This window comes from Lissotriton helveticus, chromosome 7 (genome assembly GCF_964261635.1).
Source record: "Lissotriton helveticus chromosome 7, aLisHel1.1, whole genome shotgun sequence".
NCBI lineage: Eukaryota > Metazoa > Chordata > Amphibia > Caudata > Salamandridae > Lissotriton > Lissotriton helveticus.
In genome coordinates, this window is record NC_136068.1 from 1849033866 (window position 1) to 1849178044 (window position 144179).

Here is a 144179-nt window from a genome sequence, read left to right on the forward strand (position 1 = left end):
TACAAGATCCGTTGACTTATTTTAAGAGACATTTGACAAGAGTGCGGAATATAACCTTTGCGACCAGCTGGGAGTATATGCGTAAATCAAGTGTTGCAAATTAATGAGTGACCCTAGATCTCGGACTGTAGCTGGAGTTCTCCAGATATTCATTGCTTGAAAATTTACTTGTAATGATTTAAATTGTGCAGAATTTGAATTATTAGGTTGATTAATGGAATATTTCCTCATTGTATTTTCCAGCTGATGCACAAGATCCCCGATTCCAGAGACCTGCACTGTGGATAATTGTCTCACTCAGTGTCCTGTTAGTCCTGGCTGTGACGGGATCTGGTATTTGGAGTAAGTGAATAATTGCACAGAAATATATCATTGCATATATTTGTGTTGCTGAATAAACAAATAATAGCAGAAATATCCACCAAGAATATCGAATAATATTATTTCACTTCTCAGGAAACAGGAGGTATATTTAATGTAAACTCAGCTTCACAACCAGCTAGCTTTCTCTTAGTCACCACCAATGCATTATTAATCCATCCCAGAGACTTAAAACACACATACACATACACAACACACACATGCACACACACCCATATGCATGAGCACACACACATACCTCTTGAACCAGTCAATGTTGATCTACATTCTCTATAACTGCCTCTGAGCATAGTTGTACAGAGAAGCATCACAACAATTGTCCCTTCTGGATCAACTATGTACAAGGCTTGGCATCATCTTTTCCAGCAATGGCTATTGAGTCGGCAAAGAGGAAGGCTGACTCTAATCCAAAGGCCTGGTGCAAAATGACGTCCACACCCCTGCGGAATGTGGTCTGGGACCCCTGAGACTCCCACATATCACAGAAATCCATAGACCTAAGGCTGATGGGGCCCTCCTGAAGGATCATTCATTTGCATGGATGTATGTGACAACAAATACCATCCTCCTGATAGTGTAAAAAAAGATCAACACTCAATCAGCCACCATTTTATCCAGTCAAGTGTCCAGTGCTGCAGTTGTGAAATGTGCCACAACTCTGGAGAAAGCTGGTATTGTTGCACCAGCATCATGTTATAAAGAACAATTGATTGGAAGGCTAGCCCAAGCGATTCCAGTGGTTTGGTTGTTTGTAATCATTAACTCCCTTCACCTTTTGTGTCTTTCATATAATAAGTAAGCATTGCAAAAAAGCCAATAGGTTTGGCTTTGGCAGGGTGGAAAGATGGCTATATGTTTTTTTTTTATTGTAAGAATGTGCCACTAAAAGACATAAATAAAATCTAAACGTGGACACAATATGCTTCCCTTAAAAATACTCAATTAAAAAAACATTCCTTTATGTGGCTGTTTTACAAGTAATTTATTTTATATATAAACCTTTCAGGTATGCCATGCATTTTATTATTGTTATTATTATTTTGAAGAGGACACGACTATATCAACAGCTCGCCAAGCAGCTAAAATGTTGCAATGTTATCATCACACTTTATAACCGTGAAATGGAGACAGTAAATACATTTCCATCTAAGTGGGTACCCAAAGAACAGGCAAAATAAACAGCCGCTATTTAAAGATAACATGAAAAAATAAGTAAACCGAAAAAGCACACATGTAACTAGGTTTTTCACTGAAAAGAAAGGGACTATTTTTGAGGCGGATGTGAATAAGATGCAAACAGTTTGGATACAGTAGGTAAAGTTGGCTTTACCCACAGTGGCTGCCCTTGCAGGTAAGCAGGGTGGTGCGCGGGTGAGAGGGTGGAAGTGATAAATGACGGAATTAGTGAAAATAAAATAAACAAATTAAAAAACAACCTTACCTTGCGCTCGCCACATCGTGCTTACCTGCACGGGCCACCACTGTTCACCCATTGCTCCATGCTGAATTCTGTTGTGGGTGGAAGCAAAGTACTGAATGACAATTTAACAGACCAATGGATGAAGCCTGTGGCCCAAAAATTCTGTTTATTTATGTATATGATGTATGGGTTGTTTGGAAAAACAATAGTTTAGTGTGAAAGCTTAAGCTGCCTGAAAGGCTAAACATACAACAAGCAGGCATTGTCAAAGTCAATAAATCTGGGATGAGATGCTTGGGACGAGCTGCCAGCCCTTTGGACATGGTGAAAGGCTGGTCCCCACAGAGCATTACTTGCCAGGAGAGGTTTGCAGGATAAGGAATGCCCATGGGCGATAATTTTGGGTGCATCGCTGATGGTTTTCGATTTTCTGCAGCTCCTGCTACGTTCTTCCCCGGGCCTACATCAAAAACATTCAACTATTTCAAACCCTTCGCTGGCTCAAGTTTGCACCCTTGGGTTACCCTCAGTGGCACAGGCCTGCATGCTGGAGCTGCTGAAGGCTTTGAAGTTATCAGATGCGACTTTGATGTCAGCCCTGGTGAAAAACATAGAAGGAGCTGCAGGAAGGCAATCCCACTGCATTATACTGTAAGGTGTTTTACCAGCCCTGCTCTGCCAGTGCCTGTGCTCTGTCTCAGTGGAATGTTGGAGTCTGATGATGCCTCGGAATGTTGGGACTGAGTGAGGCAGTGAGACAGTTGGTCATGGGCTGAGCAGCTGACAGGCAGCTCCTGGTAGGGCTCTGATCTACCACATATCTACATGATGTCCTGTACCTTGCAACCTGTTATCTTCATAAAATAAATCATTTTGAAATACTACCTTCCTGAGTGGACCTTCTTCACTACATATTTTGGCGACGAGGTGACGAAGAACCTACAGCTACAACCAAATCTTAGGTATCTGATTTAAAAGTGGACCTGGAGATGGCGCAAAAAAAAATGAAACTACAGTGGCAACAACCACAATTTACAGAAGAGGTAACCACAAGAAGGAATTAACTATGAAGAAGAAAAAAGCGTTTTGTACACAGTACAATGAAGACAACTGCAAGGAAGAAACAAGAACTTCAAAGAAAAGAAAAAGAAGACAACAAGAAACAAGTAAGCACAAAACACTACGCCTTTTAGCCCCACCAGTGGTCTCACCACCGGCCAGCCCTAGCCCAGGCGTGCTGTGCTCGTCTGCCTTATGCTTATTGGACTAAGGTGTTACAACTTCATTTTGTGCCTTTTTTCCACACTTTAATGGCAGAACATTCTTCAACATCACGCTGGTGCACTCTGTGGCACACACTCCATGACCCTGATTTTTTCCCACTACAAGTGGTATGTACTGGAGTCATTCTCCCAGCAACGTTGTGTGCTCTTGTGCACATTTTGCTGACCTGTTTTGATAATGTCAACCATTAATAGACTGTACCAGAGTCGCATGGGAGCTTTCGTATACTCCACCCTCCCACTATATAAGAAAAGAAAATGCTCTAGACTTCACTCACCGAGCCACTGTGGGTCGTGTTCTCTTTCCAGGAAGTTAACATGAAGAAATATCTCCTGCGTAGCTTTATTCAGGATGTTCTCGATTCAATTGTGTCTCTCTGGAAATTTTCCTTTTATTTATTTTTCTTTGCCTTGTTGCAGTGAATTTCTTTCACAGGTGAGGTCTACTTGCTTGTCACAGGCAGCTAGCTGGAGGAAACTGGCATTCGCTACCTTATCTCCCTCTTCACGCATGCCTGACCTTCAGTCATCTTTGTTTTGTGTTTATTTTTCACTGCCGTGAAGTTAGTCAGGGAATGTATTTCCCAGCAGTAATTATGAAACCTTCACTTTGTGGTGCCTGTGTGCCATTTCAACATCGCTAAGGGCGAAGTTGCAGTCGTTTTCTGCTCTACATTGCGCTATGCTCCACTTGAGGTTAGCTTTATTTCAACTTTATCTTCAATTAGAATTTATCTCCCAGTCAGCACAGAAACCGTTTTTTCAGTTATATCCGTTGCTCTTCTGTGGATTTCTTCTTTGACAAGTATCCTTTGTGACGAGGCGCTCTTCGTCATGATTGGACTGTGCAAATAACAGGGTCAAATTTTGACGCACCTGCGTGCCGGCAGTCAACCGGCACTGCGCCTCTTACGTGACACCATGCAGTGGCGTCACTAGGGGGGTGCGGACCGCACCATGGGGAGACACCAATCTGGTTAGTTACGCTGGGGCTTAGTGCGTGCAAGCCACAAGCGCACGCCACCCAAAAACATAAAATACTGCTACTGCACTACTGCAGTCAGTGCAGTGAGTGTGTTTACTCACTGCAGCAGCACCTCGCCACGCACGCACGCACCAGATGCTTGTGATGATGGTGGTCTCTGGTGCGATGCGGATGCGCCGCGCGGCCAGTTCCTGCACCCTTTAACGAGGGTCACATGCCAATGAATATTAGTGAGATATGGGAGTCTCGGGGGCCTCCTCTCCCCATTCTGCTGAGGGGACCCATCATTTTGCCTTCTACCACCACCACTGCATGCATAAGGGAAGATGCCAGTGAAGGGGTTTCTCGCAAGGAGGAATGAAAAAATACTTTGAAATAAAAAAAAATGGCTGCTTCTGCAAAGCCTGAGAAAAGTAACTCGCTATTTTGTTGGAGGTGTTTGTCAACGTTACGTCTGTGGAAAACATGACGGTGCTATGTAGTGTGCGCTCTAGTCTACCAGCGTAAACGCGGTGACGCGTTACGCTGTAGACAGGAGCGCGGGGACTCGCGCATGCGCAGGAGAGCGGGAGGAGAAGGCGCGAAAGGGAAGAAACGGCAGTTGGCGACCGGAGCGATTCCTGTGTAGACGCTCGGCGCCCTTATGCTCTGATCACTTGTATTGGACAGAAATAAATGATTTACATGCACTCCTGAGTCTCAGTGTTCAGTGTGGGAGCTAGGACACAACATTGGCGACGAGGCTGGGACCACGAACTCCAGGAAGACAGTGGTCAGGAGTAGGGACTCCACAAAAGCCCCACACCAACCAGCAGAAGGAGAAATACAGCAACAAGGACGAGCAAAGGGCGTGGCAGTAGTGGAACAGTACGAAAATACTACTACACAGCTCCAGTATCCAGGTCAGTGCCGGGCTAGGGAAAGAGAGCACAGCCAGCACCCTGGCAACCAAAGGCAGCACCCCCGAGACAGAGGAAGGGGCACAGACCGATAACCCCACGCAGTCTATAAGGGACAGCACCCCAGGTAGTCCCAGAAGGCAAGGTAACACGGCAGGGAGTGCAGGAGCATCCGGTGTACCCATTCTACACGGTGCCCAGGTGGTAGACCCCAGAGGTGAAGGCAGGATGGCGAATCAAGCGTCGGCTCTGATGGCCCCCATCCCATTCTTGCCTAGACCGGGAGAACCACAGCTAAAGTGGGAGGATTGGAAGGAATACTTTCAAAACTATATCGAGGCACTTGAAGATGAAAACGAAGGGGCATTCACCCCAGAAAGGAAAAAGAGACTGTTGCTCCACAATCTGGGCCCGGAGGGAGTGAGAGTGTTCAAGAACCTGGTGCCCAAGGAGAGGGGAGCGACTGAAACAGATGTCTTTAAGAATGCACTGGATGATTTGGACAGCCATTACCGCCCAGCAGTTTGTGTCTCCATAGACAGGTACAATTTCCAACAGAGGAAGCAGGAGGTTGGTGAATCGATTGATGATTATGTGGCGGCGCTCCGACGCCTGGCCATCACGTGCCAGTACGGGGGTCTTCAGGAGGAGTATATCAAAGACCAGATTGTCATGCACACCACATGTAGGTCTGTCCAGGACAAACTGTGGGCACAGAGTGAGACGTCGCTTAAAGAAGTTGTCGCTATGGTCAAAAAGGCTGAGATGTCAAAGCGTGGTGCAGAAGCGGCCAAACGCGAGAGTGCACCGAGACAGTTAGTCAACAAGATAGACGAGGCACCCCAGCCCAGCAAAACGAGAGGGGTGTTTGGAGATCAGAGGAAGGATTCGAGATGGACGGGGAAGCAGACAGCCCGCCCTAGTCCAGACAGCAAGTTTGCGTGTTATAGATGTGGCAGCACGGCACATTCGGCGCAGGATAAACGCTGTCCCGCGTTCCGCGCCAGATGCTCGTTTTGTGGCCTGGTCGGCCATTTTGAAAAAGTATGCCGCATGAAGGGGAAGAAATCCACGGTCAAGTGCGTCGATGCGGCCATAGCGGACGTCAGCGGGGAGGACGACCTGGAAGACGACGATTTGGTGTTATGCATCGAGGACCAAGTGTTAGAAGTGACGGGAAAGCGGAGAGATAAGCCTCGCACGGACATGCTGATAGGGGGAGTGAAGGTACATGTAGCCGTCGATTCAGGATCTCCTTGGACCATCGTGCAAAGATCCATATGGGAAGAAGACTTTGTGCCCGTGGTGGGGCCAGAACTATGGCCGCCGGACATCAGACCCATCTCGTACACTGAGAACGCCATTCCTCTAGTGGGGTGTCGAGACTTCATATTCGAATTCAGAGGGAGGACGGCCACGTGCACCCTGTATATAGCAGAGAGAGGTCCTTTGGTGCTGGGGTGGAGAGACGCAGGAGATCTGGGAATCATACTCAACCCGGGAGGCAAAGAGCAGATTCTTTTGACGGATGAGTGGCCCCTCACGAGAGATGAAGATTGGAAGTCAGCATACCCCAAGGTCTTTGATGGATCAGTTGGGAAACTGGACAAGTTCGTCCACAGAATAGTCCTCAAGGAGGGAGCGGTACCAGTGGTGCATAAAGTCAGGAACATACCCATGTCTACCAGTGGTGCGGTACAACAGGAACTCCTGAGGCTGGAGGAGCAAGGCGTCATAGAGCCGGTGGACAGTGCGGAGTGGCTCTCCCCCTTGGTAGTGGTCAAGAAGCCAAATGGACAGGTTCGTCTCTGCGTTGACCTTCGTGAGCTCAACAAAAATCTCATCGTGGAGAAGTTTCCCCTGCCTAGAATCGAGGAGATGCTTGCCAAGACAAAAGGTGTGACTCACTTCTCCACCATAGATCTCACGTCTGCATACTATCAGATCGAGCTGCATCCATCGAGCAGGAAGTACACCGCCTTCATTACACCTTTTGGGTGCTACCAGTTCCGGAGGATGCCCTTCGGCCTGGCATCCGCAGCGGCTGTCTTTCAGAAGCTGATGCATCGACTGTTCAAGGACATTCCGGGGGTACAGTACTTTCAGGATGACATCCTGGTGATGGGCTCTTCCAAAAGTTATCACGACAGGAAACTGCAAAGAGTTCTGGAAGTGCTGCAAACCAAGGGGCTAACGGCGGAATGGAGCAAATGCAAGATAGGAACTCACTCGGTGACATACTTGGGTCATGAAATCAGCACGAAGGGAATTTCACCCAAGGAACGTAACGTGAAAGCCATAAAGGATGCAAAGGCCCCCAGTTCCAAGGAAGAAGTGCGGTCGTTCCTTGGAATGGCCGAGTATTATAGTAAGTTTGTAAGACACTTTGCCACCAGGACATACAGAATGAGGCAACTCATCAGAGACAAGACCAAGTTTGAGTGGGATTCAGAAGCGCAATTGGAATTTGACACGATCAAAGACTGCATCAGCCAAGCTATTCCATTGCAAGGGTTTGTACCTTCGGGCAAGACCGTGGTGACAACAGATGCCAGTGATAAGGGCTTAGGGGCTGTTCTGGCACAAGTGAGGGATGATGGAGCTACTGAAACAATCAGCTTCGCTTCACGGGCGTTGTCTCCGACGGAGCAAAGGTACAGCGTCATTGAGAAAGAGATGCTGGCAGTCACCTGGGCTTTGGGCAGGTTCCGGCAGTTCGTATGGGGCACAAGATTCAAGCTTCAGACGGATCATAAACCTTTGATCAAGGTCCTGACTTCCTCGGGTCATGAAACGGCGACCCCGAGAATAGCTAAAATGACTTTGAAGCTGCTCGATTACACCTATGATGTCGAATACCTGCCAGGAACACAGAACAGGGTCGCGGACTATCTCAGTAGGGCTGCGGCGATGGAAGTGGCGCCGGAGGATGCCCTGGATCAAGAGGAGATGGTGGCAAACATGGAGGACTATGAGAAGTCAATAAGTATCCAGGAATGGGCGGCTGCCTATGATCTGGATGTGGAAAAGGTTGAGATAAGGAGTTATTTGACGTCGGGCTGGCCTGACAAAAGGAGGCTCACCGAGGGAGTACGGAGGTTCTATGAAATAAGAGAAGAACTGTCCCTGAGTGACTCGGGAGTGTTCATCTACAGAGGTGAGAAGGTCGTGCCTCCAGTCTCACTAATTCCAAGATTACTGACTCTACTTCACGAGGGACACCTCGGTATTGTGAAAACCAAAGCACGTGTCAAGCAAATGTATTGGTGGCCAGGTATGGATGGACACATTGAAAGGCAAGTAAGGGAGTGCGACCAATGCCAAGGCGCTGACAAAGTGCTGAGACCACTCCGACCAGCCTTGGGGAAGTTCGACACGCCAAAGGGCCCCTGGGAGAACGTGGCCATCGACATACTAGGGCCAGTCTTGGACAGACAAGGAGTGAACAAGTATTTGTGTGTGGTCATAGACAAATATTCCAAATGGCCTGAGGTGGACATTCAAGAATCCATGGATACAGACACGATTCTGAAATTCCTGACGACGTTGTTCTTAAGAGAAGGCATTCCCAAAACTATCCTCAGTGACAATGGCCCGCAGTTTGTATCGGACAAATGGATTAAGTTTATGAGGAGGAATGGGATTGAGTCTAAACACACGGCAGTGTATCATCCTGCATGCAATGGCCAAGTGGAGCGGTTCAACCGCGTGCTAATGGGCTCCATACAGGCGGCCATCACGCAGGGTAAAGACTGGGAGATTGAAGTGATGAGTATGCTATGGGCCTACAGGATCACTCCCACGGCTGTGGGGTACAGTCCATTCCAAGTGCTGAGAGGTCGGCATCCGTTCACCCGGGACAATGTAGTATGGAGGGAGAAGACCATCACTAGCAAATGGTCCCCGGCGGTGGTTCAGCACAACTTAGAAAAGGCCCAGAAGATCTATTCCGCATACTACGACAAACGTCGAAATGCAAAAGGGACAAGGCTGGAGGAAGGAGAGTGGGTCAGGGTTAAACTCCCTACCCTACAAAAGAAAGGTGACAGCAAATATAGCCAGCCGTTACAGGTCAAGGAGGTGCGAGGCAGAGCAGCCCTCCTCAGTGACGGCAGAGTGTGGTCCCAAGACCGCATGGCCAGAGTAAACAAGATAGTTGTATGGCCCAAGCTGGAGGTGATAGAGACACAAGTAGACTCCCATGAAAACAGGCCTCAACCTGAGCAAGGTGATGCAATTCTGCCCAACGGAATAGGAGAGGACTGTGAGGTGGGAAATCCCCACTCTGGGTCCGCAGCCGGAGATGATACACCGACCGGCGTAACACAGAGTGGAAATCAGAGAGATGGAGCGAGATCAGGCGGAGAAAGAGAGGTGGAAGAGAACATGCCGGTAAGACACACCCGTAGTGGCAGGGCAGTCACGATGCCCTCTCGCTATAGAGACTTTGAAATGGGTGGACATTGACCATAGCTGTGTTAGTCATGGGCGCCAGCCAGTGAACATTGGGAGCCTTGGACACACTGTACAGTTGGAATAAAGTTAAATTGTTAATTGTAAAAAAGGGGAGATATGTAGTGTGCGCTCTAGTCTACCAGCGTAAACGCGGTGACGCGTTACGCTGTAGACAGGAGCGCGGGGACTCGCGCATGCGCAGGAGAGCGGGAGGAGAAGGCGCGAAAGGGAAGAAACGGCAGTTGGCGACCGGAGCGATTCCTGTGTAGACGCTCGGCGCCCTTATGCTCTGATCACTTGTATTGGACAGAAATAAATGATTTACATGCACTCCTGAGTCTCAGTGTTCAGTGTGGGAGCTAGGACACAACATGCTAGTATAAGGCTTTTGAGAAACTGTGTAGTATTTCATTCATCAACTTAGCAGACTTTCTTTTTGTTTTGCCTCATGGGAACGGGAGCCTGTGTGAAATCTTTACTGCGGTACAAAGTTTGTGTCCCGTTTATTGGCAGATTTAATGTGCCATTCTTGTACAAATGTTTCCAGATTGATGTCTTCGTGCTTTTCATTAGGGATCCTATGTGCCATTAAAACATTTGTAAATCAATTTGGTTGGATCAAAAATGAGAATCAGCCTGCTGCGTGCTTAAAATGGACCCTGCATGGGGTGGTGGTGACCTGTTGGCATGCTACCTAGCCAAAAAGCATTATAACTGTTTTTTTCTTGGACAAAATGCAACACCCTTACTTAAAGAGAGTAGTATGGTCCTTACATTTCCAGCTTCTTTGTGCCTTTGGTTATCTACCACTTTGGATATGTCTCAGGACTGACGTGTGTGGCAGTGGGACCGTTTCATGCCAACTCATGGCGAAGCAAACTTCCTACTGTTCCAGGATACACACACGTCTGTTTGTGTTCTCTCAATGAAAAAAATAGTTAGGAACCTTAATTATGGTTCTTGCCCAATAGAGCAAAATCAGTGAAATATGCCATAACTCAAGTCGTTCTCCGGGTTTTGCGCTTGTTAGTCACCTTTTCTTTATTGTCGTATTTTAAATGCTTGTTTTGCATGGGGTGGTGTGAATTATGGGACAAGGTTTAGTGGTTTTGCGTCTTTGAGACCGAAGTATAAGTCAGTTTATAACTGTGCTTTAATCAGTGAATATCCTACTTTTTTAATGACATACTGAATTGCGCACAGCCAGGACTAGGCCCTGCATACAACCCTATGCATGCAGGTAAACCTAGTTGTGCATTGATGCTGGGCCCTGTCCCAGCATGGCTCATGAGTTCAGTGAACCCTCCTTGAGTATCGCAAACACACAGCAATTTTCTGTGACCCATACCTCACCATGTGAGGTTCTGTGGTCCTAACCTATGATGGCAAACCCCCAATGGTGAGGTATGGGATGAAGTTCACCATGGGTTTGCGGTACTCTGGCGTAAAGCTTGCCTGGTTGATGGATCTTTTTCAGGATTCGCATTACATTGAAACCAGAAATAGTGTCTGCAGTAAATGGTACTAAGTCAAAGACTGAGGACACCAGACGCCATTTTAGAGGTCAAGATTCCATGATCCACAAGGATCCTCTGAAACGGCAACTCATTTTATTAATTTATTTTTTATTTAAACCAGCCGATTTCCTTTGAGAGTCTCCCAATTAAGGTCTATAGGCCAGGTTGTACTCGCCCTACCCACTTAAGTGGCCTTTAAAACTTGAAATTGTTTCTCAGGACACCGGGGTTGTGCCCTGTATCCTGAAATATCAGCTGCAACAGAAATGTATCTTGCAGCCATTAACTCATTGCACTCTTATCCATTGTTCCAGCCAGGTTGCAATTACTTTACACTGCTATCCTGATAGTGAGTTGGCCTCTTCAGATGGATTTGACTTTACTACACAAATTTAACACTTGCCTACTGACTTTGGTTAAATGGTTTATTTTAAAACAAATACATATGGAAAAAATGACCTGGCCTTAAACCATAAATGCAGATATGCAAAGTGTAATAAGCTTTTTCCCAGTACTGTTAGACATCCTGGCACAGAGAGGCAAACCCTCTCCTGAGTTATGGCCTCTGCACAAACTCCTGAACTAAAGACCTAGACATTGCTGCTACATCCTCGAGCCTCATTACCAAAGCTTCCAGACATATGAGGATGTTATTCGACTTCAATTTAAGGCAGACCTTTCTTTTGTTTACACTAAAAGTTGTACTGTTTTAGAATTAGCATATTTACATGTGTGCAAGCAGCAGTGGTTCGCCGGCGTACCCAGCAATTTGTGGGTCCCAGGGCTGTCAATCTTTAGCGCTACCAATGACGGCCCTGGGACAGCCCCCGCGCGCTGTGCGCTCCTGCTCTGACGCGTTGCGACGGTCACGCGCCAGGGAGTAGACGAAACTGACGGCAGCGCAGGGGAGTGCTTGCTACTAGAATAAAGAATTAATACCGAGATCACAACACCACCATACCACCATCTTCTTTGATATCGCTAGCGCCGTCGTGTCTCCCCCCTTCAAATTTGGGACTGACTTCTTGGGTCCGGACTCGGAGGCAGTCGGTGAGAGGGAAATAATATCATTTATTTATAAATTAATATGAATCATGAACTAAGTTAGAAATGTGGCAGTGCAGTGGCACACAAATGCATCAGATTCAGTACAAACAATGCTTTTTTCTTTGGCGCACATTCGCACAAACAAAAACACGGCCCTCTTCGGGCGGGTCTAACGCACCAGGCTAAAGCTTTCTTCATTGGGCAGTCACGATAGGCCTGGGGACTGCGGTAATGGCATTTTGTTTGCTTTTTGATACTTGCACAAGTGCCACCATTGCCTCAGTAACGTTTGTTCTTGTGCTTGGGTGTCTACCATATATTGCAGTATTATACCTCTAATTGTACTTTGTTTTCTCTTGTAACCTAAACCTGCGCACAGGTTACTTTTTCCTCCTGTAATGCACCGTTTGCAACCTCATGTATTTTGTTTGCTCACAATTGTCACTTTTGCCTCTTGTAACTTAACGTTTGCTTTTGTAATTTGTTCACTTGTAATTTTCTCATCATGTTTCATTACTGTTCCTATTGTGAAGCGCTCTGATGCCTTTGGGTAAAGTCTGCGCTATATAAAAATGCATAAATATATAGAAGACCCTGTCTGGCCGCGCCCTTCCAGCCTCCTAGGCTAGTCCTGACCCGGGCGGTGCATTGTGCTTGCAGTTGCACACGGCCGGCCTGCATGATTCATTGCTCAAGGCAGGGAGTAGGCCTTTCCTTGAACTCATCACTTCACTTGCAGGTGGTTCACTTCACAGTTCACTTCATAGGTATTCTATGAAGTGAACTGCTTTGGCTGAAATATGCCTGCTTTGCTGTCCGGTCTTCATCCTGCTGCCTTATTGTCCATCCTGGTAGCTTTTATGTCCCTGTGCTTTTGGCTGTGGATTTGTGTTTCTGCTGACTTGTGATTTGTTATTTTGGTCATTCCCTCGGTTGGGGGCCTGCTTCTCTGGGTACACACTGGCTGTGCCATTTCTCTTTTGGGTTTCTGGTCTGTTGTAGGTAAAATTGGGGTTATGGGGTTACCATTTAGAAAATAGCGCATTCATGCTGCGCCTTTTAAGTGCCCACAAAGAGAAGAGAGGAACCAGATTTTAAAGTGAAAGAGACAGTCAATCAAGAGATGAAAATATGGTTCTGTGATTTAATTACATGCTGCAGTAAAGAGAAACTGTATGAACATATATATATAATAGTGGGTGGTCTATAGACTACAATGTCCATGTGACAAGTTTTAAATCGGGAGCACAATAAATAAGTTGAAATTAAGAATACTTCAGCACTTAAGGGCAATTAAGAACAAGGACCCATGCTACCCGATGGCCAAACACTTTGCCAAACACCATCAGAGTAATCCCACTTTACTAAAGTATTCAGGAATCAAGTTAAGCAAAACCTCAGAAAGAGGTGGTGATCAAACTGTACAACTGAGAAGACTTGAATCAAGAATGATATTGAGTATGGGAACTGAGGTGCCTTTTGGGCACAATCTGGATGCCGAACTACATGTACATCTGTAGATAGAAGCTGAGGTGGTGTAATTATGAGACTGACGCTTTGCTGAGACTGCTTTGAGAGGACGCTGGGCTGCGAGGCTTTGTGTTTCAAACCGCTACTTCTTGCGGAACCCGCTGTGTGGGCCCCGCTTTGCTGAATTGCCACCACAATTACCTGGACTCCTGTGTGACTGCTCCTGGGGTTTGCTGAGGGTAAGGCTGGGCTGGGAGCAGAGTGCTAGCGCCGGCCAGGGACTACCTGTCCCAGAAGCACCGGCGGCCGGATCAACTGCACCTGGGCTGTTCTACCCGCCTGCCCCTCCCCATCTGACTTAAAAACCTGTGCAGTTCATGCTTTGTTGGGACGCTTTGCTGAGACTGCTTTGAGAGGACGCTGGGCTGCGAGGCTTTGTGTTTCAAACCGCTACTTCTTGCGGAACCCGCTGCGCGGGTCCCGCTTCGCTGAATTGCCACCACAATTACCTGGACTCCTGTGTGACTGCTCCTGGGGTTTGCTGAGGGTAAGGCTGGGCTGGGAGCAGAGTGCTAGCGCCGGCCAGGGACTACCTGTCCCAGAAGCACCGGCGGCCGGATCAACTGCACCTGGGCTGCTCTACCCGCCTGCCCCTCCCCATCTGACTTAAAAACCTGTGCAGTTCATGCTTTGTTGGGACGCTTTGCTGAGACTGCTTTGAGAGGACGCTGGGCTGCGAGGATTTGTGTTTCAAACCGCTACTTCTTGCGGAACCCGCTGCGCGGGTCCCGCTTCGCTGAATTGCCACCACAATTACCTGGACTCCTGTGTGACTGCTCCTGGGGTTTGCTGAGGGTAAGGCTGGGCTGGGAGCAGCTAGCGCCGGCCAGGGACTACCTGTCCCAGAAGCACCGGCGGCCGGATCAACTGCACCTGGGCTGCTCTACCCGCCTGCCCCTCCTCTTTACCCATAAGCCCTATAAATTTCTTAGAGTAACTCCGCTCCGCGGGAGCGAGCGGGAGAAGCCCGGGACAAGGGCGGGACAGTCTGCGACTGGCAGCGTCTGGTCTGGGCAAGAAACTCTGCAAAAATACTTGTTGTGTGACTTAAGTCTCAAAGCCCACTTTGGTTATCTGTGATACATAGGTATTATCATTTTCTTCCATAGTTTCATTATAGTGTACTTAAAGGAAATAATAACTACGCTGAACTGTGCCACCTAAAAAAACATTTACCTGTCAAAAACACTATGGAGAACTATCTCATCCAAGCAGTGGCAAAAATAAACAGCGAAAGAAGATCTTCGCTGGGTTTAGATAGATCTACAGAATCCCCTTCTCGGGACTTACAGTTGGAGGTTCCCTTTGTTCAGGAAAATAGTGATAGCTTAGGGTTAACTCCTGATTCTCCCACAGATGTTGATATCATACAGCCTAGTGGTATAGTAGTTGCTATAGAAGGTAGCAGCGACAGTGAGGGAGAGGTTGTGAACGAGCCCACGCCCCCTGATCCAGTGCCAGTGCCTGCCCCTCGTGTTACCAGGGGTGGAAAAAAGAATCTGCCTAAACGTGGGGGGCTTCGTTCCGGCAGGAATAAAGTTGCTACTCCCCCTAGAAAAACAGCTGAGGAGGAGGATGATGAGTCAAGCGACGAAGCTTGTGAGACTTTAACTAATACACAATTTAACAAGTTGTGTGGTATGCTGGATGCAAAAATTAGGGGCATTGTAAAGCCGTTGGTTGGCCGAATCGAAAAGCTAACTGCCGAGGTTAATAGATTGGGGGGTTTGCTGAATAAAACTCTAGTGGAAGTAGAAAAACTACCTGAGGAAGTTGTGACTAGAGTTGAGTCCCTAAAGAGTAGTTCTAACCCCGAGGGAGGCATTGATCCCATTCCCCGATTAAATCAGCCAATGGCCCCGCTGATAAATTTAGCTGGAAATGTCCAAGAACTGGCAGCTCCATTACCAACACCTAATGCCACGAACTTGGGGAAAGGTTCATGCGAGCTTATTGTCGAGGCCTCTCCCCTTGTCCTTGTCTTAGCGAATGTTCCCCCACTAGTCTCTGGACAAGAAGAATCTACTTCCTCCTTATTGAGCAAATCTCTATCCTGGCTAACTAACAACATGGCGATAACTCCTTGGGGGAAACAACAACTATCAGAAGAGTTAATGACGGCCAGAAGGGTTGAGTGGATTGGAAATAGGGCTAAAAGATTTAAGGGGGATTGTGTTGTTCTTAGCTTCTCGAACCCTGAGGTACTGACAAATATTCTACCTAATTTACTACCTCCACAGAGAAGATCGACCACCATTGTCCCATTGACTCTGGATTTTTTCTACCCACGTAAAGGAAAAGGCATTAATCCCTGGACTCTAAGGACAAAGTGGAATGTGGTGCATAACCGGGGGAGTAATGCACCTGCATTTAATGACTGGGGAATAAGTCTTGATAACAGATACTCTGCCCTTTCCAACTTGAACGAATGTGATGGACTTCTGGCATGTTCAAAGTTTGTAGTTCAACCTATATCTAACCCATGTGCTAGCAGGGATATTGAGAACGTCCGACAAGTGGTTGATGGTACAGTAAGGAAAGGTTGTGATCTAGTCTCCGATCCACAGGGAGTGGGAAACTTTGGTATTTTGGGTAATGCTTGCCAAGATAATGTCATCATTCAAGGTGATGTTGCACTAAGTAATATTGTCACTACTCCAAACTTAACATGTGAGTCACTGCCTGATACGGGTAGTTTATTATCCTGGAACGTGGCTGGGTTAAGCTCAAAGTTAGTGTGTGGAAACTGGCTAGGCTTTGTCAGTACATACGACGTCTGCATGTTTCAGGAGACTTGGGCTTGTGAACCTGTTTATGCCTTGGGATATATAAATTTTTATGTACCAGCTACTAAGGGACCAAAGGGATGACCTATGGGAGGTCTTACTATTTGGGTTCGTCAGTCCCTTAAATTGACAGTAAAGAGCCTGGTGACTGGTCAAAAAGATATCCAGCTAATTAGGATTACTAGTGGCACTTCGGATGTACTAGATATTTATAACATATATGCTAGAGGCAGTAAGACAGGTAGATCTGAGGTCCTCCTTGCTCTTTATAACCTTCTTGACACATATTCTTCTGGTCATAGGATTATAATAGCTGGTGACCTGAATCGAACTTTTGAACCCCTGGTCGCTGGTGAAGGCCCTCTTGGTAATGAGGAGGATCTACAATGGGGCATTCCTACCCTAGAGACCAACCCAGTACTACGCTGGACAGAAGATATCCTAGGTCTAAATGCTATGTGTCTGGAATTAGGGCTAAGAGCATTAAACGGTAGGACTAAGTCAGATAAGACAGCCTCCGCGACATTTGACAATGGGAGACACAAAAGTCGTATTGATTATGTGATTTGTAGCTTGATTTTATGGTCGACTGTTTGTGACATGGAAGTTATGTTAAGACCTGAAAGTGACCACAATCCTTTATGTGTGGTGCATAAATGGTGGCTCAATGTTGGTGATTCTAACTGCTCTGATGCTCTTGTTTCACCGCTGATTATCCCTGAAAATGATATGCGTAGGCTAAGGTGGGTTAGTGTTATGACTGACCAGCAGGCTATTGGAAATATCAAAGAGGAAGCAGATAAAGCTATCTTGGCCCTGGAATCAATCGCAGGTGTGTCCCCTGGCCTGGGTGACGTGACCAAAATCCATGATAACCTATTTGGCAAAATTAAATGCCATTTTTTGAAACCAGCAAAAAACTATGGATCCCGTGTATGCAAACCAGCTAAATGGTATAACAATGATTGTAGGTTGGCTCGAAAATCATTGGGATAGGCAGTTAGGAACAAGGGGGTAGTGGACATCCGCCTTGCTAGAAAGAACTATAAAGCCTATATTGCGAAAGCCAAAAGAACCTGGGACGAGGCACATTGGAAAAAATTGAAATGTGCTAGTGATAGGAAAAATTCCCGGATGTTTTGGAATATCGTTAAATGGGGTAGTGAAAGACCTGAGGAGCCACCCAATAATAATGTTGCACAGGATGATTGGGTGAAATTTTTTAGCTCCCAGTATGCGGCTAGTGCCAAGGTGGAAGTTGGGAATTCCCCGAGCCAGTCCCTAGCAGAGGATAATACATTTACACTTAATGAAATCCTGTCTGCCCTTAAATCTGTGCATAGTGGACGTGCACCAGGCTTAGATGGCGTCCCTGCGGACGTTTTCTTAAATGATAAAGAGAGATGGTGCAAATACATTCATCTGCTTATTAACCACATTGCTATGGGTGCTGATATTCCGGCATCATGGCGGGGGGCTGTGATTATTCCTGTGCATAAAAAGGGAGATCGTGCTCAGCCAAGTAATTATCGCCCAATAAGCTTGATCGACACCATACAAAAAATAGTCGGCCGAGTGATTGTTAATAGATTGCTTGAATGGGCAGATGATAATAACATCCTATCACCTTTCCAGGCTGGCTTCCGAAGGGCAACCAGCACAGTGGATCCAGTTTTTCGCTTTCAATTGATCCAGTGGAGGACCGTGGTATTAGGAGGAGGCAGTCTCTATGCAGCTTTTGTCGATCTACGGGCTGCCTTCGACCTGGTGCCGCGGGCAAAATTATGGCAGGTTCTGGAGGTTCTGGGGGTTCCGGAGGTTCTTCCGACTATGATCATGAGACTTCATGAGTTAACCTATGCAAAAATCCAGTGGGGGGGTTATGGAAAGGACACTGCTGAATTCCCCGTTGAGCGCGGGGTTCCGCAGGGGTGTTCAATGGCCCCAACCCTGTTCACCCTATTTATTAACGGTATTATCCCACGTATGTTATCTCAGTCAGTGGATGCTCCCTCTCTTGCAGGTGTAAAAGTTCCTATTTTAATGTTTGCGGATGACACGTTAATTTTATCCAAAACCCCAAGTGGTTTACAACATGCATTGACCATCTTTGATACCTTCTGTGAGGATCACGGTTTGGAGGTGAATGTGTCTAAAACGAAGCTCATGATATTCAATCCACATCGTAGTTTCAAGTCCAAAATTGTCATGAGTGGTCGTCCTCTTGATGTGGTAAACTCATTCACCTACCTGGGGATCCACATAGCGGATAACAATAGGTGGTGTCATCATATTGATATAGCAACTCTACGCCATAAACAATTAGCTGGTGTTATCAATCTGGAACATAAGAAGTCTTTGACTAAACCAGTTAAACCAGCTTTGATGATTTATGAAGCCAAGGCAATCGGGTCTGCGCTCTATGGGGCAGAGATGTGGGGTTATGAAAATTTGAGTGCGCTCCAAATATCTGAGAATACATTTCTGAGGTTAATTACTGGTACCCCGAATAGCACTCCATTACTGCCCTTGAGACATGATCTTGGCAGGAAGCAAATTGTGGACTTAGCTAGACTACGGCCAATCTTATACTGGCGTAGGCTCTGGACTACCCCTGAGCTCGCCCATTATGCGGAAGGATTTACTGACGTTATCCAAGCAGACTGTTTCCATAAGATCACTTGGTTTCAAAAGCTAAAACTGATGTTGTTTGAGCTCGGGTTAAGTGAGTTGTGGTTTGACCCATTAGGAGCTCTATTTCCGTCTAAGTCAACCTTAAAGAACATGTATTGGGAATATGTTGCTAACGCCAGTTTGAGTAATTCTAATAATGGGTCCATGGCTGTTAGTTTTCTGGAGGTCAAATTGTTTCCTGTATTTGAAATGTACTGGGATTTTATATCTAAACCCTTAGACAGGAAACTTTTGTTCCAAATGAGAGCTGGTTCACTCCCCTTAAGATCACGAACAGCAAAATGGGGCTCAGTGATGTCATCAGTGATGTCACTGACCATGTCATGAATGATGTAATATGTGACATCATCAGCAGTGGATTGCGGGTGCGCGATATATAGTTAGTGCAACTAACTATATATGGAATTTCAATGGTTTTGTGTGAGTAAAATAAGGTTTTCTAAATGCTAATTCCTAACTATATATGGTCTATAACCTATGGTTTTTTCAGTGAATTTTCAAGGTTTTGTAAATGCTAATTCCTAACTATATATGGTCTATAACCTATGGTTTTTTCAGTGAATTTCATTGGTCTTTTAACAGCTAATATCTGTAGCTGTAAAATGTATTCTTCTTTAAATCCAAAAATATATTTTATATGTTTATTAATAATTTTTTTTTTTAAATATTTTTTTTTTCTTCGCTCCCGCTTCGCGAATCGGGAAGCTTCCCGTTAGCTGACCTTGATGCCGCGAAATAGACCGCGAGCCGGTAAACGTTCCTTTACCGCAACTGCCGCGTTAGAAAACAACATCGTGACGCCTCCCGTCCGCATGACGTTTCGCGTTGTCGCGTGATACGTCATATGACGTGCTACGTTAGCGAACTGGTACGCGAACCGAGGCGCAAAGCGCAGGTTCCTGGAAGCAAACCGGGAGGCGGCGCAAAGCGCGTAACGTAAACACAGCAGGTCATGTGACTTGGTAATAACACTTTTCATTGGTTCATTTCACTTTTGGTTTCCTAATGATGTAAGACTAGGTCATATAATCTAAAATGAACACTTTTCATTGGTTGAGAACTATTGTTTTTCCCAAATGATGTAAATCCCTCCTTCTTTCCTCACTCTGACTTTCATCATTGTGAGAGAAAGACCCTTTGTTACCAGTGAGCAATGGCTTCTTTAGTAGCTTCAGCTGGTGCTTCCCCACCACCTCCACCACATCCAAGGAAGAGAGGACCACCTGCTGAAGTTATAATTCAGCAAGAAGAGGAAGAAGAGGAAGAGGAAGAAGAGCAAGAAGAGAGGCAGTTTTTGCCTGAGGAGCCCAGGACGTCTCACCGGAAAGAAAACTTCAATTGGCAATTTTTTAAATTTCCCAAAGGTCAGAAAAAAGTAAATGCAAGATACGTAACTTGCCTTATATGTCAAGATAGACTGTCCAGAGGGACCGAGAAAAAATACAGTTACGGAAACTACACAATGCATCGCCATATGACTAGGTGGCATCCTAACAACTACAGTGCTGCACAGTTTCGTAACGACCTAGATAATCTCCCTATTATGGTCAGAAGATCTGTTGTACCGGAAGTAACGGGACCAGAGGGCAGGGAGATGGTGCCAAATATACAAATGAGATTTGGTGAAGTAAAACAAGTCTGCGTACATTGCAGTGGATTCATTTGCTACAGAGAAAGTAGCATCACTCTGATCAACAGAGCTATTGACAATCATATGCAAGTTTGTACGAAACGCCCCAAATAATAAATTCTTTTTTTTTTTTTTGCTCCTGTTGAGCCCTTTACAATGAATCAATTTCGTTCCCCCCCCGAAAAAAAACAAAAAAAATATATAACCGTTCAGAAAAATTCAAAAAAAGTAAAAAAATGTTCAGAAAAAAAAAATATATAAAACAACAAAAACAATAAAAAAAAAGTTCTTTTCAGAACTACCTCCCCGTTATTAAAAAATTGGTACAATATTTGGAACTGTGCCAACCTCTATTTCTCTTAGTTCGCTTCCCAGTTCGCTCGCCGGTACGCGAACCGGGAGCGAACCAAAAAAATGTTTTTTAAAAAAAGAACAGTAAGTATAAGGGAAGGAAACAGACAGTTATGTTAAAAGAAAGACAGCTATAGGGGAGTAAACTAGAGATACTATTACCCGTAATCCACTGCTGATGATGTCACATATTACATCATTCATGACATGGTCAGTGACATCATCAGCAGAGGATTGCGGGTAACAGTATCCCTAGTTTACTCCCTATAGCTGTCTTTCTTTTAACATAACTGTCTGTTTCCTTCCCTTATACTTACTGTTCTTTTAAAAAAAATTTTTTAGATCAGTCAGAAACAGTGAAAGTAATGAAATATAAAAGACTACGTAGAATATGAGCACTGTATGCAACAACTTTGACACTTACAGAAGCCTCACCTTCTCCATGCCTCCTACACAGTTCTACATGTACATCATAAATGCAAACAGAACAGAATTAATTATACATGTTAAATGGTTTATTTTTGCTGTTCTCAGAATGTATCAAATTTCAATAAAACAGTGACTTGAAGGTATTCATCATATAACAGCGGGGAAAAAAAAACACAATCAAAATGATTGTGTTTAAAAAACCCATACAACATAACAAATCAGAATTCAGAACTCCTTAAAGTTAACTTACTTTCCATGACGGCGAAGGATGTCCTATGAACAGCTTACACTCTGTTGTGCTGTTATTACTTTCAACCCGCCACTTTCTGAAAGAAAACCTCCATCGTTTTCAAAAACATGTTACATACAATAAATGACTTCTCGCTCTCTACCACACGTTTCCACAAGGCCAAATCGTGTCTGAGCCATTTATAACTCTTAGAATTCTTTTAAGCCAATCCCGTCATGTTGTATTTCCGCAACTTTCACAATTAAAATGTTGAAGATCATTTTCACAATCCTGGACTAGTAATATCTTCCCCTTCTTGCTCAATCATGTTCTAGATTTCCTATCACACTGATACTGCTTACTATGAAGCAGACTTACACTACCTTTATGACTAGTACAATTATTTAATTCTCTATATCACTTTTAATCACAAAGCAATGTAAAACAGTAGACAGCATTGCAGACTTACATTCCCTCTACTCCATGTTTTGATTGGCTGCTTCAATTAGCTTATAAAAAGAAACAGTTTTTCTGAACTCATTCAAAGTGCACGTATTTCTCCATGACATCCAGTGTTATGGTAAGAAGTTATGTCTCTGTACTACACTTATCCTAAAAGGCCAAATCGTGTAGGAGCCATTAGAACTTCTTGAAATTCCTCAGAGCACATCCCGAGATTCTTTCCCTAAAATTTTGGTTTTAAAAACACCAGGTAAGAGTTTTTAAGGTCATACGGCAATTTTTTTTTGAAAATTAAAACAGAATCATTGCAGAATGACCAGCCATTTCTACACTTTAAATAAGCTGTGTAATGTCCTGATGTTATTGAAGGACCATCATGATATATAATTGCTACAGTTACAAAAGTCCTTCCTGATATTGACAACTGTGAAGCCACAAAATGTTTAATTAAAGTTGTCAATTTTGTTCCATCAGGCCTACATCGTTGGAACATTAAAATGACATACTGGCCATATGTTCGTATAAATAATGTGGACATCATTTCAGATTTACATTGGCTACACTCCATGTTGTGATCAGCTGCTTTTACTAGCTTATTAAAAGAGACTGATTTACTGTCTGGCAAAGTTAAATATATAAATCTTTCTGAGTCTACACTAGTAGTACTTGATACCCTACAGTTCTCGCAGTCATGCTGCCATTGATAAGAAAGCCCAAACAGGTGATCTACATCTACACCTTCATCATGCAATACATCAAGCATATACATTAAAAACTCCTGACAATCTTGCTGACTATTTTGAGAGAATTGTGTTTGGCCTGAACATCTGTCTAACAGATTTCGAATTTCAGACACACTTTCTATGTTTGTTCTATCAGTGCTACATTTCTCTAACACAGAATTTAACAAACTGCAAAATCTTTGATCAGAATTGACCACAATCTCTTCTTTTACATTTTCTAGAGAAAACAAAACATTAACCACTACATTAGCATAGCAGTTGACACCAGAACTGTTTTCAAATTGAAAACCAACAACATCTTCAACAGAATCCTTTTTGTTTCTGCTTATAATTTCAGGTTCATCGACTTTTCGTCTTTTTGCTACAACCTCCCTAGTATTGGTCACATTTCTTCGTTTCCGGCCTACCACACGTTTCTCAAACAAAGGATACTGAGGCAAATGTGGCGCATACTCTCTTCTTAACCTATTGTATTCCTTAACACAATCTAGATCCGCACAAATGTTTGTGACATCACACTCAATCAAGTACAATCCCGATAAAGTTCTAACTCGTGACAATGCCACATATGCCATACCCTCCTTGAACACAGAACTGCCAATATTCACCAATGCACAGTCTACACTTAAACCTTGCGATTTATGGATTGTCACCGCATATGCCAAGCAAACAGGAAACTGCTTACGACGAACATATAAGTCTTTTACAAGCAAAAATCTAGCAGAACAACGACCAGTTAGCTGTACTTCCTCAATGCCATCAAATGTAATTTTTAAAAATTCAATTCCATCTCTATTTCTGTATTTCACAAAATCAACAACATTACCCATTGATCCATTTACCAGACCTCTTTCAACATGTAAATTCCTTCTTAAAATTATACGGCAGTTCAAGCACACATTCAGAGTCTTTTCAAAACCTGCAGTTTTAGATATACTCTTCTCTAATGAATCCAATTTTGTTTTCAGATTCTCAGACAAAATAATTGTTGATCCCATATGCTCTACTCTGTCAATAGCTTCCAGTTTCACAATCTCTTGCTTTTCTAAATGCAACATTTTGTTGTTGAATTTGGCACATCCTGCAAGAGTTGGCATCAAACATATTCCAGATTTTTTCTCAGTAATTTTCTGAAAAATATTCTCAGGCACAACATCTTGGTCTGGATATAAATTTGTCAGTAATCGTGCATGTAAAGCTTCTTTCCCATGCTCGGTCACTTTTCCAATTCTAACATCTTGTAGAATAGTCTTGTAAACTTCATCCTTTGCCTGACGCATATTTTCATGCAGTTCAGCATAATTGAAGTTTAACCATATATTGACGTTGCCAATGCTCCCTAAGCACTTCCTGGTATCTTCATGCGTGAGCATTTTGAACACAGGTTGCCCTTTCACTGGTGTCAGCTGCAGAAGATCTCCGAAAACAATGATGTGTTTGCCACCAAATAACACATCATACTCTGTTTTGAGAACTTCTTGCATTCTCAAATGCACAAAGGCAAGCATGACATTGGAAACCATGCTTACTTTGTCAATGATAAGAAGTTTCATTTTCCTCAAGACTCTTGAAACTTCAAAACAAGCATCTCCAGATAGCTTGTGATATTCTAATTTGTTGTCATGCTCCACTGGCAGCATCAGTAAACGATGTAAAGTAATCCCTTTAATGTTATGTGCTGCCAGTCCAGTTGGAGCGGTGACAACACAAGACAGCGATGACTCTGTCCTTTCCTGCAAATAACATGAAATTGCTTTAATAAGGAAACTTTTTCCAGTTCCCGCTTCTCCACTCACGTACAGTCGGACAGGCTTCAACGATGTACATGAGCACTCTTTCTTGTCATGACTTAATCCATGATCAATTTGCATGGTAACTTCGTCATATATTTTCCTCTGCTCAACGTTGAGTTGTCTTTCCAACTCTTCTAAGTTAACCGCATCCTCCTGAGCATGTGCCATGGCTCTTTCTACTTCATTCATAGCAGTGGCAGCTTCATTTTCGATAACAGGTCCTCCTAGTGGATCCTGACTCAATGAAGCAGAACTCTGACTGTCCTGAGAACTGTCTCTGGCAATCTCGGCTGCAATCGTTGCTTCCTGCTCAATTTCCACATTCAACATTTCTACATATTTGGGAAAAGCAGGACATTCTATGGTCTCCTTGGCAGCATTGAAAGAGTCTTCGTAACAAAGGAAATCTCCAAGCAGTTCCTCTTCTGCACGCCAAGGCTTAAAAAGTTGCAAAAGTGCTAAATAGAAAAACTCCTTTTTTTCAGGAGATTCGCCACTCAATTTTCGATGGTTTATCAAGTGGCATTTTCTTTGCTTGACCAGACATCCCTCACTTCCTATTACAGCATACACTCCTTTCTCAGTATCTTCTTTGATGTTCCTCTTGAATATGTAATTTTGCAGAACCTCATACAGACAAACATTCTCGAGGTGACTGCTTCGATTTGGATAATATGTATCCAACATGTTGGTCTTCAAAATGTCGGTACTGTTTGGCTCCTTTTCCGCCAAATACTCAATTTCCCGCACAGGTTTGAGAACTCGATTACGCGTTGCAGCAAGACCAACACTCGCCCAAACGATACTCCTGGACTTGGCATAGAGACTTGCTGAAGACAACCGGTCAGAACATTCGTAAGCTCCGATTTCTCGATACGACAACATCTTCAGACTAAAACTGTACAACTTCTTGCTGAGGCTCTTTTCATGGGAAATGTCCTCCCACATATCCTTCAATTCTGTCTTCTCTTTTTTGGTGATGTAAGATGTCACATACCGAGCCACAGCCATACACTTATCAGCCACAAACTGTATATCCATGTTAGCATTCCACATGGACAAAATCACCGGGTTGTAGTCGTTGATGTACTTAGACTCTTCGTTCCTCTTCAAATTGTATGTGTTTTTAGGTGATTTCTTCATCACATTATGTCGCAGCGAAGACATCAAACTGTTCACTCTTCCTTTAGAAATCACCGGTCGTGGAAAGCCGAAACGACATTTGGTGTAGAACTTGTCTTTGTTCCGGAATTTACGACGACTGTACTTTCCACATCGATGGCTTTGGAAACGTAGAACTTTTTCTCTTAGGCTTTTTTTCTCCTTTGCGTTTGGAACAGCACACGTAGAATACTGTTCTATGAAACTCATCACTGAGTCTTCTGCATCCGTTCCAAATTTAGGTGCATCCTTGATCCACAGCAACATATGTATATGAGGAGCACCTCTTGCTTGGTACTCCTTCCTCCAGAAGAAATCCAACACCTCTCCAAGAGGTGGATTCTTCTTATTCATGATGAAAGACATCATACCTTCAAATCTATGATTGAAGTACCTACATACATTGACTGGATCCAAAGAGCACAGTTCTCCGGGTGTCTTGAATTCGATGTTTTCTACGTTAGCATTTGCCTCTCGTAGAAATTCAAGTGAGTCTTCCCAGCCATACTCAGCACAGCTCAGAGTGAGGAACCATGTGGGAGTTCCTAAGTTCCTCAGCATACATTTTAAATCACCATGACGACGGTAACAGTACTCATTAGTACCACGCTGACACGCCATGAGATTAATCAGGTGAGAATCCAAAATACTGTCTTGGACATTGACTTTATCCATAAAGTCACTTGCCGAGATGTTTTGCATGTGTATACCACTTTTCAAGATGTGGTTCACTGCATATGACAGTCCAGACAGATCGATTTCAAACAGGAGATGAAACAAATAAGGAATGCATTGTCGAAACCTAGGATCTCCTGCATACAATCGCAAAGTCCGGTATTCAGAAGCAGGAATTTGATGAGGTCGCTCATCATATCTTCCTCCCTGACCTGTTGGAAAAAGCTGTGGGAAACACTGAGCTTCCAAACTTTCCTCCCAAACACTAATGGGACTCCCTTTCGCTTGTTTCATTTGAAACAACTCAATAGCATTCCCCATGACTTCCTTGGAATGCAAAGGATGAACACTATAATGTTCATATATTTCTTCACTAGTACAGGGTTCTACTTTCTCAATTTGACCAGCACACAAATCGCTATCCTCTTCCTCACTTACTTCCTCTTCTGCAACATATACATTTTTATAGTATTTATTTATTTTTTTCAAATACAATGTTGCCCTTTTGACTTTCCTAACATCTACTAAATCTTGCCATATTTTCTTATTCTTTGTAGGAACCCCATTAACTAAGATAACAAGAGGTTCCTCTTCCACTTTTTCTACTCCAATTGTGTTAATGTTTTTCTTCAAATCTAGAGGCAAATAAACAACTCTTCCCTTTAATCCTCTCTGTAAATCTGATGGAGGCAATTTCCCTGTCTTTGGCTCCATTCTTACAATAGCCTGAAAGGGATGGATACTTTGAATCAAAATAGATTCATAAGTATTTAAATCCTTCAATTCAGAAGGAATCTCAACCAATTCCAGATTATTATGAACTGCTCTAGCAGGCATCTGGTTTTGATTTAATTTGTTACAACAATAAGTACACACACGTTGATCCAATCCCAAATCAAAACAATTTTCTACCATCAAGTATGTTGTAAAATCCTTCCATTCACTATTATTTTCCCTTTCACTTTTTCCATATAAATCCACTAACTTAGTCTGATTCTTATAATAAGTGCGTCGACAACACACACAAGTGAAATTTGGCCTCTCACTTGATTTCACCTCAAACGTCGCAATTTCACTCTGGAAATTATCTGTACTGGAAACCTGTACACTATCTTCCACATTACTCTCTTCTTCTTGGTCAATTTCAACATTCTCCTCTTTACTTCCAAAGTAACAAAACTCAATTTCTTCACATATATTCTTCACATCTATTTCAGAACCATGCAAAAGAGCAGCGCATAATTGTTTAAGCATAATTGCTGGACTCTTAGCATAATACAACATTCTAACTAATTTCCTCACTTTATTATGATGCACTGCTAGCATCCTGAAATGATGAAAAACACTCTGGCATACTCTCCTGGAAAGACAAGCCAGTGAATGACCATGCAAACCTATCACTTCTCTCACTCTGCAAGGATCTAATTCTTGCAACAACTTCATTTTCTGCTTCAAACTTTTCTTATTAAATGACCGTATAAAATCACAAAGCAAATTGATAGAATCCTGTCGTACACTGCAAATACTACTACACTTCCAGGTGTACACAGGACCCTTAGGACATCTCCCTAAAACCTCATTACCTAACACCTCTTCTATCTCTGTTGTCACAAGTTTTTCTTTTTCAACTGGACAACCATCTTTCACTTCATAAGCTCGACCACTGGTGTCAACTGCATGCACCAAATCATTATCCTGGAAATAACTCTCCTCATTAAAAAATGCCTCAGAGCTTGAACTATGCATCCATTCTCCAGAAAAAACTTCACAAAAATTACTACGATTAACTATTCTCTTCCATCTACTATTTCTTTTGAAATCATAAATTGCCTTGTTTAGCTTCCTAATTCTATTGATTGTCAAAATAAATAACTTACGTTTAATTTCAAATGCCTGATCAATAACTTTCTCAACTATTTTTTTTCTCTTATAAAAAACCACTTTCTGTTGACCTTTCTTAATATTTTTTAACAAATTGCCAATTATCCTGTTGCGGAACATTCGTTTACGAATGTCCCTAAACTGTTGTTTCCTTCTACTTTCATGCATAGAGTTATCTCTTACTCTAGCAGTAACATTTTTCATTGGCCTTTCCTTACCGTTTGAATTGCTTCTCCTTTTCTGGACTGAAACATTTTCTGTAGTAATATTTTTTTTACTACAGATATTTCTTATGAATGTTTTTGTACTCTTACCCGGTGCTTTCTTGGTGACTTGACAAATCTTTTTGTTAGAGGACTGCTGCTTTTTTTCATTCACCTGCTGTCTTTGACGTTTTGCAGCCTTTCTCACTCTTTCTTTGGTTGGCATGCTGAAATCTTGAAATGATCTGCAGTTGAATCTGTGGTAAAACATAATAAAAAATGTTATTAACCACTATTACCCAACAGTAAATTAATAACAGTCATCAAAAACTTAACACACTACTTAACATTTTTACATAGAAGATTTTTTTGTACATGGCAAATTTAGAATACAGAAATAGCAGAAAAGAAATGGAATTTATATTCATTTTACCTGTGCTGTTTTATATATGAATCTGATCTAATTTTATGACAATATTTTAATATTTTATTGAAGACACTACACATAACCTGTTTTTGAAGGTGTCTTTATTTTTAAATTAAACGGTTTACATTTTTACTTTTTATTTATTATAAATGTATAAAATAAATGTTTATAGTTCCATAGGCTCAAGCATGTCAGCTTCCCATCCTATGTCATACAATTCTGACAAATCTGCATCCTCATCACGTTCTTCTTCATCCTCAGGATTTAAATCATCCAAGGGATCAACATTCACTGATGTTTCAATTACGAGTTCAATGATGAGGTCGAAATCAACTGATTGCTGATTGTCGCTCATGTTGATGTTGTCTTTATCTTTAAAGAAAGATAACAACAATGAGATGTTGCAGAGTAAGAGACAAATCTCAGAGATTATAATAGTAAAATTGTTTAACAAGAGTAACATTTTGCAGCTATTATTTAACCATGTCCAGCGATGCTGAGGAGGCAGCCGCGGGCCGTGGAGGGAGTTACGGTGGAGCAGGGAGGCGGGAGGGGGAAGGGGCAGGGTGGAGGGACCTAAAAACTGGCATATGAATAATTGCAGGTAAGTACACAATTTAATTATTCAAACGAATTTCGTAGCGCGCACTGCATCGCAAAATGCGATGCTGTGCGCGCTACGAATTTCGTTTGAATAATTAAATTGTGTACTTACCTGCAATTATCCATATGCCAGTTTTTAGGTCCCTCCACCCAGCCCCTCCCCCTCCCCGCCTCCCTGCCCCACCGTAACTCCCTCCACGGCCCGCGGCTGTGAGGAGGTGAAGCCTATGTCCAATTTTTCACTGAACAGGACTCATCTCTTCTTAACCTTGGATAAACCTCACCGACTCTGTGTCCCCTGCACATAATTAAATGTAAAGGGGCAGATTTATATTAACTAGCACATCCCCAGGGATGCACCAGTTAACGTGCACCGCTGCTCTGCCACCCACGGTGTGCCGCATTTACAATCAGATAGGACAAAGCTGCATCAAAACCCTGCGCCTGCTTGAAGCAGGCATAGATCTTGACGCAGGTAGGCTGAAAGCTAAAGCAACAACTAAGTGTCGTGTGCAGAAGTTGCAAAAAAGGAAAAATGGCGTTTAAACCAGTAATGAGCCCATGCTAACTTAACACAGTGTAAAGATATCCAGGATCTACATCAGTTTGGGGTTCACGAACCTGGCAGGTACAAGGCACTGAGGCTTTGCACCATGCATGTCTCATCCCAAATCATATGTTGTTTGTGAATGAAACAATTTCCCAGACCAAATGCTTTGGATTGGCTACTTCTAAAAAATTAAACACCCCTACTATCCCGGAGTTAGAGGAATATGATGGTTGGAGTAATTTTACTCGGTTGTCCATTAGTGATTTACAGGCCCTACTCCGTAATTCTTCCTTTAACATTTCCAGTATAAATCCAAAAGGTTGGCTGCTTTGGCAACGTGCCTTATCCACGGTTTAATAACGCTGCCTTTTGCTTTATATAAGTTTTCAAATTGTATGAAATATATACCAATAGGTCGTTATGAACCTTTAGGTAGTGGTTTTCTTCATGAGGTCTGGTCGCTTCCATACACATACAGATGTTTCAAAGATGATCAAGAAGTTTATCTGAATGGAGAGGAATGCACTGAGACGCCAGATCATTCACTAATGTGTAGGCACATACAGTTACACGGTTCATGCAACAAAGACCGACCAAATATGGCTTGCGTGTTGCAAGGCACGCCAGTTCCTGCTATCATCCCCACGTTCAGTTGTTGGAAAATGGTAGTTATTTGATGCTCAATAATGAAGATTGTTCTGGGTTAATTAAAAGTATTCCTTTTATCGTAACAGTAAGTGAACGGGTTATTTGCTGCAGAAATGTTCTATTTCCTCCCACACATGAACATAGGGAGTTTTCAATCTGGCCACAAATACCAACCTTGGGAGCAGATTTCAACGGCATGGCAAGAATAAGGGCTCTTTTGTCTCAGAGAGAGGTGGCCTTGAGTTCGGCCCGTGAAACTTTCGTGCTTCACATAGCGAACACCCGTACAGAGGTGCAGACCCTTTTAAATACTGATTCGCCTTTCCATTTCAGCAAGATGGTTCGGACTATCTTTAACGCGTCCTCCACAAAGGGCCTGGCGCATTTTTTTAAAGTTGTTACCAGTGGTCTCGTGACTTCATTTGAGAAAATCTTTGGAGTCATCCCTGCTTTCTTTCATTCTATTTTTTCCACTGTGCTTGGTGGATTCCCATTTTTACTTGCATTAGCAGCGGACGCTCTTGTGCTTTTTTACATTTTTAAATATGGATGTCCCTCCTGTGCAAGCTCCCGCCCTGCAGCTGCTGACGCTGTTCCGCAATTGCATGCGTGAATATTATGGCACAATGCCGTTGGCGATATTAAGCACGGCATATGGATTATCTTTTCGATTCTCCTACTTCACCTGTGTCCAGCCTGTATTTCACTGCCTGACCTGTGATTTCGATTGGGCCATTGATTTGTGTCTCTGCGGACCGGTTTCTCCTGACGTCGACTTTAATCAGCTGATGAGTCCTATCATTACTCACGAGTTGGTTTGTCCTGGCGAAAGGATTATGGCTGTGGCATTGATGCATGGACTAATTGGTCCCTGGAATTTACTGGCGGCAACACAGTCTTTCTTGGAACAGAGCTTTCTTGAAAACCCACCGAGCTGTCCTCTGATGGTGATAGAGGATCCGGTGCTGGGAGAGCACGTATGTTCTTTTCCGCTTTTAAATTGGATGGCTGAACTCTTTTCGGATGAAGACGGTGACTTCCTATTGGAGGCTGTTGCAGCTTATTTTGCATACACAGTTATGTCATAGACCTTTTTCATGTTTGATATGCTGAGTACTAGCATTTCATTGACAATTCATTGACTTATTTGTCAAGTTTTTATTATTTAGCTTGCCTATTGGCTTAAGCCTTGATAAAGTAGTTGGCTGTTTTATTTTTCTTTAGCATTAAATTTTCCTAGTTTTTAATGTTTTACCTTGCGGACCGTCCACATATAAAGTTGCAATCTGCTCTCATGAGATGGCACTTCTATTATCTTATTCAGTTCGTTTCCGGATCATGGGGAGGTGTCATCTAGATCCTGGATATCTTTACACCGTGTTAAGTTAGCATGGGCTCATTACCGGTTTAAACGCCATTTTTCCTTTTTTGCAACTTCTGCACACGACACTTAGTTGTTGCTTTAGCTTTCAACCTAGTAGTTCATCGTGGTTTACATGAGAATAATATGTTATTGCTCTACTATCTGCTTTGCTTGTTAAACTATATCTGTACAGCGAGTGCTGAAGTTTCAAGAACAACACGATACAGAATTGTTATGAGGTCTGATCTCCACGACTTCATACTCATAACATTAGTGCAGCTTCTGCCAATTCTGGGCATGAGGCGGGTTTTATATTGCTTTGCCGAACACACATACACAACACTTGATGCGGTTCACATGAAGAGAGAGCTGGTGTATGCTGATGTGATTCCTTCAAATCTAAGACACTAAAGTATGGGCACGCCCTAAACCAACACAAAGAGACCTTCTTAGCAAATAATATAATATGTGTATTAGGGAGGGTGAGATATAAGCAGCCGCGGGCCGTGGAGGGAGTTACGGTGGGGCAGGGAGGCGGGGAGGGGGAGGGGCAGGGTGGAGCCCTCTACACCCTGCCCCTCCCCCTCCCCGCCTCCCTGCCCCACCGTAACTCCCTCCACGGCCCGCGGCTGCTTATAAGTGTTGCTAACTCTTATTCATTTACAGCATGTTAACATACTATCACCATTCGCTTTTTATGTACTAGTAACTATGCTGGTAATTTTGCTACTGATAATATGTGTACTTGTATTATCTAAGATACTACGCCTGAGAAGACGGCATTAGTAAATAAACATTTCAAATACACATGTGTTCTTCTTAACTCCATGTTCTGGTTTCTAATAAATATATAACGACCAAGTGTTCATGAGTTCCACGTATCCTGAGGTACTATAAGTTCATATTCTGGATTGTCTAAACATTGAGAGTTTCTTATATCCAATGTGACACTGTACCTAGCTTGCTAAGGGGTTTTTGAGTACTAAGGTGAGTTTTGGGGCACCCTAATTCGCCGAGGTTCCAATCCTCTGTGCACAGTTCTGTGTGAGAACAGAAACCCTGCGACAGGGGCACCCCTGGGCCTTGCTGGAGCTTCATCACACTTGCGATACAACTCCAACAATGCGCCACCTTTACGGCACAGATACGTCACGCATCTGTGCTGTTTTTGCCCCATGATGCGCCGCATTGTAAATGCAGCACACCATAGGTGGCGGAACAGCGGCACAGGATGACTAACACATCCCTGGTGATGCGCCAGTCATCATAAATCTATCCCTATGCTTCTTATCTTGTTAGAGATGAACCGCCATATGTATCAAAGTTTTTTGCATTTCCTAAATAGCGAACTTTAAGGAATAAATAGCGATTCTTTACCATTCCTAGTTTGCGATGAGCTATTTGCTAATTAAAAATTACCCATTCATTTCCATGGAGCAGGAGGCCCATAGGAATGAAGGTGCAATTTGCGATTAGCAATTACCTCATCGCAAATTACGAATTTTTCCGAGGGTGCAGGGGTGTCTCAAGAACACCCTGCTGCACCCCTGAAAAAGAAATTTGGGGGCATATGGCGCACATAAATTTTGAAAACATTCCTTTACCTCAAAAACGATTTTCAACTCATAATTTGAAAACACTGCCCACGGGGAAATGACTTAAAATGTCCTCAAGACACATGAAAGTGTTTTTTTAAACCCTTTGCAACTTTTTTGGGTCACTTTTAACATGGCTATGTAACTCAAACAGTCAAAATCTAAATTTACCATGCACAGGTGGGAGCATATTTACAAGGAATTTGCTCCACGGGGAAAGGTCTTTTAATTTAATATTGGAAAAATAACATCAGAGACACTGAAATGCCTTATAAAGAAGCATACACCATTATGTCCTTGTCATAAATTTTAAAAGCATTCATTTTCCCCAAAAACGATTTTCAAGTCATAATTTAAAAACACTCCACATGGGGAAATGACTTAAAATGTCCTTAAGACACATGAATGCGTTTTTTGATTGCCTTTGCAGCATGTTTCGGTCACCTTTAACATGCCTATGTAACGCAAACATTCAAAATCTAAATTTGCCATGCACAGGTGGGAGCATATTTACAAGCAATTTGCTCCACAGAGAAAGGTCTTACATTAAAATGGGAAAAATAACATCAGAGACACTCAATTGCCTTATAAAGAAGCATACACCATTATGTCCTTGTCATAAATATTAAAACCATTGCTTTTCCTCAAAAACGATTTACAAGTCATAATTTGAAAACACTTCACAGCTCCTATGCACATAAAAACCCTGTCAGTACTAATACTTCACATTTTCTCCAATTACAATTTCTCAAAGAAACAAAATCTATTTGTAAAACACTTGAGACAAACCAACATTTGAAAAACACAACTTTCTTCATAATTTTCCCCTTAAAGCACACTATTTTCTATCTAAATTAAAGAAATCTTTTCTCACCTTAGCAAATACTTTGAGTTTCAAAACAGTCTCAGAAACACACCAATTTGTCTTCAGCAGAGCAAAAGGTATGCACTCCAGAGTCTGCAGCTATCAAAAGCACAGAAATGCTGTAATTCTTCACACATATCTCTCATGTCACCCAATCAAAACTCTTCCCTCACTTTTTTTCAAATCAAAACCCTTCCCCCCTCTGCCCTCTTTGTTTTTTGTGCATAGCAACCACCTCTTGCAAGACCTCTGGTGTTTCCAAGTTCACACAACAATGTTGCAATTGAACTCTGAACTCTCAGTGCACCTGCATATCCAGTGCATACTTTCATTTAATGATTTTTTCTTCGCCACTCAAAATACATCTTTCAACGAACTCATCCATGCACCCTAACTTTCTGTTTTCAGCAATCAAAATCCACCAATCACTCTTACTGCTTCATTAACACAGAAACTCCTCCGTTTTTTTCATTTTACACTCTCATTTTTTCAACTGCCATTTCATTGCCACACTTCATCTGACTGCAGGAGAACCTTCTCTCGCTATGTTTTCTGTCTGGATTGTTGGACATAGTTACATCTATTGGGCTCAGAGGTACGCTGAAAACATGAATTTACCTAACCTCAATTTACAAGATGTGGAAATTAAGTGGGTTGGCCACAGAGGATTAAAATGTCACCAATTGATACCATTGGTGAAAACCTTTATGCATTTGCCAAAACCTGACCTGTTAATTGTGCACTGTGGAGGTAATGATTTGGGCACTTTGACTGGGGTAGGTCTGGAAATGCTTTTAAAGGACACCTTTGAGCAATTGATGGCACTTTTTCCTCAGACTGCCTTGGTATATTCAAATATATGCCAAAGACAGAAATGGAGGTGGTCGAACCAATTTTGTCCACAAATTGAGAAATCGAGGAAGCATGTAAACAAATCTGTTTCAGCTTACATGAGAGACCATGGAATGGGCTCCATGTACAACAATAACTTGCGTTACTACATGCAAGATATCTACAGAGGAGATGGAGTTCACTTCTCAGATGAGGGCAACAGAATTTTCATTCTGAATTTAAGACTGTGCATTGGTACCTACTTATAAGTACCTAAATGTACCATAAACCCAAAAGCTCTTCTCAGAGCTACCCTACATCTGATCACTCACAATTATTATTTTACTCTAACTTTTTTCACTAATTTTTAAGAAAGTACGCTCCCCAGAACGCTTCCCGGTTCGCGAACCGGGCGCCCTCCACGCCAAAAAACTAAAAAAACAATATTTTTTTTTTTGCCCTGCGAGGCCCTTTTAAAGCCTCCACATCAAACCTAGGGGGTCAGGGAGGATCTACTATGCCCCCTTATGGTCATTTGCCCCTTCGCTTTGGCCTCCTCTTGTCTCACGATCCTACCGAGAGACAAGATGGCGGCCGCTACGGACTGTTTGGAATGTTTACAGACGCCGAAGAACCAATCAGCTTCGCAAAGCTCCGTAACGCGAAAAGTACGCGAAGCGGAGCGCTGTTACAGATATATATCTTTTTTTGAACATTAATTTCTCAAAATCCACTGGAGCACATATATTGAGACCTAGCAAAGGCCCATCGGGCTACCAGTCCCTACAATTTTGCCAAGTTTCTTGCAAATCCATTCAGCCGTTCGATTATTATTATTTTTTTTTTTTTGCCCCGCGGGGCCCTTTTAAAACCTCCACATCAAACCTAGAGGGTCAGGGAGGATCTACTATGCCCCCTTATGGTCATTTGCCCCTTCGCTTTGGCCTCCTCTTGTCTCTCGATCCTACCGAGAGACAAGATGGCGGCCGCTACGGACTGTTTGGAATGTTTACAGACGCCGGAGAACCAATCAGCTTTGCTTCACAAAGCTCCGTAACGCGTAAAGTCCGCGAACCGGAGCGCTGCCCGGTCCGCTGTTACAGATATATATCTTTTTTTGAACGTTAATTTCTCAAAATCCACTGAAGCACATATATTGAGACCTAGCAAAGGCACATCGGGCTACCAGTCCCTACAATTTTGCCAAGTTTCGTGCAAATCCATTCAGCCGTTCGGGCTAAAAGTGAGGCCAACCGCCCTATGGAAAACTCAATGTTAAAAACACGTTTTGGGACCCCCCTTTTTTCTCGGCCCCCCCTTGACGAACCCCCCCCAAATTTCCAGGGGCTGCTCAGAAACAAAATGTGCCATTTTCCTGAAAATTTCAGCCAATTCCGTCCACAAACGCCAAAGTTATTAGACATAGAATTTTCAAAAAACCCATAGAGAAAAAATCCTAAGTATATATACCTACTGGCGACCGCCAGTAGGTAATATATATATATATATATGTGTGTTTTAAAGATGTTACGGTTTCAGGGACTGGGAGGATGGGATAAATAACTAATTATGTGCAGTCTTTGAAACTGTGACAATCTTCCCAGTAGACAAACTGCAACCCCGTCATATATGGTGGTGTTTTCTCACTGCTGGGACCTTATATCAGCAGTAATATTGTTTTGGACATGTTGCAAAAATCTATTCTATTGTGAATGACCATTAGTTTGTTCAGTCAGTTAAATGCTTGCTGCCACTACACGACTAAGGCATGCTGGGAACAAGTGTGAATTCTAATAGAGCTGAACTAATGCCTTCATTCTCAAAAGGTGAAAAAATAAAGCGAGTTTTACATTAGTGGAAATTATTAATTACATTGCTACAAAATGGCAAGAATATGAAGCAAACAGAATAGAAAAATCATTTTATTATTCAGTCTGTGGGCGCATTTTCTTTTCAGTAATTCCACAAATGTTTCTTCTTTAAGCTCACATTTAATTTCACTTCCAGCCTCCTAGTCCTGGCCTGGGGCTTTGTACTTGCACGCGTTGCCCGGCACAGGAAACATGATGGCTCAGGGCAGGCCTTAGACTCCTCACTCAGTGATTGACTTCACAGTTCACTTCATATGTATGAAGTGAACTGTGAAGTGAACCACTGAGTGACGAGTCTGAGGCCAGGCCTGCCCTGGGCAACCACTCCTCCGGCGCCGGGTACATTGTGCAAGTACAATGCCCTTAATGGCATTGATCTGTTTTTTTGTTTATGTTGAGGATTCATTTATGATGTAGCAATGCACTACATGGATGAAATTCTGAATATAAAAATGCAGGAAATATAGGAACTAAATTTACAAACGTTACTAAGGATTCTGTATGGTCCCGTATTTGCCATCTGTGTCCACTGGCAGACTTGGAGCGGAGGAGGTCCATGCGGTAGGTCGTGAGGGGGTGACACCATGAGTTACCCGCACCGGGTGACACCAACCCTAGTGACGCCACTGACACCATGTTTTGCTCTCTTATGTCATGGCTCATAATGAACGGTGCCGACTTTAGGCACAATCTTATTTCAGCTGCTTGCAGTGTGGTGAAAAGGAATGATGCACACACTGAGGAGAATTTATGCTGCCAATTTGTGCTGCAATATTTAATCCCTTTCTTGAGACCGGTAGAATTATAGACTATTCACTTTCTATGGCTTGTGATCTTACAACTAACAGCGCTCATGGATACATAGCTTCATTTTCCACGCAAGATAATGTCAGTGTGTTAATCAGGACCACAGTGTCATGCACATCTTGAACTTTATTTGTGACACTGGTCAATGAAGATGCTTGCACCTTTATTTTCAAAGGTTATTAAATGTCTTTTCACAAGTGTTCTCTTCACACATTACGGTTCAAAACATTGTAATTGTGATGGGTTCCTTCCCCATTAGCGTCCACAAATATTTGAACACTTTCTATGCATTGATTTTAGCTTCCTTTGACACGTTGACCCTATACTATAACTTTCAGCAAATGTTTTTTCAATCCGATACTGTTTTGTAAACCTAATATGTACTTTGCTGTGATTACGCTGTCACTTCAGTACTACGATGGTGACAGACACACACATCTATTTACAAAAAAAAAAAGTTTAAAAATTGTTTAGTGAAACATGATGGCACATTATCTTTCATTGCTGACATAATGTGTTTAGGAATTTTGAGCACACATTTTTAGAGGTTCAATTATCATTTAACTTGTGTATACCACACGCTTTTCACTTCCCTACATAGGGAGCACTTATTGCTTATTTTCAGGTATTAAAACACTATATTTTACACCCTACATAGGGATGGGAATGGGTACAAGCCCCATTAGCCCACATATATGTGCCTGTTCACATTATTATACCCTACACAGGGATGGGAATGGGTTCCAGCCCCATTTGCCCATATACGTGCCTACACAGGCCATTCACGGTTTTCACCCTCACAAAGGGCACAGTTACATACTGTCTTTACCCTCACACAGGGATAGGAATGGGTATTAGCCCACATATATGTGCCTGTTCACAATATATTACCCTACACAGGGGTGGGAATGGGTTCTAGCCCCATTTGCCCATATAAATTTGCCTACATAGGTAACACACGACTTTTAGCCTTACAAGGGCACCGTAGATAGGGTCATAGTCCCATCTACTTTTTCACAAGTGTCCTCACATAGGGAACCGTGTTATGGGTTACAGTCCCATTTACATTTACATTTTTACCCTCACACAGGGTGTATTATGGGTCACAGTCCCATTTACATTTTTCACCCTCACAGGATGTCTTATGGGTTACAGTCCCATTTACATTTTTACCCTCACACAGGGCTTATTATGGGTTACAGTCCCATTTACATTTACATTTTTACCCTTACACAGGGCGTATGATGGGTCACAGTCCCATATAAATTTTCACCCTCACACAGAGTGTGTTATGGGTTACATTCCCATTTACATGGTCACCCTACATAGGGCTTCACATGGGTTTCAGTCCCATTTACAATGCTCCTCACACTCTTGCACAGGAGTAGAGGACGGTCATGGTTGTAGTCCCTCTGACTGTTATTGTCTATTTACATTTTGTAATTTTGCGGTTTTAAATAATGCAATACTACATTTACATCGTATTTATTATGTTTATTGGAAACAGAGGGAAGTTGTAGTCATACTGTATGTATCTACTTTGCCTTTTCTCTGTTTTTCTATTCGTCCAGCTTTCCTTGTGGTGTCATTCTCTTTGTCATCCCTGGTTTCTGGATCTACACTTCTTGTTGTCGCCTTTTATCTCCAGCCTTCTTTTGTTCCTCTTTTGATTCTTTTCTTTCCTGTTCTGGAGGAAACCTGTTACCCTATTTTCCTGTGTCTGTGTGTAGGCTGGTGTTCATTCTCCGTTGTGCCTTGTACTTTCTTCCCTTCCTGCCTGCCTGGCCAGTTGGTGCATTTGGGGATTGGTCCTTGGTGCGTGTGAGTCCTTCTGCCCCATGTTGTTTCCTTTTTCTGATTACTCGTTTTTCCCTCATCTTTTCTACGTCTGTGAGTCGGTTTTATCTCTATCGGTTTCCGCTTTACTCTTCTCTTCCTCCTCCTCATTTTCTTCCACCCGTCTCTTCACGCTGCTTTGCTTACACCTCGAAAGTGGCGACGAGGACGACTCCCACAAAGAACCCACAGAAGACGAAAGCGAGTTGTACCTGGGAAGTTAAGGAATCCGATGTGAAGCGCATTCCTTTTGTGACGATCGGTTTAATCTGCTGCTACAGTGCCATACGGTGAGGCGAATGTCTGCTTCTCGGTGTCGGAGCCTGCTTCCTGTTTAAGGCGCCGGCGACCCCGAGGTGAGGAGACGAGGGACGCTCTGCGGTGGGCGTGTAGGCTTCACTGTTGGTCCCGCCTTTTCCGCCGATTGACACTTGAACTGGCATTCACTTCCCGCCCTGTTCTTAAAGGGGTAACTACGTTTTTCTGTCACGAACAGTGCCGATTTTGGGCTGCGCAAGGCATAACACGGAGACACTTCTGGGGCTTGAATAAAATTACAAGTTTCAGGATAAAATGTAATCTGTATTGTCTGTGGCAGTGCCGATTATAGGAGGGATTAACCCATTAAGACACTTTTAGGTACAAACCTCGAATTTGGCACATATGGACATGACTTGGGCAAGTTTTCTTTTTTAAAGGAAAATTATACAATTCTCTTTGGGTCCTTCATGATTGTTTTTAAGGAAGCTGCTTTGAACATTTATGGCACATATGGAATACAGTGTACTTGGAATGTAATCTAGAACTTACACTGAGGTTTGCCATTATTAGCCATTGAAAAGTAAGGCTAAAGAAACACATTCTCTCACTCTCACTTTAAAGAAAAATAAAAAAATTATGCAGTCCATTCTTCCTCCACCTCCATTCCTGGATACACCAGGTGAACCTCCTGTGCCTTGGAGAAAGTGGTTCGATGCTTTTGAAAATTACTTGGGCGCAATAGGAGCACAGGTTCAGGGCAGAAAGGAAAAAGTTTTTACTACTTCATTCCCTGGGGTTTGAGGGTAGAGAAACCCTTAAACATTTACCTGATGTGGTGGGTGTGGAAGAAGAAGATACTGATGAATACAAAGACACTGTGAAGAAATTGAAAGCCAGATATGACAAGCAACCCAGTGTGGTGGTGTCTAGACATAAGTTCTTCAAAAGAGCGCAGAAAGCTGAAGAGGACGTAGACATATATATTACTGCTTTGAGGAAGATGGTGGCAGAATGTGAGTTTGAAAACTTCAGTGAACAATTGATTCGTGACCAGTTCATAGGAAAATGTCTGGACAAAACCATAAGACAAAAGCACTTATCTTTGGAAAATCCTTCCCTAGATGAATATATTTGCATAGCGAAGAGCATTGAAACTTCACAGTCTTCTATCAAGGAACTAGAAAGTAAAAATGTTGAGGTGGTTACCCCTGTCCGTTTTAAAAGGAATGAGAAAAAAAAAAAAAAAGAATATCAGCCAAGTAATTTTTTCAATAGAACTGACATCTGTTTCAGATGTGGTTATCCCTCCCATGTAAGAAGTGGAAGACCGTGTCCAGCGAGAAATGCATCCTGCCACAAATGTGGAAAATTGGGGCATTTCGACAAGGTATGCCAAAGTAAAAAAAGTAAAAAAGAACAAGTGGCATGTGCAATGGATGCAAGTGGAAGTGACAGTGATGACACTCTTTGCGAGCTTAAAGACATGGTTGTAGTTGTCAGTGAAGGGAACATAAAAAGTGGTAATCCAGATGACTGTATTAATCCCTATGCCATCATCGGTGTAGGCGAAGAAAGTTTGAGGCTTCTAGTAGACTCTGGCGCAAGGATCACAATGATAAGTGAGTCATTGTTCAGGAAAAAATGGGGTAACAGACCTCTGCAACCGCCTGACCGTGAGCCTGTATCCTATGAAGGGAGAAGCATAGAACTGATGGGGTACTTTGAAAACATCCTGATTTTCGAGAACAGGCACATTTATGGGAAAATATATGTGGCCGTCAATGGCTTAGACATATTGGGATGGTTCCACCAAGGTTTGTTCAGCATGATGCTGTGTCCTGGAGCAAAAGAACAGATTTTGGTTGTTCGGGACCAATCACATGTCGAGGAATTACTCAATAAATACCCAAGAGTATTTTCGGGTGAATTGGGAAAAATCAAAGGATTCAAACACAAAATCAAGATAAAGAGCGATGCTGAGCCTGTAAAACACAAAATAAGAAGTATTCCCTTCAGCATTAGAGAAGACTTGGAAAAAGAACTTTTGTCCATGCAAAAAAGAGGGGTTATCGAACCCATCGAATCGTCTGATTGGTCTTCGGCTTTGGTCGTGGCAAGGAAGAAAAACAATGATCTCAGAATCTGCATTGATTTGCGCAATCTAAACAAAGTGATTTGGGTAGATTTGCATCCTCTACCGAATATATCGGAAATGTTGGGTGTAGTTGAAGGTGCCAAGGTCTTCACCAAACTAGATTTGGCCTCGGCATATCACCAAATCGAACTTGACAAGGAATCACGTCATTTCACTGCGTTCAACTCTCCAGCAGGCTTGTTCCAATTTTGTCGCATGCCTTTCGGATTGGCTTCGGCAGCCTCTGTCTTTCAGAGGGTTATGGTCAATCTATTGAAGGGAATAAAAAACGTGGCCATATTCCAAGATGACATTCTGCTGTTCGCAAAAGACCAACAAGAACACGACATGGTGCTGAGCAAGATCTTGTCTATTTTCCAGGAACATGGTGTGGTCCTAAAAAGGGACAAGTGTGAATTATCAAAAGACAAGATGGAATATTTGGGTCACACAATCTCAAGTGAAGGAGTCACACCCAAACCGAGTTTGGTACAAGCTATTGTTGATGCCACTGCGCCCAAAGACAAAGCAGGAGTAAAATCACTTTTAGGTCTCACAGAATTTTATGCCCGCTTTATTCAAGACTATGCTACGAAGATACGTCCCATTTCTAGATTACTCCAAGACAGAAGTGAATTCGTGTGGGATGATGAATGCAAAACCGCCTTTGAATGGATTGAGGAACAACTTAGTACTGTCAAGGCCTTGAAGCCATTTGTACAGGGGGTCCAGTGTACTTTGACAGTGGATGCCAGCAGCTACGGGCTGGGCGCTGTCTTGACGCAGGTTGTTGACCAAAATGAACACACTGTAGGATTTGCATCCAGAGTACTCAGAGAAGCAGAGACTCATTATTCTTTTATAGAGAAGGAGCTTCTAGCATGTTGGTGGGGCATTGAAAAATGTAAAAATTATTTGTGGGGACAAAAGTTTATTCTTCAAACGGACCACAAACCGTTGGTTGCAATTTTAGGAAGTACCAACAGCCGCGGGGCCACTCCCCGCATCGCACGCCTAGCATCCAAACTCTTACAATTCAACTTTGATATTGTACATATTGCTGGGGGAAAGAATGTGAGAGCGGATGCACTGTCAAGTCTACCTGCTAATACCTGTCAGGACATGCAATGTATAGACGAATGTTGTTTTGATGATAAGGAGGATTATATCATAGCAAGTGTTGAATTGAATAATGCATGTACAGTAGATCAGCAAAATTGGAGGGAGGCGTTGGCTTGTGATGAAGTTTCCAAAAAAGTGATGAAATATATTTCCCAAGGGTGGCCCAGGGAAAGGAATGTGGAAGTTGCTTTACAACCCTATGTCAAGGTGTGTGATGAACTTTCGATTGAGGATGGTCTAGTATTCAAGCTAGAGAAACTTGTTCCACCGGTGGACATCAGATCCACTCTCCTGTCCAAAGCACATGAAGGGCATCTAGGAGCCACATTAACCAAGCGTAGAGTAAGAGTACTTTTGGTGGCCCAAAATGGATAAAGATATTGAGGAAATGGTGCAAGAGTGCACAGTTTGTTCTTCTAGTGACAAAAGTCTTCGCAAAATTAGTTCCCCTCTCACACCCATTCCCCTCCCGGGTGGACCGTGGGAAAAACTTGGCATCGATGTACTAGGACCCTTTCACAGTCTACCTCAACAATGCAAATTCGCAATTGTTATGGTGGACTATTACACTAAATGGCCGGAAGCCAAGTTTGTCTCCAAGGTTGACTTCGGAGAAATGATTGACTTCTTAAGGGAAACATTCATGAGAGAAGGGTTCCCCCAATCTATCATATCCGACAACGGGGTACAATTTGTTTCATCTGAGGTGGAAGAGTTCCTTATAGAATCTGCCATTACCCATCACTGTAGTTCTCTCTATCACCCACAAACCAACGGCTTGGTAGAGAGACTCAATAGAGTCATAGGTGACTGTGTGAAATGGGCCCTAGCACACCACAAAGCAGTTCCCCAAAGCGTCAGGACAATGTTGTGGTTTTATAGAACCACCCCCCATTCTTCTACTGGAGTGTCTCCTTTCGAATTACTGAGAGGTAGAAAACCATGCACAGCGTTTAGACCTGCTTGGATGTCTAAGTGGAATAAATCTAATTCCACTCCTCAAGAAATGGATGAGAAAGTGAGGTCCAAGTCTGCTGAAGTCCAGTCCAAACAAAAAGAGTATTTTGACGAAAGGAAGCGGGTTAAGATCAGAGAGTTTGCTGTTGGGGACAGGATCAGAATTAAGAAACCTGGTTTTGTAAGAAAAGGAGAATCTAAGTATGGGGAAATTGTGGTGGTGGATAAAGTGTGTGGAAATGCTGTTCGGGTCAATGGAAAAGACTGGTGGAATGGTAACAAGGTGGCGAAAGTCAAAAATGTACTTAATGATGTCAAGTGTCCTATGTTGAAAAGAGAGGTCTCTCATAGTGTCTCTCAAGGTAAACTTGATGTCCAGAGTTCTCCTCCCTGCCACTCCACTATCAGGAGGAGTACCAGAACAGTCAGTATTCCTGTTAGGTACCGTCAATGAGTTTCTGACTTTCTTTGGGTCTCCCATTAGTTTCTTCTGCATACTTTCTTTCTTTCTTTCTCTCTCTCTCTCTCTCTCTCCCTCTTTCTTATTCCCCCTCGCTGTTGCCTCTGTTTCTCCTTGCTTTGAGGAAAGGAGATATGTAGTGGTCTGGTCTGCCTCGCGCTGGCTGAGCGCGAGGCGTGCATTGAGCGTCTCGCGCTGTCCGCTATGACGCGGACAACAGTGACAGTTGGAGAGTTAACGGTGTTTGTTGTTAGTCACAGGCAACGTAGGACGTGCCCATGGGAGTTCGTAATAAAGACTACTTAATTTAATCCTGCTGTCTTTGTCGAGTTACTACAGAGCTGCAGGAAGGCAATCCCACTGTTGATGCAACCTTGGCAGATCAGATGGCAGGGAGGTCACAGTTGTTCTCTTGAAGAAGAGTTGCCAAGAAGTTTCTAAATCCTCACGTTTAGGGTTAGGCGTGGGGGTATACACTTACATCAGCCAAGGCTTCCACCACCTCAGGAACAGTACTTCTGAAGGAAGCCACCAGCAGGGTCCAGGGCAGGTCCAGTGGAACCTATTCAGCTAGGCTGTTCCAGGAATGTGTGCTTCTTGCAGCTATGGTGACCCTGTAGCTTAATAGGAGGTCAGTCAATTGACCCTTGGAATCCTCTTCATGGCCTTTTGGTACAAGTGGGAGCTGGTCCAGCCCTTATGGTTCTCCTCACATGCTTCAACAGAAGGTGCAGTCCTTGTTTTCATACTTTCATAGGTCTTGTAGCGCTGTGCAGAGGGTGCCCGGGAGTGCCACGTTTATGCATGGCGCTAGCATTTGGGTGGGGGTGACTCTTTGTCCCTCCTTAACCAATAGGTAAAAGTTCTCTGGGGTAACCCTACCCATGTTCGCAGTAGTTCCTGTGTACCTGACAGCAAAGAATCCCACACTGCACTTCTGTACACAAAACCAACATGGCAGAACATGTCATCCCTTGTGCAGAGATCCCCGTGCTCACCCACAGGTGTAGCTTTGGGCATTTCTAAACCCTTCCTCAGGTCACTCTAAACCAGTTCTGGGTCAGTTCACATTGGGTTCGGAGCCAGCTTGACTAGGAAGAAAAAAGGTTGGCAGGCAAAGGTATGAGCTACATCTGCAGGTGACAGTGTAGGCATTCTTTGAAGTTCATGAATGGGTTTTGCACCGGTCCACAGCCATCTTTCTCAAGGAAGAAGTACACTTCCCACTGCCCAAAGCCCATTGTTCACTGTCTGGAAACAATCCGCTGCCCACCCCAGGGGAGTTATAATTGGCCAGATGATAACTGGACACTAGCAGGGACGCTTTTTGGTTTTGAGCAGAAACAGATACCTTTCTGAAAGTGTCTGTTTCTTAATAATAATATATTAGAACTTATGATTACATTGGAATTTAAATGACTAATACAATATTTATTATTTTAGAGTTTTATAGAGTGCGAACTTGACCTGTGAGGGTATCAGAGCGCTTTACAGGAATTATCAGTGTACAAACAAAGTCAATGTGCAGAAGTATACAAAAACTGTACACAGGGGTGTGGAGAGGCAGGGGTGAGGGGGACATGGGATAATGGGGGTACCAAAGTAATATTGCAATCAAAAATAGATTTAGTAAAGAAATGAAAAACCCCGTAGATTCTCTGCGGGGAGGGATTGGTGATCTGAGAAGAACGATAGTCTTAGAAACATCAGATTTGTGGTCAGGCATGGTGGTTATTAGGCAAGGAATTTTTCCATGAGGAAGGTTTTGGCCTCCTTCTTGAAGCATGCTAAAGAAGGGATTCTTCGGATGGCGGGTGGGAAAGAGTTCCAGATTCTGGGTGCTGCTCCGGTGAATGCCCTATTGTAGGTTCTTTTTATCTGAAAAAAGGTGGGTTGGAATACAAGGTTGCTGGCGGACCTGGAGTTATTCTTAAACTGAATATAGCACTGATTACATTGAATTATGTACACCAGTGGTAGACTAAGAGACAGTCACCCTTATGACAGTGAAAAGCAACTATGGAGGAATTTCACTTCCAGGACAAGTCAAACATTTGTCATATATGCCTTATTTTTCAATACCTTGGGCCTCATTTATGAGGCTGTGCGGCACTTTTACGCCGCCGGTGCGTCACTTTTTGTGACGCACCAGTGGCGTAAAAAATGCGCCTTGTTGCGCCATATTTACAAAGTGACGCATCTAGGTAGATGCGTCACTTTGTAAACCCCTGCTCCACATTATACCTGCGCCAGGTATAATGTATGCAAGGGGGGCGTATTGACACAAGGAAGGGTCGTAGAAGTGACGCAGTGAAATCTATGAGATTTCACTGTGTCACTTTTAGGACGCCGTTGCGTCAAAATCTTACGCCTGCTGTGAGGCAGGCGCAAGACTGACGCAGGCCCTTTCACATGGGGCTTGTCCCATGTGAAAGGACGCATTGCTGGAGTTGCATCACTTTTGTGACACACTCCAGCAATGCGTCACTTTTGCGCTTAGAGATACGTCAGAAATACTGACGTATCTGTAACTCCTTGCGACATGAGGCGTCATACATTAAATATGACGCATCAGGAATATCGCAAGGAGTGCGCACTGAGAAGTGACGCATCGCTGCTTTCACGCAGCGATGCGTCATTTCTCATAAATGAGGCCCCATGCAACCAGTCCTATGGGCATTTAAGATCTACATTGGGGTGACTTTTAAGTATTAAAAATGAAGATTTATGCATGTCAAAATGCCAAAATGTCTATTTTGGCTGGTTGAAATAGCAGTTTCGAATCTGTACCAACAGGCTCCCATGGCAGACATGAAAATATGTTTTACCTTGTAGTACATGTTGTACCATGTTGGACCTGGCCCTTTTCGCGTGTTCCTGGCCCTTTTTGCAGGGTTATCCCTAACATTTTTACCCTCTTCCTCCTATTTTTATGACCTTATTTTTGCTGGTCTTAGGATTTTAGGCACTTTCCACTGCTACTCAGTGCTAAAGTGCATGTTCCCTCTCCTCTGAACATGGTATGATTGGTTTACACCTATTTGCATATTTGATTTACATGTAAGTCCCTTGTAAAGTGGTATACAATATACCAAGGGCCTGTAAATTAAATGCTAAGATTGGGTCTGCAGCGCTGATTGCGCTACCCGCAGAAGGAGCCTTTCAAACCCGTCTCAGGCCTGCCACTGCAGAGCCTGTTTGCACAGTTTACTTAACATTAACTTGGCATTCACAACTAGTTGCCAAGCCTTAAACTGCTGTTTTACTACAAAATGGTCACCCCTAAGGTAGCCCTATGGGCAGGGTGCTGTGTGCGTAAAAATCAGGACATGTGCTTTATTGTGTGGCATGTCCTGGAAGTGACAAACAGCCGATTATGTTTCTCACTACTGTGAGGTCTACTCCTCTCATAGGCTAGCATTGGGAATGACCTTATATGTATTGAAGTGATAATTTCTGATCTGAAAGAAGTAGTGTTGCCATGTTTGGTATGTTTAGAGTGGTAGTGATAAATCTGGCTTTCTGTGTAGTTGGATTTTACATTACTATTTTTTGCCACTGTTAGGAAGTAGCCATTTCTCTGTGCGTATAACTGTGCTTTGCAGCCTTACTCCAATACACTTGTAGGCCTGGATGACAACTACACTTTGCGCATACTTTTTAGACAACCATCACGCAGGAAGGGTTAGGTGTGACAGGGTTATATGTGCATTCATCTGCATGCTGATGGCCTTCCTGGCCTGGGGGAGAGAAGAGCATTCATACTTTACATTTGTATAGGCTGTGTCCTGCCTTCACACAAATTGCTGATTTACCCTCTACTGATGTTTGGATCCAAGATCAGTGGTGAAAGGGATTGTGATGTACGTCTAAGGTTTCCTTTAGAGTTCACCCTTTAACAAAGACAATTTTGAGTATAGGTACTGGGGCTCTGAACCCATGATTTGAGACACCATATGGAGATTGTAACTAGCCGCTGATGGCTCTGCATATGGAAATTGCCAGACAGAACTGCTTTGCTGCCAGGAGGGACAGCCACTTTGCTAACTGATTTGCTGTGTTGGCTTGCTGCCTGCTGTGTGCTGTAGGAGTGACTACCACTCTGCTCCCTCCATTTTCTTGCTGGCTTGCTGCCAGTGCCAACTGCTGTGCAAGGACCCCAATTGCTCTCCAAGGGCTTCTGCCTTTCCTCAGGAAGTCACAGGGCCATAAAGGACTTCCACTGCACACCCTATCACTGCAACTTTATCCCCATCTGACTGTTGGGTTCATACCAAGTATCTTAAGCCGTGTTTTATCAAGAAGGCATAACTGACAGTGTGTGCCGACAAGGTACTATCACACCGACTTGGCCAATCAAAACCTGCCATGGTTAGCTGTTCTCCCCCCAAAGCCCCATCATCGAAGCCTGGTCAACGCGCTCAACATGTCCCCGAGATTCTCAGTGCGGGATAGTCAATCCCAGCACACATCCAATGGTCACGTGGGCCCGCCATGGAAACCGCAGCCTTAACATAACTCGCTCCGACCAAGTTGTGTGCAGAAGGTGGCTCACCGTAGTTTGACAAACCCCACACCCCTTGAAGGAGGGAGACCCTCGTGTCTTCCCTTGTGGCTGTAATACAGCGGCAGAGGTGGCCCCCGTGTGACTCACAGCCATAAGGTAGTGTGTCTATTGAGAAGTACAGAGTCCCCACAATGGCTCTGCGCTCTTATGTGGGCAACCAGAGCCTACTGGTCACATCAATCCCAAGTGACCGGCCGTACAGACCTAGGAGTTGCAACTCTTGGGTGAGGTACTTTATTGATCACTCAATGACCGGGAACCTTACAAGCTCTCAAATATTACTGCCCTGGGTGCAACCCCCGGATTTTTCCCAACATGTTTATAACTGCATAACTTAGGAAATACTTCTCTGATTTGTGCCATGCTTACTTTGTTTTGTTCAGAATAACAAGGGCTCTCTGGATATTCACATAGCCTAGGTTATACCATAATTGTTTTGGTCTCATCTTGTTCAAGACGAGTATTATTTGATGCCTATGCTATCTTTAAATGTATACTTGATATTTATGTTGTTTTGGTTCTAATGTATTGATAAAACAGGGATACTTTTATATGACCCAGTGTGGATGTGTTTTTGTGGTGTATTCAATCGTGTTTCCGTGTAAATGTGTTGTCGAACACTTTACACATTGCCTCTGATGATAAACCTGACTGCTCTGCTTGACGCTGTCAGAGGGTGAGCAGAGGTTATCTTTTGTGTGTAACTTACTTGCCCTGACGAGAGTGGTGGTTTCTGTCTGGCTAAGGTGCATACCTTAGCCAACCAGACACCCCATTTCTAACTCACCATATACTAAAGATTTAGAGGTAAGTTAAACGTGCCAATAATGTGTGTTCAACATGTTTTTAGGGGTACTGGCACATCCACCAGAAAGCTGTGTCCCAGTGTGAAGAATCCAAAAACCAGCAATCAAAACTAGCAAAAAGTATGGGTAAACCTATACTCTGCAATATAAAAACAACTTTGGCTAAAACGAAATTTTTGGGTCTCAAAAGCACACATTCTCTTAGAAGTCCGTGGCACTGAAGGGATTTACTTTTTATGCACATATGCTCTTTGTGAATGGGCAGAATGTATCACTCAGTGCAGTTATATATTGGCTGAAGTGGGTTAACCCATTGCCCCAAGCTTTATGCATTGTTAGGAGAAACAAAAATGTGAATGACACAGTGAACGGACCAATGGTTATAGAAGACGCTTTGAAAGATCCTATAAATAAATCTTTTATATAATGCTTTTAATAAAATCAAAAAGTCTAGGTTAATGCAAGACCTAAAAACAATAATGCATACAGACATACGGATGTATGACGGTACGACGCGGGCTATTACCACGCGTACCGTTACAACGCGTGTTTTACAACGCAAGTCGTTACCACGACTTGCGCTGTAGGGTGAGGACTTAGGAATAGTTTAATTTACTATTCCAACACCAGTCCCCGTGGATAGTAGGGAAGGTGTTGGAATAGTAAATTAACTATTCCTTGTCCTTGAGCGCCCTCCAGCGCAAGTCGTGGTTACGACTTGCGTTGTAAGAGACGCGTCGTAATGGTAGCGCGGGGTAACATCCGCGTCAAAGGATGTTCCCCCACACATACTTACTGTTGGCAATTGGTTTACTAATTGAAGGGGGTGAAACCCTACTCAAGCAACAACAACAATCTCTGTCAGGGTGAAACATAAGCAAATCCCAAATTAACCTGTGCTTAACCCTATGGTAGCTTGGCACAAAGCAGTCAGGCTTAACTTAGAGACAATGTGTAAGGAGTTTATGCAGCACTTCGAACAGTAATAAAGTGAAAACACAAAGTAAGAAAAATGCAGTAAAATGTAATAAATTATTTGCGATCAAATTGACACAAATCCAAACAGTAGAACTGGGTATATGCAATTTGGTTGTGTCGGACTGGCACAAAGTCACAAGTTCAGACCAACTACGATGCAGTGCCGGCTGGATAGAGGGACCAGGTTAGGCCCACTAAACAAAGCACCTTAAATCCTGATTGCAGAGTGATGTGGAATCCCGAGGTGAGGATTCGTCTTGCAGTGGAGGTTCCAATGAGCTGCGATGCGGAGTCCTACTTCGATGTCCAGGATGCCATCGATGAGGCACTTGCAATGCTAAGTCCTGCGACGAAGATGCTTCATGCACTGGCAGTTACGAAGAAGCTGCGGCCTACATTACAAAGTTCTGTACCATCATTGAGAATGCCTTCGACAAGGAACTTGCTATGTGATGCCCTGCATTGAAGATGTATTGTGCAGCAGTGATTCTGAGGAGACTGCAGTCTGCAATTGAAGTCCAGAGTCTGAGATGTTTTGCACTGTGGTAGTTTCGAAGTGAAGCAGCGAAGAGGTGCATCGTGCTGCATCAGTTCCATTCACTAGACCACAGCTGGGCTAGCAGAGCACCATCAGACCCGCTTCCAATCATCCAGGATTGGGGTGGAACCACTTTAGGGGCAAGAGTCACAGCAGACAGAGTCCAGGTGCTGGGCTCAAGGCGGTCGGGCCTGTTCTGTTCCTGAGGTTCAGATCAGAAGGCCAGCAAACTAGCCCTTGGAGCCACTCGGATGAATCTGGAATCAAGATGCAGGTCCTGTCCTTCTCACTCAGGAAGCAGAGCGACAGGAAAACATAGTTGCAGTTACTGACAGGATAGCACACCAGTACCTGGTACCAGCTTTGAAGTATGACAAGGTTGTGGAGGTTTCCACCCCCAGAGTTTTTTTTAATTTACTACCTCTCTGCCTTGGCCCCAGCTTGTCTGGGGACACAAAAGACTAGTGTCAAACCCTTTGCGAGTTTGCAAGTGTGATAGGTGGCAGCTCCTCCCCATCATCAAGTCAGAGATGCCCATCCTGCCAACACCTATTTTCTCTTTGTCTCTCTATCTGGGAGCAATACACAAAGACCAACTACCAGCTACACTGATTCATGAGACCCAGGATACAGGCAACAAGCACTGAATGCTTAGGACAAGAAAATGCCAACTTTCTAAAAGTTACATTTCCAGAAATCTGATTTAAAATCCAACTTTACCATTAAAGACGGCTTCAAATTGCATTACTTTAGACATCAAACTTACCATTCCTATCTGCTCTCAATTGAAAATCATCACTTATTGACTGTAGCAGGTTAACCCAATATTCTGCTATGGGAGAGGCAGGACTTTTCAGTATTAGAACATTTAAAACGTTTCTAATACACTGCACCGTGCCCTCTGGGCTGTTCAGGCCAACCGTAGGTGCAACATATGTATGAGACAGGAAGACATAAGTTAGGCAAAAGGTTTATTTTGCCCAGTCCAAATGGCAGTTTAAAACTGCCCACACAGGTTGCAATGGCTGGCCTGAGACATGTTTTAAAAAGCTACTTCAGTGGGTTGTACTATAGGCGCTGCAGTCCCTGAGTACATGTAGTTCCACTTTACTAGGGACCTACAAGTAAATAAATGTGCCAATTGTGTGTAAGCAAATTTCACTATGTTTAGTGGAGAGAGCACACACACTTTAGCGCTGGTTAGCAGTGATAAGGGGCACAATGTCCAAAAGCTAACAAAAATAAGATCAGCCAAAGTGGAGGAGTAAGTCCTGTAGAGGAAACTGTAGTAGTAACTGTAACTGTGACAATGATGTAAATGCCTGATACTGCTGCTGCAGGTACATGGAGAGGTTGTTGACCTTATGAAGGGCTCCATTTTCTTCCAGGGTAGCCGATTGTCCTGTGGGCGGTTGCACATTTTGAGGGGGACTAGTTTGTGTCCCATCAAGATGCCCTTGTAGTCTCGCTGATGCTGTCTGATTGGCCAGGGATCCCTTGCCTTTTGAAAATAGTGGATGATCCTTAGTGTTTTTCTTTCCATCGTCCTGACAGTTAGATCAAAGTTTTCAAATATTTTGTCATGGGGTCCAGTTCTTCCTCTGCTCTTGTTCCTTCATCTGGCCTCCCGCACTATCGTCTCTGTAACTGGATCCCTCCCACCAAAGTCCTGGTTGGGTTCTGGTGGCTCCTCTTCCGAGCGCTCAGAGCTAGAATTTATAATACAGCCAGGTCGTGTATTTGGATTATGCACTGCTCTTGTCGATGCTGATACTGCCTTTGATTGAGCTATCTACGTTTTTGCTTGAGGCCCGCAGCTGAATCAACTTTAGCCATTAGATTTGACAGCATTAAGTGCTTTCCCATTTTCACCTTCGAAAGCAGGGGCCTCTTCCAACAACAGCCCCCAGGTTTGAGCTATCCAAGTAAATTCAGGATTATACTTAGTCCCCCGATGACTCAGCCCAGCTCTTTGTATTTCTTTTTTCTTTTCTTCCCTTCTTTAGATTTACTTATTTCTTGCCCTCTTTATCCACTACTTTGTTCTGCTCCTTTGAGTACAATCCCAGGAAAAGTTATGGCAATACTCTTGCAGGGGGAGAAGAGGGGTGTCCAGAACCACCGTCCACACTATAGTGGAATGGACAAATTCACTCCCATCTCCCTCTCAGGTCTCCTTACAGCTTGTCTGCTCTTGGTCCCTTTGTGTCCTTTACACTTCTACCCCAGGTAAAAAGCCAGGAAATAGCAAAAAAACTGCAGAGAAACTCACCTCCTCCTCTCAAGTACAAGGCGCTTCACATGCTAACCTTTCTGCCAAACTGAGCCAAAGCTGAACGTTTCCTCATAGTTACACCGTCAGGCGTCTTTCGTCAGCCATTAGCCTCAGTCAACCACAAGATCCAATAAGGCGAGAGGGAGGTACGGAATCCAGTACCCAGTAATTGCCTGCCTCGAGGGAACACCGCCTCTGAAAAGCTTCAAGACCTCACCACTATCGCTGTGCTGTCCATTCGACACTGCATGCTGTCCATTGGATTGTGTGAGTGGTCTGAAGAAAGGAGTAGGACAGGCGGTCATTAGCGGCTACGACGGGGCATGCTGTAGCCGATCCCGCTCCTACAGGATTCAACACTCCCGCAGCCGCCATCATAACATCAACCCCAGCCGCCATACAAAGAAGGACTGTAAGCTTCCGGGCAGAAAGCCTGGATCTAGAAAGAAAATGGTGGGCTCCAACGTAGCCCGTCTGAACAAATTCAAGAAAAAGTAACCCTCCTACAATGCGACATAAGAACCATGCTGAATCTCATTTTAGATGAGATAAGAGACCTAAAGACATCCCAAGCAAATGAATAGCCTCCCTCCATCAGTGTCTTGCAAAGATTGAGGAGGCAGTGGGCAGTTTCACAGCAAGGATACAAGAGGCATAATTGAGGATTGCACAACTTGAAGATCAAATGAATACCATGAAGCAGCAACTGAATGTAGTAATGAAGGAAAAAAATTCACTTTAGAGTAAACTCGAGAATCACTTGCAGCATGCAAACCTGCATATAGTTGGGGTCCCGGAGTGGAGTGAAGGGTCTCAAACTCTTCAATGGTTAGGACTTGTATCAAGAAAAACATCCTGTCAGAATTCACAGGTGATCTCTCCATACCAATGCAAAAACAACAGTTGATGGACAGAATGCAGAACTATGTCATACATTCACCCCTGTACAGAGATCTGGGCCTAAATCCAACGGGGTGACAAATGCAAAAACAACAGTTGATGGACATAATGCAGATCAATGTCATACATTCACCCCAGTACAGAGATCTGGGCCTAAATCCATCATTTCTTTGCACTCCACACCACTCCTGGTGGGATGGGTATGCTCAGACGTGAGTCCCATGCTCTCCACACCACTGGAGTCAAGCTATCCTGGCTGAAGACGGCTGATAGCCAGAACCCGGTCCTAGGATGCTTGATTCCGGTCCAGGAAAGACATGGCTTGGCAGTTCGGGCTGGACTGTTCCCATGGGGCACAGGGTCAAGGCTGATTTGCATATGGCCATGTCTGAACTGGGGTGGAGTGCAAAAAAAGGATGGATTTAGGCCCAGATCGCTGTACTGGGGTGAATGTATGACATTGTTCTGCATTCTGTCCATCAACGGTTGTTTTGCATTTGTCAGCCCGAGCGGGATGGGTATGCTCAGACGTGAGTCCCATGCTCTCCACACCACTGGAGCCAAGCTATCCTAGCTGAAGACGGCTGATAGCCAGAAACCAGTCCTAGGATGCTTGATTCCGGTCCAGGAAAGACATGGCTTGGCAGTTCAGGCTGGGCTGTTCCCATGAGGCACAGGGTCAAGGCTGATTTGCATATGGTCATGTCTGAACTGGGGTGGTGTGGAGTGCAGGAAAACGATGGATTTAAGCCCAGATCTCTGTACTGGGGAGAATGTATGACATTGTTCTGCATTGTGTCCATCAACTGTTGTTTTGCATTTGTCACCCCGAGTGGGATGGGTATGCTCAGACGTGAGTCCCATGCTCTCCACACCACTGGAGCCAAGCTATCCTAGCTGAAGACGGCTGATAGCCAGAAACCAGTCCTAGGATGCTTGATTCCGGTCCAGGAAAGACATGGCTTGGCAGTTCAGGCTGGGCTGTTCCCATGAGGCACAGAGTCAAGGCGAATTTGCATATGGCCATGTCTGAACTGGGGTGGTGTGGAGTGCAAAAAAATGATGGATTTAGGCCCAGATCTCTGTACTGGGGAGAATGTATGACAATGTTCTGCATTCTGTCCATCAACTGTTGTTTTGCATTTGTCATCCCGAGTGGGATGGGTATGCTCAGACGTGAGTCCCATGCTCTCGACACCACTGGAGCCAAGCTATCCTGGCTGAAGATGGCTGATAGCCAGGAACCGGTCCTAGGATGCTTGATTCCGGTCCAGGAAAGACATGGCTTGCTAGTTCGGTCTGGACGTTTCCCATGAGGCACAGAGTCAAGGCTGATTTGCATATGGCCATGTGTGAACTGGGGTGGTGTGGAGTGCAAAAAAACAATGGATTTAGACCCAGATCTCTGTACTGGGGAGAATGTATGACATTGTTCTGCATTCTGTTCATCAACTGTTGTTTTTCACTCTCCATACCAAGAGCACACCGGGTGTCCTCAAAGCCTCTGCCAAATTCAAAACTATCACAAACAATTTTGATTTACTTTGTTGATCAAAGAAAATATATTAACCAAATCAATCCAGCAGAGACAATTTTCGATTAATGATGTATCCAGTTGTCGGATTTTTGCTGACATGTCGGCAGCTGCTGCACATCGGCAAAAAGAGTTTGTTAAAATGTTATATCTTTTTTAAGGCACAAGGCGCTTAGGCCTCAATAGCTTAGCAGTCAAAGCTAAGAATGCTTGTGAAAGGCAAGTTTCATATGTTCGCAAATATAGAGGAAGCCCTGGACCTGCTGAGAGAAATCTCCTCCGCAAAATAGAATAGACTCACAAAATTACTGTGAAGGGTTGTTGAGGTGGGGGAGGGGTCACTCAGGGTGCAGCACTAAGGCAACCCATAAGAGCTGCTGGGGAGGAAGGAGATGGGGCTTGCGGGCCCTTGCTCATCTCTAGGGGAGGGGAGAGAGGAGGGTGTGGGAGGGGCGTGGAAAGAGGTGGGTTGGTGGTGCAAAAAAGGACAAAATGAGCAGAATCATTGGGCCCGATTCACAGAACTAACTTAAGACAACATCCTAAACTTACTACCATTTTGGTATTCACCGAAGGCATTTACTCATTTTGCTATTCAAAGAAGTTAGGACTCCTAACTTTAGGACTCCTAAATGCCTTCTGTGAATACCGAAAGTCTTAAAATTAGGATTTTTCTCAATTTAGTAGTAGTAAAGTTAGGACTCCTAACTTTAGGACTCCTAAATGCCTTCTGTGAATACCAAAAGTCTTAAAATTAGGATTTTTCTCAACTTTACTACTACTAAACTGAGAAAAATCCTAACTTTAGGACTTTCGGTATTCACAGAAGGCATTTAGGAGTCCTAAAGTTAGGACTCCTAACTTCTGTGAATACCGAAATGATTAAGTGCCTTCTGTGAATACGAAAATGGTAGTAAGTTTAGGATTTTGACTTAAGTTAGTTCTGTTAATCGGGCCCATAGTAATGAGGTGACAGGAAAATAGGGTGCTGAAGCGAGTAGTATTACATCTAGGCATTAATTATAGAGATGGGTATTAAATGTTGGATAATTTCAGTCAATGTAAATTAAGTATTGAACAAACAAAAATATGGAGGAATAATAAGATGGTTAGCTTCTTTTTCACCACAAGTCCTTTTTCTTCAAGAAACTCATCTGAAAACAAATACTCCAAAAGTCTTTATCCCTAAATCATTTTCAAACGTTTTTATGCCTCAGCTGGGATGGCAATATGGGGTGTCGCTACATATTTTAGTCTGGGCTGGACTGGAAGTTTGTCCAAGATCAGAGGGATCCTAATGGGCGATGATTATGGGTCAGGAGAATTTAAACAGGACTATTTTAAATGTTGTCAATTATTACGGCCTAATTATTAATGACCCCACATCTGTGGTTAGGATTAATGAGCTACTTAGAGGGGCTTCAGGGCAAAATATTTTTTGAGGAGACTAACTATATTCAAGACTTCACAAGGGACACTTCAAATAAAAATAAAAGAACAACTGAAATCAAAGACTAACCCTTTTTTTAATGTCATTACACAAGATCATCAGTTAATTGATCCCTGGCGTAGAGCCCATCAGAAAGTACTAGAAAATACCTGCTACTCCCGTCAATTCCAATCTGCATCCCAAATTGATTTTTCTTTAATATCTCGCTCTTTGTAATGTATTTGCTCAGAAATGGGGGACAATTCATTTTCAGACCATTCTTTGGTCTTTCGATATAGAAATAGAGGAGGGTAGGAGGATAATATCCATGTGGAGGTGGATTAACTCCTTCTCTCAAATCAACAATGGGTAAAAGACACAAGAGAACAAGAGAATGGATACAATACATTTTTTAGTTCAATAAGGGTACAGTGGATTTCTTTTCGGTATGGAGGCTTTCAAGGCTTCACTCCGTGGGCAGATGGTCACCTTAATGGCCGCTCAGTCCAAAAATCATAGGACTGACATAGCCAAACGTCAGTTGCCAGTTAATACTGCCTTGCTGCAGAAAAATGCCTCTTTCGAGAAGATGAGATAGTTGGGGGGCAGCTTGATAAAGCAAAAATGGAAATAAGAGTGTTCTTTCTCATAGATGAAGTTAATAGCTCCAGGACATTCCAGCAGCGAGCCTACAAAGAGCTTCAAATGATAGGCAAACTGCTAGCTTGGTCATCTATGGTAAAACAGGAAGCAGCCTTAATCACTGAAGTATTAGATCCTGGTACTACAGACCTGGTGACTGACAAGGACAAGATTGCCCAAGTGGTTTAGGAGCATTACGATCAGCTATATGCTACCAAATACATGGTTGGGAAAGAGACAATCCAAAAATACTTTGAAAATGTCAATGTCCTGTACTTAGCAAATACTCAGGTTGAGGAGATTCAAGTCGATATATCAATAGCAGAAATTCTGGCAGCCCTGGCCACAATGGCAGGAGGAAAAGCATGTGGCAATGATGGGCTACCAACAGAATTTTATAAGGTCTTTGCTAAGGAATTAACACCCTTTCTGGTTGATCTTTTTAATCATTCAAAGCAGGTGGGATGATCCCCACAGCTTTTAAAGAATCCATCTTTGCCAGTTTTGTAAAGAAGGGGAAAAATCCTAGGGATAATAATTCCTCTAGACCAATCAGTCTACACAACTCTGACTATAACATTTTAAGGAAAATCTGGGCACAGCGTTTCACTCCTTTGGGATAAGAAGTGATCCATAGGGATCAGACAGGGTTTGTCATAGGGAGGTTATTGTCAAAATGTTTAGTACAGGCACTTTTTAATAGTAATCAGACTCCAGCTCTTGTTATGATGATAGACACAGAAAAGGTGTTCGATTTGGTGAATTGGGACACTCTATTCTACGGTCTGGGTAGGTACGGGTTTTCCCCAGGTCCCAAAAATTTTATGGAATATTTATCAAGGGTCACAGCACAAGTTTTTCTTAATTCTAACCTGGCGGGGATAGTTAATGTTAACCGGGGGACCAGGCAAGGGTACCCTCTCTCTCCAGTGTTTTATACCTTTTGTATTGAACACCGGGCCACCAAAAATCGTAACAATATGGTGATTAGAGCACCAATATTAGGAATAGCAAAACTAAAGCTACTTGGAGATGACATAATACTCTATCTTAGTCCAGAAAAACAGAATATAGAGCTATCACTAGCAGAATTTGTTCACTTCGAATTGATCAGAGGATAGAAAATTAATCACAACAAGACTAAGATTTTAACTATTAATACTGCAAGTGACTTTCTCCCCAAAAATCCTAAGCGACAAGCCCTTAATCCTAACCCAATCCGATATTTAGGGATATGTTACTAATCTATATTGGGAATTTTATAAATTGAACTATGAAGCCATGCAGAAAAATATTTAGAAAATTGCTAGAAGAGTGGTTGTTACTACCCCTTAGATTGATAGTTCGTGTGGCCCTTATAAAAAATGTCCATTCCATCATTACTTGTTTTTCTTTTCACAAACATCCCTATAAAACACAATTTGATTTATTTAGAAGAGTTAGCAATGATGTTCAGAACGTTTGTACGGAGTAAGAAGGAACCGAGGGTAAAACTCTCAGTGCTTCAACTTGATATTAAATAGGGTGGGCTTGCACTTCCGCAAGTTCGTTCATATAATGAAGCAGCCATTTTAGATCTTACAGCCCATTCAGTTGACTCCAGGGGATAAGTTGATAACTTCTTTTTGGACAAAATGGTGCAGGAGGCTGGCTCGCAGATTCCAGCATTTTTAACCTATTTAATGTGTCGGACGGCCGGGGGCCGTCCGAACTGCACGCGCGTAATTTTTTTCAGCACCGCGGCAGAATGTCTGCCACGGCGAAGCGGTTAAAAACACCTAAATGCCCCCCCAATAACTAGGTATAAGACCTTGCCTTAATATTCTTTTAGACTTCAGACTTTTTCACTCATAGCAGGCTTGCTGCACAGGGTTTTACTACTTAAAACTAGGTGAATTTAAACTTCTGGGCCTCCAAATACAGACTAGACATTTAAGGTCCCGGAACACCTGTGGTTTGAAAGAGCTCAGGCATTTTCTGGTGGGAAACCGAGCTATTACTTGGTAAGAGGTCCAGGCTAGATGTGGAGTTCAAAGTAAGCTTCTCTTTTATGAATATATATAGATTGATTATTTATTGAATAAGTACACCCTCCCATCTAGTTCTGGTCCAACTTTAGTCGTGACTGTCCTATTCGGAGCAAAATTGAGAGGGGTGGGAAGTTGGTACTGCTCCCAAGGTGTATTAATGGTGGTCAAAATGTTTTTGGGAAAAAGTCACCCAGAAGACACAATGTATGTTCTCGAATTGTGACTGGCAGGCCAAAGCACAACTAGGTAGTAAGGCCTTAAGAGCGGGCAAATTTAAAAGAATGGCTTTTTTGTCACGCTGGTTAGCATTCTACACCCCCAAAGCGCTTCATAAGATACAACCGGAATTTGAGAATAGATGATTTTGTTGTCAAATAGTAGGCGAGGGAGGCGGGCTTCACATTTTTTTAATTGCCCAATGCTAGGGCAATTTTGGGAAAGGATCTTATCAGCTCTCATGCTGGGAGTTCAGAAAAGATTAGATCCCGACGCAGATGTAGCACTGTTTGGTATCACTAGTCAGAGAGCAAACCTTGCAATGTTAAGAAGGGAGGAGACATTTACGGCAATTGCCTCCCTTGTAGCACGTTCTTTGAGTCTTCAGAATTGGAGGTCTTTAAAAATACCTACTTATCCAGAATGGTTAAATAAAATGATATGCACACGACAATTTGAAGAAGCATATGGAAAGGCTAGAGACCACTTCGGTAAAATAGTGCCATAATGCATTTCGAAGCTTTCTACATAAGAAAAAGGGGGGAAAATGCACTTCACCATTGCACTTTAATACACCTAGTACTGGTAAACCCTGCATCAAATTGGCTTGGCTGCACTTAGGCGAGTCTATACTGTTGACCTACCGCCGGCATCATGTTTAGAGGCTAAAATAGGCAGATGGCACAGTATGGGAAATGTATGCCAATTTGGCTCCAATAATATATAATTGATGAATATTGCATGGTGAACTTTATACATGTTTCTTTCATCTAAATTTGATATGTATATAGAGACACATAGCTGTTAATTTACTGGATTAGTTTTTTGCAGGGCTCAATACAACTTTACATATTAGAACATTTTAAGAAGCATATCCTTAGGGAGTAGGTGCCAGTAAAAGACCTGTGGAAAATTATGGTGAGGCCAGAGATTATTTTGTAAACTTGGGTAGTAAGGTAAAGAAAAGTCTTCATTAGAATAAAACACACTTTAGCACTTCACTTTAGTATTGTGAGGATTGCTAAGCACTGCACGTTATAAGGTTGGAACTGGTTGCACTTTGGCGATGAGAATGTCTTGAACAAAATGTGACACTGCACTTTATTTTAAAAAAAAAGTATATATATATGTATCTATACTACTATTATAAAAAGAGAGCTGAAACCTTTGAGGTAGGTAAACTCAAGAAGTACAGACCAATAACAACACCCAATACAGCATTGTAAAGGGGAGTTGCAGCAGATGGACATAGGCTATACAGCTGGCCACCATATACATAAGAAACGTCAGAGAACCTTAGGGGTAAAGTAGTCCCTTGTGGGCGTTGGCGTGGGCGTGTCAAACTCCACTTGGGCATTGGCGTGGACGTGTCGTGGGCGTGTGAAAGTACACACATTATTACTTTGTGGGCGTAAACCGTTCTCAGAGGGGCGTGGGGGTGTCAAAGTAGACACTCAGAGGGGCGTACCACAACAGCGCTGTCAGAGGGGCGTGCCACTAATTTATTACCAAACTCAGAGGGGCGTACCACAACAGCGTTGTCAGAGGGGCGTGCCACAAATTTAATAAAAAATGGCCGCTTCATTCAGTAGCGCGCCTTTCCATTCACGATCCAGCTTGAAGTTCTAATCACTTCTCACACTACTGTATACAAACAACAAGGTGCGCCGCATTCACGCACATTGACATTCAGGCAACGTTAAACATATATAGTGCAACCTTTGTGGGCATAAGCGTTACCGTGGTCACACCGGGAATAAAACACAATTTAAATAAAAAGGGGCGCAGCTTGTGCAAGCAATGTGCACATACATTCACGCTCCACCTTGCCCTTCTCATGACACCACATTACTGATATACAGTGCGCCGATAACTTTGTGGGTGTCTGCGTCCTCACAGGGGGATGCACTACAATTACGAAAAAAAGGGGCGTGGCTTTCGCAGACGCCGTTCCTTTCTGATCACTTATCACACGTACCTCTACAAACAACAAGCTGTGCCGCATTCATGGATCCTTGACATACAAACAACAATTTTTAAATAACAAAATTAACATTTCCACCCACTGTGGGTTGCACCACCAGAATTCAAATAATGCAAATATCAATAAAGAATGTCCAAGAATTGTTATATCTTGTTTTGTTTCTTCTTTATTCAATTTTCATTTAGGCAGCCAACGCGTTTCGTTCAAAAGAACTTCATCAGGGCTGTAAAAACATTTAAAAACATCACAAATAATAATATCCATATAAAGTCTATAATTTTCGAGTCATCATACTTACATTCATGCGACAGAAGTACATCTTTCTTCAAGATGGATCTCTAATCCTATGTACTTTTTATAAATTTGCAAATTATACATTAGTATACAGTGATACATCACAACGGTATGCAAACTAAGGGGGTCATTAGGATCGCGGACGGACTTGCGTCCGTCCGCGACCCCAGAGCAGGAGGGAACCTCCGCATGGCATGCGGAGTTCCCTCCTGTGCAATTAGGATGTGACCGCAAGGGTTGCGGTCACATCCTCTATTTTTAACATTGCGGCGGGTGGAGCTTCAAGCTGCACCCGCCGCAACGTTAAAAATGCACGCATTGCATTTGCATGCAGTAAGAGGCAGACACCGCGCGGTGCCTGCCGCTTTCTGCATGCAAATGCAGGGGGGTACCATAGGTACCCCCCATGTGCACCCCCCACCCCCCCTTCACCTAGGGGGCCCGCAACGGGCCCCCGCAGTGAAGTTCCGTATGTTTTTCCACGGCGGAAAACCCGCCGCGGAAAGGCATACTTTACAGGCCATCCTAATATGGTGGACGGTGTCTGACAGACACCATCACCATATTAGAGCTTTCCCGCCGCGGTTGTAAGCCAGCCGCGGCGGAAAAGCTGCGGACGGAAACCAGGACCCACCAGCCATCCTAATGTGGCGGTGGGTCTTTGGTCAGTCCACTGCGGTTTTTCCGCATCCTCTGGGCCGGCGGTGCCTTCCGCCGGCCCCGAGGATGCGGAAAAACCGCGATCCTAATCGACCCCTTAATATCCAAATCAACTCCAATTTTAAATATATATACATTTTTAAAATCCTCCATTTGAGAGGAAGTCTATTTTCAACCTGCATCAATATATACATTTGTCTTCACAAAAAGCACGTAGATGAAGGAATAATGTAAGGTGTTTAGGGAGGAGCCAGATTACTATATTCATTATTTGTCAAAACTACATTTTGCTTGTGATTTGATGCATTTCATTTTTTTTTAAAAAGACAACCTATACAGACTTTCAATCTCCCACACAAAACATTTCTTTAGGACAGCCTTTCCAAGCTATGGGTTTCCCATTTGGGCATAATTTCTACGACCCAGTGTCTCAATTCGTTATCAAAAATTCTAGTGGAGGCCAGTGCAATCAGTGGTTTAGGGGCATATAAAAGGAAACAGTGATTCAAGGGTGCGTGTATCCTTTTTCTTCTTCTAGTTAAGAAATCACGATACTTTTGTACAGCCGTAATCACAAGGTCATATACTATTACTAATGTTTTTCTGGGGAATCTAGTACTGTACTGTTTTGTTTACTTAACTATCACAACTATTATGTTGCTGTAGACAATGAGGGGCCTTTCATGTATAGGGATCAATATATATAAAATTCTAGCCAGCAAATAGAGAAACTTGTGCAAAGTCACATCTTACCGTGCTGGCTGTGTCCAATGTGCACAGACATCACATCTTGTTTTTCGGTATTCTGCGTCCAAATCAAAGTAAGCGGCTACTGTGCCTAAACGATGAAAAATAAAAGCAGTTTTCTTCTCTTAGTCCATATAAATTGTGTATTTGATTTCTGATTCTCATCTGCGTGTTTATTCCTATTGACTTCCAATCTTTATACGTCTGCGCACTTCGCCGGTCTCTTCAAGACCTGTTATATTTAAGCATGGGCGTAAAATCCGCTCCGATCGCGGATTTTTCGGATTTTCGGCAAATTCGCAATCCGCGAACGCTCGCGAATTTGTCGAAAATCCGTGAATCCGCTCGCGGCGGATTTTTTGCTTGGTTGCGGCGCGCGGCGTGGTGCACGGCGTTCACTTTCCGTCATTTTAGCGTTTGCCGAGTTGTTTTTCTTTGCGAGTGACGCGCCATTTTAGATCTTGCTGCGTGTTTCCGCGGGAGTTTGTCGCCCGCGAATACGTACTCGCGGCTTGCCACCTTGCACAGCACACCTCGCGAGAGTTCGCAATTGCGAACACGTAGTTGCGGCGGAAAGGAACAATCTCGCACTTGCGAAATAGAGATTTTGCAATTTCGCACAAGAAAATCACCAGCAAACAGGATAAACCTTCAGAAAATTATGATTTTTATCAGAATCACTCCTCAGGTTGACATTTGCATGGCCTTTTTTTTTGCAAGGAGTCCATTTTGGGGGGGGGGAGGAAGGAAGTGCCCCACAGTCTCCAACTTCCTGTTCCTGTCCAGCAGGCTCCTCCCAGTGCTTTGTCCATCTCCTGGTCACTTTCATTTGGATCTGGAGCTGGAAGGATTACTTTTTGTGGGTGCTGCTGGATATTTGGATTTGAGGCCTTTTTGACTGTCTTTGGATCACTTTTGGATTAGAAATCAACTTTCACAAGTAAGTTTGTTTGGGGCATTACAGTTGCTGCAAGTACAATTTTGGAACTTTTTCAGAAAATTAAATAAATTATATTGTGGGTAGCCACAGTATCCAGTAGGACCAGGGTTGGTTATGGGTGCATGATACAACTGTTTTGTTGAATTTAAACACCATTGAGGCCATGGATGGGCTGGGATTGTGCAGATTTTATTGTTTTTTGTCGTTTTTGGGGGGCTGCTGGTGTGGCCTTTTGCTTGCCCAGGGGTGGTGGTGGTGCATGGACTGAGTGTGCCTGTGGTGTGGTCTCACTCTCTTTGATGTAAACATCATGGATGGCATTGGATTGTGGTGATTTCTGGCTGTTTTTCTGTTTTTTGGGGGTGTACTGTTGATGTGGACTGGCCATGTGGGTGGTGGTGGTGGCCATCTTGAGTGCTGGCTGGTACAGGCAACATGTGCTTGGGGTGTAAGGGGGCCATTTTGAGGAGAGGCAGTGTCTGAGGCCTGCACTTATTTTGCCTACTTTTCATCCCTTATGCCCAGGGGTAGTGAGTGTTGCATCAGCCTAGTGTTTCTGAGGGGTGTCTTCTTGAATTTAAACACCATTGAGGCCATGGATGGGCTGGGATTGTGCAGATTTTATTGTTTTTTGTCGTTTTTTTGGGCCTGCTGGTGTGGCCCTTTGCCCAGGGGTGGTGAGTGTTGCATGGGCCTAGTCTTTCTGTGGGGTGTCTTCTTGAATTTAAACATAATTGAGGCCATGGATGGGCTGGGATTGTGCTTATTTTATTGTTTTTTGTCGTTTTTGGGGGGCTGCTGGTGTGGCCTTTTGCTTGCCCAGGGGTGGTGGTGGTGCATGGACTGAGTGTGCCTGTGGTGTGGTCTCACTCTCTTTGATGTAAACATCATGGATGGCATTGGATTGTGGTGATTTCTGGCTGTTTTTCTGTTTTTTGGGGGTGTACTGTTGATGTGGACTGGCCATGTGGGTGGTGGTGGTGGCCATCTTGAGTGCTGGCTGGTACAGGCAACATGTGCTTGGGGTGTAAGGGGGCCATTTTGAGGAGAGGCAGTGTCTGAGGCCTGCACTTATTTTGCCTACTTTTCATCCCTTATGCCCAGGGGTAGTGAGTGTTGCATGGGCCTAGTGTTTCTGAGGGGTGTCTTCTTGAATTTAAACACCATTGAGGCCATGGATGGGCTGGGATTGTGCAGATTTTATTGTTTTTTGTCGTTTTTTTGGGCCTGCTGGTGTGGCCCTTTGCCCAGGGGTGGTGAGTGTTGCATGGGCCTAGTCTTTCTGTGGGGTGTCTTCTTGAATTTAAACATAATTGAGGCCATGGATGGGCTGGGATTGTGCAGATTTTATTGTTTTTTGTCGTTTTTTTGGGCCTGCTGGTGTGGCCCTTTGCCCAGGGGTGGTGAGTGTTGCATGGGCCTAGTCTTTCTGTGGGGTGTCTTCTTGAATTTAAACACCATTGAGGCCATGGATGGGCTGGGATTGTGCAGATTTTATTGTTTTTTGTCGTTTTTTTGGGCCTGCTGGTGTGGCCCTTTGCCCAGGGGTGGTGAGTGTTGCATGGGCCTAGTCTTTCTGTGGGGTGTCTTCTTGAATTTAAACATAATTGAGGGCATGGATGGGCTGGGATTGTGCTTATTTTATTGTTTTTTGTCGTTTTTGGGGGGCTGCTGGTGTGGCCTTTTGCTTGCCCAGGGGTGGTGGTGGTGCATGGACTGAGTGTGCCTGTGGTGTGGTCTCACTCTCTTTGATGTAAACATCATGGATGGCATTGGATTGTGGTGATTTCTGGCTGTTTTTCTTTTTTTTGGGGGTGTACTGTTGATGTGGACTGGCCATGTGGGTGGTGGTGGTGGCCATCTTGAGTGCTGGCTGGTACAGGCAACATGTGCTTGGGGTGTAAGGGGGCCAATTTGAGGAGAGGCAGTGTCTGAGGCCTGCACTTATTTTGCCTACTTTTCATCCCTTATGCCCAGGGGTAGTGAGTGTTGCATGGGCCTAGTGTTTCTGAGGGGTGTCTTCTTGAATTTAAACACCATTGAGGCCATGGATGGGCTGGGATTGTGCAGATTTTATTGTTTTTTGTCGTTTTTTTTGGGCCTGCTGGTGTGGCCCTTTGCCCAGGGGTGGTGAGTGTTGCATGGGCCTAGTCTTTCTGTGGGGTGTCTTCTTGAATTTAAACATAATTGAGGCCATGGATGGGCTGGGATTGTGCTTATTTTATAGTTTTTTGTCGTTTTTGGGGGGCTGCTGGTGTGGCCTTTTGCTTGCCCAGGGGTGGTGGTGGTGCATGGACTGAGTGTGCCTGTGGTGTGGTCTCACTCTCTTTGATGTAAACATCATGGATGGCATTGGATTGTGGTGATTTCTGGCTGTTTTTCTGTTTTTTGGGGGTGTACTGTTGATGTGGACTGGCCATGTGGGTGGTGGTGGTGGCCATCTTGAGTGCTGGCTGGTACAGGCAACATGTGCTTGGGGTGTAAGGGGGCCATTTTGAGGAGAGGCAGTGTCTGAGGCCTGCACTTATTTTGCCTACTTTTCATCCCTTATGCCCAGGGGTAGTGAGTGTTGCATACTTGCATGTCCCTAGTCTTTCTGTGGGGTGTCTTCAATGTAAACATCATGGATGGCATGGGATTGTGCTCATTTTTCTGTGTTTTGTCAATTTTTTGGGGTGTATAACTGAACTGATGTTCCTCTGTCTTCCATTGCTTTTAGGTGCACAAGAAGACTCAATAGAACCACCAGTGCCAGGAAGAAGTCCTGCAGCGGTGTGTGCAGCATAACGTCACGCAACGTCACGTCTGGACACAGAACCCTCTGCAACTCGTGCAACTGCTGCCTGCTGACCTGCTCTGAAGAAGATGGCCCCAAAAAAAGTAACCCGTAGCTCCTCTAGCAAGAAAGGTGCCAGTAAGGAGCAGAAGAAGCAAGTTACCAAGGACACTGGTGTGCCGCCCGCCCCTTTTTTTGGGAGTAAAAAAAAAAGTATGCCTGCAGCAGCTGCAGCGGGATCTGCTGGGGACCAAGCTGGCAGCAGCACCCCCGCTCCATTGGGCTCAGTGCCACCACCACCACCACGCCAACTTAAGTCCAAGCCCTTGAGTGCTGCAGAGGCAGCCAGTATACTTCTTCAATCACCATCGACCAGTGATGTTGGCTCATCGCAAGAAAGCAGCAGCAATGTCCCTCAATCAACACAGGTTGTTGTAGCTCATCTGACGAGTGTTGAACAACCACAGCCGCAACAACAATCACATGTGCAAGTACAAGCCCAAGTACATGTGGAAGGAGAGGCAGCGCAAGGAGATGCGCAAGCAGAGGTGCATGGAGGGTCACAACAAGTGCCCACAATAGTTGTTCCTCCCGAAGTAGGGGCACATCAGGAAATCGACAATCAAGGCGAGGTATCATTTGAGGAAGCCACTCCTCCTGATGATCCTTCATTGTCTTCCACACCCCTAGCAAGGAAGAGATCAAGGGTGGTGTCTACATCCTCTTCAAGCACACCTCCTTCTGATGATACGGATCAAACTTGGGAACAAACAAAGGTAGTTAAGCGTAAAAGGAAGCTCGTCCAAAGTCTCAGAGTTATGGAGTGTGATGAGTCTCAACAAGAAGTGGCGGATACTGCTGCTGATGAAGACTCTGCCAACGACGACCCAGTCATCATAAAGGTCACTGCAGCCCCAGCGGGCATGCAGCAAACAGACATTTTGACCCTAGCCCGAAGAGCTGCTGAGCGTGATGATGATGTTGTCGATGAGGAGGCAGTGGAAACACCACAATCATTGGAGTTAAGTAGTACACCAACTCGTCCCGCTTCCATATTTCTTTCTGGCAAGAAGAGACCTCCGTCAACCTCGACCTTAATTAGTGGCGGTGAAAGTGCAAAACGTACAAAAGTTGGACAATCCACATCCTCCACTTCATCTGGCATTAGCTTCATGACCACCACCACCAGTATCGCCGCCTCCTCCATGTCCCACAGACACTTCAAGTCCCCAGTTTGGGACTTCTTTACTGTTTGTCCAAAAAATCCAAAGTTTGCCATTTGTACCATTTGTAAGCAAGCAGTTAGTCGTGGTAAGCCAGGTACCAACTATGGTACCGGAGGCCAGAGAGGTCATCTTAGGAGACAGCACACTGTCAAATGGTTTGCGCACCTAGATGCGATCAAGAAAGGCCAAATTCAAGGAAACGTTGATGTTTCATCTGATGATGACGAGCAGGAAGAAGACGTGTCAAACACTTCCCTTACACCCAGTACCCCTGTCAGCAGCACACCCAATGTGAGGCACACTAAGAGTGTTGGAGCGAGTGAGACACCAACGCACAAAAGTTCACCAGCGAGCAAAATTGGGTCAACGAAGTCATTATCAGCCCGTAAATGCTTGGTCCAGGGCAACATTAGAACAATGCTTACTTCAGACGTGCCATATGAACGCAACCACCCACTGACGCGTCTGTATAACACTAAGCTGGCTAAAATGCTAGCTGTGGACCTTCTACCTTTTTCTTTTGTAGAAGCGGTAGGTTTTCTTGAATTAGTGGCAACGCTCTGCCCTAAATGGAAGGTTCCGAGCCGGTTCTATTTTGCCAGAGTTGCGGTTCCAGCACTACATGAAGATGTGCTGCAGGCGACTGGGGCAGCTTTGCAGAAGAGTGCTGTTCACACAATACATCTGACAACAGACATGTGGACCAGTGGCGCAGGCGCTGATTACATGTGCATCACTGGACACTGGGTCTCTTTTTCAGGTGTTTTAGCAAAGCTAAACGCAGGTGTTGACCCGGACAAAGTTTTCAAAGCTGCTCGGAAGCATGCAACACTAGCCATGTTTGGCTTGGAGAAAAGTCACACAGCAGAAAACCTTTTGGAAGAGTTTAACAAAAAGGTCTTGAAAATGCTATCCCCCCTAAAACTCAAGATTGGTTATGTTTCCACGGATAATGGCGCCAATGTAGTTAAGGCCATGCAGAAGGGTGACCATGTTAGAGTGCCGTGTTTGGCGCACTGTATCAACCTGGTAGTTCAAAAATTCTTGAGTGATAAAGACAGTACAGCGTTCGAGGTAATGGCCACCTGCCGCAAAATGTGCAACCATTTCAGCCATTCTTTTAAGGCCCGGAAGCATCTGCGGAGACTGCTATTTATACGTGGAATGCCAGTGAAAGCACTCATCCAGGAGGTGGCAACACGTTGGAACTCAACCTTCTACATGCTTGAGCGTCTGTATGAGCAGTATACGGTACTCGATCACTATTTCTTCACAGAGGGTACATCTCAGAAGGAGGACCTGCGGATGAGTGCGGCGCAATGGGACATAGTTAAAAGCCTGACAGACATGCTTCGTCCTTTTGAGTTCTTCACGCGTGCAGTCAGCCAGGAGGACTGTAATTTGGGAAAAGCTATCCCATTGTTGTGCATGCTGGAGCACCAACTGATGGCGGTGTCTTCTGAGTTTGAAAAAGATGCAAAAAAAAAGACCATTTCATTTTGTCTGAGAAATTATTAGAGCGCCTACGTGGTGATGAACGTCTTCAAAAGATCAAGTCAGATCAGCATTACATTTGTGCTACTATTCTGGATCCACGCTACAAAAAGGCGCTGGCAGGCGAAGCATTCTTTCCTTTTGCTGATGCAGATGTTTAAAAGTACAAACATTGGTTAGCCTGGTCAGCCAAGAGGTTTGAAAAAGAACGGCAGGTTATTGAAGGAGAAGCCAGTACATCAGCATCAGCATCAGCAGGCCATCCCCAGTCACAAGAATCCACTTCTGCACCTGTGGCTGGGGCACAAGTGACCTCTCAGCCGTTAAAGACACCGGCAAGTGGATCATCTGCACCACACACAATGACAACACTAACAGTGGCTGCGGAGGAGGATTGGCTAAGTTTGATGGGGTATGGTTCTCGAAAAAATGTCACAGGCACGGCAAAAAGTAAGCAAAGTGGAGGAACCGTTGCTGACCTTGAGTCGATGGTGCAGGACTATCTGAATGACTCAACAGTGGTCTTTCTTAATGATGAGCCATTGCAGTATTGGCATGGCAAAAAACAATTGTGGCCACAGCTCTTCAACCTGGCTATAAACTATTTGTCTTGCCCACTCGCAAGTGTGTCTTCTGAACGTGTTTTCAGTGCTGCTGGTGGCATTGTAACTCCCAAACGGAGCCGCCTCTCGCCCAAAAATGTGGAGCGGCTGACAATGATCAAGATGAATCAGCACCTCATACCACCAGATTACAAAGTACGAGAAAGCACGCCGCATGAAGACGAGGAGGACGGCAACGTAGATGAGGGGATTTGTTCTCTGTTCGGTGGCACTGACCTCATCCAGCCTGAATTCGCAGAGTATGATGACGAAATCTTGTTCTTATTCCCTGACACCGAGCCCTGAAAATGAGACAATCAATCAAGAACTTTCTTTTTCGTCCTTATTCACTTTTATTCCTGTGTGCTTTGTGTCTCTCTTTCTTTGTTTTGCACAGTTAATTTAATTCAAACTTTAATCACCTAATCCCAAAAACAAGACCATCATCAGAACTGTCTTCACTTGTTTGCTTATTGATTTGAAGGTGCCGCAGTCTACATTCCTCAGGTTCACAAGTTCTGAAGAACATGCTCCTCTATCCTCCTCCTCCAGACTGCGATTTCCCTCCAAGCAGAGTGCTGGATTACGCCCAATGAAGAAAGACTCAGCACTTGTGGGGGTGTTGTACTTCTTTGCGGATGAGTTGACGGATTTGGGCCCATTGCTGTGAAGCTCTAATAATGGACAAAAGTGTTTTGGACCAAATATGAGGTGGAAATTTCTTGCCGTTTTTGCTGACTTGCTTGCCTTTGAGGTGCTCTTTGGCGGGGTTCCGGGTGTTTGTGGGTAATTTTTGGTGTCTGTCGAAGCACTGATGCGACATTCTAATCTTGATTGCATTTGCTTTTCAGGAAATCCGTGGTGGAAAACAGGAGTTATGATGATTGATGATGATGACCTAGCTGAACAGCGCCGCATTTGGACCGAAGGCCGACAGATATTGTAAGTATGAGATTTAGCTTTTTCGCTGTTTGGGGGTGTTGTCGGGTGCTTTTTTGCGGGTGGGTTGGCGGGTCTTGCCTGGGGCATTCCTGGGAAGGTCTAATACCGGATAGAAGTGTTTTGGACAAAATCCATAAGGAACAGCCTTTTTTTTGCTATTTCTTCTGACATCTTGCTCAATGTAGCGTTTTGGGGGGCTTCCTGCTGTTCGTGGGTGGGTTGCGGCCGGGGTCTCTGTCTTGTCGAAGCACTGCTGCGACAGTCTAATCTTGATTGCATTTGCTTTTCAGGAAATCCGTGGTGGAAAACAGGAGTTATGATGATTGATGATGATGATGACCTAGCTGCACAGCACCGCGTTTGGACCGAAGGCCGAGAGACATTGTAAGTATGAGATTTAGCTTTTTCGCTGTTTGGGGGTGTTGTCGGGTGTTTTTTTGCGGGTGGGTTGGCGGGTCTTGCCTGGGGCATTCCTGGGAAGGTCTAATACCGGATAGAAGTGTTTTGGACAAAATCCATAAGGAACAGCCTTTTTTTTGCTATTTCTTCTGACATCTTGCTCAATGTAGCGTTTTGGGGGGCTTCCTGCTGTTCGTGGGTGGGTTGTGGCCGGGGTCTCTGTCTTGTCGAAGCACTGCTGCGACAGTCTAATCTTGATTGCATTTGCTTTTCAGGAAATCCGTGGTGGAAAACAGGAGTTATGATGATTGATGATGATGATGACCTAGCTGCACAGCGCCGCGTTTGGACCGAAGGCCGAGAGACATTGTAAGTATGAGATTTAGCTTTTTCGCTGTTTGGGGGTGTTGTCGGGTGTTTTTTTGCGGGTGGGTTGGCGGGTCTTGCCTGGGGTTTGAATACAATCCACGGTCTGTATTTGGGCCTACTGTTACTTTTAAAGTACGTTTTGTAACCATTTTTCTGCTAGGCATCGTTTTTGGAGATCTGATTGGGGTTCTTCTACATTTTTGCGACTGGCTTTAGTAAGGGTCTTGGTGGGAGCATTGCTGGGAAGGTCAAATTTTGTTCTAAAACACAGTTTACAGTACACCTACCTTGAGGGGAAAGATCCGCTATAATATTTTGGCCATACTTATTTATCCTTAAAAAGGTGACTCAGACAGAGCACGCAATTTCAAAAATATTGTACTGTCTATTAGGGAAATCAAAGTGTCACTTTTTGAACCACACAGCGTACATACCTTTTATTTATTTATCAGTGGTATTGTAATAGCACTTCCTGTTTTCCGTTCAATAATTACAGGCCGGGTCTCAGTCAACATCCGCCAGGCAGGCAGTGGACAGGGTGTCTTCTGTCAGTGGTCACCACATTGATGGACGAAGCGTCAGCTGGAATGGAGGAGTGCCGCCAATAAGAGGAATTGTTTGCTGCATGCAACTTACTTACCAAATTCAACAGGACAACTCCAACAACATACGCAATACAGATACAGTATCTATTGTTGTCTTTTATTCTATGAGTGTGACTGCATGTGCTTACCTTTACTTTGTAACCAAAGATTGTCTGTATCTTCAATTATTGTTTGTCCATGCTCTGCTTTTTTTTTCTTCTCTCAACAAAACCTACCCAAAAAGAAACCCCCATTCCCATCCATTTTACAAACCCTAACCCTCTTCCCCCGGGCTGTGTTGTTTTGCTTGATGTCTGACTAAAATGACATCAATAATTCCACACACTTGCTGGGGAGGATAAGGTCATAGCAACAGGCTGGTGAAGGAATACGAGGATATCTTCTAGACTTACTCAGCTTCAGTACTATATCTTCTAGTAGTAGTAGTAGCCAATGTCAAATAAATTCAACGCAAGTACTAGTTATACTTGCAAGCAAATACTTTACCATTTGTTAGGCTACATTATGGCACTGTTCTAGTGTACTGTCACCTGCTATTTTCTCGATCGTACCGTAACCGTTGTAATGCTACAGTAAGGACAAACAAGGTTTCGTTTTCTTTTTTTCCATAGGCATGCAACTGCCACTGTGTCACACCACTAGTACCACCGCAATGAGGAAATGTCACCCTCCCAGGATTGACAACGTTAATCCCCATTTCACCTGGAGCCAGCCCTGGGCCTAGCCCTAATTTCTAACACAAATTACAGGTAAGATAAGCGTTTGGTGGGAGGTAGTATAATGGAGTAATATTTCGGAGTAGACAAGAGATTGATGGTTGTACTACTAAAGTCCTACGACTGTTCAGGAAAACAAAGTTACTGTTACACCCCCGCCCCCCACCCACCAGACTGAAAAGCAGTAAAAAACAGGTATGGTCAGATAAAGTTTAAAAATATATTTATTTAGCCCTAACAAAATAATCTCCCTCACCCACCCTAACCCCAACGATTGTCTTTGAAACGTCCCAAAACGATCCCAACTCCCAAATCCCACCCCCCAAAAGTCTATAAAAAAAGGGCAAGGGACACTCCACTACTGGAGGGTGCTGGTGCTGGTGCATGATGCGGCATGGGCATCATACTCCTTGCGGAGGGTGGCAAGCTCGGAGCGGAGGCCCTTAACCAAGTTCTTATACTTCAGGACCTCCTGCTCCAGGTTGGACATGCGGACTCGTAGGCGGCGTTGGCGTTCCTTGCAGCTCCTGTGGGGGGCAGCTGGTATTTCGGTTGCTTGGCGGTGGCGGTCGTCTTTCTTAGCCCGGCTCGGTCGCGCTGGCTTAGTCACGGAGGAGGATGCAGTGGTCACAGTTGAGGATGTCGTTGTTGCCCCACTCGACTGCGTGTCCTCCTCCTCCTCCAGGGCCACCAGCCGCCGATATTCGGCGACAGTGGCCTCCAGCCTCCGTTGCCGGGCCAATCTAGCCTGCTCCCTCCTTGTTGTTGATTTGGAAGGAGCAACTATATGAAGAAAGAAAGACATAGTCTGTAACCAATGCTCCTTATTAATAACACAAAGTGATTGAGCCAAAAGTTGGGTCACAGAGTACAAGTAGCAAATTGAAAGCACAGTACATAACTATTGAGGACAGTATCTATGTAACCTCCCACTTCTGCATCCTTGCTCTAACATGACTTTAGGTGCTTTGCTTAATATTGAGTGAACAGTGATACACCCACACATGAATGACATACTACAAGTAAACTAAAGTTATTAAGAGAGGTACGGAGTGTCCACCGTAATAACCAGATATATGCTGTGATTGCAAACGCAGTACAAAGTACTGCTACTATTCATGGTAGTATTGGACACATTTACAATTTCTTTTCCTTGCCTTCCCTGCACTGGAACGGACGTGCGGGTGCGGTGGTACATGCTCTTCAAGGTAACACTTACTTCACCTGGCGACCATCTACTCTCTCTAGATACACATGTGCTATCTAAGAGTCAGAGAATACCATGCTCCAGGCATCCATTCAGTCAAAGTATACGCACACATACAGTTTCTGTTTCACCCACCCAGGCTGCTGTCCTTCCACCCATCCTTGCTTCATCATTGACCCAGCCATGCACCATACCATATTCTTTCCTTCCCAGCCACCTCGGGGGCCAAGCAAACACATATCGTTCTTCTTTGCCAGCCATCATACAAGTTCGCGTCCCACTTACTTACACCCTTCTTTCCCTTTTCGTTCATCCCATCCATCACGTTCGTCTAAGAACTTATTGGGATTCTTCTCACCAAAAACTTCACAGCTAAGTCGAAGTACATTTCGAGGAGGCTACTACCTGGTTGATTTGTAATTGTAATACACCCGTGCAGAAAGCACACTATGCAGTCTTCAATCTCAATAAGTAAGGAATATATAGCTTACCTGTTTCCGCCACCACCGTTTGATCCCCCACAGGACCGTCCGCCGGCTCTTGCACCGCCTCCTCCCCAGAGGCCTCCGAGTCCTCGCCCAACACAGCCACCTCCGCGCTGGCCCCGTCACCAGATGTTACACCTACAAAGTACATTTAAGAATGTTAGAATACACCACTCACTACTATATAATATTTGGTCTAGGAGAAATGTTAAAAAAACAGAATACAATGTAATAATTTGTGACTGTCTACTCCATAGTAAAAATGTCCCATTTTCCAGGGAAGGCTGTTGTCTTGCTGCACTTTTATGCACAACTGATGAATGCTTGCTTTTGATTTTTAACACGCACCACTTTTTCTCCTAACAGACAGAAGCTTGACTCCTAAGAACACGACCAGGATCAAGTTCAAACCAGGTGAGAGCTCGGCTCGACCACAAGAAATGTGTCCAATTAATCGTCAGCACTAACCACTTTTCCGTTTTCAGTTAAATAGTTTTATGACAAAGTAGATTTTAATAAATGTGTTTACTTTTAATAAAGCTTTTAAACTTAAATAGACTCTGTGGTTTTTGTTCCTCCAGACTAGAGTGGATGAGCTAAAGGTTTTGGAATTTTTGCAAGCATGAGTGCCTCTGACACTTCTTGACTGTGCTGTGACTCCGTACTACTCTCTTGTCCTGCGTACGATAATCTAGAGATCATTGGTGATCTATAATCGGTGACTTCGGGAGCTGAATGACTCTGCCACACTATCTAGTCAGTAAGGAGACAGTGCATAGAGCTATTGCTGAATAGAATGGGAGTCCAATGGAATTGCCAAATGTCCAATCTTAGTTAGCTACACAGACAGAGAGTGGAGAAGTGTGGCTCACTGGTTAGAGGAGGCAGACCTGGAAGCAGAGGTTAGCCCGGGACCAGGGTTCAATTCCCGGCTCGGTGGGGTCTTGAGTCCTAAAATGTCCATGGACTCGACAATTCTCGCTCCGGTGCCTACTCGATTCACGGGTTCACACTCTGCGTCTCTGGGCAATAGCTTGCTTAATCTCCACAACGGCCCCTCGCGGCGGGATGCCTGGCTTTCACCTTGCGGATACCCTGCCGGGGTTATCTCACAGGGGAATACCAGGACGGGTTCCCTAAGCAAGCGCTTAGAAACCGCTTGGTGATTTGCGCTATATAAATTCCTGTACATTTACATCTGTACAGACTAATAAGAATAGTCTAGTAATACCACAGGGAGTCATATTCGAGGCAGGATAAGAATTTATATCCAGTCTACAAGAAGATCAAAGACGATTTAGAAAAAATCGAATGAGGAACGCTAGGAAAAAATAGGTACTCTTTATTAAAATGTAAACTTACTGGGGCCAGCAAAGGAGCCCTCGCCTGCCCGATCCTGGCCTGCATCCTCAGCACCCTCCTCCTGTGTCCTCCTCTTGCCCTTGGGGGGAGCTGATGTACAACATGAAAGAAAGAAAGACCAGAAAACATGGATGAGATTTTTCAACCAAATCAAACATTTCAAAAGAACAATAACTAAATATTTTGGAGAAATAGCAAATAGATAGACAACTATTCCACGGGATCTATCTCATGTGGTATACTACGTTATTCGTATTGCCTGATTTGCGGAACGTTGACTTAGAAAGTTCCTATGTAACTCAATAAACAGACTACTAAAGAGGTTTGCCTAGGCCTGGCACTGCAGGCAGCAGTCCGCAGCACGCGAAGTGACAGACAAAGTCCATCCTGCTTGCAGATCAGTGAATACTCAAACTATCAATCCACCCACCACCGCCACTATTTCTTCTTATAGCCATGTGTCTAAAGGAAGGACTGGACTTCAGTCTGTTGGGGCTGATTTAGAAGTCCCTTGCGGCTCATTTTCCTCCATTGTTGCGTGCCTTTTGTGACGCAGCGGCAGAACAAAAGACTCGCCATGGTGTTGGTGCGGCGTATATATTAAAAAAAAACACATATGGGCATATGGGCGATGCATCACGTTGTAAAGCCCTGCGCCATCAGGGGGCGTTCCGGCGCAAGGGAGGGCGTACCTGCGCAGGAACGAATCCTAAAAGTGGCTGAGGGAAATCGACAAGATGTCAATCAGTCACTTTTAGGACAATGATGCATGACTCAAACCCTGCGCGCTTGAAGCCGACGTACGGCTTGATGCAGCATTGGGGAGATAGGGTACGCCAGAGCATTGCTGGAGCTGCGCCATCGTTGGCACGCAACTCCAGCAAAGCGCTGCCTTTACGGCACAGATGCGTAAGGCTTCTGTGACGTTTTGGGCCAATGGGTGGTGGTGGCATGGCACACAATTACTGCCGCATCCCTGCTACTTTGCAGGGATGCGCCGGTAATTGAAAATATGACCCTTAGTGTCTAGCATTACGCAGTTCTTATCTTTACACTACACTCATACATAATTTCTCAGACCAATGAAATGCTTCTGAACACAACATACAAAACAAAGAAGCATAGTAGCAAGCAAGGCTACTGAGAAGGAGAGCAGTGCACCTGAAATGCATAGAAGATTTTGAAATATAATTTACCTCAATGTAATCGGCAGCATTATTGCTCTTGGTAAAGAACAAAGATTTGCAAATAACAGAGCAGGATAAAACAGAGTAGTAAATGTACTACTACTACTACTCACCAAGCCCGGGGACCTCTACGCCGAGCGCGTCCAGCAAGTCCCGCTCCCGGTCCATGACATCGGTCCAGCGGTGGGTGGCCTGGTTATATGTGCGCCGGACCCCAGAGATCTTGTACATGGCCCGGCACACCTTCTCCCACCGCTTGCGACGCTCCCGGATGCCATAGCCAGTCGCGATCTTGCCGCCTCCCAGGATCGTCTTGGGGAGGCGGCGCTGGACGTGGAAGATCAGTGCCGCCACTTCCTCCGCGCTGAAGATCTCCCTCGGGACCACTTGCTCCCCCCTTAAACGCCCGCACGGGAGCCGGGCACGGGGTGCGGGACCCTTCCCCTTCTCAGGGTGCTTCCCGGCTCCCTTTACCATGGTCTGGGCAGAAATAGAGTTAAATGATAAACAAGAAATAGAATAGTGAAGAAGAAAAGAAAAGAGTTTAAAAAAGTAGTTTAAAAGTAACTAAAAGCTGCAGAAAACACAAAAATATAGAGCTAGAAAAATAGAGGGATAGATAATAAGTAAAATTAGATCAAAAAAACTTCAAACAAGCAAAGGATGGCAGAGATTGAGAGAGGATAGAGAAAGCATGCCCAGAACCATAGCAATGAATGAGAAACAAGATGGCCGCGCCCGTTCACGACCGCGTGGGTAAGTTCGCGCGAGATTTTCCTTGCGAGTACGCGCGAAATTGTACTAGCGAGCAGCACACTTTGCGAGATTACACATAGCGGCCGGAAACGGAATTACGTCACGCCAACAAGATGGCCGCGCCCGTGTACGACCGATAGGGTAACTTGGCAAACGTATAGCTAGAAGCGCCTCGCGAACACGCGCAAGATCACGCGAACATACACGTTGCAAAAAAAACACTTTTGTATTCGCACGTATTCGCGGCTTCCGAAATCGATCTCGCACGGATTCGCGCCCCAAAAAACGCGCGAAATTGCAGAAAAAAACGATTTTAGCTAAACTGAAAGCAATGAGCAGGTGCAAAAGTTCAAACTTAGCATTAGTAACATTCAAGGTAGTGCTTCCTGATGGGCCCCTCCAGAGTTTGCAACTATTCTATGACCCTGCTATGACCCAAACAGCAGGCTCATAGAATAGCTACAAGTAGACCATAAAGGTCCTGTGAAAAAAATGTTTCACTGCAACAAAAAGCAAATTACAGATAAGGAAGGAAGCAGGTGCCAGCCAGACTGGAACTTTCAAAATTACTGACACATTAATGAAACACAAATTAATTGACGGCAGTTGAAGAAGGGCAGGTGTGCTTGCTTTTTTCAACCACCATAATCTACAGTGATAAATAAACCTAATGGGTGGCAGTGAGGATGTACCAGAGGGTGGCATGGGTGTCCCAGAGGGTGGCAGTGGTGAAACAGAGGGTGCTGTGAACCTGTGATGATAAACCAGACGTAGAAACAACATAGTCGCGGCCGTTGCGAGCCGAAAAGTAAGTTCGCAATTGCGAACTTGTCCCAAAATCGGCGCGAACGCGCGCCAACACAAAAAACGGGAAAATCCGCAAATCCGCTAGAGTTCGCGGATCTTCGCGGATTGCGAATCCGTAAATCCGCAAGTTCGCGTACGCGAGATCCGCTAGATCCGCCCATGCTTAGTTATATTTGGCCTCATGTATTCGGCCTAGTTGTGACCACGTGGTTAAGTATAAGGTCTCCCTTCTGCGCCAGCTTTTTGTTGTGAGTAATTTCCTTCCTGTGCCTACAGGACTATGAATCTCCCATTCAATGGAGACACCCTGACGGCATGGTGCAGACGGCAACCACCACCCATCGGCAGTTCTCCCAATGCTTATTTTTACAAGAAGCACTTATTTTCTACACATTTTGGGCATTGTCACGTTCGGTCTCAGATACAATATGCACCGCATTATTCTTTGCGAAAAAGCATATCTATTATGTTTCAAGTGGCAAGCACACATTTACTACATATATGATCTATGATAATATATTATGTTCCCCATGCTCCTGTCCTACACTCTAAATTTTGTGTTCTTACGATATCTATCCTGTCTCCCTCATTCCCAAATCCAAGTTCGTAAATGGCATTGTCAAAAAGTATTAACCTGTTAGTTCATGGCATTAAAGATGCCCTTTACCCAAACATTTGTAACGGGTATAAGCTTAACGTATTTAGAAACACCGAGTAGCTCCACCCTTTTGGTAGAGCGCGGTTTTCCGCATAAGAGTTAAACAGTGCTCTGCGTTCGCGTTTAGCGCCCCCCCGCCCCCCACTATCGTGGACACATTACAAGCGTCTACAAAGTAACGCATTCATCAAAGCTCCTAGACAGCACTCTAAGCTTTACGTTTTTTCAAAATGTCTCCCGTCTCCCACATTTCTAGATCTGACTATATTACCCCTTACTCACCGAGCGAAGAGTGGCGTCCTCTCCTGAGGAGAAAAGTATCCGTATGGAAGTTTCCAGCCAACGCCCATAACGTCTCTTTTTATTTTCACGATACACCTGGTTTTCGCATCACGTGCGATCCCAGGGAGTCTCTACAAATTGGACCCACGACTCTACCATTGTTTTATTTAACGACCGGAATCCGGAAATATATTACATTTGTTCCAAAATATTTAGCGCTCTATAACGATTTTCAAAATGCCAATATTATTCACTAACGCATGTGCTGGCATATATCTCACCGTCCGTCTATAATGATATATTTTGTATTAAGGGGACCCTTAGGGAATATCCCCAAATGTCGATTTTTACTGGAGTTCTCCCATAAACAATGTATGGTGGACAGCAAGAAAGGAGAAAGTACTCATGTTCATAAAGATCCATCTTGAAGAAAGATGTACTTCTGTCGCATGAATGTAAATATGATGACTGGAAAATTATAGACTTTATATGGATATTATTATATGTGATGTTTTTAAATGTTTTTACAGCCCTGATGAAGTTCTTTTGAACGAAACGCGTTGGCTGCCTAAAAGAAAATTGAATAAAGAAGAAACAAAACAAGATATAACAATTCTTGGACATTCTTTATTGATATTTGCATTATTTGAATTCTGGTGGTGCAACCCACAGTGGGTGGAAATTTCATTGTTTTGTTAACAATTGCCTCTTGGGAGCAACAGGGGCGGTGGTTGTGCACACTATAAGAGCTAATAGCTCTGCATCGGACAGACAATTGAGACGGGCGGGCCTAAGGCCAATAGAGAGGTGCGGCACACTCAAAAATTTCTCTTTGCGTGTTGAGTTCAGTTGCTCAGGAATAGGGTTATAAACAAAATTAACATTCACTCATTTAGTTACGTTACATTTGTCACAAGTCGCTGCATGAAGAAAAATAATAAAGGGGCGCACAACCGCCACATTCACGCTCCAACGGCTCCAGCGGAAACTGAAGGCAGCCATCCAAAAACACAATCAAAGATACTTCACAATTGACTTTTGCTCTGGGGCTCACACGGGGCCTCAAAAGAGCCCTCGCAAACACGGGATCACGCTGTGCACTCTCAGCCTACACACCTTAACGTGAAAGACAACTTGCACGCGCTGGGAGTCTAACCAGCCCTCGCAAGCACAGAATCACGCCGGACAATACTTAAACATGGGGACGCACACTGAACCAAGGAGCTGCAAATACAGCCCAGCCAAGAAGCCACATATAACAAACGCTGCTACTAACACTGCATGCAGACCAGGGGAAAAAAACACGTTACAAAACTATGAAAAATTGAAGGGGCACTGTTACATTAACCTCTAACTCAACGCGCTTGAAAATTACATAACCAAGACACTACACAACACACAAAAGCTTACAATTTTAAAGCTAAGGACGCACACAGAACGAAGGACATGCAAATACGGGACAGCTACAGAGGCACATATACAAAACGCTGTTACTAACAGTGCATGCACTACGGCCACATTCAAATGACACCAAAAATGTTGTATACCGTGAAATTTTACAATAAAATACAATTTACCATTACAAACATTACACACATAACATTTCATCCCTGGACAACATCGGGACGGACTGCTAGTATATAATATATATATATACAACTGCTGGTATTCGGACAAGCTTGAGTGAAGATGAATCCCTAGCACCATTTTTAGAGGGAAAATCGCCTCAATGCATTTTACGGAGATCTACGTTAATTTGTATGTAGTGATGTATATCTGTTAAACTTGCCATGCTGCACTTTATATATACCTGTCCTGCCTAATCCACTATGTATACAGGAATGTATATCTTTCAAATTGAGTGCTTTGGTTCACTGTTTTATCTATGTATTGTCTATGTTTCTGCTTATAATAAAAGTACAATTTAAAAATAAACATTTTGCAACTTATGGGGCCATATTATCAAGAACGGCGATAACATTATCGCCGCTTTACCGTCCTTCACACCAGGACCTGGGCTTCTATTGGAATTCTCAAGGGCTTATTATCAAGCCCCTTGCAGTTTCCTGCAGCTAAAGCGGTGATAATGTTATGCTCGCGACCGCTCGCGATGAGAAACTACCAGTTGGCGTTGGGAAAGCTGCCGCTCGAGTAAAAATCTACTTGAGCGGCAGAAAACGACCACTTACACTGTGCAAGATGCTGTTTGCAATGATTGCACAGTGCGGCAAGCATCTGGTACTGTGCAATCATTGCGAGCATCATTTCCCTACCGCACTACGCAGTTCGTGTAGTGCTACGCGCAGCTCGCCGAGTGCGAAGTGCACTTCGCGTAGCTACGTGTAGCGCTACTACGCAAACTACGCCCAGGGTTAATTACAAGCCCTTGGCCTCCAGGTTTAGGCAGTGGTGTTTTCTCTTTTTATCCATCTTTTTATTTTTGTGAAATATACTTGCAGTAAAAACTAAAACAGATGCAACCATTCGATAAGTTTGCCAAGACCTGAATGATTGGCTTTGCTAATAATTGTTTGAAATCACTCAGGGCATCTTCTGTAGCGTTTCTATTCCACTTCGGAGCAGATTTACAAATGCTCAGTGCAGCACAGTCATCAAAGTCGCAAAGGGGGAGAAACCATCATAGAGCTGTATCTACTAAGATATGGTGTTGCTGTTCTCTTCCCGATCAAGGCACTCTAAGAGAATGCCTATCACCAAGCGCACTCCTCTGCATGATCTAGCTCAGCATAGGTATTCCCGTGGAAAATTGCTATTCCAGTACATGATATTATGCTTTAAAACTTTGCACACATTGGAAAGGTGCTGGAAAATGCAATAAGGAGGCTTTATTTTTCACCACCAAGCCCTGTCTACCATTTTAGTAGATGGGTCTCTGCATTACTTTGCTTGACTCTGCACTGGGGCAAGGTTTTGATAAAGTGGTCCCTACATCTTATGAGGACATTGTGCATCCAGTCCAGTGCAGTTTGTAGTACTTGCAGTGTTGGCTTGCTTCAAATCAGTTCAATACATTGGCTCACCTTTAGTGAAAGTGTAGCAGTTGATAGATGACATCTTCCTGACATGGAGTGACATGTCATCCCTGTTCAGTGACAAATATTCAGCAATTATTTGACTGTTAAAACTACTCTTCATAGGTGTGTCCTCCTTTCCTGCCAAAGCCAACCAGTCTCCCTCTGCTGTTCAATTGCATTGAAAAGGCTGGTTTGTCAGCTGCAGAACTCTGTGTTTCATGAACTGGTCTTAACAAGGCCCTGTGGCAGGGACAGAAGAACCACTGAATCTTATGCCCTTCACCTTTGATCTTCAGCAGCAACAAAAGGGTACATGTGACAGTGCGCGACAATCTCACTGTACTGAAACAGTCCACCGATGGTTGCCAATTTATTATAGTAGGCCTAGAAAAGATGTCTACTCAGCCATACCATGGTAGCACCAAATTGAGTGGTGGAGAACCACACCCTGAGCTCGGCAGCAAAATGTTTGGGCTGCTAAAATGCATTGTGTGGCATTGGAAACCGAGGTGCTTTTTGAGTGAGATTAGCAGAAGACTCTGATCTCATTGAGGGTGCAGTGATCCAGTGCTAGTCTTTTTTTTAACAAATATTTGTTTTCAGATGTGTAGTTTAATTGAATCACCTCTCAGGAATCATTCTGTTGTTAAAGTGAGCCTAACAGGTAGAAAACTGAGTCTTTGCTGACATGGAGCCATCTGGTAGTCTTATTTATTGGTAATCATACAGTGACACATGACCATAATCAGGGGTCAAATGAGACCAGGAAAGTCTTGTAAATGCCCAGCTGACCGACTTCATCCAAGTGAACTCCATCCTAGATGCCTCCCAGTCTGGATTCCGCAGCAACTATAGCACCGAGACCGCCCTCCTCGCCACCACTGATGACATCTACATGCTACTAGACCAGGGACACACAGTGGGCCTCATCCTTCTAGACCTCTCCGCAGCCTTCGACACCATTTCACATTGCACGCTTGCAGCCAGACTTCACGACGTGGGGCTACAAGGAGCCGCTCAGCATCATATCCTATGCCAACGACACCCAGCTCATCCTCTCACTCACAAAGAATCCTGAAGATACCAGACTCTGCTTCCAGGAAGGAAGGAAGAACGTGGCAGGCTGGATGAAAGACAGCTGCTTGAATCTCAACTCATAGAAGATGGAGGTCCTCATCCTCGGACCCTGCATCTCCGCCTGGGACAACACCTGTTGGCCACCGCCCTCGGTAGCCCACCCGCCCCTACAGACCACGCTCGGAACCTCAGCATCATCCTTGACTCCTCCCTCTCTATCACTCCCTCTCTATGACCCATCAGATCAATGCTTTTGCTTCCACTAGGTTTCACTGCCTTCGCATCCTCCGTTAAACCTTCAAATGGATCCCCCCCAACTGCAGAAGGACCGTCACCCATGCACTCACAACCAGCAGACTGGACTACGGCAATGCCCTCTACGCAGGAATCAACAGAACTCTTCTATACAAACTCCAAATCATCCAGTACGCGGCAGCCAGACTCGTCCTCGGGACACCGCGTCACAAGCACATGACCAAACACCTACGAGGCCTCCATTGGCTCCCCGTCGAGAAGAGGGTCACCTTCAAACTCCTCACCCACGCCTACAAATCTCTCAACAGCATCGAACCCAAATACCTCAACGAGAGAGTATCCTTCCACATACCCAAGAGGAACCTCCGGTCCGCCGACCTCGCCCTGGCAGAGGACCCCCGCATCTGCAGACACAGAACCGGCAGGAGAGCTTTCTCCTACGTCGTAGCCAAGACCCAGAACAAGCTCCCGGTGAACATCAGACGCTCCCCGACCCTGCGCACGTCCAGGAAGGACCTCAAGACCTGGCTCTGATCCGGAGCCCCTTCCCCTACCCCAGCACCTTGAGACCCTCACGGGTAAGTAGCGTGCTAAATAAACCTCCTGATTGATTGATTGATTGATTTAAAATTTAGAGACACAATAACTCCCGCTGTTATGGATGTTTTTTAAATGAAAGAAAACAAAGGCATACTTCATTCTTCATAAAATAGGCAGAGGAGGACCTGAAGGCATGTCAATCATAGGGGTTATGATGATCATTTTTTTGAGGTGTTGAAGGTGCATTTGAAAGATGGACCACTTCCTGTCTCATTCCTTCACATTTGCATTCCACTGTAATGGTTTCCTTCTCTTCTAACTCCTCTCGCTTCAGTTTTCAACTTGCACCAGGAGATCGGGGTCCTGAAGATGAACCAGAAACAGAGAGACGATTGTAACTGCACCAATACATCAGGTACATTCAGACTATTCTTTAAACAAAGTTTTATGTTGCTTCATGATCTCAAAAGCAGAATAAATATCCCAAAATCCTCTTTTCCACTTCATAGTTTAGGATTATATGGCCTGCAAGTGGTCAAGTGGGGTTCTGATGATGAACTTAGCTACTGAAGGGGCACTTAGCATCCTCTTCAAGCTCTATTTGGCCACATCACGTCTATCACATCCAGCATGTGCGTTGTCCCAGGACAGGCCAGTAGGGGCCCAGGGTGACTCCTCCACCAGATCCCCAATTCAGTCACATATGGACAAACAGGTGGAGACCGGGGGTCAGCTCACTCCCCTGACAGAAATAGCCTGTACGCTCTTATAACCCTTTTAAGATCAGACCCAGTTGCCCTGCAGGCTAGATCTAAGAGCAAGTTGGAGAACTCCCTGTGACCCTGTCTGATGGAGGTCCATTTCCACACTAGGTTATACCAAGGACAGACAATTAAAGACAAAAGCCTGCCCTGATTGTTTCCTAGTATCAACTAATCTCCTGACATCATCAGGGCAAGCCGGGACATACTGCTGACATGAAGCTCACATAGATGGACATTGACCTTAGTGGAGACTGAAGGCGGCATTTCCTTGGAAGTGGCTGTCAATACTGGCAATCACCCTGAGATAAGAGCTTGTTTAGGACCCCACAGACAGACACACTTTCTCTCTCTCTCTCTTCCACTTTCTGTCCCATAGAGAGAGAGAGAGTAAGTTGTGCTGTAATGTTACTTTCTTTGGGGGCTGGTTCCCAGCCTCATGCTGCAGATGAAGATGTCGCTCTGGCTGGCTGGAGAGATTTGGTCATCCCTGGGGCTGTGGTGTGTTGACTGCCACTGCACCCTTCCAACTTCAAATCCTAGAATCCTATGCTTTTCATGAAATGAAATGAAATGAAATGAAAGTGAGTTTTATAAAGCGCGTTACTACCCGAAGGCCTCGTAGCGCTGTGGATGTGTGTCTCTGGAAGTCTACTGATTTACTTAGAGAAGAGGAAGGTTTTAAGGGTTTTGCGGAATTTTAGATGATTGGGCTCGCTGCGAAGCGTGGGTGGTAATGAATTCCAAGCCGTGGCAGCATTCAAGGAGAAGGAGCGTCCGCCCCACCTGGCCCGTTTGATCTTGTGTGTTGTTGCCAGAAAGGCCGTGCTGGAGCGCAATGATCTTTGGGGATGGTAAGGGGTGGCTAGGGAGCAGATCATTGCAGGGGCGTTTTTCCACATAGCCTTGTGCATTATGCACATAGCCTTGAATTTTACTCTGGCCTGGATGGGCAGCCAGTGTAGATTCCTCAGGGCCGCAGTGCCCGAGTACCTACGGGTCAGGCCGAGCAGTAGACGTGCTGCTGCGTTCTGAGTGACTTGCAGCTTTTTAAGTGTGCTGGTCGGTGCACCCAAATATAAAGCATTCCCATAATCATGACGGGACAGGATGATGGCCTGGACCATTATCCTGCGGGCATGAAAAGGGAGAAGTGGAAGGACTTTCCGCAACATTCGCATCAGCCCGAAGCAGGTGGCGGAGAGTATTGTGGCTTGCTGGTTAAAGCTTAGGGTATCATCCAGCCACATGCCCAGGCTTTTGATTTGCTTTTTTGGCTCTGGGGGTGACCCATGCAGGGTGGCCATTGTAGGGTTGGTCTGGGGCCGGCTGTGTTCCCCAGGAACATCAGTTCAGTTTTGTCCCTGTTAAGTTTTAAATGGGAAGAGGCCATCCATTTTGTAACTGCTACTAGGCAGCTGTTCAGATTGGAGGGGATGCTTCCTGGCTGATTTAGGGCCACCACAAGCTGGGTGTCATCAGCGTAAGTCACGATTTCAAATCCAAAAGGGTGAACGACCTCCGCTAATGGCTGCATGTAAATATTAAAAAGTGTGGGGCTCAGGGAGGAGCCCTGAGGCACACCTTGGTTGAGAGGCCAAGTTTTAGAATGAATGTCACCCTCCACCACCTGGAAAGTGCGGTTTTCTAAGAAAGACTGTAACCATGAGATGGCGCTTCCCGTTACTCCGAGCTGTTTTAGGCGGGAGATAAGGATGTTACTGTTTACGGTATCAAAGGCGGCACTTAGGTCCAACAGCATGATTGCTGTGGTGCCGCCTTGATCCATGTGCTTACGGGCTAGTTCTGTGACAGTCAATAATGCCGCCTCTGTCCCCAATTTTGGGCGAAAGCCAGCTTGAGAATCATGGAGCAGATGGTTGGCTTCCAGATAGAGCATAAGGCTGGTGTTGATATGTTTCTCAAGCAGCTTACTAACCCGGGGGAGGAGTGAAATGGGGCGGTAGTTGGTCATTTTTTCTGGGTCAAGATTGGGTTTTTTCAACAAAGCCCTAACTTGTGCACATTTCCAAGTTTCTGGTACTCTCCCTGTAGTGATTGACATGTTTACAATATTTATAATCGCTGGTCTGATGATATCCGCAACTTTCAAGAGATGACGCGGGGGAGCGGGGTCTGAAGGGGAACCTGATGTAACTTTCAACATAAGGGTATTTAGAGAGTTTTCTTCGAGCAGTGGGAATTCAGCTAGCTGACAGACCGTAGTTGGGGTGAGGGTATCTATTCCGACTGGGAGTTGACTGACCGGGTCAAATGATGAGGAAATGGCTTGAATTTGTTGATGGAAGTACTCTGCCTGTTCATCACAGCGAGTCTGTGCTTCACGGGGATCCTGCAGAGTTGGGGGGGTACTAATCAAAGATTTTGCTATCTGGAATAATTCCCTCGGGGTATTGGCAGACATTCTGATTTTTTCCTCATAAAATAAAGCCTGTGTTAGTATGATTTCAGCTTTATATTTTTTGATTGCCTCTCGATGCCTACTTCTGTCCTGTGCCTTGAGGGTGCGTCTCCAAGTCCTCTCAAGCTTCCGGCAGTTTTGTTTTAGCTCTTTTAGCTTGGGAGTAAACCAAGGTGATTCTTTGGACTTGGTTTTCACTTTGAGGAGTTTCTGAGGCGCAATTATGTCTAGGGTGGTCTGTAGCCAATTGGCATAATGGTTATAAAGTGTGTCTACGTCATCCCCAGTCTGTCGAGGGGTAATGGAGAGGGAATCGGCCCACTGGTCTGTGGATAGTTTCGCCCAATCCCTCCCTCTTAATGTAGCTTGAGGGGGCGCAGAGGGGGGGCTTGGAATATGCCAGAGTAGAGGTACCAGAAAATGATCGGTCCATGGGAGGGGAACTGGGTTCCCTGTCTTAAGTCTGTGATCATTGCTTAGGACTGCATCTAGCAAGTGACCTTTGTTGTGCGTGGGTTCGAAACCCTTCTGAACAATTTGTAGGGCTGCAAGATTGTTTAATAAGGTGGTAGCTAGAGGATCCATGGGATCGTCTAAATGGATATTTATGTCGCCTAGTATCGTAAAATGAGGCAAAGAGATGGCTGATTCAGCGACCTTGGAGGGAAGGGAGTTCATAAAATCTCCAATTTGGCCTGGGGGGCGATAGATAAGTAGGCCAGAAAAGGTTAAGGAAGGGGATAGGTCTAATGTGAAGTTCATACTTTCGCAGTTAGGAATTGTCGCAGGGCCGGTTCTGCATTGGTAGCAATCCTTCAAAAGTATGCCTAATCCTCCTCCTCTACCCTCTATCCTGTCAACCCTCTGTAAACCGTATCCCTTCTGTAGTAGGGCGGTAATGTCAGGGTTAGCTTCCTCCCTTAACCAGGTTTCTGTTAAGAATACTGTGTCAGGGTTGATATCCTCAAGGAGGATTGACATTTCCACTGCATGTTTGGTCAAAGAGCGGCAGTTTAGGAGAAACATTTTAAAATGGGGTTCGACAGTCTCGGACTGCTCTAGTGGGGGCCGTAGTTCATATTGACAGTGGGGGCACTTTTTAACGAGTGAATTAGGGTGTATGGAGTGGCGACAGGAAGCCTCTGGTTGGGGCATAAGTTTTTTTAGCAGGTCAGGGGCATACCTTATCAGAGTGGGCGGTTCTTCCATAGATTGAGCAGGGGGACTGGCCCCTGGACGCTGCAGGGCGCGGACGGGCGCAGACGGGCTTGCCTTAGGCGAAGGCAAAAAATTCATTTTTTAATATAATATAATTTTTAAATATAAATTAGGTGCTGCATTGGAATCTTGGACTGCATCTACTGCTATTCGTTACAGACTAGGGGGCACATTTACTAATATTTGGTAGAATGCAATGCAGCAAAAGAACGTGCTGGTTCAAACGGTCCCAAGATGATTCTTTTGGATCCAGGCAGGACCGGGCCTGGTCATGCGCACTGGACTGTTCCCATGAGAAGCAGGGTCAAGACTGATTTGCATATGGCTGGGTTCAAACTGGGGTGGCATGGTGAGCAAAAGAACAATGGATTTAACCCAGATCTCTTCACTGGGGGTGAGTAGTGTTTGAAATATTTCAGCATTCCGTCCATCATCTTTTTGTGTTTGCCATGCCGACTCACACATGTCTTGGGGGGAAAACACATAAAAGGTGAATGATGTTTATTTGAGGTCACACGTATCTATGGATTGTCCCCAGGGGTGTATTTCTCATTTTGGATGTGATCACATATTTGCTGCTGCTCCTCGGGGCTTCGCCCTCCCACCTGTTAGCTACCTGGTTGGACAGGGGAAAATACATTCACATCTGCCATGTACAAGTCATACTTGTAGCAACAGAATCCAAGTTATTTTCCTCCAGTGGTGTGCTGAAGAAAGGATAAAGAAGGTGACATAGAAGAAAACAACAAAGGTGCAGGTCTGGGAGACCCGATATGAACTGGTTGACCATGAAACGTCAAGGACAACCCGAAAACACTGCCAGATGCTATGTTTCAATCTTGACATTCTTATACTGGAGACCCAAAAGTGACACTGCACTTTCCTCTGAGAGTAGCCATGTTGTGGTTCTTATACCTGCAGTCCAATCTCCATCTCTCCATTCTCCATAGCAGCCAATTTCTAGGAAGATAAGGCGTACGCCTAACTCGTGGCATATGGGTCCTGACTCTAGCCAAAAGTGCTCCCAACTTGTCTGTGGAAGAACTTTTGCCAAGAATTTCTTTGAATAATGGCTAGGACCTGCAACAATGGCCTTGGGTCTCTGCGGTCAATTGGCTTCCCAGTTTACACCCTAGGGATTAAGGGCGAGATGTAAGAAACTTTTTTTGGGGTCACAAATGGTCAGATTCACTGAATCGGGACATTTGAGACCACAAAAAAAAGCATTGTAGGATGTACAAAGGCCAAATTGCAATTGGGTAACCAGTCACCGAATCGCAATTTGGGTTTGCTATTCGGTAATAGGAAGAGCCGTGTTTAGGGCTTCCCTTCCTAATATCGAATCGCAGTGGTATGTATGAATGTTTTACAAATTAAATCCAGTTGCAAAAAGTTTTCATTTCACCAGCAACTTCAATTTGGTGGTAACCAATTCACTAATAGGAAGGGATACCCAAGGGACTATTTATACTATGGACCTTAAAGAATTGAAAGAAAACTTTTCACTTTTACTTTGTGAAATGCATCTAATTTTCCCTTAAGGAAAACAGGCTGCATTTAAACAAATGCTTAATTGTTAAGCAATCACACACATGGTGGTCTGCTGCCCCCATCAGTCCACCATTCCTATGATTTTTGCGATTCCCAATGGGTCACAAACCGACACATACTTCATGAATTTTAATGAGGTAGGTCTATTTGTGACCCACTAGGAATCAACAAATGTGTTAAAAGCAGATTTGTACATATCTGTTTGGAATTTCCTAATTGTGATTTGCTAAAATTCACAATTAGGAAATCGCAAAAGGGCTTTTTCGTACATCTGGCCCTAACTGAGCACTCAGTCTTTTAGGATAAGGCAAATGCAGTCAAGTTACGACTAATATCCCAGCACTATCATTATTAATATATCAGTCTAGTGCCTATGATAAATATCCTAATGACGAATATGAATCTATACTACTATTATAAAGAGAGAGCTGAAACCTTTGAAGCGGGTAAACTCAAGAAGTACAGCACCAATAACAACACCCAATACAGCATTGTAAAGGGGAGTTGCAGCAGATGGATATAGGCTATACCGCTGGCCACCATATACATAAGAAACGTCAAAGAACCTTAGGGGTAAAGTAGTCCCTTGTGGGCATTGGCGTGGGCGTGTCAAACTCCACTTGGGCGTCGGCGTGGGCGTGTCGTTGGCATGGTCGTGGGCGTGTGAAAGTACACACATTATTACTTTGTGGGCGTAAACCGTTCTCAGAGGGGCGTGGGCGTGTCAAAGTAGACACTCAGACGGGCGTACCACAACAGCGTTGTCAGAGGGTCGTGCCACAAATTTAATAAAAAATAGCCACGTAATTCAGTACCGCACCTTTCCATTCACGATCCAGCTTGAAGTTCTAATCACTTCTCACACGCTCGTATACAAACACCAAGGTGCGCCGCATTCACGCACATTGACATTCAGGCGACGTTAATCATATATAGTGCAACCTTTGTGGGCACAAGCGTTACCCTTGTCACACAGGGAATAAAACACAATTTAAATAAAAAGGGGCGCGGCTTGTGCAAGCAATGTGCGCGCAAATTCACGCTCCACCTTTCCCTTTTCATGACGCCACATTACTGATATATAGTGCCCCGATAACTTTGTGGGCGTCTGCGTTCTCACAGAGGGATGCACTACAATTATGAAAAAAAGGTGCGCTGATTTCGCAGACACCATTCTGATCACTTAACACACATACCTTTACAAACAACAAGCTGCGCCGCATTCACGGATCCTTGACATACAAACGACAATTTTTAAATAACAAAATTAACATTCACTCATTTAGTTACGTTACATTTGTCACAAGTCGCTGCATGAAGAAAAATAATAAAGGGGCGCACAACCGCCACATTCACTGACCGCGACATTCACGCTCCAACAGCTTCAGCGGAAACTGAAGGCAGCCAGCCAAAAACACAATCAAAGACACTTCACAATTGACTTTTACTCTGGGGCTCACACGGGGCCTCGAAAGAGCCCTCGCAAACACGGGATCACGCTGTGCACTCTCACCCTACACACCTTAACGTGAAAGACAACTCTCGCGCGCTGGGAGTCTAACCCGCCCTCGCAAGCACAGAATCACGCCGGACAATACTTAAACCTGAGACGCACACAGAACCAAGAAGCTGCAAATACAGCTCAGCTAAGAAGCCACATATGACAAACGCTGCTACTAACACTGCATGCAGACCACGGAAAAAAACACGGTGCAAAAAGATGAAAAATTGAAGGGGCACTGTCACATTAACCTCTAGCTCAACGCGCTTGAAAATTACATAACCAAGATACTACACAACACACAAAAGCTTACAATTTTAAAGATGAGGACGCACACAGAACGAAGGACATGCAAATACGGGACAGCTACAGAGGCACATATACGCTGTTACTAACAGTACATGCACTACGGCCACATTCAAATGACACCAAAAATGTTGTATACCGTGAAATTTTACAATAAAATACAATTTACCATTAATAAATTACACACATAACATTTCATCCCCGGACAACGTCGGGACGGGCTGCTAGTATATCATATATTAAAATAACAACAAGAATATTGTATACATTGTACAAATCCTCCCTTTAACACATTGTAACATTTTTAACTCAGATGAATAACTCATGTACCACATATTCAAGGGTGAATATAAGAAAGAGGTGTTGTATTTAAACTCAATCAAGACCAGACCTTTAATGTAAATATTTCTAGGAGTGAAGGTACCGTGAGTCATCTATCAAAGTAAGTAACGCGGTCTCTACCATTCTCAAACATAGCATCTATGCAGTATATACATACACATACGTCCACACACACCCATCACCAATAACCATTTGCAGATTCAAACGCAAAAAAGAAAAACAAATTATATTAGGCAAATATCCATACATCTGAGCTTAGCTTTCCAAAGCCATGCAACAGATGAAATATCTTTAGTAATACGATGTATTAAGAAGGTCTCCGCGAGGTCACCAATGGAGGTTCTATTCTCTAAGATCCAAAATGTGTCTCTGGTTTTCTAGAGAGAACCCAATACGTTTGCCCTCATACAATGGTGGTGCCCAAAGCTGTTCAGGTAGTTGGAATGATTCTTGTTTCCTGCTAATACGATTGCAGACAGGCCAACATTGCTGCAACCATCACTGTTCATCTTACACAAATGATGAAAGGTTGACTTTTCTTTTTTAGACACAGGCACACAATCAAAACAGTGTATCAAAAAGGGTGCATAAACCGCTACAGGGGTGCATAAACCGCTACAGCCAAATCAGGGAGAAACGCTGTCACTCCTACCTGGGAGCCCTTGCCAAAACGCCTTCACTGCCGCCATCGACGCTGCTCCACCGCTGCCAGTCTCCTCCCCCCGCCGCAGCCTCTCACCATCAGTGCTGCCGCAGAGTGGGGGAGTGGGAAGACTACAACTCCCAGCGGCCTCCGCGACCGGAAGTCGCGCTGAGGCGGAGCGCGCCAGGAGGCAAATAAAAACGGACCTCATCTCCCGCGTCGCGGGAGCGCGCGGGGCCGACTGAAGGAGACGGGGCGGGCCACCCCCCTAAGTTCGCTCCACGGTAGCCACAAGTTTAAACCTAGGCTACACTCAGAGGAAAGTGGTAGTTAACATAAGTCAAGGATGACTAAAACCTGCAAAACCCCGATGGCCACTCGATCAACCAGCAGATTAAAAACAGTGAGTACACCTTTGCCCACTATAACCGCTATAGATAAAATGCTCCAAAAAACTATCAACGTAGTGGCGGATGCCATTCAAAATACCGAGAGGAGGCTCTCTCTGACGCCTAATCTATGTTTCCCAGATCTGTCCTCACATACTAGTGCAGAAGACCCAAACATGGAGGACTCAGTCTCATCACAGGAGTCCCTTCTCATGCAATCATTTTCAGAACTACCAAGATCGCATGTCAAAGAAAAACCCTCTAATTCCTCTTCCACTGACCTATTAGCTAATACTCTGGATAACAGCCTTATGATTCTAACTAGTAGTGCAAATAACATTCAGCATGAAAAAGATCCTGCTTCAGCACTGAAAGTCCACACCGTGGAGATTGCCCCATCAGCTATTGCTATAACTGAATCACAACCATCTAAACAATGCAACACTCCAAAACTCAAGAGAAAAAGGCCCAGAATCACATTTCCTAAGAGGAAAATCCACCATATATTAGTTAAACCCAAGCGATCGCTCAAAGACATGTGGCAGAAGAACAGTCTAGAGAAACTCCCTGTCACAAAGCGGGGTGGGCCTCTATCAACTTCTCCACTAGTCTACGATGCAAGTGGGCATACCAACTCCAAAACTGGTATCTCTCTAGTTAATGAGGAAACAGGACATATCGAGAAGCAGAGTAGCGTAATCTTGCCAACAATGAGAGAGTTCGAAGCCCTAATTAAAACAATACTACAACCCATTCGCCATCAGATCGACAATATAGAAAGGGCGCTGAGTAAATTTGAGAGAGCGCAAAATGACATATCCTCTAGTATCCTCAGATTACTTACAACAACTAACATGCCCACAATTTTTGTTCCATCTTCTTCCACACTTAATGTAAAAAACTCCATACCAGTGAAAAAAGCAGACAACACATCAAAGAATATAGGAAAGACAAACCACGCACAACCTCAGAGATTACCCTTAACTGACCACGTATCAAATTCTCAATTAGCTCCTATCCCTACTGTGATTCCAAACACACCTATGCTTAACACACCTAACACTCATATAGATGAGGATGATAGCGAGTGGGCTGCAGAGGGTCACCTACCTAGCTCCAACGTAGGTATATCTGAGGACAAAAGTCGTACGGCCCCTCCCAATGGAAACACTCAACTCAAAGACATTGGAATACAGCCCCCCAAACCTACTACAACATGTCCACTAACACATATTAATCTGCCACCACAGGCTAACCCCTATACTATAGTTATGATTGGGGTGCCAAAACTTGCTGCTAACAGGGAAGAAACACGGGAGGAATTGAGGAACAAAGCAATGCAATGGCTTTCCATACATAGGCCTCTCCCCCCAAATATAACAGGCACCATCCATCATGCCAAAAGAGTAGAGTGGGTGGGTACTCGCTTTAAATCGACAGAGGGTGACTGCATTGTGGTCACCTTCAAATATCTAGGACCGGCGAAATTCATCGCAGGATGGAGAAGCACAGGGACAAAAAGCTTGATTCGAACCATGGGACTTAGCTACTTCTACCCAGTCCGCTCAGATCCCTATAGGAATAAAATAAATTATCACTATACCCAAGAAGGATCTTACAGGACACAGCAGAATAATCAACCCTGGCGGGCCTTTACCCCACCCTGCCCAGATGCGCCAATGGGCCTAGACCACCATTCATATTCTCATTTATGGGGAAACAAAGTCCATAACTATCAACCAATTGAAACAGCTGAACGCCACGGGCACGATTACCACCGGGCCTTTAACCACACAACCTTCCAATATAATGACTACGGGTTCCCTACAGCCAATCGTTATGATGCTTTCCTCAGCTATGACCTACTGGAGGAGGTAGATTGACTGCAATCTGACCTGATCCCTGTTACACTCTCTGCCAAAACAATCTGCCTGGTAGGAAATATGAAGACTCCACTTAAAACCTCTAACCCTCTAGTGGTCATTTCTCCTAACATTACGTGCACAACGAACTTAAAATACTTAGACAGCCCTAAAGCAAGCCATGCTCTGTCCTCCCTAGTAGACGAGGCAGATATCTCTGGCTTATCAACAGCTGGTAAACCTCATGTATCACCTGTAGCGTTAAGAACGAACTCTGTGTTAAGGGACAACCTAGATCTGTGCTCTTCATCTGCTATAACACCTCCTATATCAAACTTAGCACACCATGCCCCTAACACAATTAAGATACTGTCCTGGAATCTCGCAGGTTTGGCCTCAAAAATTATTGACCCGATGTGGGAAACTTTTGTCAAAAATTACACCATACTGTGCTTCCAAGAAACATGGCTAATAGAAAACAACATCTTTATGGAGGGCTATCAAAGTTTCTTTGTTCCCGCATCTCCCTCCACCAGCGGCAGAGCAAAGGGGGGATTGGCATCATTCATTAGTTTGTCCCTTAAAATGCAGATCAACCAAGTACAGCTGGATAACAGGAACATGCAGGTTCTGTCTCTCAGAAGGGGCAAGAAAGCCATAACTCTAATAAACTTCTACAATTCTGTCGCAAATTCAAACGACTGTAACCTTGTTAGACTTGAAAGCTACCTAAATGATTTTGGTTCAAAACTACCACAGGATAAAATCCTTCTTGGTGACTTTAATACACACATTTGCGGTAATCCTCTCTCAACTATCTTGGGATCCTTGGGCTGCGGTCTCAGAGCAGGTCCCCACTTCACACACTGCCAGCGAGGAACTAAACTAAACACTCTAACGGATACCATGAACTTGACCATGGCACTTTCTATGAAAGACGACTCTTTTTCCTTCAAAGTTCCAACCTACAAAGGATCTGAGTCAGGGTCTTTTATAGATCATATTCTTCTTTCTGCCTGTGTGTCCCAACAGGTTTTAAACTTTGACATCATTGAGAGCATCCATAGTGATCACAATCCTTTGCACCTTGAATTGCAATGCGGCCCCTCAGTGCTCCATAAAAACATTAAGGACCCAGGGGCTCTTAAGTTGATCAACAATAACCGCCGTTTAAAGTGGAACCTGGTAAACAGCGACAACTTGTATGAGGATGTTGCTCTATATTGTGAACATGAACTTAAGCTCTGTGCCTCAGATTCCGCTTCTCCAGACTCTATTTTATCCGCCTTTGCGGTTGTGTCCAAAAGAATAGAGCAACTACTGACGGTAACAACCAAAGGATCTTTTGCTCAACACCCTCGCTGGTTTGATCATGCTTGTTCCTCTGCAAACCGTAATTTAAAAGCTGCTCTTAAAAACAAACCGAGAGACTCTGCACTTATTAAGGCCCTTCGAACAGACTACAAAAAGGCCCTTGCCTCACGCAAGAAGTCAATTAAAACTAAAACATGGGAATCTTTGCTCGATCCATCTACTTTGGGCAATAGTTCAAAATTCTGGAGCATAATAAATAAACCACTTTTTGACAACCCAAATGATGAGAGGCTCGGTACAGTTATACCGGAGGATGACTGGATCACTCACTTTGGAGCTATCTTCAAGAGCGACGCCCCACAGCCTCCAGAACCATTTCATCTACCTGTAAGCAACCCGCTACAATTCTCGACCAAAGAAATTGAATTAGGGATAATTGGTCTCTCCAGTAACAAAGCCCCGGGCCCGGATGGTCTTCCACCTGACCTATTCAAATCTAATATCACTTTATGGGCTCCCATTCTTACATCTGTCATCAATGCTGGGGTCGAAGTAGGGGCTCCTAAATCCTGGGGAGCTTCTACTATCGTCCCCGTTTACAAAAAGGGGGACAGAACAAAAGCGGCCTGTTATAGACCAATCTCCCTGATAAACTCTGTTGCGAAGGTAGTTGGTGGGATTCTACTAAAGAGGCTGAATGCATGGGCCAATCAACATAACATAATGACACCTGCACAATATGGATTCAGACCAGGACACGCAACAACCACACAATGTCTGAATCTGTACCTAATTAGTGGTAAATACACCCAAGCAAGAGAGGGAACTTTGTATATGGCCTTTATGGACCTTTCCTCTGCTTTTGACTGTGTCGATAGGAGCAAACTATGGGAAGTCTTGCAAAAAATGGGCGTAGAAAATAACTTGATCAATTTTCTGGCTGACCTACACAACGACACCCGTGCTAATGTGCGTTTTACAAGAGACATGAAAGTAACGAGAGATTTTAAAATCAACCGAGGAGTCAGGCAGGGCTGTATATTAGCACCTTTTCTTTTTAACTTATATATTAATGGACTTGAAGATCACTTGATAAAAACAGACACGGATTACCCTCGAATTGGCAAAACAGGCGTACCGGTCCTGCTGTATGCGGACGACGCTGTTCTTTTATCCAGAACCGCACTCGGACTCCAAAAATTACTGGATTCTTTTTTTCAATTCATGTCCTCACGTGGCCTAAACATTAACAATTCCAAATCCTTTGCCATGACGGTTGGTTTAACACCCAAAAAACAATACCCATTTTCAGTTAACGGGGAAAACATTCCACTTACAAAAACATTCTCGTATCTGGGTGTACTTTTCGACCATAAACTTAAATGGGGCCCCGCCATAAATAAAAAGAAAGGCGATATACTGAGGACCAACTCTGGTATAATGGATTTCGCCCGCAAATTGGGTAACACCCCAGTATCTGCCGTGTTGAAGCTATATCAGGCAAAAAGTGTTGCGGTGGCATGTTACGGAAGTGAACTGTGGGGGTTTTTACCAGTAGATACCCTAGTAGCTCTCGAAAACAATTTTCTGAAACAGCTCATGAGCTTACCAAAGAGTACTGCAAACTTCTCTATACATGAGGAATTGGGCACCCCGTACTTAGCTGACAAAATTGCTGCAAACCCTCTGCTCTGCTGGTTAAGCTGTTGGCGCAATACAGCGATTCCACTAACCCATAACATCCTAGCTGAAGCCCTTACTTGGGAAGGACAATTTAAGTTACCCTGGATGAAATACATTCGTAATTGCTGTAAAGATCTGGGCAGATTAGATCTTTACTTAACACCCCAGAACGCCACCAAGCAAGATGTCAACTTTGTAAAAAACACCTTTTTCTTGAAGCGTCAACTCTACAGGGAAGAAACTGAGCTTAAAAAGCCCAGCGTAAGGAGCCATGCACTAACAAAGACCTGTGTGTTCCCTGAACCCTATCTATCGTGGAACATATCCAGATACGAACGCTTCCTGCTGAGCAGATTTCGATTTGATCTCTATCATCTGCTTTTAGCTGTACCAAGTGGAGCCCATAGAGCTCAAGTGTTGCCAGCTTGCGGCTGCGACAACAAGTCTCCGCAAGACTTGGCTCACTTTTTATTCCTATGTCCTTATTACTCAAGTCCACGTAATATGTTTTTAAAACCGTTGCTTAAAAAGATGAATTTTACACAAATCAAGCCCGCACTTCTATACCTTCAAATGTTGCATGAAGACAGTACTTTTTTTACCTGTAAGTTTTTAAAAACAGCCTTAAAGTATAGATCAAGTATGGAAGGTTGATTCCAAACTGAATTATAATACAGATACAATGTCGTCTTGATTAAGTATATGCACATAGGACCACTGTATCATGTCTTTTTAATAATCGTTTACTACCTTTTTCTGTTAAAACTATTGGAAGATAAATTTTTCCTTTTATGAATGATCTGTATTTTATTGCATTATGTGCTTTTATGACTGCTTTCCTGTCAGTCGAATAAAGAAACTTTGATTTGATTTGATTTGTGTAAGATGAACAGTGATTGAGTCACTAATCTCTGGCACCACGAGATATTCCTCGCTTTCTTTATATGGTACACTAATATATATATTTTTCCACATTATAGAATATTTTAATTATAGTTTATAATTTGATATATGATACATAAAGTACCAGTAATATACGTTTTCGATTAATTGGCTCCTTTCCGATGGCAGATTGCATAGTGTGGCTGAATGCCAAATAACATAACATAACATAACCAAGCATAACATAAAATAGCATCAATATTTATGCCACCCTACTACTTACAAACAGCCTAATGATTCCTTCCCTCCCCAGCACTTTACCTACAAAGTGCTCAGCCTCAGTGGCTCTTCTGAATTACAGCAGTGACCATGTGAATGGTAAAAGACAGTTAGAGTTAGTGGTGATGTCATATTTATCCATCATTTAGGTTTGCAGAATACCTCCTCTGACCCGCAGCTAGATTCTTGCATACCTGAGAGCCTTTGACATGAGCTTGTTTCTTGCTAGTCCTTCTTCGGTTTTTATTAGACTCTGTCTCTGCTGTGACCGAGGCAGGATGCACATTTCACACTTATTGAGCACTTTTTTTAGACATTTGTGTATTTTAGTCCAAAATAAATGGAACATAAAAGTTCATATTTTGCAGAAACACTTCGAAGGGTGAAATTTAACTTCGGTCTTTCAGAGTGAACATTGTTGGTTCTCTTGGGCCCCATCATCATCACTGCACTGGGTCAGATCAGAGCCAAGAGCTAGTTTTTAAACCTTAGCCATAATAGTGTTCTGGTTATAAGTACTGTAAATAGCATTTTCACAGCTCTACATGTGCTGGCTTCAGAAGGATGAACGGCCCGAACCAGACCTGCCAGTAGCCTGCACTGTGACTCACAAGCCAGACACCCAGACACAGATTTTAGCATTGATCCAATAATACTTTTGAAAACCTAAGACAAGCTATTCATCTTTTTTTAATCAATAATTGAAATCCCCATTAACAATTCATTTCATTTCTTTTTCCAGCCGGAGCTCATCCTACACCATGTTGTCCTCTGTACTGGGAGCAGCGTGGACGGAAGTGCTATTACTTCCCAGAAAAAACAGCTGTGAAGAACTGGAGGGAGAGCCATGAAGACTGCTCCTCTAGGGGCTCCCGCCTGGTGGTGATAGAGGACAAGGACGAGCTGGTAAGACATCAGTGATACAGGAGCAGGCAGAGCTGGTAAGGCATCCGTGGCACAGGAGCAGGCAGAGCTGGTAAGGCATCATTGATACAGGAGTAGGCAGAGCAGTCTGGGTGTCTTTGGAACAGGAGAGGTAGAACTGGCGAGGCATCAGTGAGGCAAGACATCGTATAGTTGGTAAGGCATCAGTGATACAAGAGCAGACAGAGCTGAAAAGGCACCAGTGATACAGGAGCAGGCAGAACTGGTTAGGCATCAGTGAGGCAAGACATCGTATAGTTGGTAAGGCATCAGTGATACAAGAGCAGGCAGAGCTGGTAAGTCACCACTCATACAAGAACAGACACAGCTGGAAAGGCACCAGTGGTATGGGAGCAGGCAGAGCTGGTAGGGCACCAGTGATACAGGAGCAGGCAGAACTGGTTAGGCATCAGTGATACAAGAGCAGGCAGAGCTGGTAAGGCATCAGTGATACAGGAGCAGGCAGAGCTGGTTAGGCATCAGTGATAGAAGAGCAGGCAGAGCTGGAACGGCACCAGTGATACAGGAGCAGGCAGAGCTGGTAAAGCCTCAGTGATACAGGAGCAGGCAGAGCTGGTAAGGCACCAGTGATACAGGGACAGGCAGAGCTGGTAAGGCACCAGTGACACAGGACCAGGCAGAGCTGGTAAGGCACCAGTGATACAGGAGCAGGCAGAGCTGGTTAGGCATCAGTGATACAGGAGCAGGCAGAGCTGGTAAGGCACCAGTGATACAGGGACAGGCAGAGCTGGTAAGGCATCTGTGACACATGAGCAGACAAAGCTGACAATGCATCCATGATACAGGAGGCCAATGTGTTATTTGTTCAGTTCTTGAGATAACTTATTCTCGGCCCTTCATACAAAATGTCAGAACAAGCTATAAAAGGGTTTTGCCACACATGACTGACAACCGGGGTGCGGCTGTTTGAAAGAATTACTGTTAAGTAAAATAATGTTTATGAACATTAGATAGTAAAATTAACTGAACTGAAATGTGGGGACAGGAAGATCTTAAAGGCTAGAAAACATTGAAAGAGCTTAGAGTGGTAACACATGTTAAAAACATTAAGAGAACACAAGTCATCAGAGGGACAGGAGAAAATTGCTGATATTGTAAAATTGGTTGTGAACTCTAGTAAGATAACTCAACAAACCTAAACAGTGTAGCTTGATGTTTCCCTTGACCAGTGAGATGAAGGAGGACCTTCTTTTCTGTGTTGGAAAAAGATTTTCATTTAGTAAATCATCTTTATTAAGGTCACAAGTTAATACTTACCAATCTCAATTATCGAATATGAACAGAAATCAATAATCAATACTGGTCAATAAAACTCAGAATAAAATGCACTAAGCATGTTCCATAAAGGAAAAAATCCCTATTCTACGAAGCAGGAAAAATGTGGCAGTCAGAACCCATAAATAGTTCCATTTCGTGAGACTGAGAGAAAAAGCATAAAGCTTTAGCATCACAAGTCAGCTCAATAAATCAAGAAATATATAAGAGCAGAACTGCCCTTAAAGGGAGGTTCAAGAAACTCAGTAGAGTCTCCAAGCAATATGAGGAGAATATGGTACAAGCATCTAGTAGTAAAAGTCTCCCCACAAGACTCTGCAGAGAGTGTCTAGGAAAGTGCCTGGGTAAAAAAAGTCTGGGTCTGCTCTAGGAACATGCACTATTATAGACTACACATGTTATCATTGTTGCAGTTTGTGGTTTTCTTCTCTCTTCAGTCTGCCAATCATCTTTCATGGGCATAGGATCACTCCTTGTCTAAGGTTAGAAAACACAATTGCTTCTACATAGCAGCTTTCAATGTAGTTTATTTCTTATCATCTAGCAGTTACATCTTGTCTATTCGTAATGCACTTTCGACTTTCCTATGTGGGATTTTCACCTCTATATTATTCTAAATGACAAAACCTAATTGGTTGTTAGCAGCAATCATTGTGTAAGAAGACACATTTGTATAATTAGATGAAAGCACTTAAGCAACAATTATTCATTATGAAACATGTTCATGGAAAGGTCAAGGAAAAAAAAACATTGTATCCATGTTAATCATTTTCTAGTCAAGTCAGCTTGTCAGGCAATGTTTATTCAGCCATTCGAGGCCTAATATGAGTAAATATGGTTGCCTACTACAATTTGTGCATTTAAACAAATAATTTTTCATTAAGGCATACACGTTCATTCGGAACATTATTATAAACTGCATTATTTTCTCATTGTTTTTGAAATACCTGCTCACGACTAATGTTTGCTGACATTTGTTTTTGTTGGTCTTAGGACTCTCTGCACTTTACCACATCTAACCAGTGCTAAAGTGCTTGTACTTAATACCCCTAAACGATATCCTCATTACATGATTGTTATTTACCTAATTAGCATATTTAATTTACTTATAAGTCCCTTGTAGAGTGGTATGCCATATACTCAGGGCCTGTAAATTCAATTCTACCAGTGGACCTGCAGCACGTAGTGTGCCACCCACTTAAGTAACACCCTAAAACATGTCCCAGGCCTGCCATTGCATCCTGAATGTATTTTTAACAACCATGTAGACTTGGCATTTAACCCCCCTTGTCAAGCCTTAAACTCCCCTTTTTTTACATATAAGTCACCCTTAAGGCATGCCCTAGGTAGCCCATAGGGCAGGGTGCTGTGTAATTAAAGGATGAGCATGTACTTTTAAGTTTTACATGGCCTGGTAGTGAAAAACTCAGAAATTTGCTGTTCACTACTGTGAGGCACCCCTCCCATAGGATACCATTTAGGATTCCTTATTACATGTAATAAGCTGTCGTTTTCAAATGGGAGCAGGTAGCTATGTCATGTTTGGTGTATTTGGAATGTTAATGAAAACCCTATTTAATGGTAAAGTTTGGTTTTTCTTTACAATTTTGAAAATGCCACTTTTAGAAATGTGACATTTTTCTTTCCTGTACCCTGCAGCCTGTCTTGTGTCAAATGACTGGGTGTAGCTGACAGTTAGAATTCATGAATCCCCCCCCCCCAAAGACAGTCACACAATAGAGGGATTAGGTGTGCCTCAATGGGCCATCTGATGGCAGAATGGGGGGGGCGGCCTGGGTTTTGCCTTCACACAAAGGACCTAACTGCCCTGCATTGTCACTACAGCCAGTTTTGAGCCAGGGCAGGGAAGTCAGGATATTTCATGTACTTCAAAGAACCTTTCCAGGAGCTTCTTCCACCTTGTAAAAAATGGGCATGGGGTGCAAAAATAGAACCTTTAGAACCACTATTAAGTTCACTTTTGGACCTGTGGAAGGACTTTCAGAAACCTGCCTGCTGCTGTGACCTGCTGTGCAATCTGCCAGACTGCTGCTGTACCTGGAAGGACTGATTTGCTGCCTGGAGCCTGTCTTGAACCACTAGAGGCCAGCCCTGCATTTCACCTGCACCAGGATTTCCAGAAGTGTTTCCAAGAGCTAATTTTCTGGCTTCTGGCTCAGAGTCACAGGGACATAAAAAAGTTTACCAACTTGAAGCTCACCTGGACCCAGCCTGAGTAAGTCCTGCATCCCCAAGAGTTGTCCCACCAATCCTGGACCCTTGGTTGTGGTGCAAAGATACCCAGATGGCCAAATCCCCAAATGGTGTACTTGGAAAAAATGTGGCCAAAATATGTTGGCCATTTAACTGCTCTGAGAGCCAGGAGGAGACCGGGACCAACCTGCTCACCTATTCGCCCGAGGTGCATCGCTGGTCGGATTGACTTTGCGACTTCTCCCACTATTTTCTCCGCAGCAGCAAAACCTTTTCAGTGGTCCTACACCAAAGGTGTAACCAACCTCCTGGATCTGTCTTTGGCTACAGCCCTCTGCCTCCTTTGCTGGAGTTTTTTGACTTCCGTTTCAGCACTAAGGGGCCAATTCTATCGTTGCAGGAAGTGGGACCGCCCGCCTATAAGGTGGCGGTCCCGCACATGGGATTATGATGTGACCGCCAACGTGGCGGTCGCATCGTGCATGTTTAACAGTGCAGCAGATGCTGCTGGCTGCAGCACCAGCTGCAATTCGAAAAAATGCATGTTGTGCATTTCCCTGCACTAAGTGGCAGGCACCACGCAGTTCTGCCACCTGGTGCAGGAAAATGTTGATACCCCCCAGTGCACATCCACCGCCCCCAGCACAAGGGGGTCCTCAACGGTCCCCCAAAGTACATCCCCGCCAGCCTTTCCATGCAATTTCACTGTCATGGAAAGGCTGACGGGGATGCAGCATCATAATTGGGTGGACGGTGCCTGCTAGGCACCGCCACCATTTTGTAGATGCAGGGAGGGTCCACCAGGCAATCATAACAATTGCCTGCGGTGGACCCATGCGTCTGCCAGCACACTGCCCGCTGTCGTAATCTGGCAGCCGAAATTTGATTTGCAATGGTGGTGAAACCGCCACCGGCAGGCTGCTAGTGGCAGTTTTACCTTCATTGTATTGAGCCCCAAAGTCTCAATTAGAATCGTCCCCATGGCTTGAAATCAAGGCCATCTGATAACGACGCTCCCTTCTAGGACACCTCCTGCAGTCTTGCCCCTCTGAATTTTTACCTTCTCAGACACTTTTTCTCAAAAGATATTCTAATCCTGAACGAAAACGCTGGCTAGGCCCAATCCACTCCTTGTATCAGAACCACACCACATCGCTGTTCGCCATATTTTTCAATTTGACTCTCGACTCATGCAACTAGCTGTCCGCGGTTGGAGCTTTGACCTTTTAGGTTGTAGCTTGTACTGAAAGCTTTTGAAAATTCACAACTCTGGTTTTACTGATTGGATTTTGTGATTTCGGGGTCAAATGGTTAATTAGAATTTACTCTATTTTTCTAAATTGGTTTGGGATTTTTCTTGTGTTTTGTTTTCAATATACTACTCTTTGTGTGCTGTATAAATACTTTACATTTTGACTCAAACTTAAGCCTGGCTGCTTTTTATGCCAAGCTACCCAGGGTAAAGCACAGGTTAATTGAGACTTTTTGGGTTTCAACCTGCAAGGGAATGTGGCTGTAGCTTGACCAGGGCTCACACTCCACTCAACAAACAACCCGATTCCTCATGTACTTGCCTGACGTCTAGCATGCACCACTCAATATCATTCTTCCAGGAATGTATTTCTGGTGTATTACTCACCCCACTGTCTCACTACATTACATGTTGCTGCCATCAATCCCAAAACTGAAAATTTTTTGGTGTATTTTGTTTGGCCTCCTTCTCCCCATTAGTTGAGTATGAGTGTTTTAGCTGAATCTTCCATGTGCACACCATTTACTGTATCGAGACATTCCCTTACCTGTCCCACTAATGCCTTACTGCTACTGCATATGTGTACAAAACTCCCCGCTTGACCACATCCCCTACTGCAGACATCTGGAATCACTTTTCCCACTCTTAGGGGCATACCAGCAAGGCGGCGCTATGAAATTATCGCCGATTTTGCATCCGTTTTTGGGCAAAAAGCGGCAATAATTTCATTGCCTTATCAGCAAAGACAAGCTATCTCGTGTTTTGCTGATTTAGTGCCCCTTTCAACAACACCCAGCTTTGCATCTCTATTGAGATGCAAAGTGGGCGTTCCGTGCCGAACTAACTGGAGAAATGTCGCTAACCGGCATTTCTCCAATTATCAAGCTGCAGCAAACAAGCAGAGCGATAAGAAAAGTAGCGCTAACCACAGTTATCGCTACTTTCTTACACCTGTTGGTAATCTGACTTAGCCATGTAATCCAATGGGAGGTGGATTACATGGCTAAACCACCTTGCCCTATCAGCAAGAGATTGCTGGTTGCAGTGCAATTATCGCTGGATTTTCAACGATAATCACACTGTTTTCCAGCTAAAGCATGGATTCCTATCGCTTGTTAGATAAGCTATGCTGCTAACACGCTATCTCTGCGATAGTATCCAGCATTAGCCTGCGATATTTATCCTCACGCTAAAAGCACTGAGCGATAATTATCGCAGGCCCTTGCTGATGTGCCCCCAAGTGTGCTATTTTGTTGTAGTATGATCAGTGCAGGATACTTATTGTAATTACTGAATCACAACCGTGTGGGGGGCTCATAAAGCTTCCACTCATTCTCCTTCCTCAAATAGTCCCACATCTGTTTGACAATTAACTCTTAATTTCAGTAATATATCTGGGGAGGTACAGATAATCTTCCAATAAATTAGTGATATAACTTTCTTTGGCAAGAGTTCTTATAATACTCTATCCTCTAGCGGTGAGGAGTCCTCCACAAGCACATTGTGCTTGGTATGCAACCAGTGCATACCTGGATGGAACATCAGCTTGCCTCAGTGTCTGCCAGCTGGCATTCCTGCTTAAGTTTTTCGAGCGTCTCCATATAACCATTTTTCCATTTGTACCAAACCTTACTTATACCAATTAGTTCCCATCTAGGCAATTCCTCAAGTTTCCTCATCTCTGCAGGGTGTTGCTGTCCTAAAGCAGGGTCTTTATGGAGATCACTACTTCCAAACCCAGGAATGTTGTCGCGTAACTCCAGTTCCTGATCACCGTCTGTGTAAGAGTTGGTAGGGACATATTCAACAGTTTTGTGTTTAATGCATCAAAGTAGCCCTTGGATTGCATTGCATGTCTATCCACCCTTAATGCTGGACCATCCAAGGCTGCAAAGGCCCATTAATTCACCATTACCAGTTTTGAGGCCCAATAATATTTTTGTAAATTGGGTAGAGCTATTCCTTTTCCTCTAATAAGGTTTCCTAGGTCAATACGTGGTGTTAACCTATAGCCCTAAATTAGTCTCACTTCTGTTTCTTGTTGCCTAAGTTTTCCAAAGCGTAACATCCTCTTTATATGTATCTAAAACTCTATTAAGGTTTCCTTTGAACTTACATTGTACATCTCTTGTGGCAGCCAAAATGTGATTAAATTGTACATCTCTTGTGACATAATTTCTCAAGTAGTCAAACCGCTCCATGTAGAGCCTTAGTGGCCGCTCAATTGGGATTTTACTATTAACACACTAATGGAGAAGGGAAGGTAAGACCACCGTACATCCTCCCTTGTCAGAAGGCTGCATCACAAACGAGTACAGTAGCTCAAATAGTAGAAATATAGACTTCGTTCGAGTCCATCAGTAGGTTGAATCCGCCCTAGTGGCAGTGTCCTACCAAGGCGGGGAAAGGTTACTGATGATGAAACATGACACAAACTGTATGTGAGACTTTCTCTTCCAAAAGAATGGTCTTCCTACGTATCCTGACTATTCCAGTGATGTCCAAATTGTGCCCGGACATGTTTTCCCAATTAGGGTAATGGTCTATCTTTCTACGATTTGAGCCACCATACTCATTTGTAATGCAATATCTGGATGATGTCCCATGAGTGCATATAAATGGGACTTTCCTCAATTGATGGTGTACCCCAACTAGTTGCCCAAAATGAAACGCTTTCGAGGACTCTAGGCATGGTCATCACTGACTTTGCAATATATAACATCACATCAGTTACGTATAGTAAACGTTTTTCATCCGATTTGCTACCCCATCTCAGCCCCCTAACTAGTGCATCTTCTATCGCCCAGACCCAGTTCAAGTCCTATAGCTAATATCATAGGTGAGAGTTAACACCCCATCCTAGTTCCTTTTCCTCACTGAAAGTGCTTTGATCATGCTCCATTAACTCTGTTGAAGGATACTGGCTGTTGATATAGTAGTTTTACCCAGTTTCGATGAATCTATAAAAACTGCCTTGTAGATATGGAGTGAGCAACGCTGCGCAAGTCGCTGCATTGCCTCACATAACATTAGGGAGGCGGGCATTGCAGTGGCTGTTCCCACTCAATGCCTGTAGGTTTTGACACATTCCCAGATTTACAACATGGCGAAAATCTAGGAATGCGTTAAAACAGTGCAATTCCCCAAGGTTGGCGTAATGAGGAGAAATAACATTATTTCTCCTAGTTTTCTCCTCTTTCCATGTGTGCTGCATTCACTATGACCAGTTGTGTTTCATGCCAAAGAGAATAACAGGGTTCAACCTTCCTAGGTTATATAATTGGCTTGAAACTCTTCAAAATATGGAGGACCCTCATATTCTATTGTTCTTAGATGCCGAAAAGGTGATTGCTGCAGTCTACTGGTCATTTTTAAGACACTTCCGAGTGAAAAATGGGTTTGGTCCTAAATTTCGAGCATGGATAGCCCTGTTATACACCGACCCTGTTGCCAGAGTGTAAATATCCTCAGAATTCCCTATTCAGAGGGGCACATGCCACAAATGTTATCTGTCCCCGCTATAATTTGCCCTAGTGCTGGAACCATTTGCATGCATTATACGTACCCACCCTGAACAGCTTCTTGGTAAAAGAAAATGACTTGGGAGATAAACCAATCTCCCTATATGTCACAAACCCCCTGCGGACACTCCCTAGGCTCTTTCACATATTTCATACATATGGGGCACATGCAGGGTACAAGATCAATTGAGATAAGTCCTGCGAACACATAACAAGTCCAAATCTTGTATGTAGGCGGTGTATGAAGGAATAAAACGAATAATACCTGAGACCCTTGTGTTGTATCCTCCATATATCTATATGCTCCCAGTGCCCTATTCTAGTCCTGGAACCCCTCAGATGTGTTATGTGTAGGAGATCCAGGCAGTGGGGGGAAGGAACGGTCCAGGGTGACATCTGCCACACAATTAAAGTAACTCCAAGGAGGAGACAGTCTGGGCTCAAGGAAGCCAATGATGTTGAAAGGAATTTTAAGAATGAAACCTGTTCCTAGTTGGGTGAATAAATATGTCCCAGGGTAATGTTGCATCCCAATACCCTCCCCATCACCAGTATGTATTGCACTCTTTATTTACAACGATGTGTAAGGATTCAAATGGGATGCCTCCTCCAATCCATAAGAGCACTTCGCGTGCATAGTCAGAACAGGAGGTAGCAAATAACTGCCCTCTCCATCTAAAGCGTAATTTCACTATTTCACTCTGTATGAGGTGGGTTTCCTGCAACATGTCCACTTTATATCTTGTCTGTGTAAATAGCTATGTAACTCGTGGCGTTTGCAGCGGATCCCACCCCTCTCAAGTTCCATGATAAGAATTTCCAGTTGCAAGGAGTAATTGCCATGCAAGGTGATGTAAGGTAGGACACCCAAATCCCCCACCAACCTGTACCTCCATGAGACGGTTTTTTCAGTGAATTTCTAATGTTTTTTAAATGGTAATTCCTAACTATAACTTGTCTGAAACCTATGGTTTTTCCAGTGAATTTCAAAGGTTTTGTAAATGACAATTTCTAAGTGTATTAATTGTTATTTGTATTTTTTTTATACTGATTTACTACTTTTTTTTAAACAATTTATTTTTAGATATTTAATTTTTTAAATTGCATTATAATTACATTATAAATTACATTACAATATATACTTTCTCAGAATGAATTACTTTAGTTCAAATACTTTGCAAATAGGCAATAGACTTTTTTTTAAGTACAGTAGTTACAGTTGTTGCAACACAATTTCAGACACAATGCAACATCGAGCTCAATGTGAATTTCCAGTTACATGCAATTAGTTACTTTATGGATTACTTTTCTAACCACAGGACTGGATCCTAGATTCAGTCCTGGAACATCTCCTGTAAACAGTTCAGTAAAAGCATTTTGGTTACAGTAGTGATTTTTAAGGAATATTATCGTATTTTGAAAGTTGACACTTGGAAACTTTTTCACATAGAATCACCAATGTTATCCTATGGGAGGAAATTCACATATCAGGTAAGTAGTATTGACATTACTTTTTCTTACTCAGTGGTGGATCCTGGAACCAGCAGGGGTGCATCTCCTGTAAACAGTCAAAAGAATGCGTTTAGGTCATACAGGTAATTTTTAAGGAATATTTTCAGTTTGTGAAAATAGACAGAAACTTTTCTGGTGAAAACCACACAATGGGTTCCCATGGAAGGAAATACAAGTTACTGGTAAGGACGGTTAGAATTACTTTTCAGGATCAGTACTGGGCTCAAAGAAGCAGCACTGAGGTCACTCTTGATTACAGGTGAGTAAATCGGAATTCGTAGTTCTGCTGATTTTATAGGAATTTTTTAAGTTCAAAAACTCCACACTAAGAAGAATTTCCAAGTGAAACCAGTCAATGTTAGCCTATGGAAGGAAACTCAAGTTACTGGTAAGTATGGTTAGAATTACTTTTCAGGATCAGTACTGTGCTCAAAGATGCAGCACTGAGGTCTCTCCTGATAACAGGTGAGTAAATCGGAATTCGTAGTTCGACTAATTTTAGAGGAATATTTGTACGTTTCAAAAATCGACACTTAGAAACTTTTTCAGCAAAAAGCAGGCAATGATATCCTGTGGAAGGAAATTCAAGTTACTGGTAAGTACGGTTAGAATTACTTTTCAGGATCAGTACTGGGCTCAAAGATGCAGCACTGAGGTCTCTCCTGATAATAGGTGAGTAAATCAGAATTCGTAGTTCGACTGATTTTAGAGGAATATTTGTAAGTTCCAAAACTCCACACTTAGAAGAATTTCCAAGTGAAACCAGTCAATGTTAACCTATGGAAAGAAATTCAATTTATTGGTAAGTACGGTTGGCAGGTCAATGGCGCTTACTGGAGGTACCTGATGGGCTAGTTGGCCCCCAGGGACCCTCTGTAGTGTAGTTCCCATATCCCCAATATGCTCTGCGCATTGGAATAATATATCCTATAGATTTTACGTAGGACTGAGGTCAACTATGTCTCTATTGAATATCCTAAACTTAATTGTGTGTGCCAGCTAACTCGGAGGTCACTAGAAACGTTCTTGAAATCACAAGAAGGGATTAGTTTCTGACAACCGCATAAACATGACAACTTTGTTTCCCAAGAATAAGACTATATCTCTCAGAGTCGCGGAAACAATAAATAAGTATTTCACTCAGTCAATCGTGCATGCTTCATTTCTGCAGAGTTGCAGAGAAATAGAGAGATGGGCGTTTTCAATAAAAAGGTTTATTGAAAAGTCTTCTTTCTCATGCAAGAGAAGTGAACTGCTACAATCGTTAGGCAGACTGTAAAGTATAATGCATACAGCGAGAATAGTATTATAAAATAATACTGTAAGAGCATTGTATGGTTTCTAAGCCATATGAAAATACATACATAAATACAGAGGCTAAAATACTCAACTGGTGCTTCTAAAATACGCCTACCCCAATGTACCTAACTTAAGTCTAGTACGCAGGAAGAAGTAAGTATTGTGAAGCATAGGTTTTAGTTTTCTTTGCAAGAATCTACCAAAGGTTTCTCTAGGTTCTAATCAGCTCCATACCTTGGTTAGAATGAAGGAGGTCTGGTATCTCAGTCTCGGGACTCGATTTCCCAACACCTCACAAGGGGAGCTGGAAACACTGGAGATGGATTCTCGGCAGGAGAAGGGCAGCTTCCTGATCAGTTTGCCATAGCAAGTGAATGTATATTTATACCTTGAAGGTTTTTAGGAATGCCATAGTTTGACGTAAAGTCGGGCATAGGAATGGTATAATGAACCCCTGGGGGATAGTTGTTCATTGTAAAGTAACTGGGGTGGAAGTAGCCATGCCTGTATTTGGGTATCATGGGCTATGCCTAAATAAGGGTATGATTTATATGCCTATATAAGTGCAATGTGAATTGTACCTATATAAGGGCATAAATCGGGAAAATTCACTCGGAGCCTAAAACGCCACACAACACCCACTCCACTTTCTTATGTACGACATTACTAAGTTCTAAACACATAACAAAATATCTAAGCATTATGTGTTAAAAACCCACCCAAAATACATAAAAATACATTGGTACTGGTTGTATACGAAAAGAGCATTTGTGCTGTACGCATTTAAAGCAATGTGTAATTCAAAGCATATAGTTTGATATTTGAAAATTCGATCCGAATGAATCACCAAAATACATAATACATTTACGAAATGGCTCTTAAATACAGAAGAAAAAGTGGAGACCATTTCATTGCAGATTATATAAACTGGTCAAATGTGGACAAGGTCAAATATTGTCTCTGGAAGTTTTTCAAAGAAGTCTAGTTCTCTATGAATAGTTCTTCTTTAAGCAGATTACTTTGTGCCAAAAAATTAAAAAATACAAATTTAGAAAACAAAAATTAATCATAGGAAAAAGAGTTAGAAACTTTATTTTGAAAAAATGAAGGTCGAATTCAGAGTCTCTCAGAACACTGTGTGCCAAATCAAAAGTGTGATATTTAGCACTGTATCTTTAATAGAATGTCATAGATGTCATTAGCTGTGTCAAACATTTAGTTGATGTAGGAAAGTTCTATTGTATGTCAGTTGATGTTTGTTAAGCCTTGCATGTGGATGGGATCCTATATTCTTGGATTAAACTTAATCTTGAGAACCACTTTGTATCTTGGATTTATTAATGAGTATTCTTCATTGGAAACCTTTTAAAGGAATATATGGTATGAATTTCATGAAAAGGATCTCAACATAAGTTTTTGTGAGGACAAGAAGATTAATATTAATTATTTTTGGCAAAGAGAAGAGCCAATCCTCCTTTAACTGCGAGCAACGCTTTGATTCTGTTCATTAACTTCAATTTATTCGCCAACTTATCAACATCAAGGAAACTGTCGTGAGTAGAAACTGATTTTAAAATTTCTACTTTCTTTGAGCGTTTCTACTGCGCAATTAGTTGAACTGACAATTTTGTCTCGCATGCTGTGAGCTTTTGCTCCTTAATTGATCTCTGAACTGTTATTGATGCAAGAGCGAGAGTGTGAAAATCTTTATCACACTGGACAAACTGATGTGCTCTTCAACCCTTACATAAACTGAGAACTGTCATTAATTCAAGTGCCCTTTTTAAAATACGCAAGTTGTTGAATACGTGTGCAGCTCTTAATAAATGCAATTGAAATATAAACTATTTATCGAGTTCGAGGAAAGCTGTGAAGAAAGCGATTGCACGTTAATTTTCCAGCTGTCATCGTAAGGCATATTTGCAAAATACGAAATAAAGAAGCCTGTCTTGTGATAGCTCTATGAAAGCTTCTTTGTTACATTAACTAGAGCTTAATAGTGACAAGGACACTACAACCCTCATATCCGACCTTGACTTGATGGGACTTAAACAGCTGGTCACTACCCCCACCCACCAGGCAGGCCACACGCTGGATGGCATCTTCACAAATGTGGAAGGACTGTCCATTACCTCCGTTCTCCCCATGACCTGGACAGATCATTCTGTCATTTTTAGCAAACTCACTATCAAAGGCCCGCAGCAGAAAACAGTAAACCCTGCAACAAAAGGCACTTTTAGAGTTTGGAAGGACATTGACCGTAACAATCTAATGTCGCTTCTTAATACCTCAACCCCCGAACTATCCACTGATCCAGCGATTGCTACCACTCAATTCCAAAAATGGCTGGGTGAAGCCTCTACTCAGCTGGCACCCATTAAATCAATTTCCAAAAACCGAAATACGCCCAAAGCTCAGTGGTACACGAAAGAATTAAAAGACCAAAAACAACTCACCAGGAACAAGGAACGACAATGGCGAAGAACTTACGATACTGAAAGCAAGGACATTTATAAGAAAGCCCTGGCCACCTATAAATTAATGATTATAACTGCGAAAAAGGATTACTATACTCACCATATAGAAGCTGCTAAAAACTCCAGCAAACAGCTTTATAATGTTGCAAAAACCCTTGCGGGAAATGCTCCAGACCTCAACCCACCCCCATCACAAACATTATGTGATGCCTTGTCAGACTTTTTCTTCACTAAAGTCAATGACATCTATCAAGCATTTAATCTGGATCAGGTTCATAGTAGTGCTTCCACCCCTTTGATTATTTCTTTGACCAATTTAACTAGTACTACTATGACCTCTTTCAATGCCCTCACCACTGATCAAGTCACGAGCATTTTTAACACGATAAAAGCAGGATCAGCCTTGGATCCTTGCCCCTCTTCTGTACTAGCCACAGTACCAGACACAGTCGTCCCTATCATAACCACCCTCTGTAATATTATTTTAGCATCCGGTACCTACCCTGACTCACTGAAAAATACACTTATTAAACCTCTGCTTAAAAAACCTGGGCTAGACAAAAGTGAACTGAAGAACTACCGTCCCATTGCTAGTCTCCCTTTTCTAGCAAAGGTCATAGAAAAGGCTATGAACCAGCAGCTATCAGCTTATATAGAGAACAACTATCTGCTGGATGATACCCAGTTCGGCTTCCGCAAATACCACGGCACGGAAACCGCCCTCATCAAAGCAGCTGACGACATAAGAATCATTCGTGACCAAGGAGGTACTGCTGTATTAGTCCTCCTTGATTTGTCGGCTGCTTTCGACACGGTCGACCACAAGATCTTGGTCGACCGTGTCGAGAGGATGGGCATTCAGTCCACTGCTAGAGACCTGCTGGCTTCGTTCCTGACCAACAGAACTCAGGCGGTCACTATGGGTTCCTTCCAGTCGGCCAAGCTGTCGTTACCGTGTGGGGTCCCACAAGGCTCATCCCTGAGTCCGACACTATTTAATATATATGTGTCGGACCTTGCTAGTGTCATCAAAGCATACGGGATGGGCCTGACCTCATACGCAGACGACACTCAGTTGGTTCTGGCCATAAAGGGAGACGGTCAGGAAATGGCAGAGAGATTTCAAGACGGGATGATTGCCATTGGTGAGTGGATGGCAAGAAATTGCCTGAAACTCAATTCTGATAAAACAGAGGTGGTTATTTTCGGCAATCTCTCCCCAGCCTGGTCGGCAACCTGGTGGCCAACGGCCATGGGCACTCCTCCATGCCCCACGGCCAAAGTTAGAAACTTGGGTGTCACTTTCGACAACCAGCTCAACTTCATGGCCCACGCGAATAAGGTGGCTGCCAATGCTCATTTTAAGTTGCGAATGGTAAGAAAAATTACTCCTTACTTGCCAGAATCAGCAGCAAAAACACTGGTTTCTTCACTAGTGTTGTCCTCATTGGACTACTGTAATGGTCTGCTGCTTAATGCCCAGAACAGAGTCATTAAAAAACTACAGACAGTGCAGAATGCCGCCGCCCGGGTGCTATCAAAAAAACCTAGATTTGCTCCCATCTCGGACACGCTTAAACAATACCATTGGTTGTCCATTCACAATCGGGTCAAATTTAAAGCGCTGTGTATTGTCTTTAAATCGCTCCAGAAACTAGGACCCAGATTTCTTAGAGAGCAATTGATCCCGTATAATCCCCCAAGAATGCTCAGATCTACCTCTCTAGGTCAACTGGTGATACAACGCAGTCGTACAGCTTCCTGGGGAGATCGCCGCTTCTCAACTGCGGCCCCTAGACTCTGGAACACTCTGCCCATTCACATAAGAACAAGTCCCACTCTTCTTCAGTTCAGAAAAAAACTGAAGACTTGGTTGTTCAATCAGTGATTTTATTCCGTATTACCGCTCCAGGGTGAAACCTAAATGCAATTTCAGCGCCGAGACGCCTAAGGGTAATTGTATGCGCTTTATAAATAGCATCAAATAAATAAATTAAACAAACCGTGTTTCTGACTAGAAAGTGCGCTGGAGCTTAATGGAAGCTTCATTGCATTAATTGAATGGAAACAAGCTGCCGGTCAAGGAGAGCGCGAGCAGTCAAGCTTTCACGTGCAGTCTGAGTAAATCTTAATCTTCACAACTTTTCGGGAAATAGAGGCGCAAGCTGTAACTGTGTTTAATCTTCACTATACCAATGGAAAATAAACAGTTTGCTGATCAAAGAGATCACGAGTATCCAAGCCTTTATGAGCAGTACGTGTGAGCTCTACTTGAAAGTAAACAACTTGTCGGCAAATTAGAGCGCGAGCAGCCAAGCTTGAAGGAGCTGTCACCGTTTGAAGTGATTTATAGACTTCCTGTTTAACTGCAAGGAACATGTTTTCTTAACTAAAAGGAGCACAGATTCAACTTAGCAATATTATTTTTTCGAACAAGTTTCAATTATTTGCGGAAACTGGTAGTTATTTGAAGATTACATATATTTGGAAGGTTTATAGACCTTACCTTTCAGCTGTGCACTCTTCAATGTTAACAGCAGTGATACAACAAGCGTTTTGATTGGTCTAAATAATTTCAGTGCTTTCAAAAGTTACTGCTGATTGGTTATTCCATTTCCTGCATTTTTCTGAATACAAGGCCAATTGTTTGTAAAAACAAGTTTGGAAGTCATTGTAATATTAATTGATTATGTTTTTTATTACATTTAGGATATATAATCTGTGCCATTTAAGGTAATATCAAAATGCTAAATGTTACAGCAGCCCCATTTGTTTTATCTAGTCCGGGTGAACCTTCAATCAAATGGAAAAAATGGAAAGTAGTCTTTGAACGGTATGCCAAAGTATGTGGGCCTTCTCTCAGTGCTGAAAGAAAATGTTCCTTATTACTTCACTGTCTAGGGTCTGAAGGCTAATATATTTTTGATGATTTACCCGATTTGCCTTCTTCAGAAGCAAATGGTTTAAATAAATATGAAATCAGCATAAGAAAATTAGATTTACATTTTTTACCCAAGGTTAGTACTATTCTTGAAAGATATCAGTTCACTAAATGTATTCAAAATGATGAAGAGACCATTGAAACTTATGTAACTCATTTGAGGAAGCTTGCATCTTCGTGCAAGTTTGGAGTTCTCATTGATGAACGCATTCGCGATCAATTTATGTTTGGTTGTGGTATAGAAAAAGTTAGGGATGAGTTATGGTTAAAAGATGAGCCTCCACTTGAAGAGGTCTTAGCTGTTGCTAAGCGTATTGAGCATTCCCTCAAATGTGTAGCTATAATAAAAAAAAGTACAGAGAAGGATAACAAGGTCCAAGTAGTAAAGAGTAAAAGTGCTAAATATGTTAAGGACACTGTCAAGTCAGATTCTAAAAAGACCGGAACTGAGTTTAAATGTTTCAGATGTGGTAAGTCAGGTCATCTTGCAAGTGACAAAAAGTGTCCAGCTCTCAAACAAACCTGTTCTAAATGTAAGTTGAGAGGACATATCACTGCATTGTGTAAAACAAAAATTAGATTGAAAGTAAAAGAAGTAGACATTTTTGAGAAAGCTTCTTCAGGATCTGATTGTGATGTTGAATTGGTTCAAACTATTGGGGAAAGTGGGTGAAAACCCACCACGCAAAAGACCTAATCCTGTTGATGAAATATTAGTTGATGGTGAAAAAACCAAAGTATTATTTGACTCCGGTGCCAGAATCACAATCATTTCTAATGAGTTTTTTAATAGCAAGCTAAAGGGTAAAGTATCTCTTTTAAAACCTGACATCATTCCACTGGCATATGGTGAGAAACCTATAAATCTACATGGTTATTTTGTGGGTCTTATAGAGTACAAGTCTAGACTTGTGTCTGGTAAAGTGTATGTCTCGAAGAAGGGGGACAGCATTATTAGCTGGATACACCAAGGTGATCTAGGTGTATATTTGGACTCTAATGCCAATCCTTGCATACAGTTGAGAGATAAAATTCTTAGTGTTGTAAACGAGAAGAGCCAATCCTCCTTAATTGAAGAAAAATCTATTGATGACAAGTTTGCATGTGAAGTAAAGAAAAAGATTCCTAATGTATTTAAAGAAAGTTTAGGTTGTCTTAAAGGGTACCAACATAAGATACGGTTAAAAAGTGACGCTATTCTTGTGAGTTGTAAAGTCCGTGGTGTTCCATTAGCAGTAAAAGAAGACATGGAAAAAGAAATTGGAAAGCTTATTGAAAATGAGATAATTGAGGAAATCGAAGGTTGTGAATGGATGGCTCCGGTCGTCGCAGCGCGGAAGCCTAATGGCGATTTGCGCTTATGCATTGACCTGAGGCAACTTAATAAATGTGTAATTGTCGACAGGTATCCCCTTCCAAACATTGCAGAGTTGGTAGTATTGCTGGAAAATGCCAAGGTTTTCAGTACAATAGATCTCACCTCTGCTTATCACCAGATTGAATTAGAGGAATCTTGCAGAGATTATACGTCTTTCATCACACCTTTTGGCACATATAGGTTTAAGAGGATGCCATTTGGTTTGGTATCTGCTTCCTCAGTGTTAGAGCGTGTAATGGAAAGAGTCTTAAAAGATGTTCCTGGTGTTTGCATATATCAGGATGATGTATTAATCTTTGCAGAGGATGAATCAGACCATGATTTAAGATTGAATATGGTTTTAGAAAGATTCAGTAAACACAATCTTACTGTAAAGGCGAGTAAGTGTAAATTCAGATCTGATTCTATAAATTACTTAGAACATACCATTTCTGGCAATGGGGGGAGACCGAGAGCTGAATTGATTGACACTATAAACAAAATGATTGCTCCTGAAAACAAAGCTGAACTCATGAAGTTTTTAGGCATGATTGAGTATTATGCAAAATTTGTCAAGGGTTTTGCCAATTTAACTGTTAATATGAGGTGCTTGTTAAGGAAAGGAGTAGAATTTCAATGGTCAGATCTATGTGAGAATGAATTTAATGAAATCAAACAAAAGTTAAATTGTGCTCTTTCGTTAAAAAGTTTTAACCCTAAGCTTAAATCCATCTTAATTACTGACGCTAGCGAAAAGGGGTTAGGTGCGGTGTTAAAACAAAATGGTCCGGATGGCATGCAAACTATAATGTTTCTGTCTAGGAGTTTGAGAGATGCTGAAACTCGTTATTCCGTTGTAGGGAGAGAAGCATTGGCTGTTTTCTGGGCGGTGAGAAAACTAAAAAAAATTCTTTGGGGTTTAGATTTGGACGTCCACACTGATCATAAACCTTTAGTTGAAATCTTTAGCAAGAAAGGTTTGGATCTTTCCCTCAGGCATCCCTCAGGGCTCCTCCTTATCCCCCCTTTTGTTTAATTTATACATCTACCCCCTTATCTCTTCACTACAGCAGCTTGAGGTCACGGTGTTTAATTACGCCGATGACCTTCAGCTTATCTTTAATCTTTCTCACTCTGCCTCCTCTGTTCAAAACTTTCAAACCGTCATGTTATTCATCCAAGACTGGATGAACTGCAACCACCTCAAACTCAACCCTGACAAGACAGAGTTGGTCTTGACAGGAGGTGGTTGCAGTCCCTGGTCCCCTTCGTTCTGGCCCCCTTCACTTGGTGTCCCCCCCCTCCCGGTCCCTAAAGTTAAAACTCTTGGTATCTTTCTCAATCCCCAACTATCTGTAAGCCCCCAGGTGAGCTCGGTGGTCTCCTCCTGCATCTTCTCCCTCCGGATAATTAGAAAGATATCCTGCTTCTTTTCCCTCCCGGCACTGAAAATAATTGTGATGGCAATGGTGCTCTCGCGCCTCGATTATGGGAACATAATCTACAACGGCGCACCGGCCTATGCCATACACCGATTGCAGCCAGTGCAAAATCAGGCTGCCCGCCTGATCCATGGGCTGCCCAAATTCCATCGAGCAACCCCACTGCTGAAATCATTGCACTGGCTACCCGTGAGGGAGCGGGCCTTATTTAAACTAGGTTGCCTCACCTTCCAGGCTAGGATGGGCACTGCCCCCGAGTTTATATGCTCGGCCATCAAACCTTACCTGCCTAGCAGAGAACTCCGCTCTACCCACATGGCACTCCTGGCCACCCCTCGCTTTAAGAAAAAGAAAGCAGGCGGGGCGAAATTTGCGGTCCTCGCACCTGTCTTCTGGAACTCCCTCCCCATGACCCTTAGATCCGCCACTTCCTATCCGGAGTTCCGGAAGAATCTCAAAACCTTCCTCTTTTCCAGAGTTTTTGATGCTTAATCTGTCCCTCTTGTTGCTGTTGCTGGTAGTAGCTCCTTCAGCGCCATGAAACCGCTGGGTATAAGCGCGCTAAACAAATGCTGTTAAATTCAAATTCAAATCTTGTTTCTGGTAGGATAACAAAATGGGTTATTGGTTTACAAGAGTACAATTTTGGGATTCAGTACATTCCGGGTGTTGATAATGGAGTAGCGGATGTCCTTTCTCTAGTGAACATTTAGAAGGTGATTATTCTGAGTTAGATGAAGAGTTGGTTTGTGTGGTTGATATTGACTCATATCTGAAAGGAAATGGTCTGAAGAGTTGGAAAAAGATGATACATTGTGTGAAGTTATGTCTTTAATGAAAAATGGTTGGATGAAAAGTAAAGAAGGTTCCTCTTTGACTAAGCCTTTTCGGGTGATACGGAATGAATTATCTGTTGATAAAGATTTGTTATTTCGTGGGACGAGGTTAATTCCTCCATCAAGTCCCAGGAAAGAATTAGTAGATTTAGTAGATGTCGCTCATTCAGGTCTATCTAAAAGTAAGGAGAGGCTTCGCATGTCATATTGGTGGCCAGGTGTGGACAAAATGGTTGAACGAGTGATCAGAGATTGTGTTCATTGCAACATTAGTGATAAATCTTATTGTACACGTACACAACCTATGATTTTAAGAAGGCGTCCTAATGGTCCTTGGCAGGACATAGCTCTGGATTTAGTGGGCCCTATACAACATAGGGATTCACAAGTGTTTGTATTAGTGGTCATTGATATGTATTGAAGATGGCCAGAAGTGTCTTTTTTGTCAGGAATAGATTCTAGTAAAATCATTCAATGTTTAAATGAGTTATTTTCTAAAGAAGGTTTTCCTGGAACTATTTTATCTGACAACGACGTTCAATTTGTTTGTAAGGAAATGGAACATTATTTATCTTGTAAGGGTATTACTCATAAGACTTGTTCTCTTTACCACCCAGAGGCCAATGGCATGGTTGAGAGATTTAACAAAGTGATTAAGGACACAATTAGTTTAGCTAAGAACATGTCATCACATTGGAAAAAGAGTGTATTGGCCAAGGTGGAAGAGTACCGATATACACCTCATACTACAACAGGGAAGACTCCATTTTTGTTATTTCGTGGGAGAATTCCTAACACGCCTGTTGAACCTTTCTGGGTTAATAAGTATGAAGTGTTGAAGGGTAAAGAATGTGTGTGTAACAGAGAGGAAGTTATGAAGAAAGAAGAGGACAAAGCTGAGCGTAGAAAGGCATACTTTGATGTTAAAAAAAGCATCAAGAAAACTGTTGTGCGTGTTGGTGATATGGTCATGATCAGACATCCTGGCATTGTGGGTGGTTCAGAAACAAAGTTCATGAAGCCAATCAAAGTAATTAAAATCTTCAACAATGCTGTTCAGACGCAATATCATCGTATATGGAATTTAAATAGAATAGTGATTGTTAGGAAGGAATTTCAAGGTGAGGAGAAGATTGTTGCCAAGGATAAGAAAAGTGCAGATTTAAAAACTCATAAAGGGATTGATTTTAGAAATGTTAGGTCTTCTACAAGAGTGTCAAAAAAACCTAGTTACCTTTCTGATTTTGTTTAGCTTTAATACTGTATTCTCTTCTCTTTATTTTGTTTTTGTTTTTTTGGAGAAAAGGAGATGTGTGATATTTAGCACTGTATCTTTAATAGAATGTCATAGATGTCATTAGCTATGTCAAACATTTAGTTGATGTAGGAAAGTTCTATTGTATGTCAGTTGATGTTTGTTAAGCCTTGCATGTGGATGGGATCCTATATACTTGGATTAAACTTCATCTTGAGAACCACTTTGTATCTTGGATTTATTAATGAGTATTCTTCAAAAAGTCAGTGTTATTGTTTGGGGAAAACATCAAGTCTTCTAAGTCTGTAAAGAATTTGCCTACCATTGTAGGTGAAAGTTGGATTACCTCGTTAGGAAGATCAATCGCACATAGATGTGAAGCATCGCCGTCAGCGTTGGTCGCATTAGCAATGTTCGAATTGGAAGGAACCTGTGTGCCGCTTTCCTCTCGTACCTCAGCAGTAGCATATTGCGTCTGTGAGATCTCAATGAATGTCGTCATCAGGATTGGTAGCCGTTGGGGAAAACACAGTGCATGAGCCGTTACTGGTCCAAGCAAAGTATCAACACCAGTTGGCAGGACTGATGGTAGTTTAAGACAGATGTCTAACACGCATTCATCTCCACATAGCAGGCATCGTAGAACAGTTAAAATGCAATCTTGCCAGATTGGTCTAAATGACATAAACTATGTGGTAGTCAATTCTCTTATACGAGTTAATCCCAAAATTTGGACTATGCGCTCACAACACTTCATCACCAGTAGAGTGTTCTCCACGGTGAACTGGGTATCGCTGGTGATTTGGCTTGCCATATCAGAGCAGTAGGGCCAAAAATAGTATCCCTGCTGCGAGTCCCAAAATGAGAGGCAGTCCACCAAACACAGAGTGCACGAAGTTTGAAAATATGCCTATGAATGCTTGAAAAGGTGCTAACAGTCCAGAAAAAACTGTCTTAAATACATGTAAATTACCACTTGTATCAGACATGTTTAAGATACGACTTAACATTTCTGAGAAATTTATAGGGCAATTTGTTGTTAAAAGGGCATGTATCTCTGCAGAAGTCCTTGCAACTTGCAGATCCTACGTCTCTTTGGCCGAGGTTAATGGCACAGTTTTTTGTAAAAGAATGGCTTTCATTCTGCTTAAAGTATCAATTTGTATAGAAGAGATATTCAGTGAAGGCCAAAGTGGCGACTCCCGGTCTGTCTTGGTTTTTGGGAAACAATACTTGCATACAGCAAGTGACCCTGGCTGACACAGTTACGAGATAGGGTAAACCTGGCAACGTGCAACAGCAGCTGTGATCATTCAACATGAGGTAACTTCCATTAGAAAGTTATCCAGAAATTGGATCAATCACCGCAGCTGGTGAACCTTGCAGGTGGCAGGAGAAGTTCTTAGAGGAACCATCACAAGCCCTGTGTAAGTTAATACCCTGACAAAGGAGAGAAACGCTTTGTGCGTTTTCGCAATTTTTACCACTAAGAAACACTTCTTTCCCACTACTCCAACATCTGTGTGTGTATGGTAATTCCCAGGATGTCTTAATGTATTATTTACCCAAACTTTCATATATGCCTGCTGGTATGTGTTTCAGGCAATACTGAACATGGAAAATTCTACCAGGCAGAGTGATTGTTCCATGTATTATCCATTCTGTGGCTGGAGTTTCAGTGAGAGTTAATGGCAATCTTTCCAGTTTTTCTTTTTATTTTTTTTATTTGAACCAGTAGAAACAAGAGTCATAACATAAAATGTACAATTACAGACGTTCAAACATACTAACAAAGTACTGTACATAGATGCTAATAGACGAGAGGAAGGACTAGACAAGATGAATATAGGGTGAAACTTTCCAGTTTTTCAATGCTCAGAACTGTAAAGTCTGCTCCCCTCTGTGCCAAATTGATCTGTTTATCAGTGAGATAAAATTCTGAAAACAGTGACGTAAAATTGATTAAATGCCAAGGCACATAACCTGAACGAAGGTTTTGTAACGTCCAGCCCAATAGCATGATAGAACGTAATTGCGACTGACCATGTTGCAACATGACCAAGTCCTGTTCCATTATGTCTATGGCAGAGGATACTATGCTGTCCAAAGAATATATCCTGGACAACAGAGTCGTTAGCCCATTGTCAACTACAGAGAGAGATTTCTCTAAATAAATACAATCAATTTCTTGTATTCGTTCTGCAGTCTCTGCTTGTGTAATCTTCCATGCTTCATTATACATGGCATAGATACCGGAGTATATAAAACGTTTATGACGCAGTTTAGTAGGTCCTTGTAAGAAGTCCCTCAGATCAGCGCCATCTTTCAGTAAAGATAAGTGTTGTTTTACTTCCTTTAGTGTAGATTTGTTTAGCCACTCAAGGCACAGTTTCCCTACACTGTATGATGTTACTATTCCTGGATGCTGTCTCTGAACATATCTTGGATCTGGCCTAGTGAATGTGAACCCTTGTGTCTTTTTCAGGAATCTATCTTGACAGTTGTTTGTGTCTGTGGGCCAGATTGACCATTTTTTCCAATCTGGATCTGTTCTTTTGTGAAGCAAAATAGTATGTACGTAGACCACCCCCTTTGTAGTGTTGTTATTATCAGTTGTAGGTGTAGGTATGGAACTTTTGTGCCCCAGATAGTTTTTGTCTCAATATTGTCTTTCCAAAAGTCAAAATCTAAAGCTGAGCATAAAAGGCTGCAGAATAAATTTGCTTGGTATTGGTCAACATACTTTTCATTCCCGTCTTATTAACATTTTAAAGTAAAATGATTCTGGATTTGAAACATTAAAACATGAAAAGTACGGAACTTTGACAGAAAATGTTTTTGAGCTACCCTTTAGTGCCGTAGGGCAATATTCCCATTGGTTATAAGTTAATACATTTCTAGAATTTGCAGATTTATGCAAGAAATGATGACCATAGTGAATACAACAATACATTTGTTCATAATTTGATGAACCTTCTAAATATTCATGATTTGTAAACTGTGCAGACATTTCTAAGTCTGACATCATATTATTAACAGTCTTGAAGTCCCAATCATCAGAAAAGGTACTAGATGAAACAAAGTCACTCAAGGAAATCTTGAACTGGTGTAGAATCTTCAACAGCTCCGACGGGCCAAAAATGTCATATTCAGTTCTGTCCCAAGCTATACCCCCAGGTATAGGAACGACTGTGATGTTTTATTTATTTATTTATTTTTTACACTTATAAAGCGCGCTATTGCCAATCGGCGTCCTGGCGCTGAAGTGATAATTCCAGAGAAACGAGAATCAAAGTACTTATTGAGAGAATAGCCATGTTTTTAGCTCCTTCCTGAATGCCAGGAGATTTGTGTTGAGTTTGAGGGAGAGAGGAAGGGAGTTCCACGCCATCGCAGCTCCCCTGACAAAGCTCCTTCCGCCCCAGCGTGCCCTCTTGATCCGGGTGGTTTTGACCAGCCCCAGACTGGCCGACCTCAGTTGTCTGCCTGGTCTATACCACTGAAAAAGATCTTGAAGGAACACTGGGCCAAGGCCATGCAGTGCCTTAAAGACAATGCAGAGGGCCTTGAACCTGATTCGCTTCCGTACCGGAAGCCAGTGAAGTTTAACCAGTTCCTTGGAGACTGAGGAAAATCTGGGCAAGCCCCCAATCAAGCGGGCGGCCGCATTTTGTAAAACTTGAAGCTTGTTAAGCACTCCCTGTTGTGCCTCAAGAAAAAGGCTATTACAATAGTCGATGCGAGATAAAACGAGGGCTGTCACCACCGACTTTCTACTGCCCTCAGGAAGGTAGGGTAGAACCTTTCTGATAATTCTCAGAATGTAATGTACTGAGGAACTCATCGCATTGACTTGGGGTTTAAAGGTGAGAAGGTTATCAATGACAACCCCCAAATTCTTCACCTTTGTTACAGGGATGGGAGGAGACCCCATATCAGTGGGCCACCAGTTAGGGCTCCAAAGATTAGTGCTTGGGCCAAAAATGATCACCTCTGTCTTTGATGAATTCAATTTTAAACAACTTTTTGCCATCCAGGAGCTGATTGCAGACATACAATCCTGGAATCTGCCTGCCACCTCCGTCTCAGTCCCCGGGAGCACCGAGACCACAATCTGGGTGTCATCGGCGTATGATGTTAACTCGAACCCGAAGGATCTGATTACTGGGGCAAGGGCGGCAACGTAGATGTTGAATAAAGTGGGGCTTAGGGAGGATCCCTGCGGGACCCCCCCCGGGAGCTCGAAAGGTCTTGATTCATACTCCCCCATGGCCACCACTTGTACCCGCTCCGTTAAAAATGCCTCCAGGAGCTTAAGTGCTTGGCCTCGAACCCCGCAGCCCTCCAGCCGATCTAATAACAATGCATGGTGGACCGTATCGAAGGCTGCTGACAGGTCTAAAAGAATCAGCACTGCCTGGCCCCCTTCGTCAAGCACCTTCCGGATCTCCTCTGTAGATTTGATAAGAGCAGTCTCGGTGCTGTGTCCCTCTCTGAAACCATGTTGTGCTGAGTCAAGACCTTTAGAATTGCGCAGAAAGGAGCAGAGTTGGGAGTTCATAATTTTCTCAACCAATTTAGCAGGCAGTGGCAACCTGGATATTGGTCTATAGCTGTTGGGGTCCGAAATGTCAAGGGAGGGTTTTTTAAGGAGCGGGCTAATTGAGGCCCGTTTCCAACTCTTAGGGAAGTTACCTTTCTCAAACATCAAGTTGAAAATCCCTGCCAGTTGGTTCGCGATAGGAGCAACCGCCAGTTTTGCAATAGAGGTGGGGCAAGGATCGTAAGGTGAACCTGATTTGGTGGCTAGCAACAGTTTTGCTACTTCCTCTGCCTCCACAGGGTTAAAGGTCAAGAGAGTAGCCCCCGTAAATCCCGCATGGGAATTCCCATGAGGGGTTTCAAGGAGGCTCTGGGCCACCTGAGGTTCCAGAGAGGTGAATATTACCTGAACTTTATTCTGAAAGAACTTTGCTAAGGACTCACAGAGTTCTGGGTTGGGCGGGACCGTCACCGCCTTCGGAGAGGCAAGACTGGTGACGGTATCAAAGAGTTCTTTTGTTGAGTTCTTAGCCTTCTCAATGCGGTCCGTAAAGTATACCCTCTTCGCTTGCCTGATCTCATCTTTATAGACCCTTTGGCCGGCTCTAAGCCTTTCCTTATCATACTCGGAATAGGTGGACCTCCAGCTCCGTTCTAGTTTTTTACATGCTAATTTAGCTTCTCTAAGGCCGTCCGAGTACCAGGGGGCTGATGGCGCCGACCTAGCGGGTCGACATCGTTTGGGGGGGGCCAGCTTAAGGCAGGCGTGATCAATCCAGTCTGTGTACTCAGAAGTAGCTGTATTTACGTCTGTCGGTCGGGCCGGGCCAGAGGCCAGGAGCAACTCCTCCAAGTCTGTTCCTTTGATGTTTTTCCAAGGCCTACACATACTGCTGGTATGACCCTCATCTGTCACTGTTTTATCCTGAGGAATAAGGATGGCGAACCGCACCACCCCATGGTCTGTCCAGGGTAGAGGTTCGGCTATTTGAAACATGAAATCAGAACTGTTGGTAAAGATTCCATCTAAAGTGTGGCCTGCCTGATGGGTTGGACCTACTACCGACTGGATCAGGCCCACTACTGACATAATGTCAAATAAGGCCAAGGTATCAGAGTCAGCGGGATCTTCCAGATGGAAGTTAAAATCCCCCAGCACAGTGAAGGAGTCAGCCCCAACCGCCTCCTCTAAAATACTGCCCACTGTATCAAGAAAGCGGGACTTCGCCCCAGGGGGTCTGTAAAGCAGACATCCCTTGAAGGAGTAGTGGTTGGAAAGATCCAGCTTAAAACCCAGGGCCTCACACGCCCCGGAGGAAGTAGGAAAAAAATGCCCTTGGATGGATGAGTGGTAAATAATAGCCACCCCTCCACCCCTCTTTTTTGGTCTATCCAAGACGAAATTAAGGAAATTAGGCGGTGTTGCTTTTACCAGGTCAGGACCTGAAGCTGCGTCCGTCCAAGTCTCCGTGACAAAGGCAATTTGTGCGTTTGAGTCGAGAATCAAATCGGCGCATTCCATGCTGTGCTTTACCAGGGACCTAGCGTTAATTAATATACAGTTAATGGTAATTTCTCCTCGTCTATTCGTCTGCCTGGGAGTCTGAGAGAGGGCTCTGATTCTATCCCCAGTAATGGGAGGGAACGTAGCTTTACAAGAGGTACAGCAGTGTAACCCCACCTGTAGCTCTTTATCCGGGGCCATCCTCTGACATCCACTCATCAGGTTGTTCCCCCCTAATTCCCAGAGCTGCTTATGATCATAGCACAATCTCTTGCTGGGGTCTGGAGGAAAATTGCCAGGGGTTATGGCGCTGGGCGCGGGTCCGGCGCGGACGGGCGCAGACGGGCCCGCCTTTGGCGCGCCGCCGGCGCGCCCGCTGCGCCCGCCCGCTGCGCGGGCGAGATCTCATGATCATTTTATGGGGCGTGAGGAGGGCGTGAGGCTGCGAGAACTAGTCCGCAGACCTTCCCCTCCCTCCAAGATGGCTGTTTCTGTGCCCCCTTCCGCGTCAGCGTCCAATCGGCTGTGCGGAGGGTCGGCAGATGACAACAGGACAGTCCGAGGACCCGAGGCCCCCCGCCTGCGTTTGTGAATAAGGTTGAAGTGGTAGGTGCACAATTAAAAATCGTGTCGGTAATTCAACAAATTAGCAACAGTTTTTAAAAATCGATAAATCACAATTAGCAGCAGTTTTTAAAAACAAAATAAATCAGCAAAAACACAAGTGCAAGCGTCCAAATCCAGAGTTTAAAACATTGGCTCAAGCTCCGGCCCTAAGCCCCCGGCTTTCCGCCTCAGGGGAATATCATTAGTGGGCGCTGCATGGAGCTGCAAATTTATCCCGCCGGGAGAGCGGGAGGCTGCGAGAACTAGTCCGCAGACCTTCCCCTCCCTCCAAGATGGCTGTTTCTGTGCCCCCTTCCGCGTCAGCGTCCAATCGGCTGTGCGGAGGGTCGGCAGATGACAACAGGACAGTCCGAGGACCCGAGGCCCCCCGCCTGCGTTTGTGAATAAGGTTGAAGTGGTAGGTGCACAATTAAAAATCGTGTCGGTAATTCAACAAATTAGCAACAGTTTTTAAAAATCGATAAATCACAATTAGCAGCAGTTTTTAAAAACAAAATAAATCAGCAAAAACACAAGTGCAAGCGTCCAAATCCAGAGTTTAAAACATTGGCTCAAGCTCCGGCCCTAAGCCCCCGGCTTTCCGCCTCAGGGGAATATCATAGTTCATTGATGACAAGTCTCTTTGTTCATAATGAGATGATTTGTTCGGCTTGAGTAGTAAGTTAATGTTCTTATTTGCTGCGTCCTTTTTAACATATCTTCCATTTGTTCTTTAAAAGCTTTTTTTAGCTGGCATTGTTTCAGGTTCGCTGGGATCCTCAGAAAACGTATTCAAGTTAATGAAATAGCCAGAGGCAGTTCTGTCAATTGTAGGGATTGCATCAGGATTTGTTGAAATCGCTGGAACCACTCAATCACTTGTTACATTGATATAGTCAGATGGTATTTCATTGCAGACAGGCGTTTCTTGACGAACTGTTATTTGGGTCTCAAGAGGAATAAGTTCCATGGCTTTGTTGCATAGTCCTTCTTTTCGCACTGCAGATTCTTCAAAGGTGATGAGTCTCTCAGTTTGAACATCTTGGATAGTAGCTAGATTAGGGTGTCTGCTACATCTTTGGAGTCCACTTGGCCTACTACTTATGATCGGCCACATGATGTGGTTTGACCAGGTCGATGGGCACCAACCTGTTCTCCTTTTTACCAGCAAGGAAAAAAGGACCTGCTACCTTCTTTTTGGTGAATTGAGGTTTCTTGTTTTTCTGAACCTGTTGGTCGTCTTTGGACTTCACGTGTAATTCCTTATGTTCTGACCATCCTCTTCTTTCGGATTTCTGTGATGAAGTCTGAAAGGTACAAGAGGAACATGTATCAGTATCTTGATTTCTATCAGGTTTTATCAAATTTTCTCTATTCCTGAAGTTATGCCTCCTTTCAGAGGGCTCCTTTTGAGGGGACCTACCTCTGGATTGAGAGCACCTCTCTTTAGAAGTTTGTTTAGTCTTTTCCCACTTCTTTTTAGGAGGAGTAGGAGTGTTTTTAATAATGACCTTCAACTGTGTCATTCTATTAAATTTTGTATATTACTAAGTAATTGTTCATCCGACATTAATTCATTATCTGGGTTAGGTCTGTAGTTGTCTAAAGCTAGCCATGTTGCTTTTGGTCTACCTAGCGGACCAAGCCTGGTAACATGATTTAGATTTTTCTAGGGTGCCTTTAAACCAGAGTGCATGCTCTTGGTATGTAAGTGGAATTTCAATGTCCTCAAAAGGAATGTATTCCATTGGTGGTTCATCTTCTTTGTAGAAGTGAAACAATTTAGTTATTGGATTTGCTTTAGGGAAGATTATCCATGAACAGAATACCTCTGTCTGGTGATATTCGTGTGCCTCTATCACAAAAACTTCCCTACCACCTCTTGCTGATAGGCCATTTCTTATAAGTTTTATAGTGATGGCTTTCCTTAAATTTTTTGGAATGCTTATAGAATCATCGTCAGCTTCATTAAAGCATGTTGTGTGAAAAGCTGCAAAAAGTGGATCGAATGAAGCTCCACCGTGCTTGGTGATGTCGTTCGACATTGTTTAATGAAAGTTTGCAGAGCAAGTTTCAAGGAAACAAAGATAACGTGCACAATATTTTGGAACACTGTATCCTTCCACGTTGAACAAACCAAAAACTAATACATAGGATTTTTCGCCCTACTCAGCTATGGCGGATATTTTTATTCTTTTACCCACTCCAGACATCTATTGGAGTATTTTACGGGAAAAAGGGGTCTCTGAGAAAAGCACGACTGAGTTACTTTAGTATCTAGCGTTAAATTAGTGCCTTACCAAACGTAGGGCGCTATGTAGGATTGTTCCTATATTCCCAATAGGCTCTTCGCATTGCAATAATATACCCTATAGATTTGACGTAGGACTGAGGTCAACCAGATCTCTATCGAATATACTAAACTTAATTGTGTGTGCCAGCTACCTCAGAGGTCACTAGAATCTTTCTCGAATTCACAAGAAGGTATTAGTTGCTGACAACCGCATAAACATGACTTCTTTGTTTCCCAAGAATAAGAATATATCTCTCTGAGTCGCGGAAACAATAGATAAGTATTTCACTCAATCAATCGTGCATGCTTCGTTTCTACAGAGTTGAAATAGAGAGACGGGCGTTTTCAATAAAAAGGTTTATTGAACAGTCTTCTTTCTCATGCAAGAGAAGTGAACTGCTACAATCGTTAGGCAGACGGTAAACTATAATGCGTACAGCGAGAATAGTATTATAAATAATACTGTAAGAGCATTGCATGGTTTCTAAGCCATATAAAAATACATACATAAATACACAGGCTAAAATACTCAACTGGTGCTTCTAAAATACGCCTACCCCAATGTACCTAACCTAAGTCTAATACACGGGAAGAAGTAAGTATTGTGTAGAATAGGTTTTAGTTTTCTTTGCCAAGACTCTACCAAAGCTTTCTCTAGGTTCCAATCAGCTCCATACCTTGGTTAGAATGAAGGAGTTCTGGTATCTCAGTCTCGAGACTCGATTTCCCAATACCCGGCAAGGGGAGCCCGAAACACTGGAGCTGGATTCTCGGCAGGAGAAGGGCAGCTTCCTGATCAGTGCATCAGCTGGAGAGTCGGCTTCCTTCGGCACTTGCTATAACGAGCTGCGTCGGGCAAGTAGATAGTCAAACTGCCCTGAACCACCGTAGTTTGCCATAGCAAGTGAAGGTCTATTTATACCTTGAAGGTGTTTAAGAGTGCCATAGTTTGACGTTAAGTCAGGAATATGAATGTCATAATGAACCCCTGGGGAAAGTTGTTCATTGTAAAGTAACTGAGTTCTTGGAGAAATCAATATTCAAGCAAGGGGAAGGTCCCTGACTGCTTAAACCAGTTTTCCAAGAAATCGTTGTGAGGTTTGGTACGGGTGGAAGTAGCCATGTCTGTATTTGGGTATCATGGGCTATGCCTAAATAAGGGTATGATTTCTATGCCTATATAAGGGCAATATGAATTGTACCTATATAAGGGCATGAATCGGGAAAATTCACTCGGAACCTAAAATGCCACACAACACCTTAGGATTGGAGAGGAATTAATTCCTGAACTTGTCACATGCTGTGTTTGCACACATACCACCTCAGGCTCCCTTCACCACTGTGCAAAAGCGCCTGTGGCACGTTTTAAGTGATATTTGTGCTACATTAGGGCTCTTTTGTCTCTGGTGGCCATCTTGGGAGACTTATTTGTTTTGAAGTTTCCTAATTTCTTCATTTACTACAGTAGGAAATACTTTCAGATTTTTACTTTGATTCCATCAAGAAGGCATTCAGATGTGTCACACATTTGCCATTAAATCAGAATGTTAGCACTCTAGTTGCTCATTAGATCACTATAGTAAAGCTACTGCTCACCAGGGAAGTCTGCTGCTGGTATTAAAAGTGCATGTTTCAGTCTGCATGGCAGAATTATTTAATGAAATAGAAGATGATTTGAGAAGTCACTCAAAATGTGCCCTAATTCTTCTTTCTGCAGCACTAATCATACTGTCTATTTCAAAATGAACCCCCTCATTGTATTCTTTTTTAAATTAAATGTTTTAAGAGTTACCACTTTATTCCAATCAAGATGGCTTCAAGTGTGCCATACTTTTGTCATAAGTAGGACTGTTAACACTCTAGTTGTTCTTTAGAACACTCTGGGAAGCTGCAGTAGAACACAAAGGAATCAACTGACAGTCTCTGCCCTTGTTGAATGTCCATGTTTTACTGAGAATGTCACATGACTGAGAAAGATAAGGTGAATTTATAGAAAATATGCTCTCAGTTTAGCTTATAGATCACCTTCCAAACCTCTGTGGGAAAAGCATGAGAAAATAGTTTTCTCTCAAACATGATTCATGATATCCCAGCACAAGGCTTTTTCACATGGTAAAATCACCTTAGAACACACCACAATTGCTAAAATCAGTATGGTACCATCAACAAATGATTTATAATGTAACTAAAGTCTTAAAACCTTATATTAACTACAATGCTTTTTTAATGAGGTGCTATCATGTATATTGGTCCCAAGATGGCTGCCAACATTTCTTGGATGAAGTGATGACAGCCAATCAGATCTCATGATGAGATGTGTGGTTAGACTCCGCCATGATATATATATATATATTTTTTCCATTAATATCTAAAAAAATACTGAACAGATTTACACCATTTAACAAAAAGGCACAACTCTGAACCAAGGGCTACCTTTTTGAAAAGTTTGGTGTAATTCCGTTCAGCAGTTCGGGCTGTAGCTGCAATTAAAGGTTCCTATGGAAAATTGCATGGGGAAAACTCGTTTTGGGACTCCCCTTTTTTCCCAGCCCCCGCTTGACGAATCACCCCGAGACTTCCTGGATAGGAGCGGACCGGAGATGGCCATAAGTTTTGAGAATTTCACAAAGATTTGTCGACCGGCGCCAAGGTTATTGCAAATAGAAGGTTGCGGATTTCCTATGGAAAATAGGTCCCACCTATAACTGCCTACTGGCGACCGCCAGTAGGTAATGTATATAAAAATAAATATATATTATTTTATTTTTTATTTCTATTATCTATGTATGGGTTTCACTTACCTTATTTATACACACAAACCGTGCTTTGGAAAGGCATGCGTGGTAAAGGTATGTACTTAGTAAAGACTATGAATGGTAAAGGCTTTGTGTTCTAATGGCTGCAAAAACGGCCCTGCAACAAAACCGGCCCCCAGGGGCCCAAAAGCGGCCCCCACCAGTCCGGCCCTGACTGGACCCATATGCTTTTCAATGTTAAAAGCTTGATGAATCTAACCAGAATCTAATAGGTATTTTTGTTTAACCCCCACTGTCTCTCAAAAAGACAGTAAGTTAGGTTTTTAAAAACTCTTTTTAGTTGAGGACTATCACAAACGCCTAACAAAGGGGCCCCTTAAAAGGTGGGAGCCCTGGACCAGAGTCCACTTTTTCTGTGTCTTAAAACGAGGGTGTAAGTGGGAGTGCTGGTCATGATGACTTTGTGAATGATGTAGCTGGTTTTGAAGATGGTGCAGGCTGGTAAGGGGAAGTAATGGATTTTTATTAGGGTGGGGGTGATATGAACATATTTCCTTTGCCCCTTCATAGAATGCTCTGCTGAGTGTAGGATGCTTTTAAGGATGGCCAATGTGGAGTCTGAAGGTCATGGGGTTCGGAATTACCAGCATCCAGATGTAAGAATACGATGGCTTCAACAGCAGTTCTGAAGTTGCTTTCTGGACCAAATGGTTTCACTTTCTTTAGACAAGAAAGCTGGTACTAGGCCATCTTTGTGTTTTTTGGAAATGTGTTTCTCGAGGGTAAGGTTGGTGTCCTAGGTGAAGCCAAGTGAAAGGTAGGGTTCAATGTCGTTAAGGTTCCTATCATTGAACCAGATTTGTGCTATTGCTAGCTTGTTGTTTGTGAGCTACACTAGTCCATGTGGTGGAAAACATGATTTGATATCACACTGACTTTTTGTTTGCTTTACAATCAAAACTGTTCAAAATAAAATACTTAGTGTAGGAACTGGGGTCGCCAGTTCCCCGGGGGTAGCCTGGCACAAGCAGGTAGGCACCCAAAAGCTTAGGTGTTAAGTGACTACACAGCACACGCAACCACTGAGACATTAAAAGGCACGCAATGACTGACGCCACTCCAGTGAGTTTGATTAAAAATCAAATAACTTTTATATAAGATTAAGGTTCAGGAGTGGAAAATCACAGTATCAATTAGTCATCAAAGCATTTCATTGGAGGGGAGAAAAGGGAGCAGTTCAATCATCAATTTAACATGTTACCATGACGTTTCCTTAGAAAATTAGCATTTCATTAGTTAACGATGAACATTTCCTGAAAGAATTAGCATCTCATTAAACAGGAGCAAAACATTTCATTAGGTATGGAAGAAATCTCTGTTTCATCAAGTAAGTAACCTGTTCAGTAGGTAAACAATTAGCAAGGGTGAACACCTCTATAGCAAATGTCCACAGGTTTTCAGGTTGGTAACCTGTTCAGTAGGTAACACAATTAACCTCTCACCCAACAAGGATGAACATTACCTAAAACTCCTTAGCAGGAATAAACAGTGCATTAAATGGGGGATGACATTTCCTTAAATGTAAAACATGTCCTCAATCAGAGGGAACACCCCATAAGGTAAACATGACCCTTTCAACATCAATGCAGCACCTCTTAATAATCATTTTCCTGCAGGAGTAAAGGGTGGGATTCTGTAATCACCACAGCATATCGCCATAACCCTGTGAGGAAAGAAAATAGCGTTTCCCTACACAGCAGTAAACATTCCAGTAGGTATAAACCAGTATGTCAGCAGGTAAATTGACACATTGCCTCCAGCATGGGTAAGATATTTCGTTAATAAACAACCCCTGCAGCATAGCACTTTTAGGCATCTGGGCAACTGTTCCTTGGATAGGATAAACATTTCATGAAGCCCGCCCCTGCAGGTAATTCATTACAACGACAGTCAATTAGCCGTCCTGTGAGCAGGAATAAAACATTTCCTATATCACTGTAGGCATTCGGGAACCCCTACCCTAGACAGGAGTAAAACATTTAATTAGCTGGAGTGAATGGCTTCAGTAGCCAGGTTAAGCCATGCATAAGGCTAAGATTTGAACATTTGTTTACGCAAGGGTAAAACATTCCATTGACCTTAGGTAGAGCATTTCATGAGTCATATAAAATTGGCTCATGCATATGAAACTTTTCCTCGGCATAAGCAAAACATTTCTTGAAGTAAGATAGGCAGGCCAATGCAAACAGACCGGCATCAACATTTCATCAGGCGATAAGGAGTATTTCATTTAATCAAAACCAAGCCAGGCATAAGGCTAAGATTGAGACATTTCTTTAGGCAAGGATAAAACCTCTCATCTGGCAAGAATATATTTCCTCAGGTGAGAATAAACATTTCCTGGAGTAGGGCTTAGGGAACATCCTAGTATGCAAGTATGATTAACCAGTTAATAATCTCAGAATAAACATTCTCCTCAAGGCAGGGATCACCCTCCCATTAAGTTTATATAAACTTTGTGCCCAAGAACCAGTAAGGTCTCTGAGAAGGTCAGGCCCCTACAGCATTCTCTCAGGGCTAATTGGGGGCCAACAGGCCCAGTCACCAGTCTTCAATGGGGCTCAATTTCAACTTTCCCCCGGGGAGGGGTGAACTCGGGCCTTCTCCGGCCTCCCGCCCACCTCCCCGGGGATTACCTCCAATCTTCGGCCCTCCGGGGCCCTTGCGTGGTTGTGCGGCCGGTGAGGGGGTATCCCAGCCCTCTGGTAGGCCTCACGCGGCCTGGGGATTTCTTTTGGCCCCTCCGGGGCTGGCGCCGGTTGGTGGGGGGCCCTCGCACCCTCTCGGGGGCCCGTCTGAGTCCACAAGCTGTTCCCGGGCCTGCCGTGGGTTCCCCGGCCCGGGAACCAATCAGGAGGCGGGACCTGGGGGTGTGTCAGCGGCCGCCAATGGCTGTGCGGCAAAGGGGCGGGGGCGCGGCCGATGACGTGCCGGGCGCCCCCGTCACGTGAGGCAGGTGGGCTGGCTTCAAAGGCCTAGCGCGGCCTTCCTGTTGATTGCGGCGGCCTCCCCAAGGCTCCAGGGGCCGCCGCGAAGACGGCTCACAACCGGGCCGGCACGGCCCTCCTCAATACGGCGGCGGCCCCCTCCGAGCACCGAGGGCCGCCGAGGGGGCAGATGCAGGCACGGAGGCTCCCGCGAAGTAGCGGTGGGTCGGGAAGCGCCTCCAGGACCCAGCGCTCCAGAGCCTCCACGCCCGGGCACCAGGTAAAAGCAGCGCTCGGGAAAATCAGCGCTTGTAAGGCACAACAATTCTAGAAGTCCACAGCGCTTCTCAGGGGCAACACCGTGCTTCAGGCCACAGCGCAAGCCGGGCAGGAATCAGGCTGTCAGCGCTTTTGAAGGGGGCAATTACCACAGCACTCTTCTGGCAATAGCGCTCTGCAGATCGGTAGAAGAGAGCTGGAAAGGCAGACAAGACCAGTGAGGCAGTTCAGGGGGCTAGCGCTTAGCAGACATAGCGCTTAACATTCACTTCAGTGGGCACTTTCCTCAGGCCAGCAATTCAGCCCATTCAGTCAGGGGAAGTTAGGCAGGACAGCACAGGCCAATACCTGGTTGACTCCCCAGCAGTCCTGTGGTAATTTGAAGGTCTTCTTTTTCTTGGCGCTTGATGGCTTATTCGTCCTTGTAAATATCAGTTCCTTGTTTCCTGTTACTTGAAGGGGGGGTTGAGTTGGGGGGCTGCAGGCAGGCTTCCTCTGCAGGTTACTGTAGATGGTCCCTGGGGTTCCCTACCACCGGGCCAGATCAGGGGGCTAGTCTAGGACACCTCACCCAGCTTAAGAGGCAGCACCTAAATCCTGTCACTCCCAGTAGCATAGGTTCCTAACTAGGCCCTCAGCCTAAAACTCCTGCGTGGGTTCCCCAGGTCAGTGATGCCCCAACTGACTGGAAAGTTTCCCTCCCTTTCCTTATATAGGCCCAGGTCAGGTGACCACCCTCTAAGGCGGCGAAACTAAGCTCCGCCCCTATTCTAGAAGGTGCCAGGAGCTTCCCTACTCTAACTGTGGGCAGGCAAGGCAGGCTGTAATGGCAACAATGTTTGTGGTCTCAGCCAGCTCCTGGCAGCTAGAATGCGCCTTAACAAGACCACGCTGCAGTAACAGAGGTCAGTGGCAGCCATGTTGAGGGTAGAGCACCTGTACCTAACATTGATTTTAATAATACACAGGGCATTACAACCTCGCAGGGCCTATACAATGACATTATAAAAGGGGGGACATCCTGAATTAGGGGAGCAAAAAGCAAAACATTTCCGGGAAAAGGGCCAAGTCCAACACTTAGGCATATTTTCTGGAAATCTAACATGCTCCCAATTTCTAACGCTATAAATATACTTGTTGTAGGTATTGATCTGAGTCTTAACATAATACTGACAACCTTTATATACCTGGCAATTTGAAACATATAAGAGAAGTCAGACTTGGCGGATCAAGCAATTTGTATATAACTAAGGTAATGATCACATGTTGATATGGTTCCATTTCTTTAGGAATGGCTGATCCATCTAGTTTCTATGTCAAAAGGAGGCTTTTGAGTGTTTGACGGAATACGTTTCTTTATGAATTTAGCATTTTGCTATAAATTTCATGTTTGTTCTATACATAAAACATTACATTTAAAAATACATAAATACTTGATTAAATTTTTATTGAAGAATGCGTAGAGTTAAATAATGGTTTTGCATACTCTTCAATAAAGTTTACTTTTAAGTAATTGCCACGAATACAAATATGGCCCGCCGTTCTGAGACTAGCAGTCCTAACAATTGGACCAAATCGCTTACACAAATGGTGGTAACTGTTGTAACTTACAGTGACACAACACAACAATAACTGTTAGGTTGCACTTGCTGTTGTACTTTTGAAGTTTGAAACTTGTGAAAATACAGGGACAGGCAGAGCTGGTAAGGCATCAGTGATATAAGAGCAGGCCAAGCTGGTAAGGCACCAGTGATACAGGAGCAGGCAGAGCTGGTAAGGCATCAGTGATACACGGACAGGCTGAGCTGGTAAGGCACCAGTGATACAGGAGCAGGCAGAGCTGGTAAGGCACCAGTGATACAGGGACAGGCAGAGCTGGTAAGGCATCAGTGATATAAGAGCAGGCCGAGGTGGTAAGGCACCAGTGATACAGGAGCAGGAAGAGCTGGTAAGGCATCAGTGATACAGGGACAGGCCAAGCTGGTAAGGCGCCAGTGATATAAGAGCAGGCAGAGCTGGTAAGGCATCAGTGATACAGGAGCAGGCAGAGCTGGTAAGGCATCAGTGATACAGGAGCAGGGGGAGCTAGTAAGGCATTTGTGGTACAGGAGCAAGCAAATCTATTAAGGCTTCAGTGACAGAGGGCCTGTATCACTGTGGCAATGGCTGCCCTTCTTCAGCCGAATGTAGTGCAACGCTCCGGAAAAAATGGTGCGAAATGCAGGGAACAATGTTGGTTGGAAGGCAAGTTCTTCAAAGCTTGATCCTAATTGGTAGCTGGGGGGTCTGACAGACTTGACCGGGCCAAACTGGGAAGATGCTAGTAACCGGTATAGCTGCCAACTTATATACGAGAAAGGGGTAACATATGAACGGAATGAGGCAGAACAGGTTCTGTCACTGTTTTTGTTTTTTATTTCAGTGGCATTTGTTGTCATGAGCTTTTGTCGCTGTAGAGGATACTGCTATACCGGTTGTATGTCGGAACAACAAATTCCCCAACCACGACTTCCCTAACAACGAGGTCGCAACCACGACCTCGTCTAAACCACGATTTATTTTTACCACGCTTTCCTTTACTACGTTTTTTCATTTTAAATGAATGCGTTTAAAAAAAAATGCTTTACAACTAGTACCCCCCCACACCCCTTGAAAATGAATTCCTTACACTGTAAAAATAAACACGTTCACCCAAACACACTAAACTAATTCTCCCACACCCTAAAATCTAACACGATCACTCACACACCAATTAAATAAATTCCAAAGCCTCCTTTCCCCTGTATATTAACACCCCATCCTCTTAAAACGAATCCCTCTGCTCTTTAAATATACACAATTTCCTTCAAACCCTAATATGTTAAACCCAACCTCTCTTACCTTTTTCCCTGCAACGCTCCTTTGGACTCCTGATGTGTCATTAGACATATTTTCTCTGCGGCTGTCAGGTTTTGTTTTTTACATTATTATGACTAGCCATGGAGGTTGGATGTAGCAGGGGGATCTTTTTCCTACATGCCACGCTGGTTTCCGGTCCGAAGGACGCTACGTGGGGAGAGTTTCCTGAACAACTACGCAAGCCGAACTCCGTCCTGCCAGAACACTAGACCGAACCAGCCTTAACCACGCACATGAGTGGTTAAGGCTGAGTCGTTGTTCAGGCAAGTTGTTGTTTGACTTGCGAGACTCCGGAACTCGTTGTTCCGGAGTCGTTGTTCAGGATGTTTCCCGCTATACCTATTAATTCCCAAAACACTCCGCTTTCCCATCTTAGCATGTCTGCCTTTCCTTAGTGCATAGGCAGTGATGCTGGAACAATATTCAGAGTAGGCTGCTCTACACCGCTGTCACACTAACACCATAGGCATTCTACAGAGCCTGTGTTACTGAAAAAGTCTGTTTAAGAAATAAGCACAAATCTGGCAACAGAATAGTGTGGTTGCGTTTCAAAAGCAGTTTTGTAAAAACAGGCTTTTTTGGCACAGTTTGGCAAATCTTTTCCTACATGTATCATTCATAAGTGGTTTGATTCTATATGGTTTATTATGAGAGTCAAATTCTACACATAAATTGCATGAATAAGAAACAACGTCTGTAGGGTTCACTGAGTATTGACTGGTCAGGAAAATGTAAATTCCCATATTATCCAACATAGAATCTTTAGTTACATGCTTGAATCCTTTCTCGTCATCAGGTGGGAAATTCTCAGCAGAGTTAAATTGCAGTTAATAGCTCTATAATGGATATGGGCCTAAACAACAGTGTTTGAGAGTAGCACATCAACCTAATCTAAAGTAACCTGCACTTCAGCCTGGCAGCTTCGAGAATGCTGACAAAATCTTCAATATCAGGTAGGTAACACAATCAACATTACCAACACAGTCGATATCTATACCATCAAAGCCAGTATTATCAACTAAGACACACTCTACGATGCCTCAGTTGATGACCACACAGTGGACAACACATTTTTTTGCCATTAAGGGTGACAATATCTCCATGTTGCTGAATTCTGGAGTCAGACCAGTAAGAGGATGACCTCACGTAACAGACCGCATACATTGCAACACAACTGGATGAATGCAGCTTCCTGGATTTTGAGGATATAGTTTATGAGGATGAGCCTTATAAATATTGCTAACAGCAAAATGATGTACTTCATTACTCATGGACTATGTACCTCTTTAATACAGGTAGGAACCAGAGGTGGTCCGAGTACCTGTGTTTTTTAATCTACATTGCAACAAATGAGGGGCACTTTACAAAGACACAATATCATATGGGTCAGAATTCTCAGCTTGCAGTACCATGTGTACCTGCACCACAATCTCCTCCATCTGTCTCCTTGTCATCTACACTTCCTTGACAACTGTCCACCTCTGGCTCCGCCACTTCCAAGGGAGCCATCTCCCAGACCAGTCTATAAACCTTCTGTTGGAAAATTAGGCATTAATTGTGAGACTTGCACAAGAAATGGTTCTATATTTGCCCCTCATTCGGAACCAAACACCCCATTGTAGTGCTTGACTCTAAGAGGGTAGCACTGCAGAGCAGTCCAAGGCTTACTCAAGGGAGGTGGTGTGGGCTAGTAATCACCATTGAAAGATACACAGAAATAACACTCAATAATCGATTGTCCAGTCTGTGCTTCTCTTTATAAAAGGAAAAGTACATTTATTGCATACATACTACTCAATACTATGCATCAATTTGCATATACATAAGCTGATGGAAATACCTGTTAACACTGTGAAAACATTGCCTCCCCTCCCCACCACTTACATGTTTGAACATAATCATGCCCCCAAATGCCACGGGTTGACCATAACTTGGAGTGAGGGCCATTACCACAGGCTGGACTATTCCCAGAAGCCACAGGGTCAAGACTGATTTTAATATGGCTGGCTCTAAACGGGGGTGGCATAGTGAGCAAAAGAACAATAGATTTAACCCAGATCTATTGACTGGGGATGAATGTTTGTTTTGCTCTGCATTCCGTCCATCATCTGTGTTTCTTTTGCTTTCTCACCCTAACATGTTCTTGTAAACATATTTCTCTTCCAGTTAAGGACTGTGTATTGTATTTTGGAGCTACAGAGACAGGTTGAATAATTCCAGATCAGGTATATCTAGTCCCCCCTTATCCCATGTTTGTTTCATTATATCAAGTCCAACTCTGCAACGTTTCCCATACCAGAGTAGCTGCACCATAAGGGCGTCTAGTTCGTTAAAATTCCTGCCGGGTAGTTCATAGAATGATGAAGGCAGATGAAGCTAAGTGCAGCGCTGTAGGAGCTGACTGTTTTAAATACCTTTTTAATCAATTGCACTAACCAAAATCTGTTTATTTTCACAATCCTCTGCCTACTCTGAATTTTTAACTGCATTTCCTCGTTAACTATTTGCACTAATTTCGAAGTACCCTATTTTTGCACAATCTTAACTGTTTTTTTAACTTATCTTGCACATACCTGTTCCTCACTCCTGGTCCGCCGCGGGAAGTCCCGTTTGTGCGGAGGAGTATGGGAA